The sequence below is a fragment of the Impatiens glandulifera genome, chromosome 6, assembly GCF_907164915.1.
Source record: "Impatiens glandulifera chromosome 6, dImpGla2.1, whole genome shotgun sequence".
NCBI classification, from domain to species: Eukaryota; Viridiplantae; Streptophyta; class Magnoliopsida; order Ericales; family Balsaminaceae; genus Impatiens; species Impatiens glandulifera.
This window is the reverse complement of record NC_061867.1, coordinates 34,612,795-34,756,973: the sequence shown is the minus strand read 5'-3', so window position 1 is coordinate 34,756,973 and position 144,179 is coordinate 34,612,795. Positions and strand designations below refer to the sequence as shown.

The following is a 144,179-nucleotide window of genomic DNA, read 5'->3' as shown; positions in this document are numbered from 1 at the left end:
TAATCTCACATATTTTAGCAAAACATATATTGGATGTAGGATATTTTGTTGAAGAAAACAGCTCAGTCGCATTGAAAAAATAGTTCAAGTCTTTCACATACTTCTTGGGAAAGATCCCATTCATTATCGTTTGGCTCGTGTTTGTATTGTCTATCCCGAAGAGAGCATCGACAAAAAACCAACTTATATTGCAAAGTAGTTCTTAGCATGAAAAAAGTTGAATTCCATTGAGTTGGACAATCAAGAGACAATTTATTACTCATGTGAATTCCAAGTGTCCTTGCATTATCTTCAAATTCTTCAATCCTTCTAGGCGAAGCCAACCAATACACAACACTATCACGTACTTTCTCAATTGACGACTTAATCACATCTAGTCCATCTTTAAAAATCAAATTTAAAATATGTGCACAACAACGCATATGGACATATTCACCGTTAGATAATAAATGACTTTTGTACAACCAACGCACCACATCTTGAACCATTACGTCATTTGTAAAGAAATTGTCAACGGTGATGGTTGACAATTTGAAGTTTAAATTCCATTACAGCAATGTATTCGTTAACACATTGACCAAAGTTTCGCTCTTATGTGGACATGGTACGTAGATAAATCTCAATAAAAAACTTTGCAACATCCATTTATCGTCATAAAATGTGTTGTCACAACCATATACCATTTTCGTTGGTATGTGCAAGTCCACATGTCAGTGGTGATAGCGATTCTTGATTCATTTCTTTCTAGCAAAAGCTTTACTCTATCTTTCTCAGCCTCATAAATCTTTAACACGTCTTTTTTTGTAGTGTTTCTCGAAGAAAATCGCATAGGTTTTTGACGAACATATTCAAGTAAATCTCTAAACTTGATGTATTCTAACATAGATAATGGATAGTCATGGAAAAGGATCATCATTGCAACATGTCTTCGAAATTCTTCATCAGTAAATGAATTAGTCTCAACAACTTGGTTTTCCTTCAAGAAATCTACTTTTTGCACTTTCTTGCATCTTCCATGATGTTTAAACAGATGTGAAGTTCCATTGATTAAAGAACCACCTAAATATTTACCACAATAATTACATTTGGCTTTGGGAATCCATTCAATACTCTCCTTAGTGAAATGCTCCCAAATCTTACTTCTATATTTTTTTTGGAGTAGCATTTTCACTAATCTCTTCTCTTTAATTTTCAACACGATTCAAGTGTTCCCTAACAGATTTTGTTGTGTTATCAAATAATACACTCTTATTATTTAAAACAATAATACTAATTTAAACTATTAAGCCTATTTAAACATGTATAATCATATTCTGATTTCTTTATGACATTGACAAGTTATTTAAATATGTATAATCATTTAAACTAAGAAGCCTATCTAATGCTTTCTTTATAGCAACATAATAGTGAGATTCAAACTTAGAATTCTAAAATAACATATATCTTCTTTCCAAAAAATAGATTAAAGTCAGCAAGAATAAGCTTATTAGAAATCACTGATAACTTTATATATAGCAAAATGATTAAGCCTAATTATGAATCACAATCAATAATATCAAAATAAAAAATAAAAATGAAAAACATGCAGATGTTCTTGTTTCTAGTACTGATCACTACTCTTCTACTATTGTTATTGTATATTTCTACAAGAGTATTATATTCAATATGGTGGAAGCCAAAACAGCTTCAAAAAGCCTTTGTTAAGAAAGGAATCAAAGTAACTCCTTACAGACTTCCTGTAGAAGAGATGAAGGAACTAATTGTGTTCTTGTCTTAATTAATTTCGCATATAGGGTATGATATCGTATTATCTACTAGCTGCGGGAAGATGATAGAACAATGGGGGAGACAAATTGATTTGGATGGAAGATCTAATGGTGAGATAGATGTTTGGTCAGAGTTTTAGAATCTTATTAGGGACATCATTTTTACAACAACATTTGGAAGCAACAAAAGTAGCAATTCTAATGAAGGAAAAGAGATGCTTAAGCTCCAGAAAGATCTTCTAGGATTAGTCATGGAAACTATGGTATCCATGTACATTCCAGGTTTCAAATTTTGAGAAGAAAGAATTTAAATAGAAGCATCACTTCAATGCTTCGAACTATTGTTTAGAGGAAAGAAGATGAAATGAGAACTGGACAATCTGGCACAAATAACTTATTATAAATTGTCTTGCAATCTAACTAGACACATAAGAATGACAATAGATGAGATAATTGAAGAATGCAATTCTACCTAACTGGTCATGAAACTACTTCTTGCTTATTAACATGGACATTGATAATTTTAGTCATGCATCCAGATTGGCAAGAGAAAGCAAGGAAAGAGATATTTGAGTCCAACGTCTTGTTTAAATTTTAACCTTAAACATAATATACAATCTTACCCAAAAACAAGAATGAATGGATTCACAAAAGCTCGATCCCGAGAAAAGGTCAAATGGTTTGATTAAAACTTGCAAGATATCATCTCAGACAGCATCTTTCATTTTACTTTTAAATCTGAACATAAATATTAGAAGAAGAAACAACATATTTAACAACAACCTTTAAGATCAAATCAACCGATAATAGGAAAGATTTGATTGAACTCAGTAACTCACCAGGATTCAAGACATGGGTGAAAGACTATTGCTCATTTTACTAGTAACGCCTTCTAATAGAGGATTATCCTTATGCTGTCAATGGTCTTGAGATTTTGTCAGCAATCAAGACATGGGTGAAAGACTATTGCTCATTAAAATGGTTGACGGAGGGAACGACTTCTTTGGATGGCGGACGAAGCCTAACTAGAGGTCCACCAGACGTCTTCTTTGGGCGGTGGACGGAGGGAACCAGATGTGCAGCAGACGAAGAGAAAGAAGTAAATTCTTGATTAAGTTGTTTTTGGTTCGGTTTTGGACTCAGTTTATTCATTGGGTACCCGAACCGATCGGTTCCTCCCCAATTTCTCCCCGGAACCGAAAATCAAAGAAACTATCCAAATCGATCGGTTCGGTTCCTTCGGGTACCCGAACCGTTAGTTCCACTTTGCCATACCTATAGAGTATAGAGGAATCAAGGAGGATTCCCCTACGGATCTAAAGAAACGTACGACAGTTACCGATTGTAACGGTCTGTTCATCGAGGAATCCACTCAACGGTTGACGTAGGAAGCTTCTCCGTCTTCTAGAGCTCCACTCGAGCCTACACAACCAAGGAGAAATACTTTAAAGCTCACCTGATGAACCAATCTACAACTCTCTCCTCCGACGACTGTAATTTTACGCTTCCTACAACGACAAACTTAAGATTAGGGCTAGTCGAGACCTATCCCCTTTCTAGTTCTAAACTAAACCTAATTAGGACATTTAGTAGCTAAAGTGAACCAACAATCAACTAAATCTATGAAAACTATGAATAAATTGTAAAATCAATCAACATATCATTCATCTAACAAATAGTTGACGTCGGTGTACAAAACCGACGTCCTAAACTGAAGACGAAGGCTAGGATCAAGAAAAGCTTACCTGAACTGTTGAAAACAAAGGAACAAACGAATGAACAGAGCTCACTAGAGAAATAGCGATCTTCGTCGGAATCGCCTTCGTGCATTCTTGATTTGGTGTCTCCTCGCGATCGGTCACTTCTCTTCTAGATTGATATGCTCTTCCACACACCAAAAGATCTTTGTCCTGATCTGTTCTTCCACGCCAAGATGAGTTATGTATTGATCTGCTCTTCCACACGCCAAAATGAGGTTTGTCCTGATCTGTCCACCCACGCCAAAACAACTCTCTACCCTCTTTGACAGTTATTTTTCCAACTGACCAAGAAATGACAAAGGCTAAATAACTAAACACTTTTTATATCCCGTTGAGGGGTATGTTGGGAATAAAAAAAATGAAATCCCCTTTTGTTTTCTTTAATCTTATATCCTTTAAAAACAAACTCCCATTAACACCATTTTCTTCAACTAGTACACTCACCCGGGTTTTTAACTCAATGAACTCGAATTTATTATGGTGGATTTCAAACTCGATGATCTTGAATTCTCTTCTTGAATCAACTCAAATAATACATCCTAGCCCATGTTACGATTTTATGAAATTCAATCTTCATTTGATTTTCGGTATTCTCATAGTTTCTTCATCCGAGACTTTAAACATCCATAACTTTTGACTCGAGGCTCCTCACGGAATGAGTGAGTAGGAATTAGAAAGGCATGAGACTTTCCTATAAATCATATGTTTGAGTTTTGACAAATAGAGTCTTTATCGCTAAGGAAAATGACTGTAACGTGACTAGTCTCCACATGCACCGATCTTGTTATGGGTGACCTAGTGTGAGCTACACGACGAACCACGAGACATACTTGATACCATTCGAAATGTGACTCAAAGATATTTCTAATGATATCTTATTAACCCAAAATGGTCGAGTAAATTGAAAGATATATATTTTTAAAGTGAAGATTGCCTTCAGTTAGCTCCTAGAACACAAATCTGGAGAATAGGTTCACTTGCATCGAATAGGTTCACTTGCATCGACTTGGAAGGTGCCGTAAACGTCGAACCACGGCTTGAGACTGGTTCCATTTGAAGTATATAAGGGTTTTATTTCTAGCCAAACTTGAATCACTCGAATTCATTAAACACAACTCAAGTTATGAATTTTTGAGTGAAGGGGTGTCCAGATTGATCTTCACCTAAATACATTAGCTTTATGTCGATACTTCTCATAGTTAAGGGACCCCATTGTAAAATCAAGCTAAAATAACTTTTGTAGATGACTTATTCCCCTTTCTAAAAAAATCAATATAATCGGATTCCACCAAATATTGAAGCTAGGGTGAATGTTTGAAGTTTAAAATCCTATTCAAGGCTTAATGATACCCCAAAGGGTTCATAATTCCCCCTTTTAAATAACTCATTTTCAAATAATCCATCACCTTCCACCAAAATTTGAAATTTCTAATGTGCGGTCAAACCCTTTTGCTTGTTGACCCACAGTTGACTCTTCTTTGACCCGGGATAATTCGCTGATTTGCGAGTTGAGTCGTCGATTTGACTCGTTTTTTCGATCTTTTTCCATTTTGAATATATTTTGCATAGAGTTGCAAACATCAATATTATACTCAAAATTTATAATTTTTCAATACGAAGGATATGAACATGTCGCGAGTTCCGGAAACCGAGTCATTATAAAAAATAGTGTTTTGACCCATAAATGGGCTCCGAAATGACCATTTGATACATTTTCTCCAACAACAATATTATACTCAAAGTTCACGATTTATTATGCCGGTCATTTTGAAGGTATGTGGGAACTCATGACTCGAGTATTCTTGCAATTCGACATATATATAATTATTTTCAGAATTTTTTGAGTCGGTTTTCAAAAGACATTTTTATGCTTTTTGTTCTCCCGGCCCAACACACAAGCCTGAGCGTTATATTAGACCGGGTTATTTATTGGATACCTAGAGTGTAAAAATGGGGTGTCTAACTGTCTAGTTGTTGGATTTCTTGATGGAAAAACGATCCCAAGATCATTTACAAGCTTTTTGTTGAAGCAAAACTCAATCAATCTAAATAAATAAAAAACCCAAATTTGAGTTTGGAAAATTTCAAAATTGGTTTCTAGGTTCTTGAGTTATTGTTCAAGAACAACAACTCCAAATTTGAGTTTGGAAACTCTCATTAAAAATATGTTTGCATACGTATAATTTTTATTGATTTTAAACTAAAAATAAATTGGCGACTCTTTATCAAATAAAAAATCTTTTGAGTTATTTATTTTTAATTAATTTAAATAAGGTTTTTTTTAATCAAATTTTTATTTGATTACTTCAAATCTAAAGGATTATTTAAAATTTGATCCAAAAGTTAATTATTTCTTATAGTTAATTTAAACCGTTAGGGCTCATTTTGTAAATCTTTTAAAATAATATTTTATTTAAAAGATTTCTGACACACAAACGCTCGAAGGGAGATCCTTGGTACTCTGCACATACCGGATGTTAAAATTTCTTGAACCGAGATCTTTTTCCAGGACAAGGGTTTTCCAAGGATTATAACTTTATTTTTTGGAAAACAACGTATTGTCATTTCATTAAAAACCCAATAAGGGAAAAAAACCGACATGAATTGTTTGTATCAAGTTAGACAAACCCTAGACTTGATAGAGAAAATAAAAACGGAATGAAAAAGGAATGAAAACACACACATTCAAACTACAAGCTCATTACATTATTACAAACCAAACACACAATCTTATAACTTTTATCTCGCAATAAATTATCCAATTGAGTGACTTCATCATATGGGATCTTCCAACCTTGGCATAGGTTCCAATTCTGCTAACTTGTGGGAATACGCCTCCACGTTCGCATGAGTGAATTACAATCGAATGTAATGCTTCTCCACACCTCATAAATGCTACAACGGACTCTTGAAAACACCATAGCATTATGTTCTTGCCAAACATGATAAACAATGGAACCAGAGCCACACTTGAACACATTAGAATGGAACCTTTCACCTTTTGTCTTTGAAATAAGCACTTCCTTTATGTCACTCCACTCCCTTGGAAAACTAACACAAGCCATGAACTTAGAAAATTTCCACCATATTTCCAAAGTAAATGGACAACAACCAAAAAGATGATACACGTCTCCTCCTCGCTACCAAATAATGGCCATATGGAATCCAGAATATCCATGAACCTCTTGATACAATCCCTAGTTTAGAGTCTTTCCCTAACAACAACCACAAGATGAATTGGTGCCTTAGAATAATTTCGGAGGACCATACGACATGAAACCAGTCCACATTGTTCCCCCTCTCACGAATAGACTCTAAGTTAGGTATGAATTGAACTTTCCACCATTCACTAATAAAAAATTCATTTTTAAGGAGAGCAAAAACCCTCAGAGAAAGAGAAAATGTCCTCTGTGATATTATTCACCGAAGGAGAAAAATTCTCTCATAACGTCTCGATAATACGGTTGTCGGTGAAAGAAAAAAGAGTATCTGTAAGAGCATTTGTAGCTCTCGAAGATAATGAAATTCTTTTACCGAGAGCATTAATGCTCTCCATGATAATCAACTTTTCTAAAAAAATTATAATCTGAAATCTGTATCCAATCGTCAGACTCAATCACCTCAAACAAAAATACTTCAAACAAATACTTCCAACAAATTAGAGATCGAAACTCAAACAAATGTTTCTGGTACAAAATAAGAAGAGGATGAAGAAGAACGGTTTGAAAAGTTTATATATTTATTACAGCAACAAATTAGAAGAGGATGAAGAAGAACGGTTGAAATTTTCCGGTACAAAATAATAAATAGAATGAGAATTTTCCGGTATACCAAGCTTCAGATCTGCAGTTCGTTTACTCGTCTATGGCGAGATCGAAGCTTCACAATAAGTTCTACTTCTTTAGATCTATAATGACGTCAAATAAATTCTTCTTTTTCAGATCTAGTGAGATCAAAGCGAAAGAAGGTTATGAAGTTACTAGATTTACCTGAAGGAAGAGAGATCGAAGATTTACGGCATTAATGGAGAATGTCTTACCGACATTAATGGAGAATATTCTAAAGTTGTCGACGATGAAGATGAAGCAAGTGGGAGGATATTGTGGAATGAAGATGCATTTTTCGATATTGTGGAATGAAGGAACAAAGCTGTAGATCTATAATATATTGTGTGGAGAGAGAGAGGAAGAAGAGAATAAAGAGAGGAAGAAGACAATAAGAGAGGAATAAGAGAATAAAGGAGTTGGGCCCGGATAAGAGAGAGGAAGAGAATAGAGAGAATAAGAGAATAATGAGTTGGAAGTTGGGCGACCCTATTTATTAGGGTAAAATATAACTCTTTTACCGAGAGCAACCCTTTGCTCTCGGTTATAATCATAATTATTACCGAGAGCACCTCTTTACCCTCGGTGATATTAATATCACCGAAAGCGTTTTTTTGCTCTCGTCGATAATTCTTGATAATTGTGTATTTTTTACTAGTGATTCTCAATTATCCAAACACAGGAATTAGTAGTATCGTTAGTATACAATGTTTAAATGAAGTTAATAATTCTTATACCTTCTAGAATACTCCTCAGACGGGTGTTCCATTCCATGTCCCTTAAATCTCTAATAATGACATATTGGCAATATCTCCTTATTTGAACTCTTCCAAACTCCGCTTTGAGAACAATAGGCTGATTTTCAACCAAGGATCATGTCAGAATAGGGTTCCACGACCATCTCCTAACTGAATATTGAATAACAACCTAGAACACCTTTTGAGCTTAAGAATCATCTTACGTGACCATGCCATCTCCATCTTGATCTTGCATGTCTATACACTTGACTTATTCTTCATTAACCTCGAATGTGCCCATCTTATCCACAAAGCATCTTGCTTTTTTTCAATCTCCCAAAAGTGTTTATACGTTGAAGTTTTATTCCATTCCACATAGATTTTTTTATCCCGGGGGTTACATCTTTCTGGCGACTCTACTGGGGAATAAACTATTTAACTTGAAAATATGAACTTGACTTTCGTAAAAACGTTTGTATTACATTTTCAACTTAATAGACACGTCCCAAAAGATACAACACTTATGGGATATACAGGCTTTATCATAATAAATGCTTGGGCCTATAAAAGGTACATAACTGTAACATTGCTTGTAGAAGTACACATTCAGAATCGGTACTTCTACAAATAATTTACAAAGATTGTCGATAAGGAATGACAATTTGTTACAAATTGATTGATGTTGCGATAGAAAAAACTAGAATGCATGAGATCGATCCCCCCCCTTGGCGATAAGCCATCCAATATGACGTAGGCATTATGGAGGTGGGAGAAATTCTCGATTGAGTTGATATTTCCTAATTTATGGCGGTGGTATACCCCGTCCACTATAGATGAATGACACTCTCTTATGATTCCTCTTAGCACAAAAAACTTGAATACTTTCTCTAAACAAATTAATTGATGTGCCCAAACAACTAAACTTTGTCACTACAACCCCTATATGACTACTATATATGTATTATGTGTATGCATCTATAGTACAAATGAATATCTCAAAGAATTTTTCCTTGTAAAAAAACACATTTTTGTAAAATGTTTTGAACTTCTAATCTCATAAGATGTCCATGCTAAGTGATGTAATCTTGATCCTTTGGATCGACAACTTCCACGAAAACGAGTGGAACCCTGGAGTCTATGGAATGACTCACATAATGAGGTTTATCAACTTCAAAATAAACCAGACCTTCATTATACAAATGCAAAGAAGGTGGGGCCTTGCTGGCCAAGTGTACTTTATGGTAGATCGACAGATGTGCCCAACCATAGAGGAATTTCGGCCCATCTTAATGATTGACAATAAAAATATTCTACATCTCCAGCCCTTTGTAGAATCAATGTCATTGAGAAAGCTCCTACAAGAGGAATATGCATACACCAAAATGAAATCCGAGACCATCCTAAAGAAGGCCACTATTGACTTCAAAAAATGGACAAAAATTGAAGTCAGAAATATGCATGTAACAAACTCTATAGGTGTTTTGTATAATAACTCATATGTTCTTAACCTATGAATCATAAGGAGATGTTCATTCTCTAGGGTCATTTTACGTGCACATGCATTGCATTGTACTTACGTTACAGTTGCAAACACTCACATCTTTCTCTTTTTTACAGTTCACGACTGCAAAAGTCAATACAACCTCGAGGAAACAAGACCCGATAACCGGATGTTTTATCCATCAAAAAATGGTTGAAGAAACAATGACTCTTGAAACGGTCTAGATGGCCGAATTCAAATAAATGAAGGCAACTCTACAACATGTGATGGAAGCACAAAATTAGACACAAGAGAAAAGGATTAACGATATCCAGGCGTAGGTGCACGCACAACAAAAGGCTTTATAAGCGTTCATGTCTAGGAATCCCCCTCCTCCCCCAATCAATGATTCACATTACGATATGATTTAAGATTTTTGTATTACTATTTTAGAATTTTTCGAATTTGGATTTAATTTTATTTATGAATTGTCATTTTTTTCGTATTGTCTTTTTTCTAATAAAAAAATTTGAAACAGGTTTCGTGAAATAAAAAAATAACCACTGCTTTTAAATTTTTTTTAAATCATTAACACGGCGTTCTCCCAAAGTCATGGTTAATAATATAGTATTATTAACCACGTCTCTCTCAAAGCCGTGGTTAATAATATAGTACTATTAACCACGACGTTCTCCCAAAGTCGTGGTTAATAATATAGTATTATTAACCACAACGTTCTCTCAAAACTGTGATTAATATTATAGTATTATTAACCATGACATTCTCCCAAAGCCGTAGTTAATAATACTATATTATTAACTACGACGTTCTTTAAAACCGTGGTTAATAATATAGTATTATTAACCACGACGTTCTCCCAAAGTCGTGGTTAATAATACTATATTATTAACCACGACTTTGAGAGAACGACATGGTTAATAGTACTATATTATTAACCACGGCTTTCTCCCTTAAAGTCGTGGTTAATAATATTTAATGTTGAGTTTTTTAGCGTCGACGAACGCAACTTTGATCGCCGACGTTAATAATCATTAACGTCAGCATTAAGGCGTTTAACGACGGTTTCGCCGTCTTTAATAGTAATTTTCCCACTAGTGATATTGTCTCCCTCAACCTCTTCCTCGCTTTCTTCTTCCATAATTTACATCAGTTCTCAACACTCGCTCTTCTTTCTTAAGTATGCTTTGATGTTTTTACTCATGTACTTGTAGGGAGCCTTGAACTTCATCCACTGCAATCTCTCTAATGTCTTTAGCTTCTTCATATACAACCACAATGTAAATGAACTTATTAGTTAAACTCCTCAAAATTCAAAGATAATAAAACTCTCTTGTGATCTTAGATGTTCTCTTGTCTAATATTTGTTCAAACATTGCTTTATTAAAGTATAAGAAAAGAAGATTTGTTACCTTGTAATCTTCTTATTGTTGTCTATCTACAACCCTTCATTCAACATGTTAATCGAGTCTCTTCTCGACCAAGTACCAAAAATTCTTCGACCGTAATATGTTCTTCAATATCTCGCTCCAATGGTCATAATAATTATCGTGGAAGACTAGAATCTTACCCGCAACTTTGTTGCCTCCCATTTTTTTTGAGTTAGCTTCTCTTTCTCATAAGTCTTTCTCTTATACCAATTATAAATAATCAAAAATAGTTAAAAGTAAACATCTCACTCTTCACACTAGTAAAAAATATACAATTACTGAGAATGATCGACGAGAGCAAAAGAATCCTTCGGCGATATTAATATGACAGAGAGCAAAGGGGTTCTCTCAATAAAAATTATGATTATAACCGAGAGCAGATGCTAGCTCGGTAAAAACGTAAATTTTGTCATAATCATAGCTACCAAACTTGATCTCTTTCTTCCTAGTTCCTCCTCATTCTCTCTTCTCTCACTTTCTTCCTCTCTCAAATCTTTTCTCTTCTTAATTTATGCATGTAGACACTCATTTTTTACCCCCCCCATTTTATAGTTTATGTTTTTAATAAATTCAAGCCTATACAGATTTCTCGAATTCATTCATGGGATCATTGCACGATATATTTAAAAAAAAAGAACTAATTATTTTTCAGAACACTTGAGTTTTTTACAATAGTTGATTTTGGATTCTTAATAAAGTTAAGGTAGTAATTTGTCTATGTTACAACACTTAGAGAAGTTATTATACTTAGAATATTCAAGGTTTTATTTAATTAATTACATTGGGTATTTATAAAAAAAAATTATTTTACAAAATATATATTAACGTTTTTATAAAATTTCATTAGGTATATTTTGTTTTCTTTTAATTAGATTAGTTGTTAGATTAGTTTGTTAGAGTAGTTTGTTAAATTAGTTAGATTAGATTTTGCGATTGATTTCTTGAATAAGTTAGAATTTTATTTATTTAATTAAAACTGTTCCTTAGAAATATGAATAATTAAAAATAAAATTATTTATTTGTGTTTTTAACAAAATCTTTTTTTGTAGGATGAAGGGGTGTGTATAAAGGGGATAACGTGCAAAAATAAAAAAAGATAACGGTGTCTACACAATCGTGAGAAGCACCCTAGGTCAAAGAAAGAAAAAAGAGGTTGCTAAAATAAAGGAAGAAATTGCCAAAGGAAGAATAATTCAGCAGCTTGTGTTGAAGAGAAGCGTGAAGGCTTGGTCATTATTTTAATTAAAAATTAAAATGACCAAGTATTACATCATTATTAAATAAAGCTTAAATTCCATTGGATGAAAACTTGACATTTAGTGAAATGTCACGTGGAGATTGCTCCATTATTTTAAACATTTGTAAATGTTTGAAATGGTTTTTCTTTACAACGATCAGATGAAATGTGTTAAATGGGCCTTTGGGCCCTAGGGTTTCATAGCTTTTCCTATAAATACACTCTTAACACCCTAGCAAACTCGACCTTCGACCTTCATCACAACCTTCTACCTTCTCTCTTAGGCTGCACATTTTATTTTTTTTTCTCTAAAAAAATATGCCCTCTTTCTTTCAAGAATCTAAGCAAGAGCTCCAACTAGTTTTATTGGGTCATAAGCCTCTTGTTTAGAATTTTCATTCCTCTTTGCAAAGAAAGCAGCCCCATTGTAAGTTTCTTTGCACAACTTTTATTTATTTATTTTATTATTTATTTCGTCTATAGCATAAATCAAATATTTGCATAAGTTTACAATAAATTCTGTTTTGATTTAGTCTATTTTTTATTCCTACTTGTACATAGTATATATATTAATATTTTTTTAAGCAAAACAAAAAATAAATAAAACAAGAAAAAATAGTAAGTAAAAAATATAAACTTTTGTTTTTTTTTACCCTTAAAAAAACAAAATTGACCATTTAAATTGTTTAGATTTATTTTTTTTTGTATAAAATTAGATCTAGGATTTACTTGTATATGATTAATAATCTAATTAGGTTTAAAAGAAAGGAAAAGAGAAGATATAAAAAAAATTGTTTTGGTTTAATTCATCATTTGCATGATATTAGAATTAGGATGTAAGACTCTGGAAAAAATTTATGCAATTTGGGATCCATTTGGATCACCAAATAGTTTGTTAGTTAGGATTAGGTGAATATCCGGCCTTTTCCAGACGACGCTTGCCCTACTGCAATTGCTGCTGAACCAGGATTCTGGCGCTTTCCAGACGACGCTCCCTCTGCTGCAACTGCTGCTGAACCAACCTACTGACGCTTCGCAGGCGACGCTTGCTCTGCTGCAGCTGCTGCTGAACCAGGATAATGACGCTTTCCATCCGACGCTTGCTGCCTTCCTTCGACGATATGATTGTCAAATCGAAAGATCGAGAAGGGCACATCCAAAATCTTGACAAATTCTTACAATGCATCAGGAAGTTCCAACTTAGGCTCAACCCAAAGAAGTGCACATTCGAAGTGACAGCAGGAAAAATGCTAGGCTTCCTGATCACACAAAGAGGAATTGAGATTGATCCGGGCAAGATAGAAGTTATCACGGCAATGCCATCTCCACGAAGAGAGAAAGAAGTGCGAGGCTTTCTAGGCAAGATCCAGTATATAAGTCGATTCATAAACAAGTTGACTATGACATGCAATCCTTTGTTTAAGCTTTTAAGGAAAAATGAAAGATTCGTCTGGGATGACGCTTTCCAGAACGCATTCGAGAAGATAAAGGGATACCTCAAGAATCCTCCTATTCTGATGCCACCAAGACCAAGTGTACCGCTAATCCTATACTTAACAGTCACGAAAAACGCAATGGGTAGTCTACTGGCCCAAGAAAATGAGGAAAAGATGGAAGTCGTAGTCTACTACATAAGCAAGCGCATGACAGGCTACAAACTTAATTACTCGCCAATAGAAAAGGTGTGTTGGGCCTTAACTTGGGTCACTAAGAAGTTAATACATTACATACAAGCCCACATAGTCAAGTTAGTATAAAGACTCGATCCCATTCGTCATTTATTCCAGAAAACACTTTTGTCTCCGAGATTAGCTAAGTGGATGATGATGATATCAGAGTACGACATCGTGTACACAGTTCAGAAATCTATCAAGGGGAGCGTTGTAGCAGATTTTCTCGCAGACCAACCAATCGAAGTTGATGACGACGAGGAGTTAGCATTCCTAGACGATGAAGTGATGACTATTAACCCTAAAACCTAGAAGCTATTATTCGATGGAGCTTCAGGAAAACAAGGCTATGACATCGGAATACTACTCATCGATCCTATGGGAACATACAACCCAATCTCAGTCAAGCTCAAATATAAAGTGACGAACAATGAAGCATCTCTAACTTGAAGGTTGCTCATGAAAAAGGAGAAAGATGTCTAGAAGTAGTAGGAGACTCGAACTTAGTCATTTTACAAGCTAATAGTGAATGGCAAGTCAAGGGAGAGAATCTCAAACCTTACCATCAACACTTATCTACTATAATGACAAAGTTTTAACATGTGACATTCACACATGCTCCGAGAAGTCAGAATCGATTTACAGATGCTTTGGCCACGTTAGTAGTCATGACGCAAATCCCAGAAGGAATCAAAATCAAGTCTTTGAAGATTCGTTAAAAAAAGAAACGAGACTTCGAGAAGATGACGATTGCTAACACCGAAGTGGCGCCCAAACCTTGGTTCGAACCTCTACAGAAGTACGTCGAGCATGGAGAGTATCCTTCACATTTCCAGAAGAAAGAGAGGAGATCTCTACGCCAATACGCAACCAACTACGTGCTACTCGCAGGAAAGCTATATCGGCACTCCTTTGACGGTCAGAACATGCTATGCATCGACCAACCTCAAGAAGCACATATCATGGAAGAAGTATATGCAGGAACATGTGGCCTACACATGAACGGATCAGCACTCGCTAAGAAGATCCTTCGCTTTGGCTATTACTGACAGAACATAGAACAAGAATGTGTAGAATATGTTAAGAAGTGTCATCAATGTCAAGTTTACGTAAACTAGAAGCACACCCCAGTATCTCTACTTTACAATATGACCTCACCATGGCCATTCTCGACATAGGGAATAGATATCATCGGAAAAATCTATCATCACGCTTCAAACGGACACGAATTCATCCTTGTAGCTATCGATTATTTCACAAAGTGGGTCGAAGCTCAATCATACAAGGTGCTCAAGTCATCACATGTTGCCAAGTTCATACGCAACAACATCATTGCACGTTATGGAGTTCCTCAAGCCTTGATCTCACACAATGGTGGACATTTCCGAGGAGAAGTACTCAAAGTACTAGATGAATACAAGATTGAACACCACAAATCCTCACCTTATCGTCCTCAAACGAACGGCGCGGTAGAGGCAGCCAACAAGAACATCATCACTATCATCAAGAAGATGACTCAGACGTACAAGGATTGGCACGAGAAGCTTCCATATGCCTTATGGGGATATAGAACAACCATTCGAACGTCAACGGGAGAAACGCCATTTGCATTGGTCTACGGAATGGATGTAGTGCAACCTATTAAAATTGAAGTCCCCACTCTAAGATTTTTACTCGAGACGCAAGTAGTGGAAGAAGATTGGTGTAAGTCACGGTACAACCAACTAGCTCTTATGGAAGACAAGAGGTTTGACGCGTTATGTCACACGCAAGCATACAAGAGAAGAATGACCAGAGCTTTCAACAAGAAAGTGAAACCTAGGAACATTCAAAAAGGTGATTTAGTCCTAAAGAAGAACTTATGGATACTAGACCCTAGAGGGAAATTCCAAACAGCATGGGAACGACCCTACCTCGTCAAGAAGGTCTTTTCAGGCGGCGCCATGAGATTGACCACCTTGGACGGAGAAGAACTCTCAGCACCCTTCAATGTCGACATGCTCAAAAGATACTTCGTCTAAAGCATGCGTGTTGAATCTCATACAATCAAAGTTCATAACTTCACAAGTTGTGAACTACGTCAGACCTGATCTCTCTCAAGAGTACGTAGGCAGCCCATCTAGGGTGTGGTCACCACTATCAATTATCGAAAGAAGTTGATAGACATTTCATTTCACATCACATTGCATACATCCATTGCATATATACATCAAAAAGGGAGTTAATCACACTCTGAGTTGACTCTTAAACCAAAAACTCCTAGTCAACACTAGGTGCATTTTTATTAAAATAAAAATGAGCACAAGATCCTCACAAAGTCCCACTTGAGAAAATACAACGCCCAATGCTAAAGTATTTTTCTCTTCGACTTAGGATCTCAACGTTTTCACAAAAATTAAAACAAACATTTTTCACAAATAACGTGCATGGAACTACGTTGTACCTGAATTCCCCTAGCTATGGGATACGTATGCAGCTTGTATGAGCCTAGTCCTAAACATTTTCAAAAATCAAAACCCTGTATCGACACTAGGGGCATTTTATGAAAATGAAATGATTGAAAGATCCTCATAGAGTTAGCTTAAATGAGTAAATATAACGCCTAACACATGGCTAAAGCACTTTATTCTCTAGAAGCTTAGGATCTTAAAAGATTTTCATCTTAAATCAATTGCAACTCCAGTAGATACTTAAACAACCTCCCCAGCTTAAGTCAATTACCACTCCAACAGACACTTAATAAATTTTCACAATTTAAGTCAATTGCAACTCCAGCAAAAACCTAAAAAATCAACCTCAACGAAATGTGGAATCACGATCTATCCGTGATACAATTTCAGAACTACGTTCGGACCTGATTTCTCCTTTTATGAGATACGTAGGCAACTTTTCACAAGTACGGTCCTAAATCCCCAGCAAGCCAAATCTTGAGCTAGGACAAAATACATCCCCACATAGTTCAAGCCAACGAGAAATTGTGATTACAATTCTATCCAAAACAATCAAACCCCTTGTGTCGAAACTAGGGGCATTTGTGGAAGATAAAAACAAGATAGACCCTTGAATTTTTCTAGTGCCAAGCGAACTGATGAGCGAGTGCAAGAAATAAGTAGGGATGCGGGAAAATACGTTTCTCCCCAATGGATGTCTCTTGAAGAACTAATGTAACTGGTGGGATCTGAGTAAAGCCCTTCACAAACAAATCTACCTCGAGCCTAGACGAAAGCTTAAACTATTGATGTTTAAGAGGGAGCTCGTAAAAAGATGAATGCCCAAACTCGAAACCATGTCATCAACAAGGGCGATATCTCGTTTCAATTGGAGGTCAAGTGCAAAAGATCTAAGACCTCCAGTAAAGTAAAATTAATCAAACAAAGACTGTGTTGGTTGAGATATGAAATACAATATTGTTGTTCATATAGATTCTATCTAATTTCTAAGAAAGAACAAAGTGTTTGAATCTATTAGATACACCACGGTCACAAAGAAAAGAGGCCGAAGAAAATAGAACAATACTCATAGAGGTTGAGATATTGAAATCACCATTTGTTGTTCATCTAGACTCTTGTCTAAATTGCGAATGCAAGAAAAAAATGTACCGATTTTATTAAATATACCCTGAGTATAGAAAGAGCCCAAGGCCTTAGAATCTTAAGCACACTGACCTCCGAATTTGAGAAGCGAGATTCAACCTCATAATGCATGGTTGAAAGATTAAGCATTCGAGCAAACAAATCCCTCAAATAACTCAGGGCAAAATGTCTCGGCGAAAGACAAGTCCCTAAAAGTGACATCATGAACCTCGAAGAATATTAGTTACATGTGGTTTCCTCTCGACACACTCTAAGGAAGAAAGTACGGAACCGATTCTTGAAAGCATTCAAACTTAAATCACTAAGCAGAATTGTGATAAAATAGTATTCGCTAAACTGACCAACGATACTCAAATCTATATAATCACTAAGCAGAATTGTGGTTAAAAAGTATTTCTCTAAACTGACCAGCGATACTTAAATCTATAATAATCACTAAGAAGAATGGTGATTAAATAGTATTTCTCTAAACTGACCAGCGATTCAAATCTATATAATCACTAAGCAGAATTGTAATTAAATAGTATTCGTTAAACTGACCAGCGATACTCAAATCTATATAATCACTAAGCAGAATGGTGATTAAATAGTATTTCTCTAAACTGACTAACAATACTCAAATCTATATAATCACTAAGTAGAATGGTGATTAAATAGTATTTCGCTAAACTGACCAGCGATACTCAAATCTATATAATCACTAAACAGAATTGTGATTAAATAGTATTCGCTAAACTGACCAGTGACAGTTAAATCTATATAATCATTAAGCAGAATTTTGATTAAATAATATTTCGCTAAACTGACCAGTGACACTTAAATCTATATAATCACTAAGCAGAATTGTGATTAAATAGTATTTTGCTAAACTGACCAGCGACACTTAAATATATATAATCACTAAGCAGAATTGTGATTAAATATTATTTTGCTAAACTGACCAACGAAACTTAAATCTATATAATCACTAAGCAGAATTGAGATTAAATAGTATTTCGCTAAACTGACCAGCGATACTTAGATTTATATAATCACTAAGCAGAATTGTGATTAAATAGTATTTCGTTAAACTGACCATCGATACTTAGATTTATATAATCACTAAGTAAGATTGTGATTAAATAATATTTCGCTAAACTGACCAACGATATTTAGATTTATATAATCACTAAGCAGAATTGTGATTAAATAGTATTTCGCTAAACTGATCAGCGACACTTAAATCTATATAATCACTAATCAGAATTATGATTAAATAGTATTTCGCTAAACTGACCAGCGATACTTAAATCTATAATAATCGCTAAGCAGAGTTGTGATTAAATAGTATTTCGCTAAACTGATCAACGATACTTAAATCTATAATAATCACTAAGTAGAGTTGTGATTATATGGTATTTTGCTAAACTAACAAACAATACTCAAATCTATAATAATCACTAAACAGAGTTGTGATTAAAATGATTATTAAATTGCTCAATGAGAAGAGTAATAAAAACACAATCAGCAAACTAAGTCAAGATGTGTACTCATGTACAATTAAAGGCTAGGCGAGGTGTGTAGAAATATGGTTGAAACCACCAGGCTCAATCTACACGATCGATAAACTAGGAGCGATGCATATTCTAAACAAAGGTGAATCATCAACGAGTGGATGGTAAACCGACTTTTGAAGAATGAAGAGTAAATTACACGGGTCTCCCGAGAGACTCGTCAGGTTTGTTCTCCTTTCATTTAAAGAATCCAAAATAAACTATAAGTTGGGTGTTTTCAAAACGCAGTGCCTATTTTCAAGCTTGGACACGCATTTTCCTAAAATCGAGTGTTTTCTACAAATTTTGTCCAAGAGGGGCGTTCTGTAGACACTCATTTTTCACCCCCCCCCCAATTTTATAGTTTATGTTTTTAATAAATCCGAGCCTATATAGATTTCTCGAATTCATTCACGGGCTCTTTGCACGATTTATTTATAAAAAAAGAACTAATTATTTTTTAGAACACTTGAGTTTCTTAAAATAGTTGATTTTGGATTTTAATATAGTTAAGGTAGTAATTTGTCTATGTTACAACACTTAGAGAAGTTATTATACTTAGAATATTCAAGGTTTTATTTAATTAATTACCTTGGGTATTTATAAAAAACATTATTTTACAAAATATATAATAAAGTTTTTATAAAATTTCATTAGGTATATTTTGTTTTCTTTTAATTAGATTAGTTGTTAGATTAGTTTATTAGAGTGGTTTGTTAAATTAGTTAGATTAGATTTTGCGATTGATTTCTTGAATAAGTTAGAATTTTATTTATTTAATTAGAATTGTTCCTTAGAAATAGGAATAATTAAAAATAAAATTATTTATTTGTGTTTTTAACAAAATCTTTTTTTTGTAGGATGAAGGGGTGTGTGTAAGGGTGATAACGTGCAAAAAAAAGATAACAATGTCTACACAATCGTGAGAAGCACCCTAAGTCAAAGAAAGAAAAAAGAGGTTGTTAAAATAAAGGAAGAAGTTGCCAAAGGAAGAATAAATCAGCCGCCTGTGTTGAAGAGAAGCGTTAAGGCTTGGTCATTATTTTATTTAAAAATTAAAATGACCAAGTATTACATCATTATTAAACAAAGCTTAAATCCCATTGGATGAAAACTTGACATTTAGTGACATGTAAAGTGGAGATTGCTGCATTATTTTAAATATTTGTAAATGTTTGAAATAGTTTTTTTTACGTCAAATGTGTTAAATGGGCCTTTGGGCCCTTGGATTTCATAGCTTTGCCTATAAATACTCCTTAACACTCTAGCAAACTCGACCCTTCTACCTTCTCTCTTAGGCTGCACATTTTATTTTCTTTCTCTAAAAAAATCTGCCCTCTTTCTTTCAAGAATCTAAGCAAGAGCTCCAACTAGTTTTGTTGGGTCATAAGCCTCTTATTTAGAATTTCCATTCCTCTTTGCAAAGAAAGCAACCCCATTGTAAGCTTCTTTGCACAACTTTTATTTATTTTTTTATTGTTTATTTCGTCTATAGCATAAATCAAATATTTGCATAAGTTTACAATAAATTCTGTTTTGGTTTAGTCTATTTTTTATTCCTACTTGTACATAGTGTATATATTAATATTTTTTTAAGCAAAACAAAAAATAAATAAAACAAGAAAAAACAGTAAGTAAATAACAGAAACTTTTCTTTTCTTTTACCCTTTTAAAAAAAACAAAATCGGCCCTTGAATTGGCCATTTAAATTGTTTTGATTTTTTTTTTATAAAATTAGATCTAGGATTTATATGTGTATATGATTAATAATCTAATTAGGTTTAAAAGAAAGGAAAAGAGAAGATATAAAAAAAATTGTTTTGGTTTAATTCATCATTTGCATGATATTATAATTAGAATGTAAGACTTTTTGGAAATTTTTTATGCAATTTTGGATCCATTTGGATCACCAAATAGTTTGTTAGCTAGGATTAGGTAAAAATCCGGCGTTTTCCAGACGACGCTTGCCCTGCTGCAATTGTTGCTGAACCAGGATACTGGTGCTTTCTAGACGACGCTCCCTCTGCTGCAACTGCTGCTGAACCAACCTACTGACGCTTCGCAGGCGACGCTTGCTCTGCAGCTGCTGCTGAACGAGGATAATGACGCTTTCCATCCGACGCTTGCTGCCTTCCTTCAGCTTTTTGGCTTTTATTTTATATTTATGTATAGCTTTATGTTTATTTTTTTCTTTTGCTTGTTTTTTGAATTTTTAATTTGAGGTTTGTGGCTTGTTTGATCCTAGGTTAGAAAATAAAAAAATTAAAATTAAACCCTAACTAAAATTGAACTTAGCCCAAGCTTAGATTTAAGATTTTCCTTAAACTTAGGACTTTTTTTAAAAATTGTTTTAAAATAAAAATCCCCAAAATAATAAAATTTTAAACCCTTTAAATAATTCACTAAATTCTTGAAAATTAATCTAGACTTAGGCCAATTATTTTTTGATTAATAACTTGCCTAGTTTTGATTTTTAAGATAATTTTATGTGTGGATTATTTGCTTCAGCTTTCTTTCGTCTTTGTTTATTCCTTTTTTATCTCATGCAAACTCTTTAAATTGTTTAAAATGGAAAATTCTAAAATGTAAAGCTTAAGAAATTTTAAAGAAAGCCAAAACTAATTAGTAGAGACCTTAGGGGAGTTGTGGAACATAGCGTCTAAAAAACTCTTTCCCACACATAACTAAACGCCGAACTCATATCTCTTAATCTCCTAATTTTTAAAATTAGGAGGCGACTCTCTAGTTGAGGATTAATTAAAATTGAAAAAATTAGGCCTATGACATACTTCCCATTAAAAAACTCTCAATCTCTCCCAAATTCGACGGGAATGTAAGATATGGAGTTGTCTACAAAGCCTCATTTTTAAAATTTAAAATTTTCAAACATTAAAATTAATTTCCCTCAAGTTTTCAAAATAAAATTTTTAAAGAGCGTACCAGAATTTTCAAACTAGTCCATAAAAAAATGTTTTTTAAAAATAGATCACAATGCAGTGTATTTCTTTTATAATTTGTATATAGATCTCTAATATGTATTACCATATGCACAAATCTGAAGTTTGTGACGATGAAGAAGAATAAGAGTTTTCATTTGTATCTACTGGATCTGGTTCATCGACCGTCGACATCGCCTTCTTCATCTTCGCCGTCCTAATCATCGTCGCCGCCTACGACTGATTTAGGAGTTTGTATCTGCTGGATCTGGTTCATCGACTAGAAGCTTCTTCGTCGCCTTCTTCATCTTCGTCGTCCTGATCAGCATCGCTGCCTGCAACTGATGCAAGAGTTTGTATTTGTTGGATCTGGTTCATCGACTAGAACCATCGTCGTTGTCTTCTTTATTTTCTCTGTCCAGATCATCGTCGTCGCCTGCAACTGATCTAAAATCTGGATAAGAACATGTAAATCTAAAAGATTTAGGATAGAGATTACCGATTGACGAAGAGAATGTCTCTATACATGAGGATATTTGAGGATTGTAGTTGGCCAAAGTAAAAGAAACGATGGCAGAAGGCATATGAGGTATGAGATTGAAGGAAATTAGAGAATCTTGTGAAACTTAAAGTGATGTTTAAGCCGAATAAATCTTCCTTATCCATCATCATAGGAGTATTGAAAGAGACTTTCAAAGTTTGTGATGATTCAAATGGCAGGAATAAGAAGTCAAGAGAATTGGAGAAAAACTGTAAGTTGCAAAAAAAAGACATGAAGATTTCAGATTTCACCTTTCAGAAAAGGAGTATTATTTTTGTTTGATATTTGCTGGACTATTCAGATTTCATATTATATATTTTTTAGAAAGACTTATTATCAACTAGAGCATTGACTTTGCTCTCGATAATAGAAATTAAATATCTCCGAGGGCGATAAACGCTTTCGGTGACATTAATTTTTCTTGACAGCTATATCACCGAAACACTGCGAGAGCATTTATCGCATTCGTCGCTAAGCACAATCACCGAAATTATTTTATCTTTCTCTGAGGGTTTTATTCTACTTAAAAATAAATTTTACCAGTATCATTAGTTCACTTAGATTTTGAACCGAATTAAATATTATTAAATAAATAAAAAAATTAATCCAAATGCATAACCATTTGTTCCTTCCCCTTTAGGAGACATTACAGAAAGCCATATACAATTATTGAAAGTCTGTATCATGACAAGATTGAAATTTGAATTGCTTGGAGTGCAAACTTTGTCCTTTGTTTTAAGTTTGAAATTTGAATATATATATATATATATATATATATATATATATATATATATTATATTATATTATAGATGAACAAATTTAATCTCATTTATTGGATTCATATTAAATATAAATTATATTAATTTAATTCATAATATTAATTCATATTTGGATTGTATTGACTATGGTTTAAATAAATTAATTTAATCTTTTAATTATTTAATTGTTTAATAAGTTCATTTTTTACTTTAATTTTTTTTATTAATATTTAATATATATATATTTTATAAATCAATCACTTATAACAAATATAAATAATTTTATAGTTACCAAAAAAATGCTTAAATGTTGAGAAAAAAGTAAAATGAATAATATATTAAAAAAAAATTATCTTAGGTAAAATTAAAAAATAATAATATATTATGGTGAAATAAGTAAAAGATATGAATATATATTTTTTTGAATATTTGAATAATTTTAATTTAATTCGTATTTAATTAAATTTGAATTTAATTTTGTTTGTCAATATTGGAAATAATATTATTTTGAAATACTTCGTTTAATGATTTGCCCTACCTACATGCCAACCTAACAAGGTAAACTTATATATTTAATTATTTTTACTTGTATAATTTGAATAGTTTGGTAACATATTTATTTGATTAGTTATTAAGTTAAGAGTTTATGACTTTAACAAAAATGTATGACATAATTAACAATATTTTGATAATTTTGCCATTTGAGAATTTTAATTTATATTTTGTTTACACATAAAATTTAAAATAATTGAATTTGATTACATATTTAAAAGGCTCGATATTTTTCAAATTTAAAAGGCTCAAAGTAGGGGTGAGCAAACGGGTAAACCCAACCCGTATTACCCAACTCATATTCAACCCAAATTAAATTTACCCAACCCATAATTCAACCCATATTATTTACTAATATGGGTTGGGTATGGGTTGGGTTGAGTATGGGTTGGGTAACCCAAATTATTTTATTTTTATTTTTTTATTTAACATGTATTTGACTCATTTAACACATTTTTATTCGTTTAACACGTTTTTCACGTTTTTGACATTTTTAATACGTTTTTCACACGTTTAACACGTTTTTGACACGTTTTTGGCACGTTTAACACATTTTGACACGTTGAACACGTTTTTTTTTTATGTTTTTGGCATGTTTAACACGTTTTTAACACGTTTTGACACGTTTGACGCGTTTTTGACACGTTTGACACGTTTTCGACACGTTTAACACATTTTGACAAATTTTTGGCACGTTTAACACGTTTTGACACGTTTAACATAATTTTCACATTTTTGACACGTTTCACACGTTTTTCACGTTTTTGGCACGTTTTGACATGTTTAACACGTTTTTGGCAATTTTTGACATGTTTAACACGTTTTCCACGTTTTGAGACGTTTAACACGTTTTGACACATTTTTCACGTTTTCGACACGTTTAATACGTTTTCGACACGTTTAATACGTTTTTCACACATTCAACACGTTTAACACATTTGACATGTTGGACACTATTTTTATGTTTTGACATATTTAACACGTTTTTAACATATTTGACACATTTTTCACGATTACGACACATTTAACACATTTTGACACATTTTCACGTTTTTGGCACGTTTAACACGTTTTGACATGTTTAACATGTTTTTCACGTTTTTCACATTATTAACACGTTTAACACGTTTGTAACATGTTTAACATGTTTTCACACGTTTTTCACGTTTTTCACGTTTTTGGCACGTTTAACACGTTTTGACACATATTCCACGTTTTTGGCTGTTTAACACGTTTTCCTCGTTTTGGCACATTTTGATACGTTTAACATGTTTTTGACACGTTTAACATGTTTTCACATTTTTGACACGTTTAATACATTTTTACACGTTTAATGTCAAACGTGTGAAAAACATATTAAACGTGTCAAAAATGCCAAAAACGTGTTAAACGTGACAAAAACGTGTTAACGTGCAAAAAAATATGTTAAACATGATAAAAATATGTTAAATGTGTAAAACGTGTTAAAATGTCAAAAACGTGTTAAACATGCCAAAAACGTGAAAAACGTGTTAAACATGTTACAAACATGTTAAACGTGTTAAGAATGTGAAAAACGTGAAAAACATGTTAAACATGTCAAAAACATATTAAACGTACCAAAATGTGAAAAACGTGTTAATGTGTGAAAAACGTGTCAAATATGTCAAAAACGTGTTTAACATGCCAAAAACGTAAAAAAACATATTAAATGTGTGAAACACGTGAAAAACGTGTTAAACATATCAAAAACGTGTTAAGATGTTAAAAACGTGTTAAACGTGTCAAAAACGTGAAAACCGTGTTAAACTTATGAAAAACGTGTTAACGTGTTATTTATGTTAAAAACATGTTAAACGTGCTAAAAACATAAAAAGAACGTGTTTTATTTGTCAAAAACGCGTTAAACGTATTAAACATGTTAAAAACGTGTTAAACGTGACAAAAACGTGTTATTAGTATGAAAACGTGTTAAACATGTCAAAAACTTGTTAAACGTGCCAAAAACGTAAAAACATGTTAAACGTGTAAAAAATATGTTTTAAGTGTGAAAATGCGATAAAAATATTAAAAACGTGTTAAACGTGTGAAAAACGTGTTAATCATATCAAAAACATGTTAAACGTGCCAAAAACGTGAAAATCGTGTTAAACTTATCAAAAACGTGTTAAATATGTTTAAAACGTGTTAAATATGTTTAAAACGTGTTAAACGTGCCAAAAACGTGAAAATCGTGTTAAACTTATCAAAAACGTGTTAACGTGTTACATATGTTAAAAACGTGTTAAACGTGCCAAAAAAATAAAAAAAAACGTGTTAAACTTGTCAAAAATGTGTTCAATGTGACAAAAACGTGAAAAACGTGTTATTAGTGTGAAAATGTGTTAAACATGTTAAAAACGTGTTAAACATGTCAAAAACGTGAAAACGTGTCAAGAACGTGAAAACGTGTCAAAATGTAAAAATGTGTGAAAACGTGTGAAAAACGTGTTAAACGTGTGAAAAAACGTGTTAAACGTGTGAAAAACGTGTTAAACGTGTAAAAAACATGTTATAAGTGAAACATGTTAAAAATATTAAAAACATGTTAGATATGTGCAAAACGTGTTAAACGTATGAAAAATATGTTAAACATATCAAAAACGTGTTCAACTTAAAGTTGAAAGATGATTAGTTTATATTGGATTAATAATAGAGAATTAAACTAAATTTACATAATTTGGGTAATTTGGGTAACCCTAACCCAATCCAAATTAAACTCAACCCATACTCAACACAATCCATACTCAACCCAACCCATATTAACCAACCCAAATTAATATTTTGGGTTTGGGTTAAGGTTGGGTTTGGGTAAACCCATATTATACTAACCCTAGCTCAAAGACCATGAAGAGAGGGTCCGGCCCATATTATTGTATAAATAAATAATTAGGGTTTTAGAAAACCATATCAAGATATCGCCGCTGACCGAAGCTCCTGAGTCTGTACAAGAGGAGGGAGATGTCATCTTTATTCTCTATATAACAAAAACCCATATTCCTACTTACTCCAGAGAACCTAACTGATCCGCCTTTCACCAGTCTCAATCCAATATAGCTTCTTGTTTTTCATCTTTTAGTCTTAGTTTTGTTTGTTCTTGTTGATAATTCTGATTAGTTGGTGCGTGATGATTATAAAAGATAATTCCTCGTTCTGAATGCTATAATTGCATGACAGACTCTTTATACACCCATAGAATATGAGCGCTCTGTTCGATCAATTCCCCAAATTTGATTTACGTCAATGGTTCTTTCTATTCTTTGTGTTCATGGTATGATCGTAAGAATAAAGGTGGTGTTTTTGAAACCCCAGTTTATCTTCTCTAGATGCTTACCAATTTTGAAACCCCAATTTGTTTAGTTAATTTCGCTTTATTTCATTATTATTTAATTTATGAGATTGTGGTTTCTCAGTGATGATCAAAACGATGACGAGTCTGATTTATAATCCATTCCATTCATCCTTGATGACAAAACGAGGCATTTGTCTGAGAGAAAACACAATCCTTTTACTTGACTTCATGTTTTCTAATTACACAGTTGCAGATTCTTAAAACTGATATTCTAAAGCCCCAGTTGATATTCTACATGCTTGGGTTATGCTTCAAATTCAAACCAATCCCTGGATATGATACTTTAGTTTTAAGTTAGTTTCTTTTCATTATTGGTTTCTCAGTGATGATCAACACGATGACGAGTCTGATATATAATCCATTCCATTCATCATTGATGACATAACGAGGCATTTGTCTGAGAGAGACCCAATTCTTTTTATCTTTAAATTCTGGTTTTTTCTAATTACAGCATGTTTATTTGTTTCCCAATGCCAACAAAGTTCTTAAATGATGCTTATCATTTCAGAGCATGGATCTTGATCGTCATACATCTTCACACAAGTTTAGGGGCAATTGATTGTTATAAAGCACAATTTGTGGCCTCCTTAGAATTAAATACAAATGTGGTTCTCCCAAAATAGTGCACCACATCTTAACTTCTCAATGATTGAAGTTAGGCATACTTCAGCTTGAACCATTGCCTTGTTTCTGGCTTCTAACGGATTTTTAGATTTGTCGCCGATGAATGATGTCTCAGGACACATCCAATGGTACATTGTAGCTCAAAATATCTTACACCAAAGTTTTGGTTACATTCAGATAGTCTTCAAAGTGACCATCGGGCTTCAAGAAGGAAAACATGGCTTAAGGAAGTTGAATGATGACTCAAGGCTTATGTAGGGTCGTAGCTTGATCCATATGAAAGATTTTTGTAGGTCATGGGCTTAGATTGGTGTATATAGATGAGTTATGTCCACATAAAGTTCTGTCCTGATTGGCTTCCTATAAGACCATAGGGTTGGTTCGAGAATGTCGTAAACTTTAATACTGTGAATTTGGTAGGGCATGGGTTCCAAATGGAGAACTAAAACCGAACTTTTCTTTAGTTGAAGTCAAGGTTGCCTTTAGTTAGCTCATGCGCACTCCAGGTTCGATTGTAAATATCATTTCGAACTTGTTAGAACAAGAATTAGGCTATAAGATGACCTAACTAAACATATTTCCAAATTTCTTTATATCGTTTTGAAAAATCAATCGTATTAGGGCTCAATTGATCGGGTTTAGAATTAGGGGTTATGATCCCTACATCCATGAGTTGTTAGCAACTTATTGATCATGTTTTCATGATCTATACAAAAAGTTATAAATTTGTAATTTTTGAACCAAATGAAGAACACTCAGTCTTCTTGGATCGAGTTTTGTAGAACTAAGGACCGAGAAGGATGACCTAGGACTGAGACTAGGGACCGAGAAGGTTGACCTAGGACTAAGATTAGGGACTAGAAAGGATGACCTAAGATCGAGACCAAGGACCGGTGTTCTTGAGCAAAGATTGAAAACTAGGACCGATCTTTTTGAGCGAGAACCGAGAAAAATCCAACCGATGGTTTTCACCTAAAATTGAGAGGTCTGACCTGGAACCGAGACTTCTAGGACCCATGATCGAGAAATCTGGATTTGGGACTGAGACTCCTAAACATATGACCAAAAAATCTAGTTTAGAATCGAACCTCTCGAACCCTGGCGTCGAACACTTTAGTCCTCTGACTAAGTATCCCGAGTCCCGATCTAGAGCACCATCGGTCTAGACCGAACTCATTTGGACTTCGAACGGTAAAAAGAGACTTTAGGCCGGTTTGGTTCCATTTTTCTAAACCCAAAATTATTTTTATAATTTTGGACTCCAATACATTTTTAAATAATCTCGAGAGGTCAGAAAATGATTTTAAAATATTTTCGAAATATTTCTCAAATAAATATTTTGACTAATGGCCTATTTGAAATTTATTTTTCAATTTTAATACTTTTCTGATATCTTTTTAGGTATTATACTTAATCTTAAATAACTGCAATTGCACGTATGCACTACTAAATAATTTTGTACAATTATTTACGTAATTTAAATTTATCATTGTTTAGGACCCCGGACTAATAATTAAAATAAATAAATATTATAAATAAATCATTTGAAAGTCAGCTTTTATTTAAAAAATAAAACTATTTCAACGGGCGCGGATGTCATAGCGCGAAAGTCCTTTTCTGAGTGTAACCAAATAACGAACTCTTTAAGGAAACTTTGGTATAAAGTATATTTATACACGTACATTTTACTGATTTTTCTAAAATTATTTGTCGACTATGTTTTCAAATAAATAATCTTTTCTTAAATTAATTATGTTTATTAATTTAAACTGAATTTTAAAATCAAATTGTAAATTGATTACAACAAATCCCTAAATTATTAAAATTTGAATAAAATTAATTATTTTTACATAGTTAATTTTAAAAACTAACCAGGTACTATTAAAAATTTTAAAATAAATCTTTTATTTTAAAAATATGTTTGGCACGTAAACCAAAGTTGAAATGCATCGAACATCGAATCATCCCGGATCCTCGTATTGCCACATGCTATTCGACATGTGCTAAGTTGCGGAAGGAATTTTCCGAGGTTACAAATAATGACAAAGAAAAATAAATAAAATAATTTGGGATAAATATTGTACTCATTTTATTTTAAATTAATTTTAGAAAAATTAAAATAAATAATTTAGGATAAATTTTGTATACATTTTATCTCAAATAAATTATTTATTAAACTCAAAAAATAAAATAAATTGACAAAATATATGTCATATTTATTAAAAATATATTTTTTTTATATTTTTAAGATTAAAAAACCCAAAAGGATAAAAGAAAATTTAATTTCAAATAAACATTTAAATTAAAAAAGAACATGATTTTGTGTGGCCAAAATCTGAAAGAACTAAAACAATAGAACTAAAGCCATCAGATGAGCACCGAATATTCATCTTAGCAGCCATTCGCGTCGCCCACTGCAACAAAGGAAAAGTTCGCTCGTGAAGTACATGATAAATTAACGCGCGCTTTAACATCGTTAGCAGATTCGCGAAGGAACGCCCTATTACATAAAAAACGCGAACGAATCATCCCGCATTTGATTTCTCGCCCAAAACGACGTCGTTTCACACTGTATCGCCGTCTTCCACGCGGCAACGAACAAATGAGAACGTCATCAATCTTTGTTTTTTTTTAAAGATAACATTTGTCGTTTTTCCACCTTATGATTTCGTTCAAAAGGTGAAATGATCACCCTACTCTGATGATCCTTTCCTCTACGCCCATGATCATCATCACAACTAAAATTCCATCAATGGCTATTTTACTTAATCCAATCCACTTGATTGATGAATCGACCTTGAAAGACTATAAATAGCTTCCCTTGAACAAATCGAATGCAAGAAGATTCACTCTCAAGCCCTCAATCAAACATTTTTTTAAAATCCGAAATTCAAGCATCAAGCTTTCTAGATTTAAAAAATTTCGTGTAAAGCTTTAAGGCTCTTATTCGGGCGTTCAGGAAGCTTCCCTAATAGCTAAGGATTATTCTCCAACTCTCACTAAGCTTTCAATCACCCTCTAATTCAACATTCGAGTTTGAAGTTGAAGTTGAAATTTTTATATTTTAGTTTTCACAGTTTCATATACTATTGTATGCGTTTGTTTTTCGTTTTCCTAAAAATTATCACGCCATTAAGGGCGATTTGTGCGATCTGGAAATTATCAACCATATGCTTTACCTTCCTCACGTGCTCCACAATAGGAGATGAGAGATTTTTATGGTAGGTTCGATTCATGCACTGTTTTTATGAAACAACGTTTTTCGTGTGTTAAGGAAAACTATGTTGAAGAACTCATTGACTTACCTTCCTCTACATTCCGTAAAAAGTGAAAAGAGATAAGGAACCAAAAATAGAGTTCTCTAGTATAGTCCGTTTGAATTGGCCCGTACAAGTTTTAAATCGTATCACTCGCGGATGTATTGATTTAATTGAATTTAGAGTCACCATTGTAGTCTTCTTCTTAAAGAATCTAAAGAATAGAAAATCATAAACTCGTTTTAAGAGTCCGGTGTTTGGCTACTTATTAAGAAAGGTCCTACAAAGTTATGTCTTATATGTTTGTCTTCACACACTCTCTACTCCTAAGTAATCAGTCAGTTGATGTTTGAAGGATTGTTACGTTTTCGTTTTGAGTTTAGAACTCTTTTGTTTGTGTGAGAAAATCTTAACCATTCTACAAAAGGGAATAATCCTATTCATGATGCATAAACAAGGTTAAAGCAAATAAGAGCTTGTGGCACAATTCTTGAGGAAAAATGATCATGATTGAGGAGAATGAGGATTCAGATTAAAGATTAAAAATTTATTCCTTTGAAATGAAGAAAGAAAAAAAAATCATCAAAAGTCCTGAATGTTTCCCTTATGAATTTTTTAGAGTTGAGAAAACTCTAAATACAACACATTAAAATGAGTCATTTACAAAAATGATTCCCAAAATTTCTAAAATTCCACACGATGGTCAAAAATATTTTTATAAACTCATAGTAATTGATTTTGAAATTTTTGGAATTATTGAACTCTAGATATGATACTACGAAAATATATGTTTTACAAAACGGATCCTAAAAATTCTAAAAATTTTACGGGCATTGAAAATATTCATAAGAAGTTACATTTTTAATTTCATGATTTTTGGATTCATGAAACTCAAGTTATAGCCGACTCATGAAACTAAAGTTATAGCCTCTTAAAATTTTCGTTTTTTCCAAACTGGGCTTAAAAGTTTCAGAAAATAATTATTTGTTGAAGAAAATAATACTTTCGAATTTTTTGAAAATTTTGAAGAAATTTAAAAAATTGTTGGGACACTTGAATCATCATTTAAATGTTGTTGGTTAAAATCTGGAAACAAATAAGATTTTAAAAATTATTTAATTTTGGATTTTTAAAGTTTGAGATTAAAATCAAATGAAACTTTTGAGGTCTAATTAAAAAAACAAAAATAATAAGGGTCCTCTTTAATTTCGAATTAATAAATTAATTCGAAATTAAAGTTTTAGGTTATTTTAAAAAATAAAAGGCCCAAAGGCCTTTTCGAACGAACTGGGAAAGCTGGAGGAAACTGAAATAACAAAACATAAAAGAAATCTTCATCTTCTTCCTATTGGCCCGTTTCCGACTTTCGACAGTTCTCGGCGCTATGGCCGCCCGAAGATATTCATCATCTGAAGATGGAGCAACAAAGGTCGCTTCGAAGTCCTTCGTCTTCATCATCATTCATCCATTTCTCACGTACCTATCAAAAGATATGTGGTTTTAGTTACCTATTAACAAATAGGGTTTAGGTTACCTACTAACAAAAAAGGTTTTGAACAGAATCGTGTACAAACGATTTCACGTACCTATCGACATATAAGGTTTTGGATACCTAACTACAATTAAGGTTTTAAAACAGAATCGTGTACTAACAATTTCTCGTACCTATCAGTAGTTAGGGTTTTGAGTACTTAACTACAATTACGGATTTAAAACGGGATAATGTACGAACAATCTCACATACCTATCGACATATAGTGTTTTGATAACTACTTACAAATAGGGTTTTAAAATGGGATCATGTACGAACGATATCACGTACATATCGACAAATAGGATTTGGGGTACTTAACCACAATTAGGGTTTTAAAACGCAATCAGGTACGAATGATCTAACGTACATGTCGACAGATAGTGATTTGGGTACCTAACCACAATTAGGGTTTTAAAATAGGATCGTGTACGAACGATCTCATGTACCTATTGACATATAGGTTTTTATTCATAACAACATTTAGGGTTTGAAAATGGGATTGTGTACGAACGATCTCATGTACCTATCGACAAATAGGGTTTTGAGTACATAATTACAAATAGGGTTTTAAAACGGGATCGTGTACGAACGATCTCGCGTATTTATCGACATATAGGATTTGGGGTACCTAACTACAATTAGGGTTTTAAAAAAGGAACATGTACGAATGATCTTACGTACTTATCGACAATAGAGTTTTGGTACCTACTAACAAATAGGGTTTTAAAACGGGATCGTGTACGAACGATCTCATGTACATATCAACATATAGGGTTTTGGGTACCTACCCACAATTAGGGTTTTAAAACGGGATCGTGTATGATTGATCTCATATACCTATCGATAGATAGGTTTTGATAACTAACAACATTTAGGGTTTGAAAATAGGATCGTGTACGAAGGATCTCACGTACCTATCGATAGTGAGAGGTTTGAGTACATAACTACAAATAGGTTTTAAAACATGATCTTGTACAAACGATCTCGTGTACTTATCGACAGATGGTATTTGAGGTGCCTAACTAAAATTAGGGTTTTAAAACAGGATCATGTATGAACGATCTCACATACCTATCAATAGATAGGGTTTTCGGTACCTAATTACAAATAGGGTTTTAAAATGAGATTGTGTGAACGAACTTACATACCTATCGACAAATAGGGTTTAGGGTTTTAAAATGTGATCGTGTACGACCGATCTCACGTATCTATCAACAGATAGGGTTTTGGTACCTAACTATAATTAGGGTTATAAAACATTATCGTGTACGAACGATCACATGTACCTATCGATAGATATAATTTTGGTACTTACTAATAAATAGGGTTTTAAAACGGGATAGTGTACGAACGATCTGACGTACCTATCAACATATAGGTTATGATACATAATAACAATTAGAGTTTGAAAATTGTATTATACACGAACGAGCTCACGTACCTATCGAAAGATAGATTTTTGATACCTAACTACAATTAAGGTTTTAAAACGGGATCGTGTACGAATGATCTCACATACCTATCACAGATAGAGTTTTGGGTACCTAACTACAAATAGGATCTTAAAACGAGATTGTGTACGAACGACCTTACGTACCTATTGACAAATAAGGTTTTAAAATGGGATCGTGTATGAACGATCTCACGTATTTATCGACACATAGGGTTTTGGGTACCTAACTACAATTAGGATTTTAAAACGAGATCGTGTACAAATGATCTCACGTACCTATCGATAGATAGGGTTTTGGAACCTACAAATAAATAGGGTTTTAAAATGAGATCATATACGAACGATCTCACGTGCCTATCGACAGATAGGCTATAATACCTAATAACAATTAGGGTTTGAAAATGGGATCGTGTACGAGCGATCTCATGTACCTATCGACATATAGGGTTTTGATACCTAAATACAACTAGAGTTTTAAAATGGGATCATGTACGTACGATCTCACATACCTATTAACATAGAGAATTTTTGGTACTTAACTACAATTAGGGTTTTAAAACAGGATCATGTACGAACAATCTCATGTACCAATCGATAGATAGGGTTTTGTGTTCCTAACTACAATTAGGTTTTTAAAATAGGATATTGTACGAACGATATAGGGTTTTGGGTACCTAACTACAATTAGGGTTTTAAAATGGGATTGTGTACGAACGATTTTACGTACCTATCGACATATTAGGTTTTGCATACCTAACTACAATTAGGGTTTTAAAACGGGATTATATATGAATGATATCACGTACCTATTGGTAAATAGGGTTTGAGGTACCTAACTATATTTAGGGTTTTTGTTGGGTCAAATTATTTTGACTAAGTGTTGAAATAATTTATCCCCTAATATTTTGATGATGAAATAATTTATAAGTTTCAATACAGGTGTATTGAGACAACATGTTATTAGACTTGGATCTAATGAGGGTCATTAGACCAATTTTGATCTTTATTCGCATAAAATTAGACGCATATCTAATGGAATTAGACGCACAGTCTAACTCAACGGAGTTAGACGGGCAGTCTAATAGTCTAAAGGAATTAGACGTGTAAGTCTAATAGACGTTTAAAGAATTAGACGGGTAGTCTAATGAATACACGGAATTAGACGTGAGTCTAATAGAATTAGACGTACAGTCTAACTCATCGGAGTTAGACATGTAAGTCTAATAGACGTAAAGAATTAGATGGGTAGTCTAATGAATACACGGAATTAGACGTGAGTCTAATAGAATTAGACGTACTAGTCTAACTCATCGGAGTTAGACGTGTAGGTCTAATAGTTATTATAATTAGATGGGTTGTCTAATTAATTGAAAGTTAGACGTGGGTCTAACTCCTTCAGACAAGTCTGAGGTAGAAGCGGAATTAGACGCGGCAGTCTAACTTAGTGGAGTTAGACGTACCAGTCTAATGGTTATTATAATTAGACGGGTTGTCTAATTAATTGAAAGTTGGACGTGGGTCTAACTCCTTCAGACAAGTCTGAGGTAGAACCGGAATTAGACGCGACAGTCTAACTCAGTGGAGTTAGACGTGCCGGTCTAATCGTGCCGGTCTAATGGTTATTATAATTAGACGGGTTGTCTAATTAATTGAAAGTTAGACGTGGGTCTAACTCCTTCAGACAAATCTGAGGTAGAACCGGAATTAGACGCGGCAGTCTAACTCAGTGGAGTTAGACGTGCCGGTCTAATGGTTATTATAATTAGACGGGTTGTCTAATTAATTGAAAGTTAGACGTGAGTCTAACTCCTTCAGACAAGTCTGAGGTAAAACCGGAATTAGACGTGTAGTCTAACTCAGTGGAGTTAGACGTACCCGTCTAATGATTATTAGACGCGAGTCTAATTATATTAGACCAGACGGTCTAATAGACGTTTTTCATTAGAAGGAGTTGACTTATTTCATTAGACTGATTTTCCCAAATCCGTCTAACTGAAATACGTCTAATGCTCTGTTCAAGCAGTACGCTTGAATCTAGCATTTCTCCTACCCACGTGCTATAGCTGTACCCTACTTCTGCTCCACTTTCCTGTGAAGATTAGTACAACAGCTATATGCATCCAATCAAGGAATGCCACGTAAGATAATTTTCCTCACATTACCCATTTTGCAGGTACATCCCTGATGGAATATTCGGCGCACTACCAGTTCGGTACGGCCACAATCCTTGTGCTCAGAACCTGCTGTGTACAATGGAGGCTTTCCAATAGAAGGGCGCCACATATCATTCTTGAAGATTCGACCGTTAGCTCCTGCTCAGTATTTAACCGATCCTTAGAGCAACGGACGAAGCACTGGATCTTGCCTTAACTAATCTTGCGAACAAGCATTCTGATTTTGCAGAGAGAGACTACTCAATCACTTTGATTACTGAACTTATTATGTGAAGCTTCTTTCTGATTGTACTATGTGTGAATCGAGAGAGAGTTAGAATCAAAACACCATTAGCTGAGTGATATTCTTCATCTTCTTGTAATTGAACAGAAAGTGTTATGTTCAATAGTGAGCTAAGTGTGTGTAAACTGTATTTGATTCTCATCATATAGTGAATCCTTCCGGTGGTTGGAAGAAGGGGTGACGTACGAGAGTTTCTCCGAACATCCATAAACAAACTGCTGTGTTCTTCTTTTCTGTTATCTTTTCATATTTCATCTTGTGCTTCAAACCCAAGTAAACAATTCCGCCTTGAATCTGTTTAAAGTGTTTACACAAGCTTGCGTAAAATAGAAAGAGATATTAATCCCTAACAGGATTTCTATCAAACCGTTTTTTATAAGCCTTCATCATTAGTCAAACCCCCGTCTCTATTGATAAAGCCGATCCTACCAATTGGTATCAGAGCCTTGTTTTTATTCTCAAGCATCAAGTTCCCAAAGCATGTCTTGCATCAATGAAATTCCTCTTTTGTCAAAGGACAACTATGATGTGTGGATGGTAAGAATGCAAGCTCACTTGGCTGCTATTGACTATGATATGTGGAGTGTCATCACCGATGGTCCTATAAAGATCTCGAAGCCAAGAAGTGAGTGGACCACTGAAGATAAAGTGACCAACAACCTGGACAATGTTGCTAAGAACATTCTGTTCCAGTCTCTCAACACAAAGATGTTCTGTGAGATTAAGTCCTGTTCCAATGCAAAAGAAATATGGACAAGCTCAGCCAGATCCATGGAGTGAGCCCTCAAGCAAAGAACAACTAGAACGCATTCATTTGTAGTCAGAACAAATCCAGATGGGCTGACAGTGATACTGAGGAGTCTCACACCGAAAAAGAGAATGAAGCTGTAACATGCCTAATGGCAGATGACCAATCTAAGGTAAATGATATCTCTGCACCAGAATTTACAAACGAGGAGCTAACTAATGCACTCAATGAAATGGCTATTGAGTACAAAAAGTTAGCTGACTCTTTTTATGAAATGAAAGTTAAATATGAATCAATTATTCCCTTTTCAAAGCAAGAACCCGAATCAAATGTTTTTGATGAAAACTTAACAGAGATCTCATCTGAGAAATGAGATGCTCAAGGAACAGATTCAAACTCTTTCATCTGAAAACAAGAGACTGAACTACATAGTCAGTGCATGGACAAGGTCTGGTGATGCTGTCAAATATCAGATCAGCATGTTGAAACCTGTTGGATCTAGATCCGGATTGGAATTTGATAGCAATGATCATAACCTGTCCTGCAAAAAGTCAAAGCCAAATGACAAACTTAAGCCAATAAGTTTTGTCAAAGGAAGTATGACTGACATTGAATCTGATCCTATTCATGAAGAAGTTGCTTTTAAAAATGAAATAGTTTATGTTCCACCAACTGTTAGCTGGATTAAGAATAAGCTTGAAAAGGCTAATAAGTATGGTAAATTAAAACCTGACTCTAAGTCAAGGAGTTTTAAAAAGAAAACCTTCTTCAAAAGTCATGGGATTAGTGGCTAGCAGGAAGTCATTTGTTAAGTCAAAAACCTATGCATTAATCACAACACAGAATGAGAAATCCATCAGAATAACTCAAATATGAATTTCTAAGGGACTGATTGATCGAGGACCCAATTAAAGGTGGGTACCAAAAGATTGTAAATATTTATTTATGTAGGTACAAATAAATGAAGGACTGGAGGAATCTGTATGGTATCTTGATAGCGGATGTTCTAGGCATATGACTCGAAACAGACGGCTTCTCACTGATATATCAGACTACTCTAGACCTAAGATCACATTTGGTGACAACAAGAAGGGTAAGACCATGGGTAAGGGTAAGATTATTCATGGTAACCTAACCATTAATGATGTGCTGCTAGTTGACAACTTGTGTTTTAATCTAATCAGTATTAGTCAACTATGTGATAACCGTCTGTCAGTAGATTTTCAAACTCATGCATGTTTAGTTAAAGACCAAGAGGGAAACATCTTATTAACTGAAAGTAGAGTAGGAAACTCATATAAAATGAATTGGGAAAAAGAAACATCTGATCCTATGTGCATGATTGCCAAAAATGACCAGAAATGGTTATGGCATAAACATTTGAACTACTTGAATTTTAAAACCATCAATAACATTTGTTCAAACAATTTAGTTATTGGTTTACCCAACCTTCAGTTTTCAAAAGACAAAATTTGCACTGCTTGCCAGTTAGGCAAACAGGACAGATCATCGTTCAAAAGCAAAGGGAAATCACAATCCAGACGTATCCTAGAACTTTTACATATGGATCTTTTTGGTCAAATCCCTGTAAAAAGTGTAGGAGGAATGAGATTTGCCTTAATTGTTATTGATGACTTTTCACGTTTTACATGGGTTGCATTTTTACCATCAAAAGATAAAACTGCTGAAAATTTGATTAGGATATTTAGAGGAATTCATAATCAGAAATCTCTAAATATCACATGTATCAGAAGTGATCAGGGAACTGAATTCACTAACAGATATCTATCCTCTTATCTTGAGGAGAATGGAATTAGGCACGAGTTATCTAGTGCCAGAACTCCACAACAAAACGGCATTGCTGAGAGAAGAGTGAGAACTCTAAAGGAAACAACGAGAAATATGCTTGCTGAATCAGATGTTCCTCAGAGGTTCTGGGCAGAAGTCATTAGTACTTCTTGTTATACTCAAAACGGTCAATAATCAACAAACGCTTTGATAAAACTCCCTATGAACTGTATTATGGAAGAATTCTCACAGTTTCTTACTTTAAGATTTTTGGGTGTAAATGTTTTATCCATAACAATGGAAATGTCTATTTGACTGCTTTTGACGCTAAAGCAGATGAAGGATTCATGTTGGGATACTCATCAGTAAGCAAGGCTTACAGAGTATACAACAAAAGAACTCAGACTGTTGAAGAATCCCTTCATGTAATTTTTGATGAGCCTGTTGAGAGCAAATCCAAAGAACTCATTGATCTAGCTGACAGACTACAAGCGGCCAGTCTTGAGTCTGTAAGTGAAGAAGAAGAAACATTGGACAAGCGGATGGCTCTATCTGATCCTGTGGCTGATCTGGTTGAAGCTCAAGCAGATGTACAAACTCTTGTTCAACAAGATGTTGAGAGTTTGGATGTCGCGGTGTCACCGGTTCAGATGACCAATCCCCTTGGTTTCAACTTCAGATGTAACAGAAATCATCCACCAAAACTGATAATTGGTAACCCTTTTTCTCCTTGAAGGACAAGACGTCAGTTGATGGATGAAATGGCCAATTCTACATTTATTTATCAAATTGAACCAAAGAAAATTGGTGAAGCTATAGTTGATCCAGATTGGATCAATGCTATGCAAGAGGAGTTAAACCAATTTGATAGAAATAAAGTATGATATCTTACTCCTAGACCAACTGACAAGTCAGTTATAGGAACAAGATGAGTCTTTAGAAACAAACTTAGTGAAGATGACTTAGTCATTAGAAACAAAGCTCGTTTAGTTGCTCAAGGATACAAACAAGAGGAAGGTATTGATTTTGATGAGTCTTTTGCACCGGTTGCAAGACTAGAAGCAATCAGAATCTTCCTAGCATATGCATCATTTAAGAATTTTAATGGATATGAAAAGTGCATTTTTAAATGGAAAATTAAGTGAAGAAGTATATGTTGAGCAAGCCCCTAGTTTCGTAGATCATGTTTTACCTAATCATGTTTATAGGCTTAACAAAGCACTGTATGGTCTAAAACAAGCTCCTAGACCTTGGTATGACACCTTAACCAATTTCTTATTTGATCATGATTTTGTTGTTGGAACAGTGGATAAAACCCTGTTTAGATTTGCTAAAGATTCTCATATATTACTTGTTCAAATATATGTTGATGACATTATCTTTGGGTCAACTAACCTCAAACTGTGTGAGAAATTTGTCAAGCTGATGCATGATAGGTTTGAAATGAGCATGATGGGATAACTTACATTCTTCCTTGGGCTTCAAATCCGACAGTTAGAAAATGGAACTCTCATCAACCAGGCCAAATACACCAAAGAATTGCTAAAGAAATTTGGTTTGGAGAATTGTTCTATAGCAGCTACTCCTATGAGCTCCTCAGTCAAATTGGACAAAGATGAAGGTGGCCAAAGTGTAGATGTTACAGCATATAAAGGACTCATCGGTTCCTTACTATATGTAACAGCTAGCAGGCCAGACATTCAATTTATTGTTGGTGTCTGTGGCAGATTTCAGGCTGATCCTAAACTCTCTCATTTTACTGCTGTTAAACGTATTATTAAATACTTGAAAGGAACTCAAAATGTGGGACTGTGGTATCCGAAGGATTCCAGTTTCAATTTAATTAGTTTCTCAGATGCAGATTATGCAGGATGCAAAATTGATAGAAAAAGCACAAGTGGAACTTGCCAGTTCCTTGGAGATCGTCTAATCACATGGTTCAGCAAGAAGCAGACTTCTGTGGAAACTTCTACAGCTGAAGCAGAGTATCTTGCAGCTGGTAGTTGCTGCTCTCAAGTTTTGTAGATTCAACAACAGCTCAGAGACTATGGGATTGAGGCTGATGAATCTCCAATTTTCTGCGACAACACAAGTGCCATCGCAATATCCTATAATCTTGTTCTGCATTCTCGGACAAAGCATATTGAAATCAGGCATCATTTCATCCGAGAACACGTCAATCAGAAGCAAATCCGTCTTAAACATGTTCTTACAGATCAACAAACTGCAGACATTTTCACGAAACCTCTTCTGGAAGCTAAGTTTTCTCATTTTAGAAATATGTTAGGTCTTGTTGATCTTGATTGACGCAATTATGTGCATAAATTGAGGGGGAACGTATTGTTCAAAACAAAACTGAACATATATGAAAGACGAAGGTCTTAACTTGTCTTAAGGATTCAGAGTCTGAGAAACACAACTACTTAGACGAACATCTCCCTTAGCGGTTTCATCTTTATATGAAATCATTGTCTTGGTTATCTTAACCTGTTTGATTAGACGGATGCATATATTAGACGGACACGTCTAATAGACATTAGACGTTTTTACGTCATTAGCAAGAGGATGCTCACTTCTAATCAGACACGCGTGTCTTACGCGCTGTTATAGCATAATTAGACGCACACGTCTAATAAACTGATTTTCAAAAAGAAGTTGAAAATGTGAAAAGGAGAATAAAAAACGTCTAACTACTGGTGTAATTAGACTCTTCATCTTCTGGCATTTGGGACAACTGTCCTTTAATGATGTCTGTTTGAGTTATCTTTCCCGCCGAAAAATAAATCAGTCATTCCTCAAAAGAATTGAAGACACGTGTCTCTCAATATGCAAGAAATGACTAATATTTCTGACATCTTTTGCTTGTACATTTAGCATTAGACATACTATTTCATGCTAACATTAAATGTTGTTTATTGGGAAATGTCTTTTGAAATTCTTGACGGTAGGAGTAATCGTTAGTTTTCTTCTTCATGATTAAAACTCCGGTATTAATAGGTTCATTCTCTCTAAAAGGTTAGAAGATCCTTGAAATCTCTCTTTCTCTCTTTAGAAATCGAATCTTTTGAATCTCTCAATCCCTTGTTCATCAAATCAAAATGTTGCCCTTCCGAACTAAATCAATTCAGGTGGACTTTCAATCTGTTTCCACTATTGAATCTCCGGGCATGAAAAGGATGTTCGAATCGTTAAAAGCTTCTGGGCTGAGAAGATTCCTCACTCCTCACGAAACCTATCATGAACAGCTTGTCAACGAATTCTTCCAAACCGCTAGCTTCTATCAAGATAATGTTATTGCTGGTGTTGTAATGGGCCATATGGTATGGCTCAAAGAAGAATCTTTTGGTGAGTTTTTCCATCTCCCAATAGAAGGTATTGATGATTTCTCTACCACTCACCCTAACCTCATGATTTCGATGATAAAAGTCTTTTCCGATTCCCCTGAAGTAGATATTCATGGAAAGAAAAACCTTCTGAAGGTTGAATATGCTCTTCTAAGTGATATCATTTCTAAATCCCTTCTGTCTAAAGAAACCTCCTTCAAGTATTGTACGAAGGTTTTTCAGATAATGGTGGCTATCACTAGGGGTGTTCCTGTGAACTGGACAAGCTTCCTCTTCGGGAATCTTGTTAGAATGGTTGTAGCTAGAAAGAAGATCTTCGGCTTTGATGGTCCTCTCAGCTCCTTTCTCTGTCATCGTCTGAACGAACCTGGTAAGAGTTTCCCCCTCCCTTCTAAGATCATGAACTACCAGAAAGTGGTAGATTATATCCAAAAGGTGGAAACAATCAAGTCTAAGAAACGAAAAAGTGAAGACTTCAACTCCCCTCTAACTGCTGTCTTAGAGGCATCTTAGGTTGAAGTCTATCCCGTCCAGAAGTTATGACCAGGAAGAAGAAGAAGACTAATGATTAAACGCCTTTTTATATCTATTTTGAATGTTTTTATTATGTTTTTGGTAAACTTATAATGGTTACATTGAACAACGTTTTGAGTGTTTCCTCTGGAAACACTCATATGTGATTAACATGGATGTTTTTGAAAAGATTACTTGCATGCTATCTGTTTGTTTATTTATTGGATAAATGCATGTCGTGTTATATGTATGCAGGTTTGCAATTTCTTCATCAAAAAATGGGAAATTGTTGGGTCAAATTATTTTGACTAAGTGTTGAAATAATTTATCCCCTGATATTTTGATGATGAAATAATTTATAAGTTTCAATACAGGTGTATTGAGACAGCATGTTATTAAACTTGGATCTAATGAGGGTCATTAGACCGATTTTGATCTCCATTCGCATAAAATTAGACGCAGGTCTAATGGAATTAGACGCACAGTCTAACTTAACGGAGTTAGACGGGCAGTCTAATAGTCTAAAGGAATTAAACGTGTAAGTCTAATAGACGTGTAAAGAATTAGACGGGTAGTCTAATGAATACACAGAATTAGACGTACAGTCTAACTCATCGGAGTTAGACGTGTAAGTCTAATAGACGTAAAGAATTAGACAGGTAGTCTAATGAATACACGGAATTAGACGTGAGTCTAATAGAATTAGACGTACTAGTCTAACTCATCGGAGTTAGACGTGTAGGTCTAATGGTTATTATAATTAGACGGGTTGTCTAATTAATTGAAAGTTAGACGTGGGTCTAACTCCTTCAGACAAGTCTGAGGTAGAACCGGAATTAACGCGGTAGTCTAACTCAGTGGAGTTAGACGTGCCAGTCTAATGGTTATTATAATTAGACGGGTTGTCTAATTAATTGAAAGTTAGACGTGGGTCTAACTCCTTCAGACAAGTCTGAGGTAGAACCGGAATTAGACGCGGCTGTCTAACTCAGTGGAGTTAGACGTGTCGGTCTAATGGTTATTATAATTAGACGGGTTGTCTAATTAATTGAAAGTTAGACGTGGGTTTAATTAACTCCTTCAAACAAGTCTGAGGTAGAACCGGAATTAGACGCGGCAGTCTAACTCAATGGAGTTAGACGTGACGGTCTAATGGTTATTATAATTAGACGAGTTGTCTAATTAATTGAAAGTTAGACGTGGGTCTAACTCTTTTAGACAAGTCTGAGGTAGAACCGAAATTAGACGCGGCAGTCTAACTCAGTAGAGTTAGACGTTCCGGTCTAATGGTTATTATAATTAGACGGGTTGTCTAATTAATTGAAAGTTAGACGTGAGTCTAACTCCTTCAGACAAGTCTGAGGTAGAACAGGAATTAGACGTGTAGTCTAACTCAATGGAGTTGGACGTACCCGTCTAATGGTTATTAGACGCGAGTCTAATTATATTAGACCAGGCGGTCTAATAGACGTTTTTCATTAGAAGGAGTTGACTTATTTCATTAGACTGATTTTCCCAAATCCGTCTAACTGAAATACGTCTAATGCTCTGTTCAAGCAGTACGCTTGAATCTAGCATTTTTTCTACCCATGTGCTATAGTTGTACCCTACTTCTGCTCCACTTTCCTATGAAGATTAGTACAACAGCTATATGCATCCAATCAAGGAATGCCACGTAAGAGAATTTTCCTCACATTACCCGTTTTGCAGGTACATCCCTGATGGAATATTCGGCGCACTACCAGTTCGGTACGGCCACGATCCTTGTGCTCAGAACCTGTTGTGTACAATGGAGGCTTTCCAATAGAAGCGCGCCACGTATCATTCTTGAAGATTTGACCGTTAGCTCCTGCTCAGTATTTAACTGATCCTTAGAGCAACGGACGAAGCACCGGATCTTGCCTTAACCAATCTTGCGAACAAGCATTCTGATTTTGTAGAGAGAGACTACTCAATCACTTTGCTTACTGAACTTATTCTGTGAAGCTTTTTTTGATTGTACTGTGTGTGAATCGAGAGAGAGAGCTAGAATTAAAACACCATTAGCTGAGTGATATTCTTCATCTTCTTGTAATTGAACAGAAAGTGTTCTGTTCAATAATGAGCTAAGAGTGTGTGTAAACTGTATTTGATTCTCATCATATAGTGAATCCTTCCGGTGGTTGGAAGAAGGGGTGACGTAGGAGAGTTTCTCCGAACATTCATAAACAAACTTTTGTGTTCTTCTTTTCTGTTATCTTTTCATATTTCATCTTGTGCTTCAAACCCAAGTAAACAATTCCGTCTTGAATCTGTTTCAAGTGTTTACACAAGTTTGCGTAGAATAGAAAGAGATATTAATCCCTAACAGGATTTCTATCAAACCGTTTTTCATAAGCCTTCATCATTAGCCAGACCCCCGTCTCTATTGATAAAGCCGATCCTATCAAATGGGATCATGTACGAACGATCTCACGTACGTATCGACAAATAGGGTTGTAGTACTTACTAATATTAAAACAGGATCGTGTATAATCTCATGTACCTATCAACATATAGGTTTTGATGATTAATAACAATTAGGGTTTAAAAATGAGATCATGTACGAACGATCTCACGTACCTATCATCAAATAGGGTTTTGATACCTAACTACGATTAATGTTTTAAAACGGGATCATGTACGAATGATCTCCCATACCTATCGAACATGGGAGCAACTTACCAAAGGGAAACTATCATGATCCTTCGTGACATGATCCACAAAGAAGTTGAAGTCTATGTCGATGACATGATCATCAAATCCAAGGATTAACAAGGGCATGTCCTAAACCTCGAAAAATCCTATAAATGATTATGAAATATCAGTTACAAATTAATCCGAAGAAATGCACATTCATAATCACCGCTAATAAAATGTTGGGTTTCTTGATCACCCAAAGAGGAATCAATGTCAATCCCTAAAAAATAGAAGCAATAACGGCTAGGCCAGTTCCTCAAAATAAAAATAAAAAGGTCCAAGAATTCCTTGAAAAAATCTAATACATTAGCCGATTTTTCAGTAAGCTTACCACGACATGTGATCTACTATTTAAGCTTATAAAAAAGGAAAAAAGAAATCATATGGGATGAAAATTGTCAACGAGCATTTGAAAAAATAAAAAATTATCTAAAATCATCCCTAGTACTCATGCCACCTAAACCCAATATCCCTCTCATACTATATCTCAGTGTAACATAAACAACAATGGGAAGCCTTTTGGTTTAAAAAATGAGAATAAAATCGAGACAGTTGTTTATTATAGTAGTAAGAGAATGACTGGATGTGAACTTAGCTACACTCCAGTCGAGAAAGTATGTTGAGCATTAGCATGGGTCACAAAAAGATTAAGACAATAACTCCATCAAGGTAGCCTAGTGGTAAGAGTCGGCTTAAGAGACCAAAAGGTCATAGGTTCAATTTCATCTGGAAGCGCTTTAAGTTTAAGTGGGGGGCATCGTTGTGGGGTGTCATGCTAGTTCTCCTTTAATTCCCAAAAAAATATTAACACTACATGCATGCCTATCTCATCAAGTTGGCATCTAGATTGAATCATATACACTTCTTGTTCCAATGGACACTCTTATCTCCAATGCTAGCCAAATGGATGATGATGATATCTGAATATGACATAGTCTATACGATACAAAAATCCATAAAAGGAGGCGGTGTTGTAAACTTCCTAGTTGACCAACCCATCATTGTTGAATTAGAAGACGAACTAGAGTTCCCTGATGATGGAATCATGTGCGTCACGTTAGACACGTAGAAATTAATGTTTGATGGAATTTCAAGCAAATAAGGATATGAAATTGAAATTTTGTTAATTGACCCTAAAGGTACATACAATCCAACATCCATCAAATTTGAATAATTCTATGAAGAAATTGAACCATAAGTCTTTGATAAATTCAGCCACATGTTTTCATATTCCTTCCCAGAAGTTTTTTTTTTTTTTGTTCATGTTAACAAACTATTCACGAGTGGTTGATGAGTCCATAGAACATTAGAGGTCTGAGGTCACGGATGAACTTTTTATGAATTGAACGAGTTAGAGTGTGGTTATTTAAAGAATGAGATGAAGGAGAAGAATATGAAAAACCCATGGAGAATGTGAAAAAGAACTGGTTTTGTTTGACATAAATAAAATATTCATAATAGAAGTAATAAGTCAGCTGGAATTAAATAAAAATAAAGTAATTTCATGATTTAAAACAGATGGATTAATTTTCGTTTGTGTAAAAAGCTCAAATAACAAAATGTGTATTCATCGAGTTTCAAATACAGCAGTTCTCAAAGTTGGACCATGTTTCTATTTCAAGCTTGAACTCCAAATAATAATTGGGCCTATTATTATTTTAAAATTTTATTATTTAAAAATATATATTATTAGAGAAAAAATTAAAATTAAAAAAAATATTAAACAAAAAAGTTGAAATATAAAATTAAAAATTGTAAAACAAAATAATAAAGAATATTTAAATTAAAATATATATATATATATTAACTTTTAAAAATTAATAAGAGATCTTTTATATTTATTTCATAGCCTATATTTTAAAATAAATATGAAAATTATGTATAAATAAACAATTATCCCTATAATTTTATATTCATACTTATAATAACTATTAATAGGTATAAGTTTATACTTAAGACAAACTAGTGATAAAATTGATTTTTTATTTTTTAAGATGAAAAAAGGAAAGTTTGAGATTGAAAAAGTAAAGAAAGAAATAAAGAGTGAAGATTAAAAAAAAAAGATTTTTTTTTTGTTTTTAAATTAAGTCTAATGGTGCATTTGTATTTCCTACCTCATGAGCTCTTTGGACACTCTTCTTAGAGTAAAATATATAATGTTTTTATATCTAAATTAAATATAAAATAAAATTAAGACCCCTCTTAATTTGTTTATTGTTTAATTTAGAATGATTTTGTTATTTATTTATATACTTTAATCTTACAATTAATGATTAAAATCTTAGGTTATGTCAATATGTCAAATGCTTTTTCTTAGATTACTCTATGATTGATTTTTCATTCTTTAGTGTCATGCTGAGTTTTCACGTTTAAACTATTTAAATAAAAGAGTAATGATATATACAACATCCTTATACAGCACCTTCACATAGCACCTATCTCATTTGAAAAAAAAGAGAAAATATTTCTCTCTTGTAATTTTTTTTAAGATATATATTTTTTTTTCTTTTCAAATGAATTAGGTGTTATGCGAAAGTACTGTATATATCATTACTCAAAATGAAAATACAAGAATTAATAACACTATATATCCAAATCATTGATAAAAAAAAAATTATTGTAGGTAATATATTATTAAAAAAATAGTCGCATAAAAGAATAAACTTCAAATTTTTATTAGGATTTGAATATTTCAAAACATAATTTAGCTTTAATTTTTAATATCTTCTCTATAAACTTAAAATTTGAACTGACTTCATCTCTATTGTCCGGATTGGAATTTTTTTTAAAGAAATTATTTGATTAATAATTTAATTAATGAGATTGGTAAAAGTCCCAATAACCCAATGTGATAAGGCATGCTTCACTTCAGTTTCTGTTGACGTTTCGTTTCTTAAAGATATTATATTATAATTTCATTAACTAATTTATATTAAACCTAAAAAAATTTAGTTAAATCAATAAACATAAAATTGTACTAAGAAAATAATAATATATAATAATTTCCTTCATATTCAATTTTATAGAAGAAAGTTAAGTGCTTTAAATAAAATATTTTAGAAAATAAAAAGAGAAGGGTTGGTAAGCAAGACAAATAATAAAGAAGGGTAGGTGAAGCTGTATATATCGAATCCTCTAACTTATATGAGAGATTTAATTTAAAACCTAAACTTAATTTTATTTAAAATAAATATTAAATTTGTACATAAAAAAAATTAAAATAAACCATTATTTTAGCCACGCCAATAGTAGCTGGTGTATGTAGGGGTTCGGTCCACCATATTTTTTTTATGATAAAAATGTGACATTACATTTTAATTTTATTCAATTTAATTCATTATTGGTTTATTTAATTATTAAAAAATAACCAAACTTACATTTATACCCTCATTTTATCCAAAATTTTCTCGTTATTTTTTTAAATACAACTCTAACTCAACTCAGAATTTTGAATTCGTTCATGCTAATAACAATGAGGTGGTTGGGTTTACTCTCTACGCCCAATCAGGGATAAAGATGAGGACGAGATTTTTCCGCTCTTCACAACAACCAAAAAATAATTTAAACTTAAAATATAAATAATAAAATTAAATAATTTATATATTTATAGTTATAAATTTTCAAAATATAAAATAAAAAAATTATTTAATAACAATAATTTTAAAATATTAAATACACAAATAAATAAAATCCAATAACAATATTTTTTCAAAATATAATCGACATTTTTCGGGTTAAGTTTATGAATCGGTATAGAGCATGTAAATATTATTCCCGTCCCGAACTACAATCAACATATTTTGATTTTTTTAAAATCTGTCCTGATCCCGATAAAGCGAATAAAATTCACACCAATCTATTTGATTTGAATCGATTACCCAATAATGAAGACGGTTTTAAATTGTCATTCTTATCCGCAATATAACTTAATAATAATAATTATTATTTTTAAAATGAAAATGAGCTGAAGATTAGAGATAAAGATTCAAATAATAAGTTAATAAGTTTAGGGATGAATATGGATTTTAAGGGGATTACATAAGAGCAAGAATTGCATAACGTTTTTGTACTGCGGATATTGCTGGTGGCTGGCTTTCTTCTTCACCCGGATGGAGTTGGTGAGCATCGTCTAGTTTTCAAGTTCGAATTTTATCTATTTGATTTGGTATCTCTACCTCACGATCATCTAATCAGGTTTTAGAGCTGAAACTTTATCTTGAATTTTCTCTCGCCATCTCGCGAACGCCAGGTTGAATCTACTGCAGCACGTCTGAATATGGAGAATGGAGATGTTATCCGTAACAGCACACTCATTTGTGCTCCTTTGATGGCGGATTCCGTGGATCGGATGGTGAAGGATATGTATAGGGCCAAAACAAGTGGCGCTGACGTGGTTGAGCTTCGACTTGATAGTTTGAAGAACTTCAATCCTCGTCGGGACATCGAGACCTTGATCAAAAGCTGTCCTTTGCCTACTCTCTTCACGTACAGGTATATAATCTTATGCACATGCTGATCTAATTTTATCATAGGATGAATTGGATAATATATTGCAAACATCGAGATCTGGTTTCGAGTAACAGAATAGTATGAAGATTACACTTTTGTTTCAATTTTTTGTTAATAATGTGAGCTAAAGGAAGCTTAACGATGCTCAAGCTTTGATGTTTGACCCCTTACTCTTTAATCATGTGGAACTATTATCTTAGGTTCTTAAGTTATAGATTTTTCACTCCACTGACTGCTGACGGAAAACAATACAGAAGTGTTAACACAGTATATTAGATACCTGGAGTTGACTTGCCTTGGCTTAAATGTTTGAACAATTGCCCAATTTTGCGACTAATTCCCTTTCCCCTCCATGGAACTGGGACATTTTATAGGTAAACCTTGAACCATTGACCTCTAACCACTAAACCAGTCTCATTTCCCCCCTTGGAACTTGGATATTGAATGCATACAACCAATCGGATTCCATGAAACATTTGCTGAAAACCTCATTGCTATGCATTTCATATTCCTTATGTTAGTTCTTTTTATCTTGTTATATATGTTTTCTGCGCATGTTCAAGATCACCTCATTGGAGTTCTTAGTAATCTTCATCAGTGATTGAACTTTCTTGTGTGATGATTTTTCTAGACCAACATGGGAAGGTGGCCAGTATGATGGTGACGAGAACAGTCGGCTAGATGCACTTAGATTCGCGATGGAGACTGGAGCTGATTACATTGATGTTGAGCTTCAGGTGAGTTTTTGTAACATCAATTAGACAGTTGTGATCCAGGGCACAATTTTTTCCTGACATGCTTTAAAGAATGCATGTGCTTTCACTCTGATTAATGAAGATAGCAATGCTAAACCAATTAATATTACACCATACAAGATTAGAAAGATACAAATATAGTACAACAGATCTATTTCCTTGTATATGTATTTTCTTCATGTTACTGATTCAAATGTTTTGCTAATAAAATATATTGCTTAGACTAAATAATTGTATTGCACATTGTTGATCAATATTATATTGTTGATTACACATTGTATTATGCAGATTCTTTGAAATACATTTCAGGATATGATACCATGATTGGAGTAATTTAAAAAAATGAAGTCTTAAAGCTCTTTTTTCTCAATTTTGGTCTGTTTTAAGTATTAAAAACTATGTTTCCTTGAAAGGTTGCTCCCGAGTTCACTAAGTCTCTGCTTGGAAAGAAGCCTGCAAAATGCAAAATCATTGTTTCCAACCACAACTACCAAATCACACCATCTGTTGAAGATCTTGGAAATCTTGTTGTAAGAATACAAGCAGCGGGAGCTGACATAGTGAAGTTTGCCACTACAGCTGTGGATGTCACTGATGTTGCTCGTGTATTTCAAATAATTGTTCATTCTCAAGTAAGGGGTGTATGTGTTTTTGTTGAACATTCATGTTGCCATCCTAATTTCTTAAATTTTCAAGGTAGGTGATTATGCAGATAAACAAGTAGCTTCATTTGATATTAAAAAATGGAATAAGATGTTATGGTGAATGAAATATGTGGTGTCAATATTGCTTGTTTGATGCTAGTAGAGCGTTGTTTATTCTCATATTTGATAATTTCAGGATGGCACTTGAGATGATTCTTGTGTTATATTTTCCTTTGAAAGGTTCCAATTATTGGACTGGTTATGGGGGAAAGAGGGCTGATGTCACGGATACTTTGCCCGAAATTTGGTGCATACCTCACATTTGGCACCCTTGATCCTGGAGTAATATCAGCACCAGGGCAACCAACAATTGATGCTCTGCTGAACTTGTACAACTTTAGACAGATAGGGCCTGATACAAAGGTTTATGGTATTATTGGGAAGCCTGTCAGTCACAGCAAGTCACCTACCTTATACAATGAGGCATTCAAAAGAGCTGGTATTAATGGAGTTTACTTGCATTTGTTGGTGGATGACATAGCCAAATTTCTTCAGACGTACTCTTCCGTTGATTTTGCTGGCTTCAGGTAATAGTTAGAAACAACATTCTTCTAGTTTTTCATTTTTTTGTACCACCTAGCCTAGGGTAGCCCAAGTAATAAGTCTTGAACTTAAGACGGTGTTTGATAACACAACTCATCACTTCAATGTTTAATTGCTTATTTGAAATACGTTCATTTGATAACTATTATTTAAAACAACTTAATAGATTTGGATCAAATTAAGCTACAAATCGGCCTTAATTTGGTAAGTTATGAATGATTTAACTCGTTAATATAATAATAGCATCGAAAAAAACAATTTTAACCCGAAAACTAATCAAAATACATCATTATAAGGGTAAAATAGTTTTTAATTACTTTCTCGATATTAGTTCAACATTTGATTAAATCAACTTACATATTTTCATATGGTTTATTCTAACATTTAATTTTCAGTTACTTTACTCATTGGGTTACATAAAATTAATATTCAGTATTCAACAACTAATTCTTAGTTTTAACAAACGCACTAATAAGAACTTGAGATTAAAAAAGCACCTTGAAAAAACCCTGGTCTCAAAAAGGAAAAAAAGAAAAACGTTCTTCTAGTTTTTCCCAGTTCTCGTCCTTCTTTCTCAGTACTTTCATCTGGTAACAAGAACATTTTCAATAAATTATTCTAAATTTTGAATTTGACTTGTTCTTGTGCAGTGTTACAATTCCTCACAAGGAAGCAGCAGCCAAGTGCTGCGATGAGGTTGATCCTGTAGCAAAGGTAACTGCCAAAGCTCAATCTGTGTCTAGTAGTGATGAGCTACTGATTCTGTCCACTCCTTTTTTTATGTGGTCAGGTTTTGTATTGTACTCAGCAATTGATTTGTTCTTCATCAATTTGCACAGTCAATAGGAGCTGTTAATTGCATTGTTCGGGAACCAACTGATGGGAAGTTATTTGGATGCAATACAGATTATGTTGGCGCCATTACTGCCATTGAAGAAGCATTAAGAGGTTTTTTATACTTGCGTATAATTGTCCGCCTCGTATATGAGATGTATATCAGGATTGATTCATTCTTTTTGAAGGTTCAGATGTTACAATTAGTACTGCTTCATCGCCGTTAGCTGGTAAGCTCTTTGTGGTGATTGGTGCTGGTGGCGCTGGCAAAGCTCTTGCTTTTGGTGCAAAGGAGAAAGGAGCAAGGGTTGTCATAGTAAACCGTACTTATGGTTAGACCCATTCTTTCTTTCTTTCTTTTACAACTCTCTGCGTCTTTTGTTTGTTCCCACTTTAGGTCCCTGTTTTACAAGCCAGAGAAGAGAAAAAAATGCATAATGGTTTGGAACACTTAGTTATACTGGTATCCAAAAACTTATCTGGATGAGATTATGTTTGGAAACAAAAACTGAAGAGTTTTTTCTTGTAGTGTTTTTGAAATAACCAATTTTTTGGAGAAAAAAAATCATTTTGGATGAGAAAGTGTATTATCTTGGGTTGTTTGGGTTAAATGATTAAAATATTCTTTTCATTTAATATTTAAAATGCTATGAAAAATAAAGGTAATTTAGTATTTTAGTTGTTGATTTGAATGATTTGATTGATGTTAAAGGGATTATCTGTTATTTGGAATCTGATATGTTCCCTGTTTGAAGATCGAGCTAAAGAACTGGCAGCTACCATTGGAGGTGATGCTTTATCATTGGCCGAATTGGATAATTTCCATCCTGAGGACGGTATGATACTTGCAAACACAACTTCGATCGGTATGCAACCAAAAGTTGACGAAACACCTATTTCAAAGGTTAACCAACCACCTATCATAAGCTTAATGTTATTAATATGCAACAAATTAACATCAAATGCTTTGTTTTGTATTCTTGATTATGCAGCAAGCCCTAAGACACTATGAGCTTGTATTCGATGCTGTTTATACACCTAAGATCACAAGATTGCTTCGTGAAGCAGAAGAATCAGGTGCCAGAATTGTCAATGGGCTGGAGATGTTCATAGGACAGGCGTATGAACAATTTGAGAGGTTCACCGGTTTGCCTGGTAAATTTTCTAAACTAATACCATTTCTAAATCTAGTAACACAAAAAATAAAAATAAATAAATCATTTGCGGGTTTATTTTTCTTTGACAGCACCAAAGGAGCTATTTAAAGAGATTATGTCGAACTACTGAATAAGGTTTTTCTTTTCAGTTCTTCTGCAGATTTTTGTATTTTTACAGATTTACATACTTGACCTTGGAATAGAACTTCTTTGGTTACAGGTATGGAGTGAAACTGGTCAGGGAAACCACCATGTGTTTTTTTCTTCATGAGTTAAGTTTATTGGTTTTGTTATTTGTTGTACCATGAGAAACTCAATTACGAGCAAATAAAGCTGTAATATCTTTCTCGACATTGTATTCCTTAGTTTTGTATTGGGAAAGTTGGGGTTCAGACATAGAATGAACTCGGATATCATGTCTAAAGTGGTTCATCGATTAGAGATTTTGAAACAGTAACATAAATAATTGGATTTTCAAATCGGCTATGATTGCATTTTCATGTTTACTAAAATTGAAGCATCCTAAGTGTGTTTGTCTTTGGGGTAACTAGGCAGTTGCAGCATACAAGAATACAACCAATCCCTATAGCTTAATAAGCACATATACATTACTCTTAGGCTGACCCTGAGTAAGTCTGAGTATCTAAGCAGGTTTAAAAGATAAGAGTAAATCATTATCAGTTGGCTAAAATAAAATTATGAATTTTAACTTATTAAAAGTTTTTTTTAATTAAAAAAATCAAATGTAAATTAGAGATTTTTTTAGAGAAAATATGTAACAAGTTATTTGCAGAAAGTTGAATATTTATGGGAGTCTATGCAACTTTTATTTCTTTTCATTTTTTTAACACTTTTAAAAATATATAGAAATATATGAAAGATATAAAATTAATAAAATTAACATAATTTTGTTGGTTAGTTATATATATATATTTTGTTAGTATAAAGACTATAGGTTTAATGATCAAACCTTAGTAAAAAATATATTTTAATTCTTTTTAAGTGGGGCTATTAAAATGCATAGACATTACTCTTAAGCTCATCTGATTATTAGTATTTTCAATTTAATTATTGATCATTTAAAAAAAAATTAAAACGCTGGTTCCGATTTTTATTCGGAGTACGACCAATCCCTGCGGGTTAAGTATATAACTCGGAAATATACTTAATCAATTTAACCTTTCGAGAGATTTTTCGTTTGACGGACTTGAACCCAAGATCTTAAAGAGGCTGGGGACTTAGAGTATCCATTTCCTTTTTGCCACTAGGCTAGATGAGGAGAATTTTTTCCAATTTAACCAAACGAATAAAACTTATCGGCTGAAGTGCTCGAATTCCCTTAGAGAGACAAGGACATGAAATATTCACTGACGCTAAACTAGAAAACTGAATAAAGATGGAAAACTTTATACTAAACTAAAGGGGAGTGGAGAAACCACTAAAATACCTTAAAAAGTAAAATTAAAATCGTATTATGCATTATTCATAAAAAAAAAAAGAAGTAATGTTGGAGTGAACTTTCTTCTCTATTAAACATTGTATTTGAATATTATTTTAACTTAAAAAAGTGTAAAATAATAATGATGGACGATAATTTTAATAAGATTGAAGATTATTATTATTATTTATTTTATTTTTATTTTGTAATAAAATAACTTAAAATGTATTAATATATATTAATAAAATAATAAATAATAATTTAAAATATAGAATATTTTAATATTTTGGTTAATAATTTAAAAAATGTAATAAATTAGAGATGAAGTGAAATGATATTTGATTAATTTATATTATTTAAATTATCTAAACTGTTAAAACCTTAATCTTATTTTCTTCTAAGAAGTAAAAATAAAACTAATGTCTATTAAAAGAAAAGTTAATATTTATAGAACAATGTTCAAATATTCTCATTTAGTATGCTTTAAATTGAAGTTAATATTTTAAAATACTTTAAATTAAAGTAGTTGTCATGTATGTAGGATCATACTAGTTTTCTCGTACTTAAGAAACTATATTTACATCTAAATGAATCTAACCACAATGATTAAAATGACAGTTTATTTTTATATTAGTTTTTATTTAAAAACAATCTTATTTTTTCATATATGCATAATTTTCTTTGTAAGAGATAATTAATATGAAAGAAATAGTGAGTTGAATATACTAAAAATGGTGACATCTTCAATAAATTGGTGATCCAATTGTTTAATTTTGACCTATAGTTTTGTTTCTTTAACTTTCATGAAACCTAACCATATATTGTTTCAATTCAATCCGAATTTTTAAGGGTATATTAAGTTAGGTATGACTAAGTTCATATATTGGCATGATCTCATATTCTCATTAGATCTAAAGTGCATATAAATCTCATAAAATGTGCATTCAAATATAGATATAGTTGAATTAGTAAAAACAATGAAATTCAATATAAAAGGGCATTTGGTCTAGTGGTATGATTCTCGCTTAGGGTGCGAGAGGTCCCGAGTTCAATTCTCGGAATGCCCCATTATTTCTTTTGCATTTAACTTTAAAATTGAGTTAGAACTCTTATGTTAAATGTGTCCATAAAAGAGGAAATTTCAAAAATATTATTGTATCACCTCCTTTTATTTAACTCTAAAATTAAATAATGTCTCAACTATCTATACAGATAGTGCCTATATCCAATAAAGCACCGTCACCTATAAAAAAAGGCACCGTCACCTATAAAAAGAGAAAAAATAAATAAATGAGGAAGGTGATGCTTCACTTTTGTGTATAGATGTCATTTTATGAGTGTGATACAAACACTGCTTGTATGTATATCATTGAAATAAACCTATTGAACACCTTGAATCCATTGGATTAATCATAGCAATGTGCCATCACGTTTTTTCTTTATCTCTACAACATAATTTTTAAAACCCGGCTCGGTCTTCAACCCGGTGAAGGTCATTGGGTTACTAGTTCAACCAATGTGTCAATTGGTTCAACTAGTGACTTTCATATAATAATAAAATAATATAAAATAGTAAATATCCATTAAATTATTTATAAATAATAGTCAAAGTAGAGATTAAATTCAAAATATTGTTTCACAATTACAATATGTTCATTGTCTCCATTTTGGCCCTTTTCTATCATTACTGCAACCTATCTAATAAATAGAATACCAACAAAAGTTTTGTATTGGAAGTCACCATTTTTCATGCTTAATAAGTGTGAAGCTAAATATGATGATTTGAAAGTTTTTGGTTGCTTATGTTACATGACAAATACTTTTCTACAAAAATCAAAATGTGAAGATAGAGACATAAAATGTATCTTTTTTGGATATCCTTCAAGTTAGAAAGGGTATACTCTTTATCAGATTGAATTATATGATATTGTAGTTTCGAGAGATGTTGTTTTCTGTGAGAATATTCTACCTTTCAAAGAAGATATCAATGATCAATCAAAACTCAATAATATTATAGAAAAGAACAAATATTAACCTTGACAAAAATGATCAAAATAATGATTAATCTGAAACAATTCAAAGGAAAAGTACAAGAACTAAATATTCTCCAAATTGGATGCAAGACTTTATTGTAAATTATGTTAAATTAAAACAAAATTTTGATCTAGATTACACTCCACAAACTTATCATTTTCATTCTTTGTACAAAGATCAAGAGTATATAAACTCTTTATCTAACTTTGATCTAACCACAACTCCACTTGATTTTAAACAGGCATCTCAAGATCCAAAGTGGATAAAAACAATGAATGATGAACTAAATGTGCTTGAATTGAATAAACATGGGAAATAACTAAATTACCCAAAGGCATGAAAGCTATTGGTTGTAAATGGGTCTACAAAAACAAACTTAATTCTGACGGTACTTTAAAAAAATGCAAAGTGTATCTTGAAATTGTACAAAATGATCTTGGTATTTATATAAACCAAAGGAAATATATTCTAGATTTATTAAATGATACGGGTCTAATGGGTTGTAAACCCACAAACACGCCAATTATTAAAGGCATAAAATTTGAAGATGAAACTCAAGATATATTATGTGATCCTTTTAAGTATAGAAGGATAATTGGGAGACTTCTATATATTTAAACTACACTAGACCAAATATTGCATATGATGTTCAACAATTATCTCAATTAATGCAAAAACCTCTCTTATGTCATTGGAATGCAACTTTGTACTTAGTTAAATACCTAAAAGGTATAATTGTATATTTTTTTATTCATATGAAAATGATTCTTCCATAATTGTATATTCTGATTCTGATTGGGGCTCTTGTGTTGAAACAAGAAAATTTATAACAGGTTATTGTATATGTTTTGGTAAATCAATCATATATTGGAAAGCCAAGAAACAAACAACTATTTCTAGATCTTCTACAGAATCTGAATATCGTAGCCTTGTTATTATAGTTTGTGAACTTCATTGGATTTCCTATATTCTTAATGACCTGAATTTCAAATTAAAGTTACCAATATCTTTATATTATGATAATAAAGCTGCCATACACATATCTGAGAATCCGTTTTTTTACGAAAGAGCATATTGACATAGATTGTTATGTAGTTAGAAATCAATATTTGACTATTTTTATTCAACTTTTTCATGTGCAAACAAAGAAACATGTTACAGATATTTTCACAAAAGCATTGAATTTTGCTCAATTTCAAGACCTTCGATCACGTTTATTTCTTCAAGATATTCATCTTGAGGGAGGAGTATTGAGATAAGTTATATTTATTTATTTAATTATTAGTTTATACTAATAATCTTTATTTTCTTATAATTACATATTTAATATTTACAGTTTTAAACAAGACTTTATAAAGTTTATTTTCTTTCTTTAAGTTGTAATATTAGTTCAAGGACCCATTTAGATTTTTTATCATATGAGGATCGGATATGTTCCGATCCCCCAATTCTCAAATTGATAATGTAACAAAGGCCTTCAGTTTCATCAATCAATATACACAATTGTTCTTCATCTTTTTTTCTTGAATTCTAGTTTGATTTCTTGATTAAAGTTCAACATGGCCAAAAGCATCCCGAGGTAAAGAGGAAGACAATAACTTCATCTCTACATTAGCCCGCCATGGCGCCATTGGCCAGTGCAAGTCGGCGTGGGAAGTGTGTTTCGGTTAAACAATCAGACAAAGGTTATTTATAAACATGCCATCGCACTCTATGTCAAAAGTGGTTATCCTCTTTTGTATTTCAGCTCTCTAATTCTTAGTTGCTATCCAATCGGACCCTCAGACTTTTGATTCTTTTAAATCTAACTTCAAAGTTTCAAAATTTAACAAAATAAAAAGAGATTTTTTTTGTAAGTGCAGTCATTCGAATAGCGTACTTGTTCCAGCCTATTCAAAACTTTGGCCACTAGGCTAACACTACCTTGGAGTTGAAGAAAGTGTGACCCAACTTTCCAGTGACGTTCATTTAGACTCCTAGGTCCTTTTCCATTTGATTTTGGCATTCAACTACCAATTTCAAATTATTTTAAATTCCTTAAGTCTGCTTGGTTTCATCTTTATACCAAACGACTTCTTTAATCATGTACAACATATTAATCAATTTAGAAAAATTCCAAAAAATGCAGGATAATCAATAATATTATTTTCTATAATAATAAAATACTTCCACAATTTTTTAGGCATGGTTAGAAAAATCACTGACTTCAAAAACCATAACTTGAGTTTCATGGCTTCAAAAATCACTAACTTTGATTCATATGCTGCAGCTTTATTCTTGTATTCTTTATTGTATTTTTACTACAATCTTCTACACCATCTCAAATTATACTTCTAATCTTTGACCTTGGGTATAGTGAATTGAGTTCCATTTTCACTAACACATTGTATTTATTTTAGTTAATCGTTTTGGATAGTTATGTTAGTATTCTAGTTTTATCTGTTTATTAGCATTTCAATTCTAGTAGTATTAAGATGAATTTATTATATATATGGGGACTTATGTCATTATTTCAATTATGCAATCATTAATTTAGAATTTGTTTAAACCTTAAAATGTAAACTCTATGTGTGAACATTAAGTTCAATTGAAAGTTTAACAATGTACGGTCCTTGAATCTTGCATGAATTGACTTATCATTATTATTGCACAAGTAACATTTGATCTCATATTATTTCATGAATTGACTTAGCATTATTATTGCATATTGCACAATATAATATGTGTATGATATAATAGAAGGATGTTAACATTATTAAACTCTGAATATGATCTACATTAAGTTACTTTTATATCTCTAGTGGAAAATGAGGTTTTGGTAACGAATGTTAGTAACGGCGATATAACGCCCTTACTGAAGTTTTTATTAGTAACGGTTTAATATATCCGTTACTGATATCAATTTTCAGTAACGGTCATAAGGAATAGCCGTTACAGACACTAGTATTTTTATTCTTCTTTTTCGAAATTAGAATATCAGTAACGGTTTTAAGGATAACCGTTACTGATATGCATTCATTTTAAAATTTTCACAATAAGTATCAATAACGATTTTCAAAAATCCTTACTGATACATGCATTTGTAACGGTTATCCTTAAAACCATTACTGATATGAATTCATTTAAAAAATTTCACGACAGATATTAGTAACGGTTTTCGGAAACCCTTACTGATACATGCATTTATAACGGTTATACTAAAATTGTTACTAATATCTAAGGGATATTAGTAACAGTTATCCTTAAAACCGTTACTGATATGCATTCATTTTAAAAATTTCACAACAGGTATCAGTAACGGTTTTTGAAAACCTTTACTGATACATGCATTTGTAACCGTTATATTAAAACTGTTACTGATACTATATTAAAACCCAAAAATCCACTGTCTTCTTTCTTTTTTCCTTCCTTCTTTCTTCTCTCTTCTCCGCGCTCATCTTCTTTCTTTTTTTCCTTTCTTTCTTTCACAGGGCTTTCTTCTTTCAGTTAGAGCTTCGACCGACCGAGAAAGGGATTCCGATTTCTTCTTCGTCGTCTTTCAAAGAGATTATGAAAAAGAGCTTCCTCTTTCAGTCAGAGTTTCATCTTTCGCAGGCCAACACTCGGAAATTACGGATTTTAGAGTTACAGAGAGATTCTCGGAAGAAGAACATTAATTACCTTCGTCTTCAGACTTTAGGTATTGATTTCTTCCATTCTAGTATTTTAGATATTGACTATGTTAGTCGTGTTCATTTTTGGTCCGCGAAAGATACAAAAAAAACAACATTTCAACCTTCTAATCATCATTAGTATCAGAATCGGCTTTATACTTCTAAATCTATAGCAGACATGGTCTTAAAGCCGGTCAATAAATGATATTCGTCTTTCGCCTATCACAAATCTTGTTACATTGCAGTTGAGCGGAATTGAGCCTTGAGTTTTCCTACAAAGTCAATATAATCCTTGTTCATCCTCACTTGTAATCTCTCTCTCCCTATCTCTTCTTTACGCCTTCTGCTTGAGATTGATGTACGAATTGAGCTGTAGGAATTGATAATCTTCCATTTTCTGCACATAAGGTGTTTGATGTATTGCCTTAAAGAAAATAAAAAACTGACTTTCAATTAAGGTGACTTTATATATATATATTTTTGTGAAGTCTTAAGCAATAGAATTCCTATCAAACAAAGCCTTAGTGGATTTCTTGGGCGTTAAAGACATGAAATAAATGTTATTAGGCATTTATTTATTTATTGGGTACACAAATAGAAGTCCTCATTCTTTTGCTACACGTTAGTTGACCAACCCAATCCCTCTGATTAGGTTCTTACTATTATTCGAGTACACTTGCACTATTTAACCTTTGAATAGCAATAAATATTTTATTAAGGTTTTGTATTGTGAGAAATTTTATTTTTCGCCGTTTGAATTTTCCCCTGTCCTTGCTGCCACAAATTGAAGTTTGCCCTTTAAAATCCAGGTTAGTTCTTATTTATAATCAATGTTAGATTGTTAGATTATAGCATTGTTTGATTAGTAGATTATTGGATTATAGCATTGTTAAATTAGTAGATTAGTGAATAATTTGTATGTTAGGTTCAATTATTGGATTATTGAATGTTAAGTTAGATTATTTGATGTTAGATTAAGTTATATTATTTGAATGTTAGATTATTGGATTATTGGAGCGTGAAATGGAGCGTCAAGAAGCACAAAGGCAACGTCAAATGGAGCGTGATCAAATGCGGGATGAAATGATTGTGATGAGGGAGCAGATGAGCTTCATATTATCTTTGATGAGGGAGCTGATGAGCAGATTTAAGGTTTATGTGGTTTTTGAAGTCTAGTTAGTTTTTGGTTATGTGTTTTTTAAAGTAGGTTATGGTTTTTGTGGATTGATGAATCGTGGATTTATGATTGTAGTTTGTGGATGATTGTTGTTTTGGATTGATGATTGTGGTTTTTGGTTATTAATAGCTTTGCAAAATAGATAATTATTATTATTGTTTATATAGGTACAAATATGAAATATTAAAAACAATAAAAATAAAACGATTAGTTTTTTTAGTAATGGTTTAATAAATAAGAAATCGTTACTGAAAATACCCCAACAATAGTAACGGCTTTTGAAAACCGTTACTGAAACTCACCCAAAAACAGTAACAGTTTTATACATAATAAAACTGTTACTAATGTAATTTTATCTGTAACGGTTTAACATCGGCTAAAACCGTTACTGTTGTTAGAAGAGTATCTGTAACGATTTTCGAAAGCCGTTACTGATACTAAAAGAGTATTAGTAACGCTCATTTTTGAACGAATGGTAACGGTTTTATTCGTCGTTACAGACAGTCATCAGTAACGACTTTTGAGGTTTTTAGTAACGATTTTCGCCCTTACTGATACCCCTTTTTTTACTAGTGATAATTGTTAATTAGGAGTATAATATGATTTATTTTTATATGATCTACATTGAGTTTTAATTGGTTTTGTATTTGATATTGGTTGAACCGGCTATCTAACAATATGACTAGACAATCTCAAAGAAAGCGAAATCTAAGTGAATCTGAATATATTGAATCAGATTAGGTATGATTTGGTTGATATGTTATAATTTGGTTAATAGAGTTATTTATGTCTTTAGAAAGTTTGTTACTGGTTTTAGGATGTGGGTAAGTATGAAATTGTCGATAGATGAACCATAAAGCCCAAAGAGGTTCCAAATAAGAAAGCCTCATCTTCTAAACGTCCCAAAATAGTAATATCCCCTAAAGAAAAAACAACTCTTCTAAACGAACAGGCTCAAAACAACCACCCTCAACAACTCCAAATAAATAATCTCCTAAAAGAAAAGTGCCCCGCAAACAACTATCATAAACTACTTATTCTCCTAAACCCACAAACACAAATATAAAAATCCAACCAAAATAAGAAGCCTGGTCCATCTAAACAGCCTTCAACTTCAGTTCAGCCAAGTCTTCAATTTATCTCTTCTGAAGGTTTAAAAACTCAACCTAACACAACAAGTATTATCAACAATCGTTCCCTTATCCTCGACAATGCTTACTCTACTCAGCCACCCCCAAATATTGAAATTCAAGATTATGTTAGGATCTAGATCACCGATAGTGGATCGCGGTCCGGCTAAAGGATACTCTCTAACAACACTCAACGGTTGGCGCTAATCCGGTTAAGAATTAACATCGATTTCAATACTACACAAGTTGTCACAAACCCTTGAACCGAGTTCAAGTGCGGAAGTCGTTTGTTTTAGATTGAAGCAACACACTTACGGGATGGATAGAGATGGAGTTTGGAGAATATCGGTTTGAAGATTATTAAGGCGGTTAGAATAATATGAGTCGGTTAGAATATGGAACCGGTAGGAAATAAAGCACGAGATAGGTTTTATGGATGTTCGGAGATAAAACTCCTACGTCACACTCATTCTTCTTAAACCACGAGAAGGATATTCACTAAGGAATACACAAACACAATACACGATCGAGTCTTATTTACTGCTCGATAATCACTCTTACAATTCTCACAGAAATTGTAATACACTTCACAAACACACTTAAGCTTTGAATCTTTTAGAGAGATAAATGATTTTTATCACTTAGACAGTCTCAATAATTATTGTAACTCTCATAATACTTCTGTCACTCTTCTTGTTCTTCAACTTCTCCTTTTATAGGTGAAATGTGCCAACGATCACATTTCTTCAACGGATACCTTCAGAGTAATCTTTGAATCTGATTGGTTGAGCAGAGGGTCAGCATAACATTAAATGCGGTTTAGGCTTCCAAGGCATGGAGCAGACCGACTTGATTTGTCTTTGCTTGACTATAGCAACTATCGGTTGGACAGTTGCCTGTACCTGGGATGTTGCTCCTTTGACTTATACCAGAATGGTAACTGTTTTTCAGGCAATCTTCTACAGCCTGCAGCGTATCATCAGACTTGTATGAATATGGCAATATCACAGTCTGAGGCTTTAATGTCATCTTCTGCATATACCCAAAGTGTTTATTTGTACCAATTTGTACATTGTTCTCAATTTGATATCCTTGACTTCTTTCTTTAAATAGTCTTCTTGTTGGATTTGTTCTTTGGATTTGGATTGAATACTTCATTCCAACTGATCATGTTAACAGGTTGTTCAGTTCAATCGGATAGCTTCAGGTTTTGGATTTGTCATTGTTTCTTCTGGCTAGTTTGATTTCTTGACCGTTCGAAGTTCTTTACCGTTCGAAGTTCTTGACCGTTCCTGCACAATAAGTTTGTTTTGTTAAGTTCTTATTAACCGGTCAATTTTATCTAACAATTTCTCCCTTTTTGATTATTTTATTTAAAATAGTCAAAACCATGCGTCCAGTGGTCGTTTGTTGTTTTGAAAAATGTTTTGGAAAAGACTTTGAAAAATTTTGCGAAAAATTTTATTTGTCAAAAATTTGTGAAAATTTTATCAAAAATTTTATAAAAAATTTTATCTTATCAATTTCTCTCTTTTTGATTATTTTATTTAAAATATTAAAAACCATGCAAGAAGTGAGAAGTAGGCCGGTTTTCCAAAAATACTTTATATATATAAAATATTGTAAGGTAAACATAGGATAAACTAAAATAGACATAAAAAAATTAGTGGAAAGTTATTCCCTCTTCTTATCATTCTTCTTGTTGTCCCTGTGTATGATTTCCCGGAGATACTTAGACATCAATCCTTTTCCTGGATTGCACGTATCGTAGCCCGGTTTGGAGGAGGATGCTCGTGTGCCCGAGTAGCCGGTTACTAGTGAAGGTCGTGTTGGTGGAGCATGATGTGTTTGATAAATCGGAGTTCGGTGAGGGAAGGGACTTGGAGGAATTGATTGTAGCGGCATTATATTGATTGGAGCAACCCTCGGTCTTTTCTGCAGTGGTAGAACATTTTCCTCATTTTCATCGGAATCCGATTGTTCCAAGTTGACTAGTGATACACCGGTTGGATCCGCAGATTTGTCAATCAACTTTTGAGCCTTTTTCGTTGCTGCCTTTCTCTTTTTCGTCTCGGCTCGTGTTGTATGGATAGCCGGAGTAGAGGATGTATTCTGTTCCGTCAAGTCCGGATTGGCATTTCCTTCTTCATTAACCTGTCGGGCCATTTCCGCATCCGCTTGTTCTCTTTCCTTCAAAACCCGCAATCTTTCATTTTCTTCTTCTTGGATCCTTAGAGCTGTCATTTCATTATCTTTATTTCGTGCTTCGTCGGCTGCTATCTTAACCGCGATTAATTCTTCAAGTTGTGTAGAAACCTCTTTCAATGAGGAGTCGGTTTGAGCATGTCCCTCTTCAAGGGTCACAATCCATTGATCCGTTGAGGCAAGCCGCTATGTCGTAGACTCAATCAACCGGTGAGATGATTCTGTTTGTTCTTCCATCTTCGCCTGCCACGGTGCAATAGTGTCTCGGAAGAGTTCTTCAAGACATTCCTTGGTCATTTCTTTAGATATGGCAGACTCCATCGGTGGATCGTTGCGTGGAGGTTCATTCTGACCGGATACCAGATCATCCGTTTCGATGTTAATATGTTGTTGTTCAGAAGACTTACTTGAAGAGGTTTTGGCTGGGGACTGCGGTGGAGGAAAGGTGCTGACAGCCTTCCTTGAGGGTTGTCCGGCGTCAGACTCTAATCTTTGCACTCTTTCTTCATCGTTAAATTCTGACCGAGAGAAGTGGGGAGCTTCATACTCTTGACCGACCTCTAATTCCAGCCGCGTCATTGTGTTGTTCAATTCTTAAGCCGATTTCTTTAGTGCCTCCAGCACCATCTGATCAATTATAGTCATATCAGGGCATTGTTGTTGTATGCCGAGGATAGACTCGGTGACCTCTATTAACCTGGCGTGTGTCTCCACGAGCGCTCCTCTCTTAAGAGCAACCGCAACTCTCCTTGTTTTCGCCAGATCAAAAACTGACTTCTCAAGTTCCATCAGCTTTTCCCATTTCAGATGGGCAGGACATTCTGGAATCATATCGGCGAATCCGATTTCCGCTCTTATAGAAGTCCATTCATAGATGACGTTACTTCGTTCGTGTGCCTTCTCATCAAGATGTTTTATGACTTGGGTTATGACTGTATTTCCCATCTCCTTGATGAGATCCTCTGCAGATTCGGGTCCTTCAGTGGTGTCTGGTGGATTGAATGGACCGGTTTCGTTTTCAACATTGGCCGCTGTATGTCCTTCATCGTCATCCGCTTGATCGACTACCTTCTCTTTCCCTTTGCTGCTCGCCTTATTTGCGTTGTCTGACCGATCTTTCTCGGTTTCGTTGTGAGGGGACTTAGAAGAAGTATTTACTTGATGTGTTGAGCCGTCCTTGGAGCAACTAGAAATGCTGACCATGGAGACAACAGAGTTTGGAACATTGGCCTGAACATCCACCGAGCCGGATGCACGAGGAGCGGATTTCGTCCTTTCGCTTCCGGTTTCTTCTGTCACCAGAGCTTTCTTCTTCTTAGGTTGGGTTTTCTTGACTTGAGTCCTCAGCTGTTTAACTGCCGAGACTTTCGTCTTGACGGTTCTCGTAAAATGCACGGATTTCACTATCTTACTGCTTGGGAAGAAAATCCCTGGACCGGTCTTGACGTTAATGTGAAGTAGAAGTTTGCCTAGGGGTATGGCGTATCCCTGAGATCGGTTTGAATTAGGATCCACCATCTCACATAGGTTGGAAAAGATGACCTCGGCCCAGTTAATCTTTTCTCTTTTGACTATGCCGGCCATTATCTCAATCTTTAGGTTGGTGAAGCTATCGAAGTTTCCTCCCCTTGCCTGAATTGATTTAGATATGATGTCGTAGAGCGGCCTGTATTCAGGTTTCAGGTCGCCTTTCTTATCGGATACTACCACCGGTTCGTTGGTGCAGGATATGTCACAGCAAACCGCTAGGGTTTCATCCTCATTCCCATCCTCGGTGAAACACGACCCTCTGTTGGTAATTGAAAGACTTCAGCAAGTAGATCCTTTGTGACCTCAAAGGATTGTCCACCGACCGTTGTTGAGATGGTTTCGTCATTTAATTTAGCGTTTGCGAAGAACTCCGTCATCGCATCCTGATAGATGACGAACGGACCGTTCAGAAAGTTCTCCAGACCCAAGGCTGTGATTAACCCTATGACATGTCGAGCTTCTTCCGAACCATTGCTTTGAATATCTTCGAAGTCGACTTGCACGATGTAGACAAAGAGAGCAGAATCCCGACCCATTTTAGTGTTAGGAGTTTGAACGAAAGCTTGGATTTTTGAGATTGATTGCAAGAGAGAGAGAACATGCTGAACAGACCTTATCCTTATTAAATACTATATCAGGAATTCCTTCAACTAACTTTTTACCGCGGATGTAATTCAAGGTTTTCAGGTTTAAGGGGTTTAACCTTGTATGCCACAACCAGGTTTGATCGGTTTTAGCCACCATGCAAACAAGATATTCTACTTTATTTTTCCAATCTACCTTGTAAATATTCCCTAATCTATTTCCGGTTAGTAGTATGATACCTTGAGAGTTTTTAACTAAGCATGCATGTTTAAAAAATTCTACAGTGTATTCAGCATCACACATTTGACTAATGCTTAGCAGGTTAAAGTGCAAGTTTTCAACTAGAAGTACATTATCAATTGTTAAGTTACCATGGACAATCTTACCCTTGCCCACAGTTCTACATTTTGAGTTGTCACCGAAAGTGATCAATGCACCGGTTTCTATTCTGATGTCGGTTAGAAGATTGTTGTTCCTGGTCATGTGTCTGGAGCAACCGCTATCCAGGTACCATTCAGAGTTTCCTAGCCGTTTCTTCATATCCTGTAAAATGTACATATTTACAACTATTTGGTACCCACATTTACTTGGGTCCACAGGAGATTAGTCCCTTGGGTATCCAGACTTTGACAAGTCGGACGACTTTCCCGGTTAATGTTTTAACTAATTTTATTGCACTTGGTTTGGAGTCTTTTTGCTTTCCTAAGAGTGCCTTATTCGGAGATGGTCTTGGGTTTAACCTATGTGGTTCGGCTTTCTTATTTTTGGGTCGGTTGACTTTTCTTTTCTCAGGGTGAAGCTATTTTTCAAAATCAGTTGGACCTATATAGATTAGTTTGTCTTTCGGATATGAGGCACTTAATTCTTCTTCAACGGTTAAGGAACTTCTAACAAAGCTTACAAAGGGGAGATTATCCTTTGTGAGCCTCATTTTGTCGAAGTGTTTCCGGTTGTTGGATTTATTGTTTTTGTATCCTAGACCAAACATGCATTTAGGGTGTCTTTTATAACTACACATTCTGTTTACCATTTCACTGGATCTTTTCCATGCGGCCATTCGATACTGGATTCGGACATTTTCCTCTTCGGTCAACTCTTGAACTGACTCCTTGAGATGTTCGGTCTTAGAGGATAGGCCAATTGTTGCCTCGGTTTCCAGGGTTTCATCAGGTTGTATGGTCTTTGGTTCGGTCAAGGTAGGTACTATGGGGTCGGCTCTAAAGTTGAGTTGGTTAGGTATTAATGTTAATAGGTTCTTATACTCTGCTACCATATCATTTAGTGCATTAAATAACTCATCTTTAGTAAATTTATCACGGGGAGAGTCAAATACGTGTTCCTCGTTTGCCATAAGGAAGGTGAGTTCATCATCACTGTCACTATGAGCCCATAAGTTTCATTCATCATCGGCTATCAGTGCTTTCTGAACTTCACTTCCTTCACCGGTTTGTTGATAGTTATTTCGGTGATTCTGATTGTCCGGTTTCCGGTCATCTCTCCTCGATTTTCTGCATTCCCACTTGAAGTGTCCCAAACAATTGCAGTTATAACATCTAACGTTAGATTTATCACCGTAGTTATAGTTGTTGTTTGTTGGTTGGCTTCTCTTCATGAATTTACCGAATTTCTGTGCAAGCATTGCCATGGCATCCTCGGTGAACTGTTCAGCGGTTCTGATCGGTGCGGGAGCAACCGATTCTGTGGATGTGACCAATGCTCTGGTTGAGGTTGAGGCTGAGACTTCTTCTTCAGTCCTAGATCTCATTTCAAACTCATATGCCTTAAGATCTTCGAATACATTGTGTAGCTTCATCTTGCTTAGGCAGTTTGATTCCCTCATCACCATTGTCTTTATGTCCCATGCACTTGGAAGAGATCTTAACGCTTTCATGATGACTTCCTTGTTGTCATACCTCTTGCCAAGAGTTGCTAGCTCGTCTATCACACCTGTGAACCGGTCACTGTATTCTCTCATTGTTTCTCCCGGTCTCATCTTGATGTTTTCAAACTTCTGAGTAGCCACCATTATCTTGTTTTCCTTGGTTCTTTCATTTCCCTCATGAATCTGAATCACTGCTTCCCATATTTCCTTTGCGGTTTTGTAATCTCTGACCTTACAAAACGTATTTCTGTCCAAACCGTTGGAGATGCGGTTTCTGGCATGATTATCCAGATTATTTATTCTCCTATCTTCAGCTGTCCAATCCTTTCTGTCTTTATTAATTATTATCGGTCCTTCAGCTAGAATGAACTGCATCTCGTCATCCATGGTGATTAAATGCAGGTGCATGTGTGCCTTCCAGTTGGCAAAGTCGTCACCTTCTAGCATTGGGGGCCTATCGAACGACATACTTGCTTGAGTATTGAAACTAACTGCTCTGATACCAATTGTTAGGATCTAGGTCGCGGCTGGCGGACCGGGGTCTGACCGATCATCGCGTCTCACTCAAAGATGGTGATTAATCCGGTTAGAGATTAATATCGGGGTTTCAATACTACACAAATTGTTACAAACCCTTGAACCGAGTTCAAGTGCAGAAGTGGTTTATTTCAGGTTGAAGCAGCACACATATGAGATAGGAAGAACCGAATTTGAATAAGACAGGTTTGGAGATTGCTGGGTCGGTTTTGCAGCTTAGTAATTCGGTTTAGGTGATGTTGAATCAGTTGGAGTGGTATTAGTAGGTTAATGCAGATCGGTTAGAATGTAAAGCAGGCGGAAAATAAATAACAATACAGGTTTTTATGGATGTTCAGAGATGAAACTCCTACGTCACCCCTTCCTCTCGAAACCGCGAGAAGGATATTCACTAAGGAATACACAAACACAATCCGATCGAGACTTATTTTCTGTTCGATAACACCCGTACAATTTTAACTGAAATTGTAATTACTCTTCAAATAAACGCTTAAGCTCTTTAGAGAGATAGAACACGATTTTTGACTTAGGCTGTAGAAAACTCTTAGAACTTGTAACCGCATTTATTCCTCTTCAGCTCCTTCTTTTATAGGTGAAATGTGTCAACGGTCACATTTCATTTCCTTGAATCTGATTGGTTGAGCAGATGTTCAGTGATTCAGACCTGGCAGTCAACTTTTCAGACCTGGCGGTCTAGTCTTCAGACCTGGCGGTCTAGTCTTCCAGTGTGTAGGTCAAACCGGCTAGGTTTGTCTTTTACTTAATATGGCAATTGTCGGTTGAACAGTTGCCTGTACCTGGAAGATTGCATTTTGATTTATCCTGGAGTGGAAAGATCTTGTAGGACGATCTTCTGCAGCCTGCAGACTGTCCTAAGACTTGTATGAATATGGCAATACTAAGTCTGTTCCTTCGATATCATTCTCAATAGATACTCGAAGTATCTATTTGTACTGGTCGGTTGTTTATGTTAACCAGATGACTTCCGGTTTTTCCATAGCTTCTGATTGACCGACTGTTCAATGATTTTGGCCTTCTGATTTGACCAATCTTGTCTTTCTTGTTCGTTCAGGTTTTTGGTCGGTTTGATTGCTTGACCGGTTGAGTTTCTTAATCGGTTGAGTTCTTTGACCGGTTGAATTCTTTACCTGTTCCTGCACAAGGGATTTGTTTTTGTTAAGTTTTATTTAACCGATCTAATTTTATCTAACATCCCCACTCTAAGATTTTTACTCGAGACGCAAGTAGTGGAAGAAGATTGGTGTAAGTCACGGTACAACCAACTAGCTCTTATGGAAGACAAGAGGTTTGGCGCGTTATGTCACACGCAAGCATACAAGAGAAGAATGACTAGAGCTTTCAACAAGAAAGTGAAACCTAGGAACATTCAAAAAGGTGATTTAGTCCTAAAGAAGAACTTATGGATACTAGACCCTAAAGGGAAATTCCAAACAACATGGGAACGACCCTACCTCGTCAAGAAGGTCTTTTCAGGCGGCACCATGAGATTGACCACCTTGGACGGAGAAGAACTCTCAGCACCCTTCAATGTCGACATGCTCAAAAGATACTTCGTCTAAAGCATGCGTGTTGAATCCCATACAATCAAAGTTCATAACTTCACAAGTTGTGAACTACGTCAGACATGATCTCTCTCAAGAGTACGTAGGAAGCCCATCTAGGGTGTGGTCACCACTATCAATTATCGAAAGAAGTTGATAGACATTTCATTTCACATCACATTGCATACATCCATTGCATATATACATCAAAAAGGGAGTTAATCACACTCTGAGTTGACTCTTAAACCAAAAACTCCTAGTCAACACTAGGTGCATTTTTATTAAAATAAAAATGAGCACAAGATCGTCACAAAGTCCCACTTGAGAAAATACAATGCCCAAAGCTAAAGTATTTTTCTCTTCGACTTAGGATCTCAACGTTTTCACAAAAATTAAAACAAACATTTTTCACAAACAACGTGCATGAAAAATTAAACATTTTTCCTAAACATTTTAAAAAATCAAACCCTGTATCGACACTAGGGGCATTTTATGAAAATGAAATGATTGAAAGATCCTCATAGAGTTGGCTTAAATGAGTAAACATAACGCCTAACACATGGCTAAAGCACTTTATTCTCTAGCAGCTTAGGATCTTAAAAGATTTTCATCTTAAATCAATTGCAACTCTAGTAGATACTTAAACAACCTCCCCAGCTTAAGCCAATTACCACTCCAACAAACACTTAAGAAATTTCCACAGTTCAAGTCAATTGCAACTCCAACAAAAACCTAAGAAATCAACCTCAACGAAATGCAGAATCACAATCTATCCGTGATACAATTTCAGAACTACGTTCGGACCTGATTTCTCCTTTTATGAGATACGTAGGCAACTTTTCACAAGTACAGTCCCAAATCCCCAGCAAGCCAAATCTTGAGCTAGGACAAAATACATCCCCACATAGTTCAAGCTAACGAGAAATTGGGATTATAATTTTATCCAAAACAATCAAACCCCTTGTGTCGAAACTAGGGGCATTTATGGAAGATAAAAACAAGATAGATCCCTGAATTTTTCTAGTGCCAAGCGAACTGATGAGCAAGTGCAAGAAATAAGTAGGGATGCAAGAAAATACGTTTCTCCCCAATGGATATCTCTTAAAGAACTAATGTAACTGGTGGGATACGAGTAAAGCGCTTCGCAAACGGATCTACCTCGAGCCTAGACGAAAGCTTAAACTAATGATGTTTAAGAGGGAGCTCATAAAAAGATGAATGCCCAAACTCGAAACCATGTCATCAATAAGGGTGATATCTCGTTTCAATTGGAGGTCAAGTGCAAAAGATCTAAGACCTCAAGTAAAGTAAAATTAATTAAACAAAGACTGTGTTGGTTGAGATATGAAATACAATACTGTTGTTCATTTAGATTCTATCTAATTTCCAAGAAAGAACAAAGTGTTTGAATCTATCAGATACACCCCGGTCACAAAGAAAAGAGGCCGAAGAAAATAGAACAATACTCATAGAGGTTGAGATATTGAAATCACCATTTATTGTTCATCTAGACTCTTGTCTAAATTGTGAATGCAAGAACAAGAATGTACCGATTTTATTAAATATACTCTGAGTATAGAAAGAGCCTAAGGCCTTAGAATCTTAAGCACACTGACCTCCGAATTTGAGAAGCGAGATTCAACCTCATGATGCATGATTGAAAGATTAAGCATTCGAGCAAACAAATCCCTCGAATAACTCAGGGCAAAACGTCTTGGAGAAAGACAAGTCCCTAAAAGTGACAGCATGAACCTCGAAGAATATTAGTTACTTGTGGTTTCCTCTCGACACACTCTAAGGAAGAAAATACAGAACCGATTCTTGAAAGTATTTCAAAGATCGCCGAAAAAGACGTTAATGCCTTGAAAATTAAGGAAGTCTAACTTCAAACTTAAATCACTAAGCATAATTGTGATTAAATGGTATTCGCTAAACTGACCAGCGATACTCAAATCTATATAATCACTAAGCAGAATTGTGGTTAAAAAGTATTTCGCTAAACTGACCAGCGATACTTAAATCTATAATAATCACTAAGAAGAATGGTGATTAAATAGTATTTCGCTAAACTGACCAACGATACTCAAATCTATATAATCACTAAGCAGAATTGTGATTAAATAGTATTCGCTAAACTGACCAGCGATACTTAAATCTATATAATTACTAAGCAGAATGGTGATTAAATAGTATTTCTCTAAACTAACTAATGATACTCAAATCTATATAATCACTAAGTAGAATGGTGATTAGATAGTATTTCGCTAAACTGACCAGCGATACTCAAATCTATATAATCACTAAGAAGAATTGTGATTAAATAGTATTCGCTAAACTGACCAGTGACACTCAAATCTATATAATCACTAAGCAGAATTTTGATTAAATAGTATTTCGCTAAACTGACCAGTGACACTTAAATCTATATAATCACTAAGCAGAATTGTGATTAAATAGTATTTTGCTAAACTGACCAGCGACACTTAAATATATATAATCACTAAGCGGAATTGTGATTAAATAGTATTTCGCTAAACTGACCAACGATACTTAAATCTATATAATCACTAAGCAGAATTGAGATTAAATAGTATTTTGCTAAACTGACCAGCTATACTTAGATTTATATAATTACTAAGCAGAATTGTGATTAAATAGTATTTCGCTAAACTGACTATCGATACTTAGATTTATATAATCACTAAGCAGAATTGTGATTAAATAATATTTCGCTAAACTGATCAACGATACTTAGATTTATATAATCATTAAGCAGAATTGTGATTAAATAGTATTTCGCTAAACTGACCAGCGACACTTAAATCTATATAATCACTAATCAGAATTATGATTAAATAGTATTTCGCTAAACTGACCAACGATACTTAAATCTATAATAATCGCTAAGCAGAGTTGTGATTAAATAGTATTTCGCTAAACTGATCAACGATACTTAAATCTATAATAATCACTAAGTAGAGTTGTGATTATATGGTATTTCTCTAAACTAACAAACAATACTCAAATATATAATAATCACTAAACAGAATTGTGATTAAAATGATTATTAAATTGCTCAATGAGAAGAGTAATAAAAACACAATCAGCAAACTAAGTCAAGATGTGTACTCATGTACAATTAAAAGGCTAGGCGAGGTGTGTAGAAATATGGTTGAAACCACCAGGTTCAATCTACACGATCGATAAACTAGGAGCGATGCATATTCTAAACAAAGGTGAATCATTAGCGAGTGGATGGTAAACCGACTTTTGAAGAATGAAGAGTAAATTACACGGGTCTCCCGAGAGACTCGTCAGGTTTGTTCTCCTTTCATTTAAAGAATCCAAAATAAACTATAAGTTGGGTGTTTTCAAAACGCAGTGCCTATTTTCAAGATTGGACACGCATTTTCCTAAAACCGAGTGTTTTCTACAAATTTTGTCCAAGAGGGGCGTTCTGTAGACACTCATTTTTCATCCCCCAATTTTATAGTTTATGTTTTTAATAAATCCGAGCCTATATAGATTTCTCGAGTTCATTCACGGGCTCTTTGCACGATTTATTTATAAAAAAAAGAACTAATTATTTTTTAGAACAATTGAGTTTTTTAAAATAGTTGATTTTGGATTTTAATAAAGTTAAGGTAGTAATTTGTCTATGTTACAACACTTAGAGAAGTTATTATACTTAGAATATTCAAGGTTTTATTTAATTAATTAACGTTTTTATAAAATTTCATTAGGTATATTTTATTTTCTTTTAATTAGATTAGTTGTTAGATTAGTTTGTTAGAGTGGTTTGTTAAATTAGTTAGATTAGATTTTGCGATTTATTTCTTGAATAAGTTAGAATTTTATTTATTTAATTAGAATTGTTCCTTAGAAATAAGAATAATTAAAAATAAAATTATTTATTTGTGTTTTTAACAAAATCTTTTTTTGTAGGATGAAGGAGTGTGTAAGGGGGATAACGTGGAAAAAAAAATAACGGTGTCTACACAATCGTGAGAAGCACTCTAAGTCAAAGAAAGAAAAAAGAGGTTGTTAAAATAAAGGAAGAAGTTGCAAAGGAAGAAAAATTCAGCCGCGTGTAATGAAGAGAAGCGTGAAGGCTTGGTCATTATTTTAATTAAAAATTAAAATGACCAAGTATTACATCATTATTAAATAAAACTTAAATCCCATTGGATGAAAACTTGACATTTAGTGACATGTCAAAATGGAGATTGCTCCATTATTTTAAATATTTGTGTTAAATGTGCCTTTGGGCCCTAGGGTTTCATAGCTTTGCCTATAAATAGGCTTCTTAACACCCTAGCAAACTCGACCCTTCTACCTTCTCTCTTAGGCTGCACATTTTATTTTCTTTCTCTAAAAATATCTGCCCTCTTTCTTTCAAGAATCTAAGAAAGAGCTCTTGTTGGGTCATAAGCCTCTTGTTTAGAATTTTCATTCCTCTTTGCAAAGAAAGCAGTCCCATTGTAAGCTTCTTTACACAACTTTTATTTATTTTTTTTATTGTTTATTTCGTATGTAGTATAAATCAAATATTTGCATAAGTTTACAATAAATTCTGTTTTGGTTTAGTCTATTTTTTATTCCTACTTGTACATAGTGTATATATTAATCTTTTTTTAAGCAAAACAAAAAATAAATAAAATAAGAAAAAACAGTAAGTAAAAAACAGAAACTTTTGTTTTTTTTACCCTTTAAAAAAAAAACAAAATCGACCCTTGAATTTGCCATTTAAATTGTTTTGATTTTTTTTTTTTTTTGTATAAAATTAGATCTAGGATTTACTTGTGTATATGATTAATAATCTAATTAGGTTTAAAAGAAAGGAAAAGAGAAGATATAAAAAAAAATTGATTTGGTTTAATTCATCATTTGCATGATATTATAATTAGGATGTAAGACTTTTTGGAAATTTTTTATGCAATTTGGGATCTATTTGGATCACCAAATAGTTTGTTAGCTAGGATTAGGTGAAAACCCGGCGTTTTCAAGACGACGCTTGCCCTGTTGCAATTGCTGCTGAACCAGGATACCGACGCTTTCCAGACGACGCTCCCTCTGCTGCAACTGCTGCTGAACCAACCTACTGACGCTTTGCAGGCGACGCTTGCTCTGCTGCAGCTGCTGAACGAGGATAATGACGCTTTCCATCCGACGCTTGCTGCCTTCCTTCAGCTTTTTGGTTTTTATTTTATATTTATGTATAACTTGAGGTTTATTTTTTTTCTTTTGCTTTTTTTTTGAATTTTTAATTTGTGGTTTGTGGCTTGTTTGATCCTAGGTTAGAAAATAAAAAAAATTAAAAATTAAACCCTAACTAAAATTGAATTTAGCCCAAGCTTAGATTTAAGATTTTCCTTAAACTTATGACTTTTTTTTTTAATTCTTTTAAAATAAAAACCCTAAAAATAATAAAATTTTAGACCCTTTAAATAATTCACTAAAGTTCTTGAAAATAAATCTAGACTTAGGCCAATTAATTTATGATTAATAACTTGCCTAGTTTTGATTTTTAGGATAATTTTATGTGTGGATTATTTGCTTCAGCTTTCTTTCGTCTTTGTTTATTCCTTTTTTATCTCATGCAAACCCTTTAAATTGTTTAAAATGGAAATTTTTAAAATGTAAAGCGTAATTTTTTTTAAAGAAAGCCAAAATTAATTAGTAGAGACCTTAGGGACGTTGTGGAACTTAGCGTCTAAAAAACTCTTTCCAACACATAACCAAACTCCGAACTCATATCTCTTAATTTCCTAATTTTTAAAATTATGTGGCGACTCTCTAGTCGTGAGGATTAATTAAAATTGAAAAAATTAGGCCTATGACATACTTCCCATTAAAAAACTTTCAATCTCTCTCAAATTCGACAGGAATGTAAGATATGGAGTTGTCTACAAATCCTCATTTTTAAAATTTAAAATTTTCAAACATTAAAATTAATTCCCTTCAAGTTTTCAAAATAAAATTTTTAAAGAGCGTCCCAAAATTTTCAAACTAGTCCATAAAAAAATGTTTTTTTAAAAATAGATCACAATGCAGTGTATTTCTTTTATAATTTGTATATAGATCTCTAATATGTATTACCATATGCACAAATCTGAAGTTTGCGACGATGAAGAAGAATAAGAGTTTTCATTTGTATCTACTGGATCTGGTTCATCGACCGTCGACGTCGCCTTCTTCATCTTCGCTGTCCTAATCATCGTCGCCGCCTACGACTGGTTTAGGAGTTTGTATCTGCTGGATCTGGTTCATCGACTAGAACCGTCATCGTCGCCTTCTTCATCTTCGTCGTCCTGATCAGCGTCGCCGCCTGCAACTGATCTAAGAGTTTGTATCTGTTGGATCTGGTTCATCGACTAGAACCATCGTCGTCTTCTTCATCTTCTCTGTCCAGATCATCATCGCCGCCTGCAACTGATCTAAAATCTGAATAAGAACATGTAGATCTTAAAGATTTAGAATAGAGATTACCGATTGACGAAGAGAATGTCTCTATCCATGAGGATATTTGAGGATTGTAGTTGGCCAAAGTAAAAGAAACGATGGCGGAAGGCATATGAGGTATGAGATTGAAGGAAATTGGAGAATCTTGTGAAACTTAAAGTGAGGTTTAAGCCTAATAAATCTTCTTTATCCATCATCATTGGAGTATTGAAAGGGACTTTCAATGTTTGTGATGATTCAAATGGCAGGAAAAGAAAGACAAGAGAATTGGAGAAAATTTGTAAGTTGCATAAGAGACATGAAGATTTCACATTTCACATTTCAGAAAAGGAGTATTTTTTTTGTTGGATATTTGCTGGACTATTCAGATTTAAGATTATATATTTTTTTAGAAAAACTTATTATCAACGAAAGCATTGACTTTGCTCTCGGTAATATAGAAATTAAATATTAACGAGAGCATTGACTTTGCTTTCGGTAATAGAAATTAAATATCTCTCCGTGGGCGACAATCGCTCTCGGTAACATTAATTTTTCTTGATAGCTATATCACTGAGACACTGCGAGAGTATTTATCGCATTCGCTGAACACAATTATCGAATGTATTTTGTCTTTCTCCGAAGGTTCTACTTTCCTTAAAAATCAATTTTTACCATTAAGTAATGATATATACAACACTCTTATACAACACTTTCGCATAGTACCTACCTCATTTGGAAAAAAAAAAAATATATATCTTAAAAAAAATAAAAGAGAAAGAAAAATATTTTCTCTTTCTTTACAAATGAGGTAGGTGCTATACGAATATGTTGTATAAGGGTGTTGTATATATCATTACACTTTACCAGTATCATTAGTTCACTTAGATTTTGAACCGAATTAAATATTATTAAATAAATAAAAAATTAATCCATACGCATAACCATTTGTTCCTTCACCTTTGGAGACATTAGAGAAAGCCATATACAATTATTGAAAGTTTGGATCATGACAAGTTTGAAATTTGAATTGCTTGAAGTGCAAACTGTGTCCTTTCATTCCTTTTTGTTTTAAGTTTGAAATTTGAATATATATATATATATATATATATATATATATATATATATATATATATATATATATATATATATATATATTATAAATCATTCACTTATAACAAATATAAATAATTTTATAGTTACAAAAAAAAATTCTTAAATGTTGCGAAAAAAAAGTAAAATGAATAATATATTAAAAAAAAGATTATCTTAGGTAAAATTAAAAAATAATAATATATTAGGGTGGAATAAGTAAAAGATATGAATATATATTTTTTTTGGATATTTGAATAATTTTAATTAAATTTGAATTTAATTCTGTTTGTCAAAAATAATATTATTTTGAAATTCGTTTAATGATTTGTCCTACCTACATGCCAACCTAACAGGGTAAACTTATATATTTAATTAATTTTACCTGTACAATTTGAATAGTTTGGTAACATATTTATTTGATTAGTTATTAAGTTAAGAGTTTATGACTTTGTACAGAAATGTATGACATAATTAACAATATTTTTTTTGATAATTTTTCCAGAATTTTAATTTATATTTTGTTTACACATAAAATTTAAAATAATTGAATTTGATTACATATTTAAAAGGCTAGATATTTTTCAAATTTAAAAGGCCTTTAATTTAGAAGACCGATAAAAGGGTCCGGCCCATATTATTGTATAAATAAATAATTAGGGTTTTAGAAAACCATATCAAGATATCGCCGCTGACCGAAGCTCCTGAGTCTGTACAAGAGGAGGGAGATGTCATCTTTATTCTCTATATAACAAAAACCCATATTCCTACTTACTCCAGAGAACCTAACTGATCCGCCTTTCACCAGTCTCAATCCAATATAGCTTCTTGTTTTTCATCTTTTAGTCTTAGTTTTGTTTGTTCTTGTTGATAATTCTGATTAGTTGGTGCGTGATGATTATAAAAGATAATTCCTCGTTCTGAATGCTATAATTGCATGACAGACTCTTTATACACCCATAGAATATGAGCGCTCTGTTCGATCAATTCCCCAAATTTGATTTACGTCAATGGTTCTTTCTATTCTTTGTGTTCATGGTATGATCGTAAGAATAAAGGTGGTGTTTTTGAAACCCCAGTTTATCTTCTCTAGATGCTTACCAATTTTGAAACCCCAATTTGTTTAGTTAATTTCGCTTTATTTCATTATTATTTAATTTATGAGATTGTGGTTTCTCAGTGATGATCAAAACGATGACGAGTCTGATTTATAATCCATTCCATTCATCCTTGATGACAAAACGAGGCATTTGTCTGAGAGAAAACACAATCCTTTTACTTGACTTCATGTTTTCTAATTACACAGTTGCAGATTCTTAAAACTGATATTCTAAAGCCCCAGTTGATATTCTACATGCTTGGGTTATGCTTCAAATTCAAACCAATCCCTGGATATGATACTTTAGTTTTAAGTTAGTTTCTTTTCATTATTGGTTTCTCAGTGATGATCAACACGATGACGAGTCTGATATATAATCCATTCCATTCATCATTGATGACATAACGAGGCATTTGTCTGAGAGAGACCCAATTCTTTTTATCTTTAAATTCTGGTTTTTTCTAATTACAGTATGTTTATTTGTTTCCCAATGTCAACAAAGTTCTTAAATGATGCTTATCAAGCAATACACTCATTTCAGAGCATGGATCTTGATCTTCATACATCTTCACACAAGTTTACTGGAAATTGATTGTTATAAAGCACAATTTGTGGCCTCCTTAGAATTAAATACATATGTGGTTCTCCCAATATAGTGCACCACATCTTAACTTCTATATGATTGAAGTTAGACATACTTCAGCTTGAACCATTGCCTTGTTTCTGGCTTGTAATGGATTTTTAGATTGGTCGCTTATAAATGATGTCTCAAGACACGTCCAATGGTGCATTGTAGCTCAAAATATCTTACACCAAAGTTTTGGTTACATTCTGATAGTCTTCAAAGTGACCATCGCTCTTCAAGAAGGAAAACATGGCTTAAGGAAGTTGAATGACGAATCGGGACTTTATCTAGGGTCGTAGCTTGATCCATAAGAATGAATTTGGTAGGTCATGGGCTTAGATTTGTGTATCATAGATCGAGTGATGTCCACATAAAGTCTTGTCCTCTTCGAATGGCTTACTAGATGACGATTGGGCTCCAGGGGATGAATTGGACTCGTGGGTGCTACATGACAGGCAAGGACTCGTGGGTGCTACATGACAGGCAAGGGTTGGTTCCAGTATTTAATACTGTGAATTCGGTAGGTCATGGGTTCCAAATGGAGAACCAAAACCTAACTTTTCTTTAGTTGAAGTCAAGGTTGGTTTAGTTAGCTCATGCACACTCCAATAGTTCTTGTCGGGTTCGATTGTAAACATCATTTCGAACCTATTGGAACAAGAATTAGGCCATAAGATGGCCTAATTGAACATATTCCATATTTTCCTTAGGGCTCGACTGATCGGGTTTAAGATTAGGGGTTATGATCCTTACATCCATATTAGTTGTTAGCAACTTACCAATCAAGTTTTCACGCTCTATACAAAAAGTTACAAACATGTAATTTTTGAACCAAATGAAGAACACTCGGTCAAGACCGAGTTTTGTAGAACCAAGGACATAGAAAGATGACCTAGGACCGAGATTAGGGACCAAGAAGGATGACATAGGACCGAGACTAGGGACCAAGAAGGATGACCTAGGATTGAGACCAAGGACCGGCGTTCTTGAGCAAAGACCGAACACTAGGACCGGTCTTCTTAAGCGAGGACCGAGAAAAATCCAACCGACGGTTTTCACCTATGATCGAGAGGTCTGACATGGAACCAAAACTTCATGACCCATGATCAAAAATCTGGATCTAGGACTGAGACTCCCAAACATAGGACCGAAAAATCTAGTTCAGGATTGAACATCTCGAACCTCGGTGTCGAACACTCTAGTCCTCTAACTGAGTATTCCGAGTCCCGATCTAGAGCACCCTCGGTCTAAACCGAACTCATCTGGACTTTGACTGGTAAAAACACTTAAGGCTTAGGACTCCATTCCTAAGGCCTGTTTGGTTCCATTTTTCCAAATTCAAAATTATTTTTATAATTTTGGAACCTCAATACATTTTTAAATAATCTCGAGAGGTCGGAAAATAATTTAAAAATATTTTTGAGATATTTCTCAAACAAATATTTTGACTAATGCCCCATTTGAAATTTATTTTTCAATTCTAATATTTTTCTGATATTTTTTTAGGTATTATACTTAATCTTAAATAACTGCAATAGCACGTATGCACTACTAAATAATTTTGTACAATTATTTACGTAATTTAAATTTATCCTTGTATAGAGCCCCCGGATTAATAATTAAAGAAAATAAATATTATAAATAAATAATTTGAAATCAGCCTTTATTTAAAAAATAAAACTATTTCAACGGGCGCAGAGGTCATAGCGCGAAAGTCTTTTCCTGAGCGTAACCAAATAACTCCTGAGCGTAACCAAATAACGAACTCTTAAAGGAAACTTTGGTATAAATTACATTTATACACGTACATTTTAATGATTTTTCTAAAATTATTTGGCGACTCTATTTTTAAATAAATAATTTTTTCTTAAATTAATTATGTTTGATTAATTTAAATCGGATTTCAAAATCAAACTGTCAATTGATTACAACAAACCCCTAAATTATTAAAATTTGATTAAAATTAATCATTTCTATATAGTTAATTTTAAAAACTAACTAGGTACTATTAAAATTTTTAAAAATAAATCTTTTATTTTAAAAATATGTTTGGCACGCAAATCAAGGTTGAAATGTATCGAACCTCGAACTATCCCGGATTCCCGTATTGCCACATGTTATTCGACATGTGCTAAGTTGCGGAAGGAATTTTCTGATGTTACAAATAATGACAATGAAAAATAAATAAAATAATTTGGGATAAATATTGTACTCATTTTATTTCAAATTAATTTTAGAAAAATTAAAATAAATAATTTAGGATAAATTTTATATCCATTTTATCTTAAATAAATTATTTATTAAACTCAAAAAATAAAATAAATAGACAAAATATATGTCATATTTATTAAATTTTTTTGTTTTATATTTTTAAGATTAAAAACCCAAAAGAATAAAAGAAAAATTAGTTTCAAATAAACCTTTAAATTAAAAAAGAACGTGATTTTGGGTGGCCAAAATTCGAAAGAACTAAAACAATAGAACTAAAGCCATTAGATGAACTGAATATTCATCATAGCAGCCATTCGCGTCGCCCACTGCAACAAAGGAAGAGTGCGCTCGTGAAGCACAGGATAAATAACGCGCGCTTTAGCGCCGTTAGCAGAATCGCGAAGGAACGCCCTATTGCAGAAAAAACACGAACGAAGCATCCCCAATCGATTTCTCGCCCAAAATGACGTTGTTTCACCCTGTATCGTCATCTTCCTCGCGATGAAGAACAAATGAAAACGACATCAATCTCTATTTTTTTTTAAAGATAACATTTTTCGTTTCTCCACCTTATGATTTCATTCAAAAGGTGAAATGATCACCCTACTCTAATGATCATTTCCTCTACGCCTATGATCATCTTCACAGCTAAAAATCCATCAATGGCTATTTTACTTAATTCAATCCACTTGATTGATGAATCGACCTTGAAAGACTATAAATAGCTTCCCTTGAACAAATCGAATGCAAGAAGATTCACTCTCAAGCCCTCAATCAGACCTTTTTAAAAATCCGACATTCAAGCATCAAGCTTTCTAGATTTAAAAATTTTCGTGTAAAGCTTTAAGGCTCTTATCCAAGCGTTCAGGAAGCTTCCCTAATAGCTAAGGATTATTCTACAACTCTCATTAAGCTTCTAATCACCCTCTAATTTAATATTCGAGTTTGAAGTTGAAATTTTTATATTTTAGTTTTCACAGTTTCATAGACTGTTGTATGCGTTTGTTTTTTGTTTTCCTAAAAATTACCACATGATTAAGGGTGGTTTGTGCGATCTGGAAATTATCAACCCTATGCTTTACCTTCCTTACGTGCTCCATAATAGGAGACGAGAGATTTTTATGATAGGTTCGATTCAAGTGATAGGTTCAATTCAAGCACTGTTTTTATGAAACAACGTTTTTTGTGTGTTAAGGAAAACTATGTTGAAGAACCCATTGACTTACCTTCCTCTGCATTCCGTAAAAAGTGAAAAGAGATAAGGAACCAAAAATAGAGTTCTCCAGCATAGTCCTTTTAAATTGGCCCGTACAAGTTTTAAATCGTATCACTCGCGGATGTATCGATTTAATTAAATTTAGAGTCACCACTGTAGTCTTCTTCTCAAAGAATCTAAAGAATAGAAAATCATAAACTCGTTTTAAGAGTCCGGTGTTTGACTACATATTAAGAAAGGTCTTACAAAGCTATGTCTTATATGTTTGTCTTCACACAGTCTCTACTCCTAAGTAATCAGTCAGTTGATGTTTGAAGAATTGTTACGTTTCGTTTTAAGTTTAGAACTCTTTTGTTTGTGTTAGAAAATTTTAACCATTCTACAAAAAGGAATAATCTTATTCATGATGCATAGACAAGGTTAAAGAAAATAAGAGCTTGTGGCACAATTCATGAGGAAAAATGATCATGATTGAGGAGAATGAGGATTCAGATTAAAGATTAAAAATTTATTCCTTTAAAATGAAGAAAGAAAAATAAATTCATCAAAATTCCTTAATGTTTTCTTTATGAATTTTTCAGAGTTAAACTCTAAATACAACACATTAAAATGAGTCATTTATAAAAATGATTCCTAAAATTTCTGAAATTCTACACGATGGTCAAATATATTTTTATAAACTCATAGTAATTGATTTTGGAATTTTCAGAATTATTGAACTCTAGATATGATACTACGAAAATAGATGTTTTACAAAACGGATCCCAAAAATTCTAAAAATTTTACGGGCATTGAAAATATTCTTAAGAAGTTACATTTTTAATTTCATAATTTTTGGACTCATGAAACTCAAGTTATAGCCGACTCATGAAACTCAAGTTATAGCCTTTTAAAAATTTCGTTTTTTTTAAACCGGGCTTAAAAATTTTTAAAAATAATTATTTCTTGAAGAAAATAATACTTTCAAATTTTTGGGAAAATTTGAAGAAATTTAAAAAATGTTGGGACACTTGAATCATCATTTGAATGTTGTTGGTTAAAATCTGGAAACAAATAAGACTTTAAAAATTATTTAATTTTGGATTTTTAAAGTTTGAGATTAAAATTAAATAAAACTTTGGGGGTAAAAAAACAAAAATAATAAAGGGGCCTCTTTAATTTCGAATTAATAAATTAATTCGAAATTAAAGTTTTAGGTTATTTTAAAAATAAAAGGCCCGAAGGCCTTTTCGAATGAACTGGGAAAGCTGGAGAAAACTGAAATAACAAAACATAAAAGAAATCTTCATCTTCTTCCTCTTGGCCCGTTTCCGACTTTCGACAGTTCTCGGCGCTATGGCCGCCCGAAGATATTCATCATCTGAAGATGGAGCAATAGAGGTCGCTTCGAAGTCCTTCGTCTTCATCATCATTCATCCATTTCTCGGGTGTCTTAGAGTCCAGCATCGAAGAAAAAAACAGTCTTTGTCCTCAAATTTGTCTTCAAATCTTCCCGGTGAAGCTTCGTTCTAATTCGTTGCTGCCTCAAAACTACAAAGTTCGCCGCTGTAGAAGTTCGCCTACCTACAGGAATCCTTCGTGATATGTTTCGACTCACTCAACCTATCGATATATAGGGTTTGGGCGGAATCATATACAAATGATGTTACGACCTATCGACAAATAGGGTTTTAGTGGAATCGTATACAAATGATGTCTCAACTTATTGAGAGATAGGATTTTGGAAACGGGATTGTGTACGAACGATCTCACATACCTATCGACATATACAATTTTGATGGGTCTTGTACGAATGACCTCGATTTCTTGTCGACAGACAAGATTGTTAGCGGATCATCTACAAATGATCTCTATTCTTGTCAACAAACAAGGCTTGAAACAAAATCGTATATAAACGATTTCTCGTACCTATTAATAGACAGGGTTTTGATGGAATCGTATACAAATGATATCTCGACCTATCGACAAATATGGTTTAGGCGGAATCGTATACAAACGATCTCACGTACCTATCAAAATATATGTGGTTTTAGTTACCTTTTAACAAATAGGGTTTAGGTTACCTATTAACAAATAGGGTTTAAGTTACCTATTAACAAATAGTGTTTTGAACAGAATCGTGTACGAACGATTTCACGTATCTATCGACATATATAGGTTTTGATACCTAACTACAATTAGGGTTTTAAAACAGAATCGTGTACGAATAATTTCTCATACCTATCAGTAGTTAGGGTTTTGGGTACTTGATTATAATTACAGATTTAAAACGGGATCATGTACGAACAATCTCATGTACCTATCGGTAGATAGTGTTTTGATAACTACTAACAAATAGGGTTTTAAAATGGGATCATGTACGAACGATATCACGTACATATTGACAAATAGGGTTTTGGGTACCTAACCACAATTAGGGCTTTAAAACGGAATCATGTACGAATGATCTAACGTACATGTCGACAGATAGTAATTTGGGTACCTAACCACAATTAGGGTTTTAAAACAGGATCGTGTACGAAAGATCTCATGTACCAATCAACATATAGGTTTTTATACCTAACAGCATTTAGGGTTTGAAAATGGGATTGTGTACGAACGATCTCATGTACCTATCGATAAATAGGGTTTTGAGTACATAACTACAAATAGGGTTTTAAAACGGTATCGTGTACGAACAACCTCGCGTATTTATCGACATGTAGGATTTGGGGTACCTAACTACAATTAGGGTTTTAAAAAAGGAACATGTACGAATGATCTTACGTACCTATCGACAAATAGGGTTTTGGTACCTACTAACAAATAGGATTTTAAAACGGTATCGTGTACGAACGATCTCATGTACCTATCTATCGATAGATAGGGTTTTGGGTACCTAACCACAATTAGAGTTTTAAAATGGGATCGTGTATGATTTATCTCATATACCTACACTATTAAAAAAAGACCTTATAGCGATTGATAAACCAATCGCTATTAACTTCCAAACCAATCGTTATAGGCCTATAACAATTGGTCATATATCAATCGCTCTCAATCGGCAAAGGGCTTCTCGCAATTGCTTTAATTAGCAACGACGATTGGTAAATAACCAATCGCCATTACCCAATAACGATTGGTTAAAAAACCAATCGCCACTTCCGAATAACGATTGGTTAATAAACTACTCGCCACTTCCTTTAGCAAAATTTAAAAAAAAAACTTTTTTTAAAATTCTATTCTTTTAGCAAGAAAGTCTTTAACATACTGCATCCTTCAACATAATTGAAAAAATCTATCAATTCCATATATAAATCCTTGAGAATAGTCTATTCAAATAAACTAAAAAGAATTCACTAGTACAAAATGTTTGATATACAAAAAAAAATAGATAACAAACCATTAACTATGTGTTGTTTCTTGTGAGTCCATCTGCTTGGTATTCTTTCCATGATAATAGATGTTGAGAGATTCCTGGAATAGACAAAATGTGCATCATATATAACAACAACAATAAAACATTTATATGAGATGAGATTTAGCCTAATACCTTTAAATCACATCATCCTTATGAGCATACTCGACAATGGGATATATTGTCATCTATTCTTCCAGCTGTTGGAAAAGATTCAACACTTTTTTGTCAATTTCAGAACTAAGAATGGATCAATATCCAATATTTTGATAAGACAATATACCTGAATATTAACCAGGAAAACATGAAAAGCAATCCTGATAATATGTGAACCAGTTTCCTGCTCAAGTTCTGCATCATTGCGTCAAGACCACTAAGAATAATAAAAGTTATTTGATTAAATCTCATATAATGGCCACAAACAGATCCATGGCTAAGCAAGGACATAGAAAGATGACCTAGGACCGAGATTAGGGACCAAGAAGGATGACATAGGACCGAGACTAGGGACCAAGAAGGATGACCTAGGATTGAGACCAAGGACCGGCGTTCTTGAGCAAAGACCGAACACTAGGACCGGTCTTCTTAAGCGAGGACCGAGAAAAATCCAACCGACGGTTTTCACCTATGATCGAGAGGTCTGACATGGAACCAAAACTTCATGACCCATGATCAAAAATCTGGATCTAGGACTGAGACTCCCAAACATAGGACCGAAAAATCTAGTTCAGGATTGAACATCTCGAACCTCGGTGTCGAACACTCTAGTCCTCTAACTGAGTATTCCGAGTCCCGATCTAGAGCACCCTCGGTCTAAACCGAACTCATCTGGACTTTGACTGGTAAAAACACTTAAGGCTTAGGACTCCATTCCTAAGGCCTGTTTGGTTCCATTTTTCCAAATTCAAAATTATTTTTATAATTTTGGAACCTCAATACATTTTTAAATAATCTCGAGAGGTCGGAAAATAATTTAAAAATATTTTTGAGATATTTCTCAAACAAATATTTTGACTAATGCCCCATTTGAAATTTATTTTTCAATTCTAATATTTTTCTGATATTTTTTTAGGTATTATACTTAATCTTAAATAACTGCAATAGCACGTATGCACTACTAAATAATTTTGTACAATTATTTACGTAATTTAAATTTATCCTTGTATAGAGCCCCCGGATTAATAATTAAAGAAAATAAATATTATAAATAAATAATTTGAAATCAGCCTTTATTTAAAAAATAAAACTATTTCAACGGGCGCAGAGGTCATAGCGCGAAAGTCTTTTCCTGAGCGTAACCAAATAACTCCTGAGCGTAACCAAATAACGAACTCTTAAAGGAAACTTTGGTATAAATTACATTTATACACGTACATTTTAATGATTTTTCTAAAATTATTTGGCGACTCTATTTTTAAATAAATAATTTTTTCTTAAATTAATTATGTTTGATTAATTTAAATCGGATTTCAAAATCAAACTGTCAATTGATTACAACAAACCCCTAAATTATTAAAATTTGATTAAAATTAATCATTTCTATATAGTTAATTTTAAAAACTAACTATGTACTATTAAAATTTTAAAAATAAATCTTTTATTTTAAAAATATGTTTGGCACGCAAATCAAGGTTGAAATGTATCGAACCTCGAACTATCCCGGATTCCCGTATTGCCACATGTTATTCGACATGTGCTAAGTTGCGGAAGGAATTTTCTGATGTTACAAATAATGACAATGAAAAATAAATAAAATAATTTGGGATAAATATTGTACTCATTTTATTTCAAATTAATTTTAGAAAAATTAAAATAAATAATTTAGGATAAATTTTATATCCATTTTATCTTAAATAAATTATTTATTAAACTCAAAAAATAAAATAAATAGACAAAATATATGTCATATTTATTAAATTTTTTTGTTTTATATTTTTAAGATTAAAAACCCAAAAGAATAAAAGAAAAATTAGTTTCAAATAAACCTTTAAATTAAAAAAGAACGTGATTTTGGGTGGCCAAAATTCGAAAGAACTAAAACAATAGAACTAAAGCCATTAGATGAACTGAATATTCATCATAGCAGCCATTCGCGTCGCCCACTGCAACAAAGGAAGAGTGCGCTCGTGAAGCACAGGATAAATAACGCGCGCTTTAGCGCCGTTAGCAGAATCGCGAAGGAACGCCCTATTGCAGAAAAAACACGAACGAAGCATCCCCAATCGATTTCTCGCCCAAAATGACGTTGTTTCACCCTGTATCGTCATCTTCCTCGCGATGAAGAACAAATGAAAACGACATCAATCTCTATTTTTTTTAAAGATAACATTTTTCGTTTCTCCACCTTATGATTTCATTCAAAAGGTGAAATGATCACCCTACTCTAATGATCATTTCCTCTACGCCTATGATCATCTTCACAGCTAAAAATCCATCAATGGCTATTTTACTTAATTCAATCCACTTGATTGATGAATCGACCTTGAAAGACTATAAATAGCTTCCCTTGAACAAATCGAATGCAAGAAGATTCACTCTCAAGCCCTCAATCAGACCTTTTTAAAAATCCGACATTCAAGCATCAAGCTTTCTAGATTTAAAAATTTTCGTGTAAAGCTTTAAGGCTCTTATCCAAGCGTTCAGGAAGCTTCCCTAATAGCTAAGGATTATTCTACAACTCTCATTAAGCTTCTAATCACCCTCTAATTTAATATTCGAGTTTGAAGTTGAAATTTTTATATTTTAGTTTTCACAGTTTCATAGACTGTTGTATGCGTTTGTTTTTTGTTTTCCTAAAAATTACCACATGATTAAGGGTGGTTTGTGCGATCTGGAAATTATCAACCCTATGCTTTACCTTCCTTACGTGCTCCATAATAGGAGACGAGAGATTTTTATGATAGGTTCGATTCAAGTGATAGGTTCAATTCAAGCACTGTTTTTATGAAACAACGTTTTTTGTGTGTTAAGGAAAACTATGTTGAAGAACCCATTGACTTACCTTCCTCTGCATTCCGTAAAAAGTGAAAAGAGATAAGGAACCAAAAATAGAGTTCTCCAGCATAGTCCTTTTAAATTGGCCCGTACAAGTTTTAAATCGTATCACTCGCGGATGTATCGATTTAATTAAATTTAGAGTCACCACTGTAGTCTTCTTCTCAAAGAATCTAAAGAATAGAAAATCATAAACTCGTTTTAAGAGTCCGGTGTTTGACTACATATTAAGAAAGGTCTTACAAAGCTATGTCTTATATGTTTGTCTTCACACAGTCTCTACTCCTAAGTAATCAGTCAGTTGATGTTTGAAGAATTGTTACGTTTCGTTTTAAGTTTAGAACTCTTTTGTTTGTGTTAGAAAATTTTAACCATTCTACAAAAAGGAATAATCTTATTCATGATGCATAGACAAGGTTAAAGAAAATAAGAGCTTGTGGCACAATTCATGAGGAAAAATGATCATGATTGAGGAGAATGAGGATTCAGATTAAAGATTAAAAATTTATTCCTTTAAAATGAAGAAAGAAAAATAAATTCATCAAAATTCCTTAATGTTTTCTTTATGAATTTTTCAGAGTTAAACTCTAAATACAACACATTAAAATGAGTCATTTATAAAAATGATTCCTAAAATTTCTGAAATTCTACACGATGGTCAAATATATTTTTATAAACTCATAGTAATTGATTTTGGAATTTTCAGAATTATTGAACTCTAGATATGATACTACGAAAATAGATGTTTTACAAAACGGATCCCAAAAATTCTAAAAATTTTACGGGCATTGAAAATATTCTTAAGAAGTTACATTTTTAATTTCATAATTTTTGGACTCATGAAACTCAAGTTATAGCCGACTCATGAAACTCAAGTTATAGCCTTTTAAAAATTTCGTTTTTTTTAAACCGGGCTTAAAAATTTTTAAAAATAATTATTTCTTGAAGAAAATAATACTTTCAAATTTTTGGGAAAATTTGAAGAAATTTAAAAAATGTTGGGACACTTGAATCATCATTTGAATGTTGTTGGTTAAAATCTGGAAACAAATAAGACTTTAAAAATTATTTAATTTTGGATTTTTAAAGTTTGAGATTAAAATTAAATAAAACTTTGGGGGTAAAAAAACAAAAATAATAAAGGGGCCTCTTTAATTTCGAATTAATAAATTAATTCGAAATTAAAGTTTTAGGTTATTTTAAAAATAAAAGGCCCGAAGGCCTTTTCGAATGAACTGGGAAAGCTGGAGAAAACTGAAATAACAAAACATAAAAGAAATCTTCATCTTCTTCCTCTTGGCCCGTTTCCGACTTTCGACAGTTCTCGGCGCTATGGCCGCCCGAAGATATTCATCATCTGAAGATGGAGCAATAGAGGTCGCTTCGAAGTCCTTCGTCTTCATCATCATTCATCCATTTCTCGGGTGTCTTAGAGTCCAGCATCGAAGAAAAAAACAGTCTTTGTCCTCAAATTTGTCTTCAAATCTTCCCGGTGAAGCTTCGTTCTAATTCGTTGCTGCCTCAAAACTACAAAGTTCGCCGCTGTAGAAGTTCGCCTACCTACAGGAATCCTTCGTGATATGTTTCGACTCACTCAACCTATCGATATATAGGGTTTGGGCGGAATCATATACAAATGATGTTACGACCTATCGACAAATAGGGTTTTAGTGGAATCGTATACAAATGATGTCTCAACTTATTGAGAGATAGGATTTTGGAAACGGGATTGTGTACGAACGATCTCACATACCTATCGACATATACAATTTTGATGGGTCTTGTACGAATGACCTCGATTTCTTGTCGACAGACAAGATTGTTAGCGGATCATCTACAAATGATCTCTATTCTTGTCAACAAACAAGGCTTGAAACAAAATCGTATATAAACGATTTCTCGTACCTATTAATAGACAGGGTTTTGATGGAATCGTATACAAATGATATCTCGACCTATCGACAAATATGGTTTAGGCGGAATCGTATACAAACGATCTCACGTACCTATCAAAATATATGTGGTTTTAGTTACCTTTTAACAAATAGGGTTTAGGTTACCTATTAACAAATAGGGTTTAAGTTACCTATTAACAAATAGTGTTTTGAACAGAATCGTGTACGAACGATTTCACGTATCTATCGACATATATAGGTTTTGATACCTAACTACAATTAGGGTTTTAAAACAGAATCGTGTACGAATAATTTCTCATACCTATCAGTAGTTAGGGTTTTGGGTACTTGATTATAATTACAGATTTAAAACGGGATCATGTACGAACAATCTCATGTACCTATCGGTAGATAGTGTTTTGATAACTACTAACAAATAGGGTTTTAAAATGGGATCATGTACGAACGATATCACGTACATATTGACAAATAGGGTTTTGGGTACCTAACCACAATTAGGGCTTTAAAACGGAATCATGTACGAATGATCTAACGTACATGTCGACAGATAGTAATTTGGGTACCTAACCACAATTAGGGTTTTAAAACAGGATCGTGTACGAAAGATCTCATGTACCAATCAACATATAGGTTTTTATACCTAACAGCATTTAGGGTTTGAAAATGGGATTGTGTACGAACGATCTCATGTACCTATCGATAAATAGGGTTTTGAGTACATAACTACAAATAGGGTTTTAAAACGGTATCGTGTACGAACAACCTCGCGTATTTATCGACATGTAGGATTTGGGGTACCTAACTACAATTAGGGTTTTAAAAAAGGAACATGTACGAATGATCTTACGTACCTATCGACAAATAGGGTTTTGGTACCTACTAACAAATAGGATTTTAAAACGGTATCGTGTACGAACGATCTCATGTACCTATCTATCGATAGATAGGGTTTTGGGTACCTAACCACAATTAGAGTTTTAAAATGGGATCGTGTATGATTTATCTCATATACCTACACTATTAAAAAAAGACCTTATAGCGATTGATAAACCAATCGCTATTAACTTCCAAACCAATCGTTATAGGCCTATAACAATTGGTCATATATCAATCGCTCTCAATCGGCAAAGGGCTTCTCGCAATTGCTTTAATTAGCAACGACGATTGGTAAATAACCAATCGCCATTACCCAATAACGATTGGTTAAAAAACCAATCGCCACTTCCGAATAACGATTGGTTAATAAACTACTCGCCACTTCCTTTAGCAAAATTTAAAAAAAAAACTTTTTTTAAAATTCTATTCTTTTAGCAAGAAAGTCTTTAACATACTGCATCCTTCAACATAATTGAAAAAATCTATCAATTCCATATATAAATCCTTGAGAATAGTCTATTCAAATAAACTAAAAAGAATTCACTAGTACAAAATGTTTGATATACAAAAAAAAATAGATAACAAACCATTAACTATGTGTTGTTTCTTGTGAGTCCATCTGCTTGGTATTCTTTCCATGATAATAGATGTTGAGAGATTCCTGGAATAGACAAAATGTGCATCATATATAACAACAACAATAAAACATTTATATGAGATGAGATTTAGCCTAATACCTTTAAATCACATCATCCTTATGAGCATACTCGACAATGGGATATATTGTCATCTATTCTTCCAGCTGTTGGAAAAGATTCAACACTTTTTTGTCAATTTCAGAACTAAGAATGGATCAATATCCAATATTTTGATAAGACAATATACCTGAATATTAACCAGGAAAACATGAAAAGCAATCCTGATAATATGTGAACCAGTTTCCTGCTCAAGTTCTGCATCATTGCGTCAAGACCACTAAGAATAATAAAAGTTATTTGATTAAATCTCATATAATGGCCACAAACAGATCCATGGCTAAGCAATAAATAATAAGATCAGAGGTTATTTGGATGATTATATATATGTAATTGCAGTCTGCAGATCAAATGCTGAAATTTTTACGAACATTATCATACAACACATCAGCTCTAAGGATAATCTTTGGTTTTAAACTGAATATTTCCTCATCCCAACTTCCCCATGTCAATCCCATTACCTAAAACCATTCCAAGTTCATCATATCGAAAACCCAACAAATTTGAACCCTCCCAAAAGAAGAAAGGATCGAATTTTACCTTGCAATTCAGCTTGTTTATATAAGATACCTTCATCATGTTTTCCAATACCTACATATTCTAACAGCCATCAATCATTCGCTACAATCGCAATTCCGATTCACAAAGTTACACGAATCTAGGCCTGCACTTAGTCGAGCCAATTATACCTCTAGTTTGTCGGATGCATCAGTTAATGTAACAATTGAACCCACTTTTGCAGCCACTAACCCAGGCAAGGAAGTTCCTGCTCCAAGCTGCAAGTGCCAACAACATCATACATAAGGATTTTAGGTCATAAACTCGAGTCTAAGATAGCATCAAAACGTTTTCCACTTTGAATCAATCAATCAATGTGATTCAAGGATTAAAGTAAATTCATATGTTTAATACAACCTCAACCACGTTAGCTCCAGAAAAGCGAGATCGTTGCTGCCAAACATACTCAGCCAGAACAATATGTAGCGTGCTGCTTGTACTGCTTGTGGATGATGTCAAACAGGGAGGGGATGAAGATGGTGAGTTTGAAATAAGGAGAGATGAGATAAAGATTGAATGAGAAAAGAGATGGAATCAAGAAAATAAGAAAGAAGTAAGTTTTTCATTAAATCAAAAGTCATTCTCTTTTTACAAGTCTAATCCCTTTATATATAAGATTAAGGGTATTTAGGTAATTATTGAATATTTCATTAATTAATAATAAACAGATTAATTATAAATGTATGTTATAATATGAGCCGTTGGATTGTCTTGTCTTCATCTTGACCGTCTATTCTATTGTTGAAACCCTTTAGTCATTTAGGTTTAGATCTTTTAGGAGGATGCCGTAACACTACTCCCTCCCTGAGATTGAAGACGATCGCGTCGCCTCCTACGAATCCCCTTCGATTTTCATCTGAGATTGGGGAAATCTGTAGTGATTATAGAAGCGTCTTCCCAGCAAGCATCGGATCTATCTTTCCCCTCACTTTGGACGAGTAACTGGCGCACCGTTTCTCCATCTCTCAAGGTAAGTCTTTCTTCTAAAATCGTCTCTGGTTCAAAATCGGTTCTTTCTAGATCATCTATGTTAGTCTTTGATGCATGATTTCCAATAAACTTTTTGAGCTGTGACACATGAAAAACATTGTGAATACGAGTTTGAGGTGGTAATTTTAAACGATACGATACATGTCTGACTTTGCCTGTGATTTCGTAAGGCCCATAGAACTTAGGTTAGAGTTTTGTGTGTTTGTTTTGTGTTAGCGTGATTTGTCTGTAGGGTTGAGCTTTTAAGAACACCATATCTCCTATTTCAAAAAATACCTCTTTATGCTTCTTATCATACTGTTGTTTCATCCTGTTTTGTGCTCGTTGGATATTTTGTTTAGCTAATTGGAGATGGTGTTCCCTTTCTTGTAGAGTTCTATCCAGATTGGGGTCAATTGCATCTCCAGCCAAATACGGGACATGCACGGGTGGTTCCTGGTTATAAACTAGCTGATATGGAGACATGCCGCTTGCGGAGTGAAAATTGGTGTTATACCACCATTCGGCTAAGGGTAACCATTTACTCCATAAGTGCGGTCTTTGGCTAATCATGCATCTCAAGTAAGTTTCCACACATTTATTAACTATCTCTGTTTATCCGTCTGTTTGAGGGTGATAAGCTGTAGATAGCTTTTGTTCTATGCCCTGTAATTTAAGCAATTCTTTCCAAAAAGCACTTAAGAAAATTTTATCCCTGTCGCTAGTAATACTTTTTGGCATACCATGCAATTTGAATATGTTATCAATAAAAATCATAGCAATTGAATAAGTTGTATACGGGTGTGTAATTGCTATAAAATGAGCCATCTTAGACAATCTGTCTACTATAACGAAAATTGCAGTTTTACCTTGTGATTTTGGAAGGCCCTCAATAAAATCCATAGAAATGTCAGTCCAAACATGGTTAGGAATTGGAAGGGGTTGTAATAATCCATTGGGGAGATGTGAGTCAGGTTTGTTTTGTTGACAAACTTGACAATTACGCACATATTCCCGAATGTTTTTTGTCATACCCTTCCAAAAATATGCGAGTTGTATTTTCTTTGTGGTTATATTTACGCCCGAATGTCCTCCCACCGATGATGTATGAACTGTTTCTATAATCTTATTTCTAAGATCTGTGTCAAATCCTATTACTAGTTTGCCTTTCCTTCTAAGATGATTGTTGGTATAAGAATAGTAAGGGTGAGTGTCTGCATCTTTCTGAATATCCATAATAATATTTTTAAGATTTGGATCAGTATTCCATAATGATGAAATAGTATCTAAAAAAGGTGAATGAATAGTAGAAAGAGCCCAACAATGACCCTCCACTCTTGAAAGAGCATCTGCAAAAATATTTTCTTTATCTTTTTTATAGGTAACAGAAAAATCAAACCCTATAAGCTTATATAACCATTTTTCCTGACTAGTTGTGTGTATTCTCTGTTCCAATAGATATTTTAACGGTTCATGATCAGTTTTAACTATGAAAGGCTTAAATTGTAGATATGATTTCCATTTTTTCACAGCCATAATTAACGCAAGTAGCTCTTTCTCATATGCAGGAAGAAGTTTATTATTAGGAGAAAGAGACTTGCTTATGAATGCTATGGGTTGCCGTTTCTGAATTAAAACAGCCCCCATACAAATATTGCTTGCATCTGTCTCTACAATGAATGTGTCATTAAAATCAGGTAATGCCAAAACTGGTGGGGTACACATTGCTGTTTTTAATTTTTCAAAAGCTTCTTGTGAGATTTCAGACCATACAAAACTATCTTTTTTCAACAAATTAATTAGTGGTCTAGCAATTAAACCATAATTAAATATAAATCTTCTATAATAGCCTGTTAGTCCTAAAAACCCTCTTAGCATTTTAATTGTTGTAGGAATAGGCCAATGTTTCATTGCTAACAATTTATCAGGATCTGCTTCTACTCCATCAACTGAGATAATATGACCTAAGTATTCTATTTTTTTTGAGGCAAAAGAACACTTAGATTTTTTCAGAAAGAATGTATGTTGTTTCAGAATATCGAAAACTAATCGAATATGAGTTAAGTGATCCTTCCAATTTTTGCTATACACAAGTATATCATCGAAAAATACCAAGACAAATTTTCGCAAATATGGTTTGAATATTGTATTCATGATACATTGAAATGTAGAAGGAGCATTAGTTAGACCGAACGACATGACTAGAAATTCATATAACCCTTCATGAGTTTTAAATGTTGTTTTATGTATATCTTTTGGGTTCATACGAATTTGATGAAATCCAGATTTTAAATCCAGTTTGGTATATATACAGCTAGCATGAAGTTCATCAAGTAATTCCTCTATAATAGGTATAGGAAACTTATTTTTAACTGTCATGCTATTTAGTTTCCTATAATCTATACAAAGTCTCCAACTCATATCTTTTTTCTTAACTAAAATGACAAGTGCTGCAAATGCACTGTTACTAGGTCTAATTATACCTTGTTTAGACATTTCTACAATCAGTTTTTCAATTTCTGTTTTATACAATGCAGGGTACCTGTAGGGGTTGAGGCTAATTGGGATTTCTCCCTCCTTCAGAACAATCTGATGATCTTGCTGTCTAATGGGAGGCAGCTCTGTTGGATCCTGGAATAAAAAGTTAAACTCATCCAAAAGTAAGTTTAGTTGTTCTATTGGCATCTCAAAACTGGTGTTAGTATAGATTGAAAAAAATTGAGGAGATAGTGAAACACAATTTTTCAATGATGTAGCTTTGTCAAACTTAATTTCTTTTTTGAAACTTGTCATTTGTTTTCCCTCATTAGGCATAGTAGATGTAAGACTATTGATCGTAAACCTTTTATCATGGGAAGAAAATGACATTGTTAATTGTTTGAAATTCCATGAAATATTTGACAATTTAATAAGCCACTCTATTCCTAGAATCAAGTCATAACTAGTCATTTTTAAAATTCTCAAATTCGTGTTAAAATGGTAGTCTTGTATTGAACATGGTATTTGAGAATAAAATTGTGTACTCTGTAATGTAGACCCATCTGCTACTGAAACCTGCAAAGGATTAGTAACTGAAACAGTGTGATTAATTAAATGCATTAGGTTAGCATTTATGAAATTATGTGTACTGCCTGAATCGATAAGAATATTGACTGCTACTTCCTTGATATACCCAGGTACTGTCATTGTTTTATAATAATTTGTTCCTGTCAAAGCATTCAATGAAACTGCAGATAAGTCTTCTATTTCTGTATCCGTAACTTCTATTTCTTCGTCATTAGGCAGTTCAATATTTTCAGAAGTTTCCAATGTATAAACAATTGCCTTGCATTTGTGTGTAGAGTCAAATTTTTCTGGACAATGATAGCATTCTCCTCTTGCCCTTTTTTCCGCTGCGACTTTAGGATCTATTCTTTTGAATTGAATCTGTTAGAATTATTGTTGAATGGTCTTTTGGCCGGAGTTAGGAGCAATGGAGGACCGTTGTTGTACAAATGTGCTTGTTTAGCATAAGACGTATACGTTGCTTCTTGAACTCGGGCCATTGCCATAGCATCATTGATATTTGTAGGATTGAGTAGTCTAAACGGATTGGCAATTTCTGGTCTAAGTCCTCCAAAGTAGCAATCCATCATGTAATCATTGGGCATTCTAGAAAGTTTGTAGGAAATTTCTGTAAATTTGTCATTATGTGCTTCTACAGTTCCTGATTGTTTAAGGTTCATTAAATCGCTCATTGGGGTATCAAAGATTGTTAAACTGAACTTCTTTTTAACTTCTCCTTTAAGCATATCCCATGTTACTATCATATTAGGGTCTAACCTTGATCTGTAGTTTGTATACCACATTCTTGCTTTGTCGATGAAGTGTAATCGAGCAATTCTTGCCTTAATATTTGGAGGGGTGTCGACAACCGCAAAAAATTCTTCTGCTGAATATATCCAGCCATCCACATCTTTTCCGTCGAATTTAGGAAAATCTATTCTTGTTAGACTTTTATGAATGTGATATGGTCTTGGTTGTCCGAAATTGTGTTGATCATGATAATTATTATATTCTTGAAATATAAAATTATCTTCTTCACGGTTATGATCCCTTCTTGCATTTATATTATCCGGCTGAACGTTGTTTGTATTGGGAGTTTGAACGTTACTTGTATGAGCGCCTCTTGTACTTGGATTAACGTTTAATGCTGGATTGTTATGATACCCCCGATGTTCTCTTGGATTGCCCTGATTGCTGGTAGTATTATTGTTGTTAATTTGTTGTATCAATGTTTCGATCGCCGTCTCGAATCCCTTTTGTAAATTGTTGAATTTTAGATCTATTTGAGCATTAAGGTCCTCGAAACTCTTTTTCTGAATACTTAACTGCTCATTGATTTGTAGAACAGAATCTTCTAAGCTTTGGATTATAGAATTGTGTTCCTCCAAACATTCGTTGATGTGATCCGGGTTTTTCTTGGAATCTTGATTCTCCATTTTCGATCTTTTTCCAACCATGACGCGAATAACCAGTTCTTGTTTCTTTTTCTTGCAGTGAAAGCGGGAAAAAAAATGGATTTCCAACGGTCGGAAGATCGTTGGCTCTAATACCAGTGTAGCGTGCTGCTTGTACTGCTTGTGGATGATGTCAAACAGGGAGGGGATGAAGATGGTGAGTTTGAAATAAGGAGAGATGAGATAAAGATTGAATGAGAAAAGAGATGGAATCAAGAAAATAAGAAAGCAGTAAGTTTTTCATTAAATCAAAAGTCATTCTCTTTTTACAAGTCTAATCTTTTATATATAAGATTAAGGGTATTTAGGTAATTATCGAATATTTCATTAATTAATAATAAACAGATTAATTATAAATGTATGTTATAATATGAGTCGTTGGATTGTCTTGTCTTCATCTTGACCGTCTATTCTATTGTTGAAACCCTTTAGTCATTTAGGTTTAGATCTTTTAGGAGGATGCCGTAACACAATACTACACGGCCATACGAACAATCCATATTCTTCTTCCATGCTCTGAACAAGTGAACAACAACGTTTAACAACGAAAGCGGCAGACTACATCAATCAACTTCTCAAGAACACAGTACAAGTAGAATCAAATCAATTTTACCTCGAAGATTGTAACGGAGTACGCATCATCTGTTTGTCCAAAGTAGTATAACGAAGTTGTTGTCATTGCGCATGGATCCTCTTCTTCAGGATTAGATGGAAACTCGAAATAACTTCATCTTCTTCAGGATTAGAACTCGAAAACTATCACAATCATCAATACTAAGAACTATGACCTCAAATATCATTTGAACTTCATCAAAATTTACTCGGCGATGGAGAGAGAAGTAATGGGAGAAGCGACGCGGGAATGGAGGATGGAGATGAGGGTTTCATGGGAGTCCGGCGATGTATCTGCGCTTCGTAGGGTTTCATGGGAGTCCGTCGGCTCCGTTGGCGGTGGGGCGCCGTGAATAAGCGATCCGGCCATGGCGACGAAGAATCGAAATCGGTTCGTGGAGGCGGATAGGCCATGGCGATGTATCTATAAACATTGAAGAGGCGATGATATATCAAAGTGATTTGTAAGGGGAGCGGATTTCGGAAAGGAAAGGAGAGGGAGAGGGAGAGGGAGAGGGAGAGGGAGAGAGGAAAGAAAAATAAGAGATATAATTAAACCTAATAGGAAAGAGCGATTGGTGACTTATCAAATCGTTTTTAATTAGGTTTCTAGCAATTGATTTTAGCCCTAAATTGATAATAGCGATGGGCCTTCAGTCCAAAATCGCTATCTTTACTCGCTACAAACCCTTTTTTTACTAGTGCTATCGATAGATAGATAGGTTTTGATAACTAACAACATTTAGGGTTTGAAAATAGGATCATGTACGAAGGATCTCACGTACCTATCGATAGTGAGAGTTTTGAGTACATAACTACAAATAGGTTTTTAAACATGATCTTGTACAAACGATCTCGTGTACTTATCAACAGATGGTGTTTTGGGTGCCTAACTACAATTAGGGTTTTAAAACAGGATCATGTACGAACGATCTCACATACCTATCAATAAATAGGGTTTTGGGTACGTAATTACAAATAGGGTTTTAAAATGAGATCGTGTGCGAACGAACTTACATACCTATTGACAAATAGGGTTTAGGGTTTTAAAATGTGATCGTGTACGAACGATCTCACGTATATATCAACAGATGGGGTTTTGGTACCTAACTATAATTAAGATTATAAAATGGTATCGTGTACAAACGATCACACGTACCTATCGATAGATATAATTTTGGTACTTACTAATAAATAGGGTTTTATAACGGGATAGTGTACGAACGTTCTGACGTACATATCAACATATAGGTTATGATACATAATAACAATTTGAGTTTGAAAATTGTATTATACACGAACGAGCTCACGTACCTATCGAAAGATAGATTTTTGATACGTAACTACAATTAAGGTTTTAAAACGGGATCGTGTACGAATGATCTCACGTACCTATCACAGATAGGGTTTTGGGTACCTAACTACAAATAAGATTATAAAACGAGATTGTGTACGAACGACCTTACGTACCTATCGACAAATAAGGTTTTAAAACGGGATTGTGTGTGAATGATCTCATGTATCTATCGACACATAGGGTTTTGGGTACCTAACTATAATTAGGATTTAAAACGGGATCGTGTACAAATGATATCACGTACCTATCGATAGATAGGGTTTTGGAACCTACAAATAAATAGGGTTTTAAAACGGGATTGTGTATGAATGATCTCATGTATCTATCGACACATAGGGTTTTGGGTACCTAACTATAATTAGGATATAAAACGGGATCGTGTACAAATGATATCACGTACCTATCGATAGATAGGGTTTTGGAACCTACAAATAAATAGGGTTTTAAAATGAGATCATGTACGAACAATCTCACGTACCTATCGACAGATAGGCTATGATACCTAATAACAATTAGGGTTTGAAAATGGGATCGTGTATGAGCGATCTCATGTACCTATCGACATATAGGGTTTTGATACCTAAATACAATTAAAGTTTTAAAATGGGATCATGTACGTACGATCTCACATACCTATTAACATAGAGAATTTTGGGTACTTAACTACAATTAGGGTTTTAAAATGGGATCATGTACGAACGATCTCATGTACCTTATCGATAGATAGGGTTTTGGGTTCCTAACTACAATTAGGGTTTAAAAATGGGATCTTGTACGAACGATCTCATATACCTATCGATAGATAAGGTTTTGGATACCTAACTACAATTATGGTTTTAAAATGGGATTGTGTACGAACGATTTCACGTACCTATCGATAGATTAGGTTTTGCGTACCTAATTACAATTAGGGTTTTAAAACGGGATCATATATGAATGATCTCACGTACCTATTGGTAAATAGGGTTTGAGGTACCTAACTATATTTAGGGTTTTAAAACGGGATCATGTACGAACGATCTCACGTACCTATCAATAAATAGGGTTGTAGTACTTACTAACAAATAGGGTATTAAAACGGGATCGTGTATAATTTCTCGTACCTATCAATAGATAGGTTTTGATGATTAATAACAATTAGGTTTTAAAATGGGATCATGTACGAATGATCTCACGTACCTATCATTAAATAGGGTTTTGGTACCTAACTATGATTAATGTTTTAAAACGGGATCATGTACGAACGATCTCCCATAACCTATCGAACATGGGAGCAACTTACCAAAGGGAAACTATCATGATCTTTCGTGACATGATTCACAAAGAAGTTGAAGTCTATGTCGATGACATGGTCATCAAATCCAAGGATTAACAAGGGCATGTCCTAAACCTCGAAAAATTCCTATAAATGATTATGAAATATCAGTTATGACTTAATCTGAAGAAATACACGTTCATAATCACCGCTAATAAAATGTTGGGCTTCTTGATCACCCAAAGAGGAATCAATGTCAATCCCTCAAAAAATAGAAGCAATAACGGCTAGGCCAGTTCCTCAAAATAAGAATAAAAAGGTCTGAGAATTCCTTGGAAATATCTAATACATTAGCCAATTTTTCAGTAAGCTTACCACGACATGTGATCTACTATTTAAGCTTATAAAAATGGGAAAAATTCATATGGGATAAAAATTGTCAACAAGCATTTGACAAAATAAAAAATTATCTAAAATCATCCCTAGTACTCATGCCACATAAACCCGATATCCCTCTCATACTATATCTCAGTGTAACATAAACAACAATGGGAAGCCTTTTGGTTTAAAAAATGAGAATAAACTCGAGACAGTTGTTTATTATAGTAGTAAGAGAATGACTGGATGTGAACTTAACTACACTCCAGTCGAGAAAGTATGTTGAGCATTAGCATGGGTCACCAAAAGATTAAGACAATAACCCCATCAAGGTAACCTAGTGGTAAGAGTCGGCTTAAGAGACCAAAAGGTCACATGTTCGATTTCATCTGGAAGCGCTTTAAGTTTAAGTGGGGGGGGGGCATGGTTGTGGGGTGTCATGCTAGTTATCCTTTAATTCCCAAAAAAATATTAACACTACATTCATGCATATCTCATTAAGTTGGTATCTAGATTGAATCATATACACTTCTTGTTCCAATGGACACTCTTATCTCCAATGCTAGCCAAATGGATGATGATGATATCTGAATATGACATAGTCTATACGATAGAAAAATCCATAAAAGGAAGTGGTGTTGTAAACTTCCTAGCTGACCAACCCATCATTGTTGAATTAGAAGACGAACTAGAGTTCCCTGATGATGGAATCATGTGCGTCACGTTAAACACATAGAAATTAATGTTTGATGGAACTTCAAGCAAATAAGGATATGAAATTGAAATTTTGTTAGTTGACCCTAAAGGTACATACAATCCAACATCCATAAAATTTGAATAATTCTATGAAGAAATTGAACCATAAGTCTTTGATAAATTCAGTCACATGTTTTCATATTCCTTCTTAGAAGTTTTTTTTTGTTCATGTTAACAAACTATTTACGAGTGGTTGATGAGTCCACGAAACATTAGAGGTCAACTTTTTGTGGAGTTAGAGCGGTTATTTAAAGAATGAGATGAACGAGAAGAATATGAAAAACCCATAGAGAATGTGAAAAAGAACTGGTTTTGTTTGACATAAATAAAATATTCATAATAGAAGTAATAAGTCAGCTGGAATTAAATAAAAATAAAGTAATTTCATGATTTAAAACAGATGGACTCTTTGTGTAAAAAGCTCAAATAACAAAATGTGCATTCATCGAGTTTTTCTCAAATTGGATCATGTTTCTATTCCAGGCTCGAACTCCAAATAATAATTGGGCCTATTATTAGTTTAAAATTTTATTATTTAAAAATATATATTAATAAAGAAAAAGTTGAAATAAAAAGAAAATATTAAACAAAAAAATTGAAATAAATAAAATTAAAAATTGTAAAACAAAATAATAAAGAATATTTAAATTAAAAATATATATATATTAACTTTTAAAAATTAATAAGAGATCTTTTATATTTATTTCATAGCCTATATATTTTAAAGTAAATATGAAAATTATGTATAAATAAACAATTATCCCTATAATTTTATATTCAAACTTATAATAACTATTAATAGGTATAAGTTTATACTTATGACAAACTAGTGATAAAATTGATTTTTTATTTTTTAAGATGAAAAAAGGAAAGTTTGAGATTAAAAAGTAAAGAAAGAAACAAAGAGTGAAAGATTAAAAAAAAGAGAGATTTTTTTTGTTTGTTTTTAAATTAAATCTAATGGTGAATTTGTATTTCCTACCTCATGAGCTCTTTGGACACTCTTCTTAGAGTTATACTTATAACTTACTTATAGAGTAAAAAATGTAATGTTTTTATATCTAAATTAAATATAAAATAAAATTAAGACCCCTCTTAATTTGTTTATTGTTTAATTTAGGATGATTTTGTTATTTATTTATATACTTTAATCTTACAATTAATGATTAAAATCTTAGGTTATGTCAATATGTCAAATGTTTTTTCTTAAATTACTCTATGATTGATTTTTCATTATTTAGTGTCATTTTGAGTTTTCACGTTTAAACTATTTAAAATGAAAATACAAGAATTAATAATAATATATATCCAAACCATTGGTAAAAACATTTTTTTGTATTATAGGTACAATTCTATCCTCCCCACAATTTTGATATTCCAAGATAATATATTATTGAAAAAATAGTCTCATAAAAGAATAAACTTCAAATTTTTATTAGAATTTGAATATCTTCTCTATAAACTTAAAATTTGAGCTGACTTCATCTCTATTGTCCGGATTGGAATTTTTTTTAAAAAATTATTTCATTAATAATTTAATTAATGAGATTGGTAAAAGTCCCAATAACCCAATGTGATAAGGCCTGCTTCACTTTACTTCTATTTATTTACGTTTCTTAAAGATATTATATTATAACTAGCATGTATCATGTATATTTGCACGAGTAATAATATAAAAATCATAAAAAAATATTACGGTAAAAATTTTATGGGCGGGTCAACCCACAATCCGACCCAAGTATCAATTTACTCTCACATATATCCAAATTAACCACAACTTTCGACTCGGCAATCCGAACACTTTAAAAAAAATAAGCATCATTATATATATATATTAGTTAGTTAAAAAGTTGAACTAATATTGTTAAAATGTAACGCACTTATCAAATTTTGGGTTGAAATATAAAGTGTTATTTGCCTAGTTTGTTAAAAGGTTGTGCTTGTTTTTGTTAGGTTGCAAGTTCGAACCATACCTATAACATTTTTTATTTTATTTTTAACCGTTTTAAGTTTATGGGCGGGTCAACCCACAATCGGACCCAAGTATCCATTTACTCTCATATATATCCAAATTAACCACAACTCTCGACCCGGTAATCCGAATACTTTAAAAATTAAGCATCGTTATATATATATATAGTTATATATATATATATATAGTTATATAAATAAACATAAAATTGTACTAAGAAAATAATATTATATAATAATTTCCTTCATATTCAATTTTATACAAGAAAGTTAGGTGCTTTAAATAAAATATTTTAGAAAATAAAAAGAGAAGGGTCGGTAAGCAAGACAAATAATAAAGAAGGGTAAGTGAAGCTGTATATATCGAATCCTCTAACTTATATGAGAGATTTAATTTAAAACCTAAACTTAATTTTATTTAAAATAAATATTAAACTTGTATATAAAAAAATTAAAATAAACCATTATTTTACCCACGCTAATAGTCGCTGGTGTATGTAGGGGTTCGGTCCAACCATATTTTTTTATGATAAAATGTGATATTACATCTTAATTTTATTCAATTTAATTCATTATTTGTTTATTTAATTATTAAAAAAATGACAAAATTTACATTTATACATTCATTTTATTCAAAAAAAAAAAAAAATATATATTATTTTTTTAAATACAGTTCTAACTCAGAATTTTGAACTCGTTCAAACTAATAACAATGAGGTGGTTGGGTTTGGAGAATAGTTTTACTCTCTCCGCACAATCAGGGATAAAAATGAGGACGGATTTTTCGATTCACAACAACCAAAAAATAATTTAAACTTAAAATATAAATAATAAAATAAAATAATTTATATATTTATAGTTATAAATTATCAAAATATCAAATAAAAAAATTTATTCAATAATAATAATTTTAAAATATTAAATACACAAATAAATTAACATCCAATAATAATATTTTTCAAAATATAATGTACATTTTTCGGGTTAAGTTCATGGATGGTACAGAACATGTAAATATTATTCCGTCCAGAATTAAGATCAACATATTTTGAGTTTTCTTAAATTTGTCCTGATCCCCGATAAAGCAGATAAAATTCACACCAATCTATTTGATTTGAATCAATTACCCAATAATGAACACGGTTTTAAATTGTCATTCTTACACACAATATAACTTAATAATAATAATTAATTTTTAAAATAAAATGAGCTGAAGATTAGATATAAAGATTCATATAATGTTTAGGGATGAATATGGATTTTAAGGGGATTACATAAGAGCGAGAATTGCATAACGTTTTTGTACTGCGGATATTGCTTTGCTGGTGGCTGGCTTTCTTCTTCACCCGGATGGAGTTGGTGAGCATCGTCTAGTTTTCAAGTTCGAATTTTATCTATTTTATCTTGAATTTTCTCTCGCCATCGCGCGAACGCCAGGTTGAATCTACTGCAGCACGTTTGAATATGGAGAATGGAGATGTTATCCGTAACAGCACACTCATTTGTGCTCCTTTGATGGCGGATTCCGTGGATCGGATGGTGATGGATATGTATATGTATAGGGCCAAAACAAGTGGCGCTGACGTGGTTGAGCTTCGACTCGATAGTTTGAAGAACTTCAATCCTCGTCGGGACATCGAGACCTTGAATAAACAAGTAGCTTCATTTGATATTAAAAAATGGAATAAGATGTTATGGTGAATGAAATATGTGGTGTCAATGTTGCTTGTTTGATGCTAGTAGAGCGTTGTTTTTCTCATATTTGGTAATTTCAGGATGGCACTTGTGATGATTCTTGTGTTATATTTTCCTTTGAAAGGTTCCAATTATTGGACTGGTTATGGGAAAAAGAGGGCTGATGTCACGGATACCTTGCCCCAAATTTGGTGGATATCTCACATTTGGCACCCTTGATCCTGGAGTAATATCAGCACCAGGGCAACCAACAATTGATGCTCTACTGAACTTGTACAACTTTAGACAGATAGGGCCTGACACAAAGGTTTATGGTATTATTGGGAAGCCTGTCAGTCACAGCAAGTCACAGCAAGTCACCTACCATAAATAATTGGATTTTCAAATCGGCTATGATTGCATTTTCATGTTTACTAAAATTGAAGCATCCTAGGTGTGTTTGTCTTTGGGGTAACTAGGCAGTTGCAGCATACAAGAAACAAAAATAGTTTTGTTTTTATTAATATTGCACAACATATGCACATTATATTTTGAAAAATAAGTTTATTGTGAATATTAAATTTTAATAATAAAAATACATTTATATCAAATATTAATTGTGGGAAATTAAGTTTGATTAAACAACTTCATTATTATATCATGCTAATTGATTTTTTAAAATTAAATTTTCATTAAAACTCACCCATTAGAAAGGATTTAATACTATTTTTTTTTGTAGAACGATAGGTTCCGTTGCGTATATAGTCTACAAACACAATATCATTTAAGTAGACGTAGAACCATTAATAGTTTTGTTTTATTATCATTGCACAACATATACACATTATATTTTGATAAATAAGTTTATTGTGAATATTAAATTTTAATAATAAAAATACATTTATATCAAATATTAATTTTGGGAAATTAAGTTTGATTAAACAACTTAATTATTATATCATGCTAATTGATTTTTTTAAATTAAATTTTCATTAAAACTCACCAATTAAAAAGGATTTAATACAGTTTTTTTTAGAATGCTGGGTTACGCTGCTCTTATGGAGTGCGATTAATCCCCGCGAGTTAAGTATATAGCCCGCAAACACTTAACCATTTAATCAGACGCAAAACCATTAATAGTTTTGTTTTTATTAATATTGCACAACATATATGATAAATAAGTTTATTGTGAATATTAAATTTTAATAATAAAAATACATTTATACCAAATATTAATTGTGGGAAATTAATTTTGATTAAACAACTTAATTATTATATCATGCTAATTAATTTTTTAAATTAAATTTTCATTAAAACTCACCAATTAGAAATGATTTAATACTGTTTTTCTTTTTTTAGAACGCTGAGTTCCGCTGCTCTTATAGAGTGCGATTAATCCCTGCGGGTTAAATACATAATCCGCAAACATACTTAAATATTTAACCAGACGCAGAACTTGCTGCCTAACGGGCTCGAACCCAGGACCTCATGGAGGCTTGAGGGATATTCATCTATTGTTATCGTTAGGCTAGAAGAGGGGATAATACTGCTTCTTTAACTTTAAAAAAATTTAGAATTTTCTTCATAAAATTTACTTAGACTCATATCGAGGTTGATTTAGGTTCGGAATGTTACTAAAATTGTTGAGAGTGATTTTCAACCTTTAGGAAATTGGTAGAAGTCTGTTTTAGTTTTGAAAAAAAAAATATGCAATGGTTTGGCTAGTTCATTCCCACACAGTGATTATCTCCTTTAATCAAATGATTCCGAACATAAGTTTCATTACCACAATTGAGTATCTGAGGAAGTCTGAGTATATGAGCATGCTTAAAACATAAGAGTAGATGATTATTAGTTGTCTAAAATTAGATTAGAAAATTTAAATTTATTAAAAGTATTTTTTTAATTAAAAAGGTCAAAAGTAAATTAGAGATTTTTTTTTTAGAGAAAATATGTTACAAGTTATTTGCAGAAAGTTGGATATTTATGGGAGCCTGTGTAATTTTTATTTTTTTAAATTTTGTAATACTTTTAAAATGATATAGAGATATATACAAAAGATTAATATAAAATTATCAAAATTAACCTAATTTAATTAGTTAGTTATCATTTTTATTAGTATAAAGACTAATTTATTAAAAAATATATTTTAAATTTTTGTAGATGGAACTATTAAAATGTATAGACATTACTCTTACGCTTACCTAATTATTAGTCATGAAATTCACATTAACGTTATTAGTCTTTTCAAGTTAGTTACCGAGCATTAGTCATGAAATTCACATTAACGTTATTAGTTTTTTCAAGTTAGTTACAGAATATTTTCAATTTAATTTTAGAGTGCTAAGTTCTGATTCTCATTTAAGTGAGATTAATCTCTGTAAGTTAATTATGTATTCTTAGTGTGACCCTAAATAAGTCTGAGTATCTGAGCAAGTTTAAAAGACAAGAGTAGAGGGTTATCATTTGGCTAAAATTAGATGAGGAATTTTAAACTTATTAAAAGTATTTTTTAATTAAAAATGTCAAATGTAAATTAGATATTTTTTTAGAGAAAATATGTTAAAATTATTTGCAGATAGTTAGATATTTATTGGAGCCTAATGCAAATATTATTTCTTTTAATTTTTTAATACTTTTAAAAATGACATAAAGATATATGAAAGATTAATATAAAATTAATAAAATTAACATAATTTAGTTGTTTAGTTATCATTTTTATTAGTATAAAGACGTTTAATTTTCAAATCAAAAAAATATATTTTAAATTTTTTTAAGTAGAGCTATTAAAATGCATAGACATTACTCTTACGTCACCGACTTGATTATTGGTCGTGTAACCCACATTTAATGTTATTAGTCTTCTCAAGTTAGTTATGGAGCATTTTTAATTATTTAGATAGTTGGATTCTGTTTTTCATTCAGAATACAACCAATCCCTATGGCTTAATATGCACATATACATTACTCTTAAGGGCTGACTCTGAGTAAGTCTGAGTATCTGAGCAGGTTTAAAAGATAAGAGTAAATGATTATCAGTTGGCTAAAATAAAATTATGAATTTTAAACTTATTAAAAGTATTTTTTAATTAAAAAAATCAAATGTAAATTAGAGATTTTTTTAGAGAAAATATGTAACAAGTTATTTGCAGAAAGTTGAATATTTATGGGAGTCTATGCAACTTTTATTTCTTTTCATTTTTTTAACACTTTTAAAAATATATAGAAATATACGAAAGATATAAAATTAATAAAATTAACATAATTTTGTTGGTTAGTTATATTTTTGTTAGTATAAAGACTATAGGTTTAATGATCAAAACTTAGTAAAAAATATATTTTAATTCTTTTTAAGTGGGGCTATTAAAATGCATAGACATTACTCTTAAGCTCACCTGATTATTAGTATTTTCAAGTTAATTATGGATTATTTTCAATTTTTTTTAAAACGCTGGGTTCCGATTTTTATTCGGAGTGCGACCAATCTCTGCGGGTTAAGTATATAACTCGGAAATCTACTTAATCAATTTAACCTTTAGAGAGAAATTTTCCGTTTGACGGATTTGAACCCAAGACCTTAAAAGAGGCTGGGGACCTAGAGTATCCATTTTTTTTTTGCCACTAGGCTAGATGAGGAGAATTTTTTTTAGAACACTAGGTTCCACTCCTTCTTTGAAGTGCGATTAATACCGCGGGTTAAGTACATAACCCGCAAATCTATTAAACCAATTTAACCAAACGAATAAAACTTACCGTCTAAAGGGCTCGAATTCAGGACCTCAAAGAGACTAAGGACATGAAATATTCACCTAAAAAGTAAAATTAAAATCGTATTATGCATTATCCATAACAAAAAAAAAAGTAATGTTGGAGAGAACTTTCTTCTCTATTAAATATTGTATTTGAATATTATTTTAACTTAAAAAAAGTAAAATAATAATGATGGAGGATAGTTTTAATAAGATTGATTATTATTATTATTATTATTATTATTATTATTATTTATTTTATTTTTATTTTGTAATAAAATAACTTAAAATATATTAATATATATTAATAAAATAATGAATAATAATTTAAAATATAGGATATTTTAATATTTTAATTAATGATTTAAGAAATATAATAAATTAGAGATGAAGTGAAATGATATTTGATTAATTTATATTATTTAAGGACAACTCCAACCCAACCCAACTGCAGAATGACCCCCAAAATGGGTTTTTCTCTTCCAACCCACCCCTAAAACAAAACCCAAAATGGGTTTATACCCATTTTATCTCAGATAAAAACCCAAATTTGAGTATTTACTATTCACACACTCAAAATTTTTTAAAAAAACAAAATGGTCCTCTAACTGTATTATTATGTTAATCTTATATATTTCATATTTTATATAATTATTGATATGTTTTTTATGTTTTATTTTTATCTTTTTCTTTTTATTAATATTAATATTTTTTAAATATTATAAATTTAATAATGAATAACATTGATAAAAAAACTAAAAAATAACAAAATAATTTAATAATATTTGTTTTGATATCATTTTTTTTTATTTATGTAGTGTAATTGAGTTTATTTAATAATATTTAATTTGTTTTTTAATAATATTTGCTTTGATATAATTTTATTGTTAGTATAGTATAATTTGTGTTTGTTTATTTAATGAGGTTTAATTTGTTTTTTTTATGTGTATAAATTATTGATTTATAATTCATTTTATTTAATGGGTGTGATTTTGAAAAATATTGGGGTTTAATTTGTAAAGTTGATAAATATATAGGTAGAATTGAAAAAGTGTGTAAAGGGGAATATTTTAAAAATATTCTTTTGAGTTTGAAAATGAGTTTTTGGGTTGGAGATGAATTACTGTTTGATGGGACACTTACTGCATTTTGAGTTTAAAAATGGGTTTTTGGGTTGAAGATGGTCTAAATTATCTAAACTGTTAAAACCTTAATCTTATTTTCTTCTAAGAAGTAAAAATAAAACTAATGTCTATTAAAAGAAAAGTTAATATTTATAGAACAAAGTTCAAATATTCTCATTTAGTATGCTTTAAACTGAAGTTAATATTTTAAAATACTTTAAATGAAAGTAGTTGTCATGTATGTAGGATCATACTAGTTTTCTCGTACTTAAGAAACTATATTTACATCTAAATGAATCTAACCACAATTATTAAAATGACAGTTTATTTTTATATTAGTTTTTATTTAAAAACAGTCTTATTTTTTCATATATGCATAATATTCTTTGTAAGAGATAATTAATATGAAAGACATAGTGAGTTGAATATACTAAAAATGGTGACATCTTCAATAAATTGGTGATCCAATTGTTTAATTTTGACCTATAGTTTTGTTTCTTTAACTTTCATGAAACCTAACCATATATTGTTTCAATTCAATCCGAATTTTTAGGGGTATATTAAGTTTGGTATGACTAAGTTCATATATTGGCATGATCTCATATTCTCATCAGATCTAAAGTGCATATAAATCTCATAAAATGTGCATTCAAATATAGATATAGCTGAATTAGTAAAAACAATGAAATCCAAAATAAATGGGCATTTGGTCTAGTGGTATCATTCTCGCTTAGGGTGCGAGAGGTCCCGAGTTCAATTCTCGGAATGCCCCCATTATTTCTTTTGCATTTAACTTTTAAATTGAGTTAGAACTCTTATGGTAAATGTGTCCATAAAAGATGAAATTTCAAAAATATTATTAGATTACCACCTTTTATTTAACTCTAAAATTAAATAATGTCTCAAATCACTTCAACTCTAGATCCAACTATCTATTGGACGGTCATTTAGATGTTACCCGTACAGTACAGATAGTGCCTATATCCAATAAGGTCATTTAGATGTTACACAGATAGTGCCTATATCCAATAAGGTCATTTAGATGTTACCCGTACAGTACAGATAGTGCCTATATCCAATAAGGTATCGTCACCTATAAAAAGAGAAAATAATTAATAAATGAGGAAGGTGATGCTTCACTTTTGTGTATAGATTTCATTTTATGTGTGTAATACTGCCTGTATGGATATAATATAAATAACCCTATTGGACACCTTGAATCCATTGGATTAATCATAGCACGTTTTTTCTTTATCTCTACAGCATAGTTTTTAAAACCAGGCTTGGTCTTCAACCCGGTGAAGGTCATTGGGTTACTAGTTCAACCAATGTGTCAACTGGTTCAACTAGTGAGTTTCTAATAATAATAAAATAATATAAAATAGTAAATATTCATTAATTATTTATAAATAATAGTCAAAGTAGAGATCAAATTCAAAATATTGTTTCACAATTACAATATGTTCATTGTCTCCATTTTGGCCTTTTTCTATCCTTACTGCAACCTATCTAATAAATAGAATGCCAACAAAAGTTTTGTATTGGAAGTCACCATTCTTCATGCTTAATAAGTGTGAATCTAAATATGATGATTTGAAAGTTTTTAGTTGTTTATGTTACATGACAAATACTTTTCCACAAAAATCAAAATGTGAAGATAGAGACATAAAATGTGTCTTTATTGGATATCCTTCAAGTCAGAAAGGGTATACTCTTTATTAGATTGAATTATATGATATTGTAGTTTCGAGAGATGTTGTTTTCTGTGAGAATATTCTACCTTTCAAAGAAGATATCAATGATCAATCAAAACTCAATAATATTATAGAAAAGAACAAATATTAACTTTGACAAAAATGATCAAAATAATGATTCATCGGAAACAATTCAAAGGAAAAGTACAAGAACTAAATATTCTCCAAATTGGATGCAAGACTTTATTGTAAATTATGTTAAATTAAAATAAAATTTTGATCTAGATTACACTCCACAAACTTATCCTTTTCATTCTTTATACAAAGATCAAGAGTATATAAACTCTTTATCTAACTTTGATCTAACCACAACCCCAATTGATTTCAAACAGGCATCTTAAGATCCAAAGTGGATAAAAGCAATGAACGATGAACTAAATGTGCTTGAATTGAATAAACATGGGAAATAACTAAATTACCCAAAGGCATGAAAGCTATTGGTTGTAAATGGGTCTACAAAAGCAAACTTAATTCTGATGGTACTTAAAAAAAATGCAAAGTGCGTTTAGTTGCAAAAGGTTTTAATCAAAAGGATGGTATCGATTTCCATCATTGTTTTGTACCAGTGGCTAAGAGTATAACTGTAAGATTGTTAATTGCCTTAGAAACCTCAAATAGATGGATCTTGAATCACATTGACATAAATAATGCATTTCTTCATGGAAACTTAGAAGAAGATATTTTTATGATACTTTCGCAAGGTCTAAACAATGTTGATAACACAAACATGGTCTGCAAATTAAGAAAAAGTCTTTATAGTTTGAAACAACATCAATGCAATGGTATAATAAACTATCTAGATTTTGGATTGATATTGGTTTCACAAAATCACAACATGATCATTGTTTATATTTTAAACAAATTGGTGTGAATATGATTGGTCTAGTAATATATGTTGATGACTTATTAATAACAGGGAATGCTTATGAAGATATAAAAAAGATCAAACATATGATTGATACTAAATTTTCTATCAAAGATCTTCGAAATTCAAAGTTTTTTTGGATCTTGAAATTGTACAAAATGATCTTGGTATTTATATAAACCAAAGGAAATATATTCTAGATTTATTAAATGATACGGGTCTAAACACGCCAATTATTAAAGGCATAAAATTTGAAGATGAAACTCAAGATATATTATGTGATCCTTCTAAGTATAGAAGGATAATTGGAAGACTTCTATATTTAAACTACACTAGACCAAATATTGCATATGATGTTCAACAATTATCTCAATTAATGCAAAAACCTCTCTTATGTCATTGGAATGCAACTTTGTACTTAGTTAAATATCTAAAAGGTCCAACATCATTGGATATTTTTTATCCATATGAAAATGATTCTTCCATAATTGCATATTCTGATTCTGATTGGGTCTCTTGTGTTGAAACAAGAAAATTTATAACAGGTTATTGTATATGTTTTGGTAAATCAATCATATCTTGGAAAGCCAAGAAACAAACAACTATTTCTAGATCTTTTACAAAATTTAAATATCGTAGCCTTGCTATTACAGTTTTGTGAACTTCAATGGATTTCCTATATTCTTAATGACCCGAATTTCAAATTAAAGTTACCAATATCTTTATATTGTGATAATAAATTTGTCATACACATATATGATAATCCGTTTTTTCACGAAAGAACGAAGCATATTGACATAGATTGTTATGTAGTTAGAAATCAATATTTGGCTGGTTTTATTCAACTTTTTCATGTGCAAACAAAGAAACAAGTTGCAGATATTTTCACGAAAGTATTGAGTTTTGCTCAATTTCAATACCTTTGATCACGTTTATTTCTTCAAGATATTCATCTTGAGGGAGGAGTATTGAGATAAGTTATATTTATTTATTTAATTATTAGTTTATACTAATAATCTTTATTTTCTTATAATTACAGATTTAATATTTACAGTTTCAAACAAGATTTTATAAAGTTTATTCTCTTTCTTTAAGTTGTAATATTAGTTCAAGGACCCATTTATATTTTTTACCACATGAGGATCGGATACGATCCGATCCCCAATTCTCAAATTGATAATGTAACAAAGACATTGAGTTTCATCGATCAATATACACCATTGTTCTTCATCTTTCTTTCTTGGATTCTAGTTTGATTTCTTGATTAAAGTTCAACATGACCAAAAGCATCCCGAGGTTCTCGGAAGACGATAACTTCATCTCTACATTAGCCCGCCATGGCGCCATTAGCCAGTGCAGGTCGGCGTGGGAAGTATGTTTCGGTCAAACAGTCAGACAAAGGTTATTTATAAACATGCCATCGTACTATATGTCAAAAGTGGTTATCCTCTTTTGTATTTCAGCCCTCCAATTCTTAGTTGCTATCCAATCGGACCCTCAGACTTTTGATTCTTCTAAATCTAACTCAAATTTTCAAAATTTAACAAATTAAAAAGAGATTTTTTGTAGGTGCAGAAATTCGAATAGCGTACTTGTTCCAGCCTACTCAAAACTTTGGCCACTAGGCTAACACTACCTTGGAGTTGAAGAAAGTGTGACCCAACTTTCCAGTGACGTTCATTTAGACTCCTAGGTCCTTTTCCATTTGATTTTGGCATTCAACTACCAATTTCAAATTATTTTAAATTCCTTAAGTCTGTTTGGTTTCATCTTTATACCAAACGACTTCTTTAATCATTTACAACATAGTAATCAATTTAGAAAAATTCCAAAAAATGCAGGATGATAAATAATATTATTTTCTATAATAATAAAATACTTCCACAATTTTTTAGGCATGTTTAGAAAAATCACTGACTTCAAAAGCCATAACTTGAGTTTCATGGCTTCAAAAATCACTAACTTTGATTCATATGCTGCAGCTTTATTCTTGTATTCTTTATTGTATTTTTACTACAATTCTCTACACCATCTCAAATTATACTTCTAATCTTTGACCTTGACTATAGTGAATTGAGTTCCATTTTCACTAACACATTGTATTTATTTTAGTTAATCGTTTTGGATAATTATGTTAGTATTCTAGTTTTATCTGTTTATTAGCATTTCAATTCTAGTAGTATTAAGATGAATTTATTATATATATGGGGACTTATGTCATTATTTCAATTATGCAGTCATTAATTTAGAATTTGTTTAAACCTTAAAATGTAAACTCTATGTGTGAACATTAAGTTCAATTGAAAGTTTAACAATGTACGGTCCTTGAATCTTGCATGAATTGACTTATCATTATTATTGCACAAGTAACATTTGATCTCATATTATTTCATGAATTGACTTAAGCATTATTATTGCATATTGCACAATATAATATGTGTATGATATAATAGAAGGATGTTAACATTATTAAACTGTATATGATCTACATTAAGTTACTTTTATATAACTGTTAATTAGGAGTATAATATGATTAATTTTTTTATGATCTATATTGAGTTTTAATTGGTTTTGTATTTGATATTGGTTGAACCGGCTATCTAACAATGTGACTAGACAATCTCAAAGAAAGTGAAATCTAAGTGAATCTGAATATATTGAATCAGATTAGGTATGATTTGGTTGATATGTTATAATTTGGTTAATAGAGTTATTTATGTCTTTAGAAATTTTGTTACTGGTTTTAAGATGTGGGTAAGTATGAAATTGTCGATAGATGAACCATAAAGCCCAAAGAGGTTCCAAATAAGAAAGCCTCATCTTCTAAACGTCCCAAAATAGTAATATCCCCTAAAGAAAAAACAAGATTCTTCTAAACGAACAGGCTTAAAAAAACCACCCTCAACAACTCCAAATAAATAATCTCCTAAAAGAAAAGTGCCCCGCAAACAACTAGCATAAACTACTTATTCTCCTAAACCCACAAACACAAATATAAAAATCCAACCAAAATAAGAAGCCTAGTCCATCTAAACAGCCTTCAACTTCAGTTCAGCCAAGTCTTCAATTTATCTCTTCTGAAGGTTTAAAAACTCAACCTAACACAACAAGTATTATCAACAATCGTTCCCTTATCCTCGACAATGCATACTCTACTCAGCCACCCTCAAATATTGAAATTGAAGATTATGTTAGGATCTAGATCGCCGATAGTGGACCGGGGTCCGGCTAAAGGATACTCTCTGACAACACTCAACGGTTGGCGCTAATCCGGTTAAGATTTAACATCAGTTTCAATACTACACAAGCTGTCACAAACCCTTGAACCGAGTTCAAGTGAGGAAGTGGTTTGTTTCAGATTGAAGCAATATATACACAAGATGGATAGAGATGGAGTTTGGAGAATATCGGTTTGAAGATTATTAAGGCGGTTAGAATAATATGAGTCAGTTAGAATATGGAACCGGTAGGAAATAAAGCACGAGACAAGTTTTTATGGATGTTCGGAGATAAAACTCCTACGTCACACCCCTTCTTCTCAAACCACGAGAATGATATTCACTAAGGAATACACAAACACAATACACAATCGAGTCTTATTTACTGCTCGATAATCACTCTTACAATTCTCATAGAAATTGTAATACACTTCAAAAACACACTTAAGCTTTGAATCTTTTAGAGAGATAAAGACTTTTTATCACTTAGAAAATCTCAATAATTATTGTAACTCTTATAATACTTCTGTCACTCTTCTTGTTCTCCAGCTTCTCCTTTTATAGGTGAAATGTGCCAACGGTCACATTTCTTCAACGAATACCTTCAGAGTAATCCTTGAATCTGATTGGTTGAGCAGAGGGTCAACATAGCATTAAATGCGGTTTAGGCTTCCAAGGCATGGAGTAGACCGACTTGATTTGTCTTTGCTTGATTATAGCAACTGTCGGTTGGACAGTTGCTTGTACCTGGGAGGTTGCTCCTTTGACTTATACCAGAATGGTAACTGTTTTTCAGGCAATCTTCTACAGCCTGCAGCGTATCATCAGACTTGTATGAATATGGCAATATCACAGTCTGAGGCTTTGATGTCATCTTCTGCATATACCCAAAGTGTTTATTTGTACCAATTTGTACACTATTCTCAATTTGATATCCTTGACTTCTTTCTCTAAATAGTCTTCTCGTTGGATTTGTTCTTTGGATTTGGATTGAATACTTCATTCCAACTGATCATGTTAACAGGTTGTTCAGTTCAACCGGATAGCTTCAGGTTTTGGATTTGTCATTGCTTCTTCTGGCCGGTTTGATTTCTTGACCGTTCGAAGTTCTTGACCGTTCGAAGTTCTTGACCGTTCCTGCACAATAAGTTTGTTTTGTTAAGTTCTTATTAACCGATCAATTTAATCTAACAATTTCTCCCTTTTTGATTATTTTATTTAAAATATTCAAAACCATGCGTCCGGTGGTCGTTTGTTGTTTTGAAAAATGTTTTGGAAAAGATTTTGAAAAATTTTGCGAAAAATTTTATCTGTCAAAAATTTGTGAAAAATTTTATCAAAATTTTTATAAAAAAAGTTTTATCTTATCAATTTCTCCTCTTTTGATTATTTTATTTAAAATATTCAAAACCATACAAGAAGTGAGAAGTATGCCGGTTTTCCAAAAATACTTTATATATATAGAAAATATTGTAAGGTAAACATAGGATAAACTAAAATAGACATAAAAAAAATAAGTGGAAAGTTATTCCCTCTTCTTATCATTCTTCTTGTTGTCCCTATGTATGATTTCCCGGAGATACTCAAACATCAATCCTTTTCCTGGATTGCACGGATCGTAGCCCGGTCTAGAGGAGGATGCTCGTGTGCCCGAGTAGCCGGTTACTGGTGAATGCCGTGTTGGTGGAGTAGGATGTGTTTGATAAATTGGAGTTCAGTGAGGGAAGGGACCTGGAGGAATTGATTGTAGCGGCATTATATTGATTGGAGCAACTCTCGGTCTTTTGTGTAGCGGTGGAACATTTTCCTCATTTTCATCGGAATCCGATTGTTCCAAGTTGACTAGTGATACACCGGTTGGATCCGCAGATTTGTCAATCAACTTTTGAGCCTTTTTCGCTGCTGCCTTTCTCTTTTTCGTCTCGGCTCGTGTTGTATGGATAGCTGGAGTAGAGGATGTATAATGTTCCGTCAAGTCCGGATTGGCATTTTCTTCTCCATTAACCTGTCGGGCCATTTTCGCATCCGCTTGTTCTCTTTCCTTCAAAACCCGCAATCTTTCATTTTATTCTTCTTGGATCCTTAGAGCTGCCATTTCATTGTCTTTAATTCGTGCTTTGCCGGCTGCTATCTTAGCCGCGATCAATTCTTCAAGTTGTGCAGAAACCTCTTTCAATGAGGAGTCGGTTTGAGCATGTCCCTCTTCAAGGGTCGCAATCCTTTGATCGGTTGAGGCAAGCCGCTGGGTCGTAGACTCAATCAACCGGTGAGATGATTCTGTTTGTTCCTCCATCTTCGCCTGCCACGATGCAATAGTGTCTCGGAAGAGTTCTTCAAGAAATTCCTTGATCATTTCTTTAGATATGGCAGACTCCATCGGTGGATCGTTGCGTGGAGGTTCATTATGACCGGATACCAGATCATCCGTTTCGATGTTAATATGTTGTTGTTCAGAAGACTTACTTGAAGAGGTTTTGGCTGGGGACTGCGGTGGAGGAGAGGTGCTGGCGGCCTTCCTTGAGGGTTGTCCGGCGTCAAACTCTGATCTTTGCCCTCTTTCTTCATCGTTAAATTCTGACCGAGAGAAGTGGGGAGCTTCATACTCTTGACCGACCTCTGATTCCAACTGCATCATTGTGTCGTTCAATTCTTGAGCCGATTTCTTTAGTGCCTCCAGCACCATCTGATCAATTATAGTCATATCAGGGCATTGTTGTTGTATGTCGAGGATAGACTCGGTGTCCTCTATTAACCTGGAGTGTGTCTCCATGAGCGCTCCTCTCTTAAGAGCAACCACAACTCTTCTTGTTTTCGCCAGATCAAAAAATCGATTTCTCAAGTTCCACCAGCTTTTCCCATTTCAGATGGGCAGGACATTCTGGAATCATATCGGCGAATCCAATTTCCGCTCTTATAGAAGCCCATTCATAGAAGACGTTACTTCGTTCGTGTGCCTTCTCATCAAGCTGTTTTATGAGTTGGGATATGACTGTATTTCCCATCTCCTTGATGAGATCCTCTGCAGATTCGGGTCCTTCAGTGGTGTCCGGTGGATTGACTGGACCAGTTCCGTTTTCAACATTGGCCGCCAGATGTCCTTCATCGTCATCCGCTTGATCGACTACCTTCTCTTTCCCTTTGCTGCTCGCCTTATCTGCATTGTCTGGCCGATCTTTCTCGGTTTCGTTGTGAGGGGACTTAGAAGAAGTATTTACTTGATGTGTTGAGCCATCCTTGGAGCGGCTAGAAATGCTGGCCATGGAGACAATAGGGTTTGGAACATTGGCCTGAACATCCACCGAGCCGGATGCACGAGGAGCGGATTTCGTACTTTCGCTTCTAGTTGCTTCTGCCACCGGAGCATTCTTCTTCTTAGGTTGGGTTTTCTTGACTTGAGTCCTCAGATGTTTAACTGCCGAGACTTTCGTCTTGCCGGTTCTCGTAAAATGCACGGATTTCACTATCTTACTGCTTGGGAGGAAAATCCCTGGACCGGTCTTGACGTTAATGTGATGTAGAAGTTTGCCTAGGGGTATGGCATATCCCTAAGATCGGTTTGAATTAGGATCCACCATCTCACATAGATTGGAAAAGATGACCTCGGCCTAGTTAATCTTTTCTCTTTTGACTATGCAGACCATTATCTCAATCTTTAGGTTGGTGAGGCTATCGAAGTTTCCTCCCCTTGCCTGAATTGATTTAGATATGATGTCGTAGAGCGGCCTATATTCAGGTTTCAGGTCGCCTTTCTTACCGGATACTGCCACCGGTTCGTTTGTTTAGGATATGTCACAGAAAACCGCTAGGGTTTCATCCTCATTCCCATCCTCGGTGAAATCACGACCCTCTGTTGGTAATTGAAAGACTTCAGCAAGTAGATCCTTTGTGACCTCAAAGGATTGTCCACCGACCGTTGTTGAGATGGTTTCGTCATTTAATTTAGCGTTTGCGAAGAACTCCGTCACCGCATCCTGATAGATGACGAACGGACCGTTTAGAAAGTTCTCCAGATCCGAGGTTGTGATTAACCCTATGACGTGTCGAGCTTCTTCCGAACCATTGCTTCGAATATCTTCGAAGTCGACTTGCACGATGTGGACAAAGAGAGCGGAATTCCGACCCATTTTAGTGTTAGGAGTTTGAACGAAAGCTTGGATTTTTGAGATTGATTGCAAGAGAGAGAGAGAACAAAAGGCGTAGAATGAAATTTTGATATGCGTTATGTATTTATAGACCGCGTGGGACACGTCTCAAAATGCGAACCGACGTATTGAAAGATGTGAACTATCAAATCAATGAAAAGGCGCCAAAATTTCCCTCCAAAACTATTGGCGGTAACTTTGAGCGGTAAGATTTTAATGATTGAATCGACAAAGATTTTTAATTATAGGAAAAGAAATACACTAACAAATTGAAGATGAAACCGATATTACATCGGTTGGAAAAGCATGAACGGTGAAATAAAGAAACCGTTCTAGAAAGAACCTAGTGAAACAACCTATTAACCATCCTAGTCATCTTTTCTTCCGCCGATTCCTTGGTGAGGACATTCGTTGGATTCACCGGTGATTCCGGTCCAAGATTTGGGGCGATTGATCGAATGATTCGACTTAGCTGAGGAGCGTAGCCGAGCCTTCTCTTGGTTACGACCATTGTTTTCAGGTTCTCAAAAATAACCGAGGCCCAGTTGATTGGAGTTGGACTTACGATATAGGTCATCATATCGAAAGCCTTTTTGGTGTAATTTTGATTCGGAACTTGACACAGAATGGATCGGTTGACGATCTCATGAAGTATTTAGATGTGGGGGGCAAGATGGGCTTTGAGGCCGTTGTTTTGAACCGATGTTTCAAAGATGGAGAACATGTCAGCATACTCATCATGCGTTTCGTTCACCCGAGGTGGGAAATCCAAAAATCCCTTAGTCGGGAGGTTGAACATTTCAGCGATTGTTTCTTCTGAGATTTGAATTAGAGTGTTATCGTTTATGATGGAGACGATGAGATCGTCAAGCATAGAAGCATTAGAGAAGAACTCCAATACCTTAGGAAGAAGAATGGGTTCGGATTCTTCCAGAAATCCGCGAAGGTCGGTGTCGACGAGTGAATCAAACACGATCTCTTTTGTTTCAATGTCATCGGAAGAGAGCATCGATTCAAAGTTAACACATAGAAAGTTTCGAAGTGTTGGGTGAGCCAATTTTCAGAATGTTCTTAGAGAGAAGGAGGTTGTGTTCTTTGAGAATTTGCAAGATGTATTGTGATCTTTGAAAGATAGTGTGGGGCTTCTTAAATAGGATGTAGATGAGGGAGGGATAACATAAGGTCATTTATTATAGGATTTTGTGATTTATGAGATGTCCTATCAATGCTTTGAAGGTACGAGGAATATTTATGTTTTCAAAGCAAGTGTCTTGGAAAGTGGTAATTTTGACTGGTCATGGAAACCGAGATGAAGAATCTGGTTAGAAACCAACTGAGTTTAATGTTTTAGGTAGTTTCCCATGTAATCAGAATTTAATATGCCAAGAATAGATTTCTCACACACAAAAGATCAACATAAGTAAATATACAACCGGTGCATGCAACAAAATGACTGGTTGACCGAAGCGATGGTTCCTTAGCGGCTGGAGGAGGAGTTGCCTCTCTGTTTCTTCTTCCAAGCTTTCTCGAAGCGGTTGAAGAATGAGTCGGCCGAATCTCCTGTCATGATTTAAAGTGGGTTTAATCTTACGCCCGGACAGAGAGGAACACTGAGATCGAAAAGGAGAGTGCTGATCTGGGGAATGAAGTCGGTGTGACGAGTGGAGATCATCTAGATTAGGTTGTCAAAAAGTAACCTTAACTAGTTAACTGAAACTTCATTTGTGATGGCGGTCATGATGTCAAAAGATTTGGTGCAAAAGACGTTGGTAACATCCTTTCCAAGGATAGATTTACCAACGAGGATCTTGCCTCGTGATCATCGACAGGAAGAGGAGAGCGAGAAAAATGTTGAAACATTGCGGCCTTTTGTTCCGCCGAAGGAGAAAGGTCGGTGAGACATTGTCTTGGTAAATCATAGAATCGAGCAAAATCTTTATCGGTGAACTCAAAGACAGTACCTCTCACCTTGGATTGGATGAGAGTGTCGTAAAAGGGAGTACCGCGGAAAACTCTTGCGTTTTGGAAGAATTCCATAACGGTATCAGGAAATATGATGTGTCGGTCATAAAGAAAATTACTTAGGCCGAAATTTTCAATTGATTTGAACATTTTGTAGATTTCAAAATGGTTTGTCCCCATAGCTGAGTCAAAATCGATCTGAAGGATGTTTTGGAATGATGTTTGAGACATTTGTGATCTTAGTAGGATGAGAGAGATTTCTAAGAGGTGTAAAATATTTTAGATGTGTGATTATGTGTTGATGTTCATCTAACTTATATATTAGGCAATTGATGGTGTTATCTAGTGGATGATGCAAGTTGTATCTTATTAACCGTCGGATAAAAGATCTTGCCAAGATTTGGTGTGATAATACCCTAAGGATGTAGGTCATAGGCCTAGACGGTGAAAGATATCATATCTTCACGTCATTTGAGGCATGACTGCTTTGTTTTGAAAAGGAATCTTTTCAGAACAGATATGTCCAAACACAATCAGTTATTCCCTTTTGTTGGAAGCCAAATATTCCAAAGTAAAGTATATCTAAACCGGTTGGTTTTCAGTTATTGGTCCCGATGCAGTTATTTGGTAATGTACTAAATAACTGGTCGGTTTACTACAACTGATAATCAATGCGGTTTTTCAATGAATACAGTGGTAATTTAATTTTCCGACATTTGAAGAAGAACTGCCGGTTTTGTCTGTCTGAGCCGATGTTTACTTTTAAAGGAATAGCATTTAGGTTTAAGAAATAAGTTGATTCATATCGGCAAGACCAAGAATATTTCTGAAGAAAGAAAACTTAGCTTACTGTAGAGGCTTTGTGAAAATGTCAGCAACTTGTTGATCGGTTGATACATATTCTAACCGAATGTACTTCTGCTGGACATGTTCCCGGATGAAATGATGCCTGATATCGATATGCTTAGTTCTTGAATGTAGAACTGAATTGTATGTGATTGCTATGGCACTTGTGTTGTCACAGAATATTGGAGACTCTTCAGCGGTGATACCGAAATCTCTCAGTTGCTGTTGAAAACAACTTCCGGCTGCCAAGTATTCTGCCTCTACGGTTGACGTAGCAACCGATGTTTGCTTTTTGTTGTACCATGAAACGAGCCGATCTCCTAAAAATTGACATGTTCCACTGGTACTTTTTCTATCAACTTTATAACCTGCATAGTCTGCATCAGAGTAACTAGTTAGATTAAAACTAAAGTCCTTTGGATACCACAGTCCGACTTCCGGGGTTCCCTTTAGATATTTTGGAATTCGATTGGCGGCTGTGTAGTGAGATTGTTTGGGATTAGTTTGGAATCTTCCACATACTCCGACCGCAAATAATATGTCCGGTCGACTTGCTGTCAGGTAGAGAAGTGAACCGATAATTCCACGATAGGCTGTCAGGTCTACGCCCTGACCGTCATCATCTTTATCCAGCTTGATTGATGAACTCATTGAAGTGGAGGCGGGGGAGCATGTTTCCATCCCAAATTTCTTTAGTAATTCCTTTATGTATTTAGACTAGTTAATGAATGTTCCTCCTTTGATTTGTCGAACATGAAGACCTAGGAAGAAGCTTAATTCTCCCATCATACTCATTTCAAACTTGTTAGTCATCAGTTTTGAAAATTTATCGCATAGCTTAGGATCAGTTGAACCGAAGATAATATCATCCATATAAATTTGAACAAGTAGGATATGTTCCTTCTTCTCAAATTTGAACAAGGTTTTATCTACTGAACCTATGGTGAAGTTATGATTGATCAAGAATTTTGTTAAGGTGCATACCAAGCTCTAGGAGCTTGTTTTAAACCGTAAAGATCTTTGTTTAGTCGATATACATGATTAATCAGGTCAACATTTTTAAAACCGGGTGGTTGTTCAACATATACTTCTTCACGTAATTCACCATTTAAGAATGCACTTTTAACATCCATTTGAAACACCTTGAAATTTTTGAAAGCAGCAAATGCTAGAAAAATTCTAATGGCTTCAATTCTAGATACAAGAGCAAATGATTCTTCAAAATCAATGCCTTCTTCCTGTTTGTAACCTTGTGCCACTAATCTAGCTTTGTTCCCCGTAACCAAACTGTTTTCATTGAACTTATTTCTGAATACCCATCTTGTTCCGATAACCGGTTAATCTTTCGGTTTAGGAACTAAGTACCAGACTTTATTACTCTCAAACTGGTTTAACTCTTCTTGCATTGCTAAGATCCAATCCGGATCCAACAATGCTTCATCCACCTTTTTCGGCTCAATCTGGGATATGAAAGCGGAGTTTTCATATTGTTCCAGTAGTTGTTGCCTAGTTCGGATGGGTAGTGAAGGGCTACCTATAACAAGCTCAGGAGGATGATTTTTGTTCCTTTTGAAATTCGGTTTAGAGATGTCTACCAAATGATCAGTTACTTGATCAAGGCTAGACATATCAGTAGGCTGAACAATAATGTTAGATCGACCGATTTCCTCAGCTGGAGCTGAGGTGTCAGCTTCCTACTGTTTGGCAGCTTGATCCGGCTGAGCTTCAACAATACCCATTTGGTCATGGACAAATCGTCTAAAAACTGAAATTTCATCTTCACTATTAGAATGGATACTTTGGTTTTCCAATCTGTTGTGTAGATCAAAGGATGATGTAGTGTTATTTTCAACCGATTCATCGAATACAACATGAAGGGATTCTTCTACAGTTAAAGTTCTAGTATTGTATACTCTATTAGGATCGACAACACCAATAGAGACGGGGGTCTGGCTATTGACGACGGCTTCGAATAAACGATTTGATAAAATCCTGTTAGTGATTAATATCACTTTCTATTCTTCACAAACCCTTGCAAACTCTTGAACGATTCAAGTGCGGAAACGTTTGCTTAGGTTTGAAGCTAAGAACCAAAGAAGGAGAAGATGACAGAATGTAAATAACACAGCAGTTTGTTTATGGATGTTCGGAGCAAACTCTCCTACGTCAACCCTTCTTCAAACCACCGGAAGGATTCACTATACTTTTCAATCAAATACAGTTTGGTGACTAGCTAACTCTCTGTTGAACAGAACGGCCTCTGTTCAACTTACAACACACTGTTAATGACTATCAAATAGTCTAGTAAACTATCTCTCAACTTCACGTAGTGATTTACAAAATACACTTGAGAATAAAATATCTAGAGAGAGTAAGTTGATTCAAGAAATCAAGCTTCTGGAAATTTTTTGATTCAATGAGAGAGAAAGCTTCAACTTCTGTCTTGTTTTCTGCTTCTCTTCATCTTCATCCTTAGGCAGCAATATATTCTTGAAAAGCTTCAACGGTCGAATCTTTCTTTTGGATATGTGGCAAGCATCCATTGGAAGGCCGCCCATAGTACACAAGTACAGCAGGCACTGTGCATATGGAGAGTGGCCGTACCAATCTGGTAGTGGCCAAATATTCTTCTGAAATTGTCCTGCACAGAACAAGTAGTGGGAAGAATATTTACTTACGTGGCATTCATCAATTGGTTACAGCTGACTGTCGTACTGATCTTCACAGGAGAGTGGAGCAGGAGTAGCGTACAGCTAGAGCACGTGGGTAGGCTGCTAGCTTCAAGCATACTACTTAAGTTGAGCATTAGACATATTTCAGTTAGACGGATTGTGAAAATCAGTCTAATGAAATTTAAACATCCCCGTCTAATAACAGAGTCTATTAGACTGCCTGGTCTAATAGAATTAGACTTACGTCTAATTACAATAACCATTAGACTGCACGTCTAACTCCATTGAGTTAGACTGCACGTCTAATTCCGGTTCTACCTCAGACTAATCTGAAGGAGTTAGACTCACGTCTAACTTTCACTTAATTAGACTACACGTCTAATTATCCAATAACCATTAGACTGCACGTCTAACTCCACTGAGTTAGATTGCACGTATAATTCCGGTTCTACCTCAGACTAATCTGAATGAGTTAGACTCACGTTTAACTTTCACTTAATTAGACTACACGTCTAATTATCCAATAACCATTAGACTGCACGTCTAACTCCACTGAGTTAGATTGCACGTCTAATTCCTCTAATTATTAATTCTGCACCTGGTGAGATTCGAACCCAGGTCACCTGTATGATAGGCGGGAATGCTTACCACTACACCACTTAAGATGTTGATATCTAAATATATATTTATATATTTTATATGACTAACAATTATTGAACTTAGTTTTATCCAAAAACTATTTCATCAATCATCAAATCAAAATTGTTAAGTTATTTTTAAATCAATTAAAAATTTCAACCCAACAATTTCTCCCTTTTTTATTATTTAAACTAAATTATCAAAACCAGTTTAAACATTAAAAATTTCAACCCAACATACTTTATATGCTTTACTGACCGCTGAGTATCCTAGCATTATCCCAAAATCAGATTTTACATCAAAAGCGGTTAGGTAATTTTTGCCATTTATCTGAATGTAGCATTTACAACCGAAAATTCTAAAGTACCGAATGTTAGGAATTCTATCAAAGTATACTTCTTATGGTGTTTTATTGCGATGCTTGTTAATCATAGACCGATTTTGTGTATAACATGCAGTATTGATACCTTCGGCCCATAATTTTTGAGCAACACCCGAATCGACTATCATAGACCTCGCGACTTTCTTGAGAGTTCGGTTTCTTCTCTCAGCCAGGCCGTTCTGTTGAGGAGTTCTAGCACTGGACAACTCGTGTCTAATGCCGGATTCCTCAAGAAATGCATTTAAAGTACTGTTTGTAAATTCGGTTCCTCTATCACTTCTAATGATATTTATACGTGTTGATTTCTAATTTTGTAAACGTTTAAGCAGTGTAATTAAATTAGATACAGTGTCACTTTTGGAGGCCAAAAATATGACCCATGTATATCTAGAGTAATCATCAATATCAACCAAAGTGTGATGCATACCGCCTAAGTTGGTGACCCTAATCGGTCCAAATAGATCCATGTGAAGAAGTTCCAGACATCGGTTAGACTGAATATTTCCTTTGCTCTTAAAGGATGACTTAGTATGTTTACCATTTGACATGCTGAGCATACTTTTTCTTTATTGAATCTTATGTCAGGAATTCCTTCAACTAACTTTTTAGTACGAATATAGTTTATAGTTTTGAAGTTTAGATGGTTTAATCTCTTATGCCACAACCAGGTTTGGTCATTTCTAGCTATCATACAGACATGATATTCATATTCATTCTTTCAGTCTACTTTGTAGATATTTCCTATCCTATTTCCGGTTAGTAATGTGTTACCCTGAAAATCCTTAACTAAGCATGCATGTTTATGAAATTCTACAGTATATCCAGCGTCACACATTTGACTGATACTTAGCAGATTAAAATGTAGATTTTCAACAAGAAGTATATTGTTAATTGTTAAATTACCATGGACAATCTTACCCTTGCCCACAGTTATACCTCTTGAGTTGTCACCAAAAACTATCATTGAACCGGCTTCTACTTTGATGTCGGTCAGAAGATTGCTGTTTCTAGTCATATGTCTAGAGCAACCGCTGTCCAGATACCACTCAGAGTTTCCTAGCCGCTTCTTCATAACCTGTAAAATACACATATTTACAACTATTTGGTACCCACCTTTACTTGGGTCCGTGGTTGATTAGTCCCTCGAGTATCCATACTTTGATTATTCGCATAATTTTCCCAGAGATGGTTTTGATGGTTCTACACGCGCTAGGTTTGGTGTGTTTCTGTCTATTGATTGGTGCCTTGTGATGTTGAGGTGAGATTTGGTCGGTGTGGTATGGGTACCTGTTGTTTAGTTGAGTAGGTTTTCTTCTCTCAGGACGAAACAATTTGGCTGTATCGGTTGGACCTACTAAGTTATCTCCTTAGCTAGTTTTGAATCATGAGATGACTCAATATTGGTTGAAGATCTCTTGACCAAGCTTATGAATGGAAGCTTGTCTTTAGTGAGATTCAATCCGTTGAGGGGTTTGTGTTGGGTGGGTGTTTTACTATCATAACCGAGACCAAATTTACACTTATAAGGTCTTTGATAGCTTGACATTTTACTAACTGCTTCACTAGATCTCTTCCATGCTGCCATTAAGTACTCAGTTTGTTCATCTTTTTCTTCGGTCAACTCTTGAACTGACTCCTTGAGTTGTTCATTCTCAGAGGATAGTTCAGGTGTTACCTCGAATTCTATGATCTCATCATGTTGAAAACTATCGGTTTTAAGGTTGGGCTAGACTAGTGCTATGGGATCGGTTTCAAAATTAAGTCGGGTTGGTATTATAGTTGATAGATGTTTATATTCTACTACCATAGCATTTAGTGTCGTAACTAGGTCAGTAAATTCATCACATGAGAAATCAAATACCTGTTCTTCATTTGCCATGAGGCAAAAGATTTTGTCATCGCTGTCAATGCGAGGCCATAGAGTTCCTCCATCACCGGCTATCATTTCTTTTTGAATTTCCTTTCCTTCACCGGTTTGTGGGTAGTTTCTTTGGTTCTGATTATCCGGTTTTCGGTCATCCCATCTTGGCTTTCTGCATTCCCACAAGTAATGTCCCAAACCATCACAGTTATAACACCTAACATTAGATTTATCACCGTAGTTATAGTTATAGTTGTTTGTCGGTTGGCTTTTCTTCATGAATCTGCCAAACTTCTTTGCGAGCATTGCCATTGAATCCTCAAAGAATTGTTTTGTAGATTTGATCGGTACAGCGGTCGCTGGTACTATGGATGTGACTAGTGCCTTAGTAGCGGTTGACGTTGATGCTTCATTTTCGATCCTGGATCTCATTTCAAACTCATATGCATTTAGATCTTCAAATACGTCATATAGCTTCATCTTGTCTAGGCAGTTTGATTCTCTCATCACCATTGTCTTTATATCCCATGCACTAGGAAGAGATCTCAGAGCTTTGATGATTGTTTCCTTGTTATCATATTTCTTTCCAAGAACAGACAACTCATTTACCACATTTGTGAAACGATCACTAAACTCCTTCATGGTTTCACCTGGCCTCATTTTGATGTTTTAAAACTTCTGGGTAGCCACCATTATCTTGTTTTCCTTGGTTCTTTCATTTCCCTCATGAAGTTGAATCACCGTTTCCCATGCCTCCTTTGCAGTTTTGCATTCTCTGACCTTACTGAAAGTGTTTGTCTAGAGATTTGAAGATATGACTTCTGCAGTGATTATCCATATTGTTTCTCCTTTTATCATCAGCTGTCCATTCCTTTCTGTCTTTCTCAATCTTGATCGGTCCATCAGACATAATGAATGTCATCTCATCATCCATAGTGACTAGGTGCAGGTGCATGTATATTTTCCAGTTAGCGAAGTCGTCTCCTTCTAGCATTGGAGGTTTTTCACCGAAAGTTATGCTTGCTTGCTCCGTGTTGCTTGAGTATTGAAACTGACTGCCATGATACCAATTGTTAGGATCTAGATCGCCGATAGAGGACCGGGGTCCGCTAAAGGATACTCTCTAACAACACTCAACGGTTGGCGCTAATTCGGTTAAGAATTAACACCGGTTTCAATACTACACAAATTATCACAAACCCTTGAACCGAGTTCAAGTGCGGAAGTGGTTTGTTTCAGATTGAAGCAACACACACAGGATGAATAGAGATGGAGTTTGGAGAATATCGGTTTGAAGATTACTGAGGCGGTTAGAATATTATGACTCGGCTAGAATATGGAACAGGTAGGAAATAAAGCATGAGACAGGTTTTTATGGATGTTCGGAGATAAAACTCTACGTCACCCTTTCTTCTCAAACCACGAGAAGGATATTCACTAAGGAATACACAAACACAATACACGATCGAGTCTTATTTACTACTCGATAATCACTCTTACAATTCTCACAGAAATTGTAATACACTTCACAAACACACTTAAGCTTTGAATCTTTTAAAGAGATAAAGGCTTTTTATCACTTAGACAATCTCAATAATTATTGTAACTCTCATAATACTTTTGTCACTCTTCTTGTTCTTCAACTTCTCCTTTTATAGGTGAAATGTGGCAACGGTCACATTTCTTCAACGGATACCTTCAGAGTAATCCTTGAATCTGATTGGTTGAGTAGAGGGTCAACATAACATTAAATGCGGTTTAGGCTTCCAAGGCATGGAGCAAACCGACTTGATTTGTCTTTGCTTGATTATAGCAACTGTCGGTTGGACAGTTGTCTGTACCTGGAAGGTTGCTCCTTTGACTTATACTAGAATGATAACTGTTTTTCAGGCAATCTTCTACAGCCTGCAGCGTATCATCAGATTTGTATGAATATGGCAATATCATAGTCTGAGACTTTGATGTCATCTTATGCATATACCCAAAGTGTTTATTTGTACCAATTTGTACATTGTTCTCAATTTGATATTCTTGACTTCTTTCTCTAAATAGTCTTCTCATTGGATTTGTTCTTTGGATTTGGATTGAATACTTCATTCCAACTGATCATGTTAACAGGTTGTTCAGTTCAACCGGATAGCTTCAGGTTTTGGATTTGTCATTGCTTCTTCTGGCCGGTTTGATTTTTTGATCGTTCGAAGTTCTTGACCGTTCCCACACAATAAGTTTGTTTTGTTAAGTTCTTATTAACCGGTCAATTTTATCTATCAGATTACGATGAAGAAGATTCAAGGGAGGATGTAGTCCTAGACAATGTTTCCAAATCGTCAAAGACCTACATAGAAATTATTAGAGGGAAGTAAGTTTATTCATTTATGTTATGTGTATATTGTAATTTAGAAATTTAAAATGACTTCATTTTTAAACCTTGTATCTTTTTTGCAGATTATTTCTAGATATTTTGAAAGACATACATTGGGTAACCACGAGTTATTCGAGGGGCATACTTGAACTGGAATTAAGTTCTCGAAGACATTATAAACATTTGGTGGGAACAATTCATGGTATGTTTAATTGTATTACTCTTATTATTTTTTTATTATTAATTCATTGTTGTACATCTTTACCAAATTTATAAGACTGGTTGTGGGAGACATTTGAGTGGGATCCTATTAAGGAGGGGAATGTGAATAAACTTTTCAAAAAGAATGGTAGTGCTAAGATAAGAAATTATGTGACTATGGCAAAATCCTCTTTGAAAAAACCCTCACACATTATCCTTGAAGATTGGACCCAAATGAAAAAAACTTTGATGACCCAAAGTATTCTAAAAGTGCACCAAGGCCCAAGGAAATCGAAAGAAATACAAAAAAACGGTGGTGCTACATATTGCGGAGGTTCAATCTCGAATGTAGAACATCAAAAAATATTGGTAAGTAATTTATTTATTTGAGTTATATTTAATTGATTGAAATTTATATTACTAACAACTAAATTTATAATTTACAATAGACAAAGGAACTTGGAAGACACCATTCTTTTTTGAAACATTTGAAAAGACACATAAAAAGAAGGAGGATACACAGAGTGGAAACCTGGAAGTAGAAGTTGTGGTATGTGTTAAACAATACTAAAAATAAATGTCTTATGTTCATTAAAAGGCAGAGATTTGTTTTTTATACACAACTAAATATATGTTTTTGTTATGCAAAATACTTTTACTCAACTATATCAAACTCACGATTCTTTAGATATTAATTAACAGAAATCTGAAATGGAGTTGTGGATGGAGGCAACAGGGAATTCCAAGAGCGGGTGTGTGTTTGGAATAGGCTACATGGGCCGATAAAAGGTATTCAAAAATGGGCAATCCAACCCACAACTTTCTTTAGAGTTAAATACACTTAAAGAAACTAGGGGTGTTCAATATTTGATCTAAACCAAATATCTGACCGAATTCGAATAAACCGAATTCAAATTACATTTTCAGTTTTCGAATCAAATTTTAAACCGATTCGAATTTAAATACGGTTTTCGGTTTGGTTTTCGAGTTTATGTTTCAACTCGAAAACCAAACCGAAAACCGAATTCATTTTTATTATTTATTTTTATTATATATTATATAACTTATTACATATTATATTTAAATTATCATGGGTCTCCTACTATATTCCTTCATTAAATCTATAATCCCTAATTCATTTTCTCTTTTTTCTAGTTGTCAACACCTCTCAACCGCCATATAATGTCGTCGTCGACATTGTTTTAGTTTTGTCGTTTAATTGTCGAATATATATTAGTGTTAGTCACTAAGCTAAGTTTGCATGATTTATATTTTTTTTATAATTTTAGTATATAAGATCTCTTTAACAACTTATTTATTTTGTTAACTCTTTTAAAAAAAAGTATCTTATGGTTAGGTGATGTTCTATATTTGGTCTAAACCGAATATCCGACCGAATTTGAACCGAATTCGAATTCAATGAATTCAAATAAACCGAATTCGAATTTATTCAAATCGGTTCGGTTTTCGAATTTGCTTAAAAAAATAATAATTCGTAGAACCCGAACCAAAAACTCGAATAACCTGAAAACCGAACCGATGAACACCCCTAAAAGAAACCGTAAGTGCTTTGTAAATGTTAAATTCTGAGAACGAGAAAGAGAATGCACTAAGGCTGAATATGTAGTTTAATGGCGCTGAACATGAAAAAACCTAAATTTTGTAACTGAAAAGGACGCTGAACATGCAGTTAATTGGAGCTGAACATAATAAATATTTTTAAAAAATTAAGTAAAAAATAACTTAATTAAAAAAATTCTACACAAGTTTATGTTTTTTTTAAGAACATGGCCATGTTTTTTTAAAAACCCATGTTTTTACAAGGCAATATTTTAAAAACTTTCAAAAAACTTTCTTTTTTTCTACACAAAAAGAACATGACCATGTTATTTTCGCAGCCGTAGAAGTAAGTCAGTCGCCGAATAAAGAAATGAACAAAAGATATTTGTCAGAGAGAGTTGAGAGGAGAGATAAAATGCAGCCGCTAATCGTTTCATAGAGAAATGAACAAAAATATATTTTCCTCGGAAAGAGTTAAGAGTAGAGATCAAATAAAATATTTTTTTGTTATTATTATTTATATTGTCTGATTGATCTAATTCACTATATTACTTAGTTTAGTTAATCCATCTACTACATGTTACATGTGGCTTGTTGTCTTAAACTTTTTACTTTACAATGACTAATCAACATTTTTTAGTTATGTTTGGATCAGGTTCTATTTGTATGTATTGAACTCGAAACAAAGTTGATATGAGATTTTACATAAAATCAACCATAGAAGGTGTATGAAAGAAGAAAAAAAAATTAATTTTAAAGAAATATTAATTCTACTGTTTTGTTTTATTCGAGATTTAAAATAAACTCCAAATATTATTTTGTAAATATAATTTTAAAATTTAGGATAAATCTTACTTCTTTCGAATTAATTATCTATTTGATAAAATGTGACATACTAAAATGTTATATAAATTTGTCACTAATTTATACACATTTTTAAATACAAAATAACTCCCAATTATGAATATTTATAAGATTACAATTACATTTTTTTAATTATAATGTTGTTACACTATATTCAGATCGATTATCGGGGCAGAGTTTAATTATCCTAATGTATATACTTATACATTGTTATTTTATTTCACAAAGCAGTTTACAAGTAGGATTATCAAAGTTCCGCCTAAAAATACGATGGAGGTTACGTTGATTTGCGATGAAGACGAAAATAATGATGATGATTTATATAGAATGAAATTAGACTATAGAGATAGAGATAATAAATAAATAATGGTGGTGCAGTAATTATGGATCAATCATATCTATTTTCTTTTCAAAATAGGTCCATTTACATAATCTTTATTAGATTACTGTAAATTTTACACGATCCTTATCAAATTACTTAAAATTCACACAATCATTATTAGATTACTGTAAAATTCACACAATATGTATTGTATCAGATTACTATAACAAGTATTTGGAGTTTGTTTGATAATGGGATATTTTAAATTATTAAAATATTTACTTTTTAAATTTAAATATAAAAATATAATTAAAAGTTGATTACGGTATTATTTTTTTTATTTATATTTCTTGTTATTTTATGTTTATTATAAATGTGCATAATCTTTTTAAACGTTAGTTCTATTTCTCTTTTGAGGTACACAAACACACTTAATAAATTATCTAATTGAGCGAAACTTGTCAAATAACATATACGAATCCAAGACTTTCAAAGAGGATAGAAATATGGAGGGGAGATTGGCAATATGCACGTGAAGGATGAGAGTACCAGACTCATGCTATCCCTATAATACATTATTATTTATTATTATTATTATTGTAAAATAAAATATAAATTAATAACACAATATTTTATAATAATAATTATTATTTGTTTTAGTTTAAGAAGGTAAGAATCCACTTTAATTTATAGTGTTTTTAATAAAATATAATTTTACACTATTAATAATTAATAATTATGATCCTACTTTAATTTACAATGTTTTTTAATTTAAAAAATTGAAATATTTAATAATCATTGCTTCCCTCTCAATTTAAAATTATTTGGTAAAAATGGACTTAAATTTTCTTTTTTTAGTTATAAATTATAATTTTTAATTTAAGGTATTTTTAATGAAAATTAAATATAAATTTTATGGAAAAAACTCTTTATTCAGATCAATTGAAATTTCAGATATATTTCTTTAAAATTTCACAATTAGGGTTCATTAATATTAATTATATATAAAAACAAGATTTTGTTTTAACAGTTTTAACTCAGTTAACTTATTATTTACGCGACATTTATAAATAAATAAATAAACAAAATGTTTATATTACTGATTTAATTACCATTTTAAAAAATTGGTAGTTAAATAAGTGATATTAATTTTTAATTAATTTATTTATATATAAATGACATGTATATAATAAATGAACGATGTTTAAAATTGTTAAGACAAACCATCATTTTATATAACTTTAACAATAAGAACCCCAAATTGTAAGACTTGAAAAAATAGCTTAGAAATTTCAATTGATTTCAACAAAAAGTGACAATTTGACATTTTTTTATAATTATAATATTTAATTTATGATATTTTTAATAAAAATTCAATTGACTATATGTTTAATAGTAATGATATATATTCTACCATTTTTAATATGGATAGAAGTTGATATTTTTACTATATTATTTTTATCAATAAATATGTGAATATTAATAATAAAAATTAATGGGATGGCAATGTAATTGCTAATTTATTTATTAAATGGGGAATATGCAGAGACCTAATTATGAAGCAAAGAGATAATATAAAAAAGGTAAGAAAAAAAAAAGTGCACTAGGTGGACAAATGAAAATTAAAGCTATCATGGGAATGCAAAAGTCCAATAATTTGGGTATCTTTTACAATTTTTCGATTTTAAAGTAGGTTATGAAGCAAAGAGATAATATAAAAATGGTAAAAGAAAAAAGTGCACTAGGTGGACAAATGCAAATTAAAGCTATCATGGGAATGCAAAAGTCCAATAATTTGGGTATCTTTTACAATTGTACGATTTTATGATTTCAAATTAGGTTAACGAGTTTGATTTAAAATAAATTATTAAGTAATTAATTTTTATGATTTTAAATTTACGATAATAAGATTTCACGATTTTAAAAATTTATAAATAATTTCGATTTTATGAGATTTTACGTTAAAAAATCAAATTTATATTTATAACTTTTTTTTAAAAAGTTATTATTTATTCAAATAAATAAATTAATATAATTAATTGTGTAGATATAATTTTCTTATAGTGTTATTTATTTATTATTAATTTTTAATTTTTAATTAATTGTATATTTAAATATATAAATTTTAAAATTAATTAGGTATAAAATATTTAATTATATATATATATAATAATAGAGTAATGATAGGGAACTAAATATTTTCAGCTAAGCGAATGTAGCGATGTGTAATGTTTTGGTGACTAAACATAATTTTAAATGTTTATTTATCTCTCTCATATTCATTAATAATTTCTCTCTTCTCTTTATTAATAATTTATTTTGTACGTCTCAATTAATAATTTATTTCTCTTATTAATTTGTAAATATACGTTTGGGAAATGATATATTCAACGAAAGAGAGCAAAAGTAAAACCATGAATTTTATGTGGCATACAATGTTGTCCCCACATCATTAATATATATATATATATATATATATATATAATATTAAAAAATGTTTATATTTTCCCTCTCTTTCATTTTGTGCGATTCATTATCTCTCTTCAACAACTTTTTCTCTTCATCGTCGTCCGATCGAAAATGGTAAGTCTTTTCTATTTCCTTTGTTTATCTTCCCTTCGTTTTGAAAATGGTAAGTCTTTCATACTTCTTCTCTTCTTTTCAGGCTGGTCTAGATTCATCGTCCGACAAGACTCTAAGGACTCCAAGGTAAAATCCTACACCATGTTATCCATCTTTTCAGAAACGAATATATTTATAAATGAATATTGTAGGGATTAAGGTTTAGCGTAGAAATGATTTTGATATTTTAGCGATTATGTTTAGCGTAAAACCATTTTTATATCTAAATTATGTTTAGCGATTAAGGTTTAACTGTATTTTGGGTTTAACTGTATAAACAATTTCGATTAGGGTTGTAAAAGAGTTTCGAAATAGACATTTCAAGTCCCGAAATAAACATTTTATGACTTAAATTTGAACATTTCTGATCACGCGGAACTTGAAATGTCCATTTCGCAACATTTCTGAAATTTATAACCGTTTATCTCTTTATTTGTATGTTTATCTGTTTAGTTGTTTGTTTATCTCATTTCTGTTTATGGTTAATTTTTTTTTGTTCATTTTCTTCTTTGATTTATGTAGAGCAAATAAAAGTAAAAAAAGGTGGCCCAAGAAGAGAATTTAAATGAACCCTCGCAAAAAAAAAACAAAGCAGCCCACAACATATTTTTAACGAGGATATTGTCTGATGACCTTTTCAATCTTCTTCAATTACTATCTGATCAACAAAAAGAGTTTGTGAAGGCCATAGACTATCTTCTATCACTATCCCTTTCAAAATTCCATGACGAATTCTCTCGTTATCTCGTTAAAAAGTTTGACTGTATTAAATGTGTGTCCATCTTACAAAGTGGTGAGGAAGTGAAAATAGAAGAAGATGATATCTAAATCGTATTGGACATCCTTAGAGGGGAGTTGGAGATTGTAGAATACGATGGAAACGATACCGATACAAAGTTGATGGCCTTTAGGAATCGATAGGGTAAATCGGTAGGTGACGATCCTATAGTGACCGATATGCCAAAGAAAATCTTAGAGAACAAAGTAGTTGACAATAATTTCAAGATAGACTTCATATTATATGTTGTCAGTTGCTTTCTCTAGTGTGATCACAAGGGTCAACTATCCATGTATATCCAAAAACTTAAATATAGGTATATGCATTGTTAATAATCCTCAAGTCTATTTTTTGTACTTGTAGGTTTAGAACTCTGAAATCTATTTCAGATGTTCGTAATATCCCAAAGTTTAATTCGTGCAAATTTGTATTTGACGGATTAGTTGAATCATGCGAAAGATGGTAGCTGAACGAAAACAACATTTCCAAGGACCACATACATTTCTCATCGTAAGTAATCTTTGTCATAACTATTTTATTTTGGTGGTTACAAATGTAAATGTTTTTTAACATATTTATTCAATCAATATATGTATGTTTTCAGCTATACTACAAGGGTCAGCAACCCTAAACTCAATGATGAGCGTCGATTTAGATTTTAATAGTGTAAAATATGAGCAAATTGTAAACATTGTAAATAATTAAGGTTTTTAATTATGCAATATGAATGCTATTTTTAGTATGTTCTAGTCTTCAATTCTTTTCGGTTTTCTAGTCTTATGATAATGTGACATAACAATATCGAGACCCGAAATGATAAGGTGTTATATAGAATCTCCACCATTTCCTCATGATAATGTGACATTTCTAGACACTTTTTTCCAATTTCGGGACCTGAAATGTCCTATTTCGGGTCCTAATATGTCTATTTCAGGACATTTCAAACTGAAATATGACATTTCAGAACATTTTTGGACTATTTATCTCTTTATCTGTATGTTATCTGTTTAGTTGTCTGGAATAAACTTAAATTTTCAACAATACTTACGGTAAATATCAAAATGCTCATCAAAAACTCAATGTTACAAAATGTTCAGAAAAACAAATGTTATAACATGATCATATAACTACTATATCGTTGAATGTTATCCCCACACGCATTACATTTGGAATATGTTTGAGAGCGAAAAAGTGATGTGAAGGAAAATTGAGTCGATAGTGGATCATTACTTTGTTGTTGTGTTGAATCCTGCACTATTTCTACTGTGCCTGTATTTCCCTAAAATTAAAAAACAATGGAATTTTGAACATGTATAACCCTATTTTCACATTATATATCATAAATTTGACAACAACTATCATTAACAATTAATAACATAGTAAATAATTAGGACAAACCTTCTTTATTGATGTAGTATACGACTTCTTATGGATTTTCTCAATTAAAGATTGTTTCTTCTTTGTTAGTGTTCATCCTCGACTTCTAACTTTGTTAGAAGAGTGTATGAAAATGGATGTTGATGGAGATGCTTTTGTGCCTTTGTCTTTAGATACTTATGTGCTTCCATGATAAAGTGGCATAAATTGGTCCATAAAGCCTTTTATGTCATTCATCCAAAAAGAACATTTGTCTTCAGATTTTTACTCCAACTTGTTGAACCTCTTGCATCAATCGAGTTAGACTATTGTGACGTTTTTTTTTTTCCAAAGACATATTTGAATCATAAATGTTGGTGATAGTTTGATACCCACGTTTAATATCTTTACGTCACTGGTCCATTAAATAACACATTAATACCTCATTCACCCTCATTTTTTTAACACATCCATGATATGCCTACACAAATACCTCTGAACTCAAAAAATCGACATTGATATTTAACATTGCAGTACATTTGGGTATTTGTAAAAAATATCTTACATGTTCTCTATTGACCCCCAAAATAATTTCCTAAACTTTAAATATACAAGTTGTCCATTTCTCTTCAATTATTGAGATGTCGCACAACATCAACCCTCTAACTTGTTCTTGAACCAGCCTAAACTAATCTTGAGTGTAGAAGGTTTATTTTTGCCTTTCAAAGGTAAAACCACTGATAGTTGGTATCAAATAATTAAACGATTGAAAATCCAATTTCTTTTCTCTCTCGATATTTCTCAAGAGAGCCCTATCATATTGTTCGACGAATTGTTTGAGGGATGCTTTGGACTGCACGTAGTCATCAAAAAAAGCGTTCATACTTTCACTACGTTGAGATATGGACATCCCTACCTAAAACTATCCTTTCACATAAACATGTATCAATTTTGATCTTTCCAAAAATAAATAATTCAACTAGTCATTATCTTACAGCTGATAATTATTGAATTGTATACTATGTTTTCAGCCTCTTCTATAGTCTAATCCAATTGTCTTCGCATTGTTAAATAGTTATTGAGTTGTATACTATGTTTTTCAGCCTTTTTTTTATTAGATCGTATTTAGTATGGCTTTCAAGTTTTGTAATAAGTTTCTTCATTATATGCCACAAACAAAAACGATGATGATATTTAGAAAGCACCTTCTCAATTACAATCGACATGGATCGACATTGGATCGTGATTATGGCATTTAGAGGTCGATCATCTATACATTCCAACCAAGTTCTAAACAACCAAGTGAAAAAATGTGAATTTTTACTTAACAATAAGCCACATCTAATTCAAATGGATTGACCATGATGATTAACCCCAATAAACAGAGTAAAAGACATGTCATAGCGATTTGTCAAATAGGTTGTATCGAAAGAGATAGCATCGTGAAAATCCTCATAAGCAGCCATGCACCTTCCATCTGCCCAAAACATGTTTCTAATTCAGGATTCCTCGTCCAAATTAATAAGGTAGAAGAAGTTAGAGTTTCCGGTTTGTATTCTTAAAAATAATTAGTGAGTGCTTCAGCATCCCCACTCCTTAACCTTAACCTTCGTGCTTCTGTAGTAACGTAATTTCTACATATTCTCTCATCGAAATACATGTTTTTATACCCTCTAGCTTCCACTACAAGGGATTAAAATATTTTGGCCATAATTATTCCAGTTTCATCGTTTGTATCCAATCTCCTCTTTGAATTTCCGTCTATTGGTTTGTAGGATCTAATATGACGTATCCTCTTTGAGTTTAATGTATGGTTGTGCTCAAGACAAATACTTGTTATCACATATTCCTCATCATTCTGAAAAACAACATTAATCTTAGCTTTACAATTTGTCTTAATTATTGGTCTAGGTTGATGAAACTTATTTTGGCCCTCGATTCTTTCATACAACTCTTGACATAACCAATGTTAAAGTATTTCCTCTTTCCATCTGCATTTTTGCTCCCTAACTTGGTAATGCCGAATATAACTATGTGGGCATATGATATGTAGAAATCATTAAGTTGTGCCTCGGAGAAAAATGTTATTCTAACATTAGGAATTTCACTGCGAAAATAAGTGTAACTGAAAGTAAGAAAAACGTCCAAATTTTTTTTTTCAGAATGTCACTGCACTTGAAATTTCTAATTTGGGATCTGAAATTACACATTTTGGGACCTAAGATTAGATATTTTGGGATCCAAAATTTGACATTTGGGACATTTCTCATGAAATTGCATTTTATGGACATCGAAATGACCTAAAATGTCCCCGAAATGTGTATTTTCTAAAGAAAATCATTTGCACCAACAATCGATACCTTTTAGGTTCAAT

The 144,179-nt window shown here is 33.2% G+C and overlaps 2 protein-coding genes, 1 long non-coding RNA gene and 8 other non-coding genes across 12 annotated transcripts; 10 read left to right on the top strand and 1 right to left on the bottom strand.

Annotated features, from left to right (window-relative positions):
* The first annotated feature begins 26,970 nt into the window (after positions 1-26,970).
* Positions 26,971-27,061, top strand: LOC124944184. The gene has a single exon (XR_007099832.1). It is a non-coding gene; the product is annotated as a small nucleolar RNA snoR8a (small nucleolar RNA).
* Positions 27,062-27,259: 198 nt separating this feature from the next.
* LOC124944209 lies at positions 27,260-27,348 on the top strand. Its single transcript, XR_007099855.1, has one exon. It is a non-coding gene; the product is annotated as a small nucleolar RNA SNOR75 (small nucleolar RNA).
* Positions 27,349-27,521: 173 nt separating this feature from the next.
* LOC124944215 lies at positions 27,522-27,610 on the top strand. The gene has a single exon (XR_007099860.1). It is a non-coding gene; the product is annotated as a small nucleolar RNA SNOR75 (small nucleolar RNA).
* Positions 27,611-49,686: 22,076 nt separating this feature from the next.
* LOC124941915 (bifunctional 3-dehydroquinate dehydratase/shikimate dehydrogenase, chloroplastic) lies at positions 49,687-54,625 on the top strand. Of its 2 annotated transcripts, none has more exons than XM_047482296.1 (11): positions 49,687-49,758; positions 49,890-50,131; positions 50,781-50,886; positions 51,318-51,536; positions 51,789-52,135; positions 52,802-52,865; positions 52,991-53,099; positions 53,180-53,317; positions 53,741-53,889; positions 53,978-54,140; positions 54,232-54,625. In XM_047482296.1, the coding sequence occupies exons 1-11, from the start codon at positions 49,750-49,752 to the stop codon at positions 54,270-54,272; spliced, it is 1,587 nt and encodes a 528-aa protein (XP_047338252.1). In that variant the 5' UTR covers positions 49,687-49,749; the 3' UTR covers positions 54,273-54,625. The 2 variants fall into 2 exon arrangements, with proteins under 2 accessions (XP_047338252.1, XP_047338251.1); XM_047482295.1 differs by having other exon boundaries at positions 53,174-53,317.
* Positions 54,626-56,575: 1,950 nt separating this feature from the next.
* On the top strand, positions 56,576-56,647 carry TRNAP-AGG. Its single transcript has one exon. It is a non-coding gene; the product is annotated as a tRNA-Pro (tRNA).
* A 21,595-nt stretch (positions 56,648-78,242) lies between these two features.
* Positions 78,243-101,202, bottom strand: LOC124943544 (probable methyltransferase-like protein 23). Its single transcript, XM_047484042.1, has 9 exons — positions 101,137-101,202; positions 100,993-101,039; positions 95,413-95,485; positions 95,187-95,273; positions 95,038-95,088; positions 94,869-94,958; positions 94,628-94,695; positions 94,330-94,403; positions 78,243-78,319 (listed from the first exon to the last, which is right to left on the bottom strand). The coding sequence occupies exons 1-9, from the start codon at positions 101,200-101,202 to the stop codon at positions 78,243-78,245; spliced, it is 633 nt and encodes a 210-aa protein (XP_047339998.1).
* LOC124944183 lies at positions 80,294-80,384 on the top strand. The gene has a single exon (XR_007099831.1). It is a non-coding gene; the product is annotated as a small nucleolar RNA snoR8a (small nucleolar RNA).
* LOC124944208 lies at positions 80,583-80,671 on the top strand. Its single transcript, XR_007099854.1, has one exon. It is a non-coding gene; the product is annotated as a small nucleolar RNA SNOR75 (small nucleolar RNA).
* Positions 80,845-80,933, top strand: LOC124944214. Its single transcript, XR_007099859.1, has one exon. It is a non-coding gene; the product is annotated as a small nucleolar RNA SNOR75 (small nucleolar RNA).
* On the top strand, positions 96,491-97,656 carry LOC124944021. The gene is made up of 2 exons (XR_007099787.1): positions 96,491-96,606; positions 97,593-97,656. It is a non-coding gene; the product is annotated as an uncharacterized LOC124944021 (long non-coding RNA).
* A 12,897-nt stretch (positions 101,203-114,099) lies between the features above and the next one.
* On the top strand, positions 114,100-114,171 carry TRNAP-AGG. The gene has a single exon. It is a non-coding gene; the product is annotated as a tRNA-Pro (tRNA).
* Positions 114,172-144,179: the final 30,008 nt, after the last annotated feature.

What these genes read in the sequence shown, in the direction of transcription:
- LOC124941915 (XM_047482295.1), top strand. An exon ending in CATTGAAGAAGCATTAAGAG is followed by an intron (nt 53,100 to 53,173) that starts GTTTTTTATACT and finishes TTCTTTTTGAAG; the next exon opens with GTTCAGATGTTACAATTAGT. An exon ending in ACGAAACACCTATTTCAAAG is followed by an intron (nt 53,890 to 53,977) that starts GTTAACCAACCA and finishes TTGATTATGCAG; the next exon opens with CAAGCCCTAAGACACTATGA.
- LOC124943544 (XM_047484042.1), bottom strand. Translation starts at nt 101,202, where the DNA reads ATGACAACAACTTCGTTATACTACTTTGGACAAACAGATGATGCGTAC. An exon ending in ACTCCGTTACAATCTTCGAG is followed by an intron (nt 101,040 to 101,136) that starts GTAAAATTGATT and finishes TCACTTGTTCAG; the next exon opens with AGCATGGAAGAAGAATATGG. An exon ending in CTGGAGCTAACGTGGTTGAG is followed by an intron (nt 95,274 to 95,412) that starts GTTGTATTAAAC and finishes TGGCACTTGCAG; the next exon opens with CTTGGAGCAGGAACTTCCTT.